We start from the raw sequence: 141,575 nt of genomic DNA on the forward strand, positions 1-141,575 counted from the left end.
GTAAAAACCATCATTTAGTCATAAATACCCATGCAAAAATCCACAATCCACTGTGAAATTGGTGAGATAACTCCTTGGTTGCCCCCAATGTTCTCCTATTGTTCTCCTGTTTCAATGAAACTTTAATCCCATGAGTAAACCCAGTGAGACTGGGCCTTGATTTAATCAGTGTGATTAGGTTTTTCCTTGCTTCTGTTTCAGAGTCCTGCAAACTGAGAGGTGAAAGCCTCTAGATTAGCAAAGCTGTATTTTCTCAACAGTTTTGCAGAGATGTGGGAGGGACCAGAAAGGGAAGAGCTGGAGAACAGGTCTTCAGAACTTTAATAGTAATGGCATGAGGAAGACTCTCTTCCCGTGCCTGTTCTTGTTATTGCCTGCCTGGAAATAGCTGGTTTGAAAGGGCAGGAATGTCTGTTTGCATTGGGACTGCTTAATCGTTGTAGAATAGAAGATTAGGACTCAGGGCTGAAATTCCTAGCTGAAAAGAGCACCTTTCCAGCTCTCTGCTCTTATACACTGGGTCTTGTTGAGGCAGAAGAAAGGCAGGAGTTCCCTGGATGCTGTGAGACCTGTGGCTTCCTTTTATTCCTGAACAAAGGTGAGGTTTCCTGAGAATTCTGCTTTGTGAAGCTGATGTTGAAATCTTCTTCATACAAACTACCCCAGTATAAACACTGAAGCAGCAAAGACTTGTCCCATACAGTGGTGGAGAAAAAGCCTTGGTAAGATCCATTACAAAACTCTAACAGAGGCCCCAGAGCACACTCAGGGGAAATTTTCAAGCACTGGTAATAATTTCCCTCCAGGTTCCACCCTCCTGTCTCACTGCAATGTAACATCACTGCAGCCAGAGATTTAGTGGTGTTGGATTAAAGCCAGGTTTCAGACCTGGTCCTGAATTCTGCCTTTCATCTCCCCTTGACAGAGGCCTGTTGAAAAAAGCACAGCCTCTGTATTGGTACAGAGGGGAGGGATTGCACAGTGGGAGCTTGGATTTGTTGCATTTCACTTTCCTTGAACTTGAAAACACCTATTGGGATTCTATACCAACAAAAAAACCTTTCTTAAGAGGGACCAAGCATGGGGAACATGAGGTCAAATACTCAATGGAAGCAAACTTAGGATGACAGCAAATGTTACAGTGTGACCTGACCTTGGTGGTGTCTGGTATCTGCTGTATAAGTACACTGAAACAGGGTCATCTCAAGAGAAAATACTCAAAATTTTGGCTCAAAGAGCCTTTTCTATGGATCTATGTGACAAAGCTTTTGAAATATACTTTAAACAGGTGATTATAGCTGCATATTTTCTAAAATAGTTTAACAGGAGTTGCTGTGGTTGTTAGAGTACACTCTATCTCCTCAAAGGCAGTTTGTTTAGCTCAGAAGATCCCATCTTATGCTGTCAGTGCCCAGGAGAGGCTGGAGTCAGAGGTGTGTGCTGCTTGGTCTGGATATTCAGCAGCTGCTGAAAACCTGAGTGTGCTAAAAAGGGTCTTTTTCTGCTCCAAAGGTTGGTGGGCAGGTGAAAGTCCCAAGCCCCATGTGCTGGCTGAGGGCCCCAGGTACCATCAGTGTGCATTGCACTGGCTGTGAAGTCACCCACAATTTTATCCTGCAGTTCAACCATGTCACAGAGCTGCTCCTCATCATTAATGGACATTAGAGCTCCTCCCTGTGCCCACATCAGCCCGTGGTTGCTGGTTCTTTGTGACTGGCCATTTATGGGAAAATATGTGCTTTTGAGAGTGTGAGTTTTTGCCATGGAAGCACTCTGCCTATGCAGACAGGGTTGTTTGTCTTGCCAGCTTCCAGCCTTAGTCCTGTGTACATGATTTAGCCTTTGGAAAAGGAGGTAATCAGTGCATCCCACGTGTGTTTGGAGAGGAATACACAGCAGCTTGTGAAAATGATCTAGTGGATGTGTAGAGCACCAAGAATGTCAGCAGGCAGAGCGCTGAGGGCGCTGCAGAGGCAACCCACAGCTCTTTGCAGTCATTGCTGAGAGCAGTTCTGAGTGACAATCATCAAACAGCCACGGCTGTGAGAAGCACAGTGTTCATCCTGGAAAACTGGACCCCCAGGAGCACTTTCCTTCCTGTTTCAAATGGGTTAGTTGTGAGGAGCACAGCAAAGTTCACGTGGCTTACCCAAAAATTCTTTTAACCTGAAATAAGAGAAATAATAATAATAATAATAATAATAATAATAATAAATAAGATTAGGTCCCCAATCTGGGATCCAGCATCAGGAACTCCACAGGAGACATCTGTACTGCATGCCACAGGTTACAGCTCTTGGGCTGAGTTCACTTGCCTGTGAGCTGTGGGCTGGGGCATCTGAACTCTGAGATAAACTGAGCTGTGAGACAAACAGCACCAACAGGTTGACCTTGGCTGCAGACCCCAAATCTCCCCAGAGGAGCACACATGAGCTAACGTGAGACACGTGTGTGTTTGTAAGTGCATGGCCACAGCATGTGTTTTTGGATGGGTGTGTTTACAGATGTTTTTGGCCCACTTAAAATATCCTTGGCAAGAAGCAGTTCGGTGAATCTGAACCAAGCCAAACACACCTCTGAGGCTGTTACTGCCATGAGATCACCACCTATGCACAGTGCTCAGGACCTCTGAAGGCTCCTTTTGTCTTTTTTTTAAACATTTTTTTCTCCTATTTGAAGCTGATCCAGGGCAATTGCAGTCCACCAGAGGAACACACTGAAACCCCTTACAAACCAGAGCCTGAGCTGCAGGGTGTGGAGATGGCATGCAGGGGCTAAGACAAAGTGTGTGTTGCTGTGGTCTGATTCTTCAGAAAGACTCCAAACTCATGAAGTCAGTGTACATATCAGATTACCATGATCCTCTGGAATTTTGAGCAGAGCCTCCCACTAGGTCACTATTTCTATGTTTTGACTTTCTGAAGGATATTTGTGAAGAAGCTTGATTTTTTTTTTCCCTCTACTTTGTCTTCAAGCCTGTTAATTTTATTTATCAACCTCTTTGGCCCATGCCAACTGCTTTTCAGGAACCTGGCTTAGAGAGGGGTCTGATTTCAAATGTCACTTGCTAGCACCCCAGGGTATTTAGGGGTGAGCTGCATATTGGTCTAAGCCATGTGGGTCAGGCAGTCTCCAAATAAAGCCAATTTTTAAAAATTAATTAATTAATTAATTTAGCAGAAGCAGCAAAATCTTGAACTGCCAAATGTTGAAGATGTAGGGAGGAGTGTGGTTGGAAGGCTACTACAATGAAAGATGAAGTTTTGTTTTCCTTGTTTTCCCTGTGGTAACACTGATTTGTGTGAACACTTTTTGTAAGAAGAAGATGGCTCAGCAACTCGCAAAGCAGGAGAAACATTTCTGGAGAGGTTGTTCTCTAATGACCCTCAGACTCAACACTACAACAAATCTGAAGCCTCTCTGTGTGCTCAAGGGAGCTTTGAGAAGATGATGTTTGCTCACTTGAAGGTATGGACAGCTCTTGCTGAACCTTGGAACCCTATCCAGACTCTTACACCACAATTTTTCTTCTTCAAACAAGGACATTGGATATAGAGGGTTAACAGGGTAAAATAAGGGTGTAGTTGATGGGGTTGAAAAGGTGGTCAGAGCATCTGGGATGGAGTATTCTGCTTGGCAGCACAGAGCAGGCGCTGCATCCTTCTCCATGCCACCCACAGACATTCTGCCTCTCATCTGGTCTTTGCAATCCTCTCACACACAGCCATACACAGCCTCTTTTGTCTCATTTCCACTCCCTTGACACCACCCACCCACCCACACATCCACTCTCTCTCGAATACTTTCTTCTGCTCTGGTTTTCGTGCAGATGCCTCCCCTCTGGACCCTGTCTTGCACAACATCCCCTCCTGCCTGGCACTAGCACCCTCCCTCTCCAGACCATATGCAGAGCAGAGGCATTTCCTTTTATTGTCCATGCGGCCCCTGCAGCCCCACCCAGCTCCCGTCTATTCCCTGCAATAACACATTTAGGGTGGAAGTAGTCCTGCTCAGAGCAGCCACACAGACAACACAGGAGAGCTGTCTTCAGCCCAAATTGCTTCTACTTGTAGACTACTACTTCCTGCCTGTGGTCCCAGAGGAAGAGGCTAACTCATGCTTGGAATACGTGGTGCTGAGATGCCCTGTGCTGCTCAAAGGCTGTGAGAGTGTTTGCAAAGCACCTCTGTGCTCTGCTCTGCAAGGACAAACCTGGCACAGGCAGCTTCAACAAGGAGTTCTCCAGCAGACACTTTCCTGGGACATCCTCCTGGTCTGCAAAAATGCGTGACCATGATGGGGATCAGAACAACGTGGCAGTGTCTTCACAAGTGGTAAAGCAATTGATCTCCTTGTTGAGGGTGATGGCAAAAGGGCTGGAGAGGACCAGTGGTGACCATCTGAGACCATCAGTTTGTATTACACAAGCCACAGGTGAAGCAGCTTCAGTGCAGTCAGAGAAATAACACCAGCTGGTGCATGCCAAGGAACTCACGCTAAAAGGTAAATCTTAGTAGAAGTAGGTGCAGAGGGAAAAATGGGCCACTGAATACACGAATCAATATGATTCCAAAAGAAGCTGTTTATTGTTTACATCACATGTCAGATATAGATTCCAGGTCTGCAGTCCACGTAGGCACAGATCTCTGGGCTGGCCGAGCTGCTTCTTCATGAGGCAGGCACACGTCCTTCAGGACATCCAAGTGGTCAACCATCCATCATCACATTGTGCTTCTCCTATCTGGGGTTTACATTTTTTGCAGACAGTTTCTCAGGCTCTCTTCTTATTTTTCATCCTGTTGTTTTCCCAGTAACCTTGATAAATCCCTGAAAGCTCTAATAACAAAACTGCAGGTGGCTTCTTATCTGTAAACAGTTTGGCTGGTGCATCAGAATGGCCTGTTATACAGATACATTGCTACAAGTAGGTGACAAAAAAAAATCCACCAGAAATAAGATCATAAGCAGGACCTTGCCCATATAATCCATTTCTCCCTTCAAAAAGCAAATTTGGACGCACAGAGCATTTCTGTATTGCAATAAGCTGCAGCCTACAGCACCAGAATGGACTAGGGGAGATTTCCAGCAGTGCCTCTGAGCTCTTTCCTCAGGACTTCCCCATAGGGAGTTCCTGTGCCAGTCATAAGCTGGGAACACTTTTGGCTCTCCACCACTCTCCACTACTCATGAGAGGCCAAACACAGTCTGGAGTCCACTTTTAATACAGAGCTTGTCAGCCCTTTCACAGCAAATCCAAGTTTTCCCCTACTCCTCCTGGTCCTCAGAACTCCCAGACCCTGCCACTGCACTGCCAGCACCATACAGAGCCCTGAGGGATGTTTTAGAAGACACCTGCTCCTTGCTTTATCTTTGGTTTGGTGTTAGTGTATTTTGGTAGCAGCGTGCACCTTGCTTGTGAAGGATCAGTGATGCTGCACAGGGCCAAGGACCCAGTGAAATCAGTGCTGCAGTATGCCAGGAGCTGTTAGTGAAGCACAGCCTGATCCCAAAGTCATCAGACCCTGGCATGGAAAAGGACAAATGATGCCCTGGTAATCACTGGGAGCTGGCTGGGTGAAATATATATGCTGGGTTGAAGTTGGGATAAGATCTGCAAGCACCATGCAAATCCTGCGTCAGCACTGCTGCTGCTGCTGCTGCTGCTGCTGAAACCAACTTATGCCAGTTTAAAGAGAATCTGAGAGTAAAATACAGGCAAAAGGACAGACAGAAGCCAAACCCCTGTGGTGGTCAGTACCAGGGCTGGGAATGTAACCAGGCAGGACAAAAATAACTCAAAGTTTTGGGAATACCAAGGGCAACCTGGAGAGTTTGGTTCTCATTTTTTAAATGTCAGTCCATCTATTGCATGGCTTTTGGTGGGTTTTCTCCCAGACCACCAATCCCACTGTTTGATCCTTCTGCCACAATACTCATCTGGCAGTCCCCTTATAACCACGATGCTGTACAGACCTTTTTGGGACTGAATTGTTTTTTGTGCAGCCCATTAATTCCAGTCAGGTGTGTTGTCTCCAGGTTACAGATATAAAAAGGGGCTACCCTGGTTGAGTAGTCAGCAGCTTGCTAGTAGTCAGCAGACATGCAGAAGCAAATAAACACAGCAGGGAAGTCACAGAACCTGAAGACTCCATGTCTGTATCTCTAACCTCTTCCTCTCCTCATTTGGCTGGAGACATTTGGCAAGGGATGTTGTTACAGCCCTTCCTGAACTGGGGGACAGCAGCAGGAGGGAAGGGCCCTGAATCCACCAGCCCTAACCCTTGATACACCACAGCTGTCCAAGAGTGATGAGGACCATGGGCATGTGGCAAACCTGATTTGATCCTGGTTGGCTGCTGGAGATGGGTTTAATAGAGAAACCTGGCATTGGGATCACTTTTGGGGCATTAACATCTCTGTCAGCTGCCTAGAGCAGGAGGGGTAGTCGTAGGCCTTGAGAGGTGCTCAGTGCTGCTTTCTGGAAATGTCTGACAGCCCCAGTCCAGTAAGAACTACTGATTCTCCTTGCCAGGGAAGTCATGGCCAGAACTTTGTTCAAAGTTTAATTAATTAGGCTCTTAATTACTTTGTGTTATATGTAAAAGGAAACCCCGTTAGCAAGAACTTTTGCCACACAGGCAGATGAGAGGCCAACATTTTTCCAACCAAAACCAATGAGTCTGATGGAAATTTGGTGAAACTTTGCAAGTACTCAGATGTAAAACCTCCCAGTGCCTAGACCACATTTCATTTTATGGCTTGCCAGACTTGGTTCACAATACTTTCCTTCCCACTCCATGTTTTGAGGGGTTAATAATGCTTATTGAAGGAGGAGTCTTGTCTTCCACTGTTTTATATAATTTCTACTACTGAAGATGTAACTATAAAAGGTCACAAGAACACTTTCTAAGCATGAAGACATGCAAGTCGTCTGGCTTCGTGGTCTGACTGGGCATAATTCCATTAAAATTCATTGAAAACACCATGTCCAGGTGAGTTAGAGCCCTCTGGTTTGTGTTGTAACAGAATTATGTGTTTTTCATGCCCAAAATAAGCAAAGCTATCTTTTTACGGCCCCTTCAATCTCATATAAAGATATATTTAGGTTTAATTGTAAAGTGCTTCATAATTCTTGGGTGAAAAGTTCGAAGTGTCAAGTCTCACACTGCTGCAATTATCAGTTTGGCCCCCTATTAAAGATGCAGTGATGGGCATCCTTATTAGAGAGGGGAACCTTCTCATGAGGATGGACTCGTGTCAATCTTTTCTTTTGGTGTGTTGGATTCCAGACTTCCCTTCTGCATCTGACATATGGGTTTTATTGTTCAACTGGCTTTTTTCTTGGACAAACATCCTGGCTGAAGCACATGGAAAGGGAGGAGGGCAGACATTCCTCTCGGTATATGTTTGAGCTTTTCTGTCTTCTTGCTATGTGGTCCCAGGAACACAGGGAGGTCCCTGCATATTTATAAGCTCTTTGTTTCCCCGTTTCCAAGGTCAGATGACACATTCTGGTGTCTTGTGGCTCTTTTACCTCTAGGCTCTGAATTTGTTATAAACAGAGCCGAGATGCCCTCACCAAGGCACTGTGCAGCTAAGGAACTTCTTATTGGTAACCAGTGTGGTAATAGAGCAAGTTGCACCAGAAAAAAAAGGCAGAGGGGACTCTGGAAAGGCACTTTCCTTGTGCTGATCTTGACAGAGGGCGCTGTTCTCATCACCTGTGCACGGGATCTGGTACCGTGACCCTTGGCCACTGTCACAGCACAGGTAATGGATCTGCTAGGGACACCAACCTCACTGGGCTGCATTAGTGCACAGGTGCCTTCCACTGGGATTTGGACTTGGTCCTTTCTGCCTTTGTTAGCAAAACAAATTGTCAGATGATTCCACCTGCTTTTGGCATCACCTTTATTATTAATCAAGAATAAATTTAATAACAATAACAATAATATTTTATCTCTGGATTGTTTTAATACCTCAGTGTTATATTTTACATAAGCACAAGTCATGAGGTGGTCGCTCATAATCTCAGGCAAAGAGAGGAGAAGAAGAGTCAACAGAAGAGTCAATAGAAGAGTCAAGGTTCATTCAGTTCATGGGCATGCCTCTTCTCTTTCCATTTGGGAAAAATGCTGCAAACTATGTATGATTGAGAAGGTGAGCTTGCAGTGTATATGTGGATTAGGTTTCTGCTAATGTGCAGGAAGTAGAAGAAGGTATCCATTTGTCAGCACAAGGTCTCACTATCTGAGATAGTGATACAATTTTTTTTTTGGAGGACAGTAAGATCCATGATCTACAGGGCACGAAAATTCTCATTTATCTTTCAGTCAAAACCTGCAATGTGTTTTATGTCAGAGAAGAGGTGAACTAGGTTATATGCTTTTCTGAAATGAAAACAGCAGGATGGCCAAGGCCCAGAGAGCTGAAATGCTGAGGAGTGGGAGCAAAAGGAGCCAGGATGAAGCAAAAGGAGCACTCCTGAGGTAGCAGTGTTGCCCCTGGGCTGTGGGGAGGGCACCCTGGGCTTGGCAGTGGGTGCAGCACACGTGTGCATGGGCACACGCTGCCCTGCCTGCCCACAGTGACTCTAGTGGCCAGTCCTCCCTGAAAGAGCTTATTTAACATCTAGGTGGGAGAGCACAAAGGAGGCATGGAAGTGAATGCAGTGAAGCCAGCCTTTCAGCTTTCCACCCTTTAAAGGATGAAAACATAAGGGAAGGTGTCACAAGTCAATTTGCTTTGGCAGGGAAAGGGGGGAAAGAAACCCTGTGGGCTGGCTGGGGGCCAGAGGGTTTGTGCTGGCCACAGGCAGGGTGATGCTGTGCTGAGGAACAGAGCAAGCTCTGTGTGTGGGGCTGGTGATCCAGCTCTGAGCACTGGGCAGGGCTGGAGGTTCTGTGGGGTGAGGGCAAGGATGCACCAGCTGCTGGCATCATCTGAGGTCCTGGCCTGTGTCCTGCCATCCTGCAGGGAAGTCCTTTCCTTGCTCCAGGATGTGTGTATGTGCCAGACCCTGTGTGTGTGTTTGTGTGTGTGTGTGTGTGTGTGTGTGTGTGTTGGAATGGGGGGTGGAGGAGAAAAAAAAAGCCACCATTCAAGCTAAATAACCTCCTTGGCATTACCCTTCACCTTCCTGGCTTTTTCTGCCCAGCTGGACAAAGGATCTCTCTGAGAGATGACCAAAGGAAGATCCCATTTCTCCATGCAGGGAAGCACACAGGCTTCTTTGCATGGAAGGTTTTAGGGAGACCTTGGTTTATGTTTGTCTCTTGTGTCTCTCTGTGTTTATGAATTTCCACATTCTGGACAGTACTGAGAGAGCCTGAACACCAAACTTGCTGACCTGGAGGAGAGAGTCAAGGTTTTAATCGAAACTGGAACTGAAAGGTGCATCTGTTGAGGCTCTTTAATCAGTAAAGTATGATCATGGTGTTGAGAGTTCAGCCCATGTCAAACCCTCCCCACCTCACACCTCTAAGCAATAATTCCACCTCTGCTCACTGACACATCTGTTTGCAGCTGATTTTATTTTACTGTGGTGATGGAGACCAAAACAGAAAGCAGGACAGATCTTATTTTAAAGGACATGGAAATCCTGCTCTCATCTAACAAGCTGTATCTATCTCCTAACCTGTAGTTCTTGTTTTTGAGTCTTACATATGGAAATTGTTACTCTGAGTTATTACAAATAATTACTTTGTGACACTGGAATTCCGAGGCAGAGTATCACACCCATGTTAAAACTCCCTCAGACATGCTGGACTGTGCTGGCTGTTCTGAGGACATCACTGGGGCTGCTGTCTGTAGCCTGTGATTGGTGCTCTGAGGAAATGGGCTGCATGCAGGAGAGTTAGTCACAGTGCTCTGAATTGGGTGGAGGATCTTTGCAAAACTGTCTCGCCCTTAGAAGCATCACCAGGACCAGAGCAGCCAAAGTGTCATCAAAGTGTTTCCCTCAACTGCCTCCTGCCTTGGACAGCTGCTTATTGAGGTGGTAAAAATCCCTTGTGGGAAAATGACAAACGTTTAGAAACTGTCCCAGTCACCTTCCAACAACTCAGTAATTTGACTTTACTCCTTCTGTAAAAGTGTGTGTAAAAGTTCCAAGATTTTAATCTTACTCTCTAACACCATTGTCCTATGCTTCCAAGGGTGGAGCAGCTTAGAGAGCTCTCCAGGAAGTCAGAACATTCTCAAAATATTTCTACTAAGATGCAGCAATGCCCATATACAAAATTTTGCCATCACCCCTCCTTGAACAGTGAGGCCCATCAGCCTCACTGATGGGAAATAAAAGCCCATTTTGTGTGAGTCCTGGGACACCGTGGGGCACAAGTTGTGTGCATGAGATGGGTTAGAGAATGAGGCTCATGAGCCATGTCACAGAGCTGGTGATGTGACAGTCATGTGGCACCCTCCCTCATCACACTGGCCTTGGGACAGAATGAGCAGCTCTTCTGCTGTCCGTGTTCCCAAGGATTTTATGAGATCATTGTGAGACACTGTACAGTTAATAGACATAAGTTAGGAATAAAACAATCTCAGAAATGGATTTTTGTGACTCTCATGACAAATGAACAACAAAACCCCATATTTCTTTCTATTTTCTTGCTTTTCTGCACAAAGGTAACTTCAAAACAATTCAGAAATGAAACAAAATGAAACCAAACAGTTAAAAACAAACAAATGAAACCTATTGTATGTTTCTGTTTTTATTATTTTTTTTTTCTCAAATAAACCTTGGATAGGTTGAAATTAAACTATTAAAACATATAATGCTATTGTATTTTGACTTCTCACATTTTTTCAGGTTTTGTGGACAAATAAACTGGGTTTAGGGGACTTTTGTTGTTGTAAATGTTGGGGACATTTGGCCTGAACAAGTGGTCCTAGTTTGCTCAATATTGCTGATTCTTTCTGCCTATCTTCACCAGGAAACTGCTGCTTGCTAATAGAGGAGGAAAACAGAGGAGAAAAGAGAAATAAACTCCAGGGACTTTGGTTTCCACTTGGCCCTTAAGACTCAGGCTGGAGATGCCCATCACCTTGAAAAAATTTACCTGTGTGAATTCTCATGCAGAATTCTTGGGAAGAAATAACAAGGAGGGGACAGCAGAGCCCAGGAGCTCTGTCAGGAGCAAGGCTAGTCCAAGGGACAAGGTGATGTGAGGGTCTCTCTGAAACTCTCAGTCCGTGAGTTGATGGGTGTCAGAAGAAAGACATCTGATGACAGCAAGTGTGGGGGTGTGGGAGCACTGGGGAAAGGGGAAACTGCTGAGGAGAAGCAACTTTTATTCTGCTTTATATTATATTTGCTTTTATTCTATTTTGCTGTTTAAAGCTCATCCACTGGTTGACCCTGGAAGCCAAGACTGCCTACAAGACTGGGAACGGCCAGTGTTGCCTGAGGAGTTGCTGGGGGACTCTGGAAGGAAACACTGATGGGAGAACCACAGGAGCAGGGGGTGTTGGTGAGCAGGTGTGAGCAGGATGGTGTTGGGGGAGTGGATGTGAGGAACTGCAGACTGCTGCTGGACCCAGCTCTCTGCCTTCTGGCCTTGCTCTCAACAAGGACTGTGACAGCCATATCCAGGCCCTCTTCCAGTAGGAAGGAGCTGTCAGGGCTTTGTGAGGGTGTTTGAAGGTGGTTTCAAAAGACAAAATACACTGAGCTTTGTGTCTCCTTTCTATGGGCCAATTTAATCCATCAGGGGCTCATTGAAGGGGGCAAAAATGAGAACTGATCTGCTCAAGGAATGAAGAAAGAGGAATTCCTCCTGAGCTTTACCCAGTATTTACCAACCTCCTGCTTTACCACAGCCCTCATTAAGATTCTGGTCTTTAAGGACTGGACACAGGCAACATCTCTGCATGGAGAGAGGTGTCCCTCATCCTTGTACAACCAGGGCTCAACTCTGCACATTTTTGTCAGACAGCATGTCTCTGAACTGCTGGCACTTCCTGACCTGTGAAATGAGAGCTGAGAGATGTTGTGTAACTTGTGTCTTTGACTTACATGAAATACCCACTGCAGTCAGGTTCCCATCCACATCTGGATGTGCAGATGCTCCCTCCCAACATTACCAGCCAAGAGGTCAGAAATTAACACCCCAAGGCTTTTAAAATGTTTTAATTTTTGTGGGTTTCCCCCCTTCCTTCTTTGCACTAGTGGCACACACTTCCTAGGATAGGAATTAGTTGGAGAAAAAACGATGATGGAGACAGGCAAGCAGAAACATCTGTCAGCCAAATGGTTACCCAGAACCAAAGCTCCAATTTTCAGTCCATGAATGGCACTTTTTGTCTCTGCCGGAGGGTGAGTCTGGGTGAGTGCCCAGGAGCCAAACAAGAACTGAACAGAGAAGGCATCAGCACAGTCAGTAATACAGGAAAAGGTGGAATTTTTGTGGAATCTTCACTCTTTCCTGCTGGTTTCCTGCTTGCTACATGTGAGCCACAGAGACATCTTTTGTACTGCGAAGTAAAGCACAGCAGTGATTCTGGGATGACCAGACTGAGAAAAATAGCCCATGGATAACCAGCCCACTGCCATTAACCTGACTTCAACTTTTGTTGTGATGTGCAAGTCAACTAACAACTGCTCTGATTGCCAGGAGTTTGGTCAAAGTCCTCATTCTCTTTATTTTCTCATTCCTTTGGTAACAGCCTGGCAGCCACCAGTATCAGGGAGGAACTGGTCACACTGGGAGCCAGTGCTGCGACCAGACCCATCCATGTCACACACCCAAAGCACCCAAGCAGCTCCACACCTGCATGGGTTTTCCCTCTCACGGTCATAAGAGTTTCTATTTATTTGTGTATGCTAACTTATGTGTGTATTAATTCAGGAAAACCTTTATCTGGAGATCTCTCAAACCTTTTTTTTCAGTGCAAGGACTAGTAAGAACCTTTCACATGAGTTTCCTGCTGTTGAGGACAGAAATAAAGCTGGACATTCACTAAGAAGTTTCTTTCGTTTTGTTTTAAACTTGGTTTGGCAGTAAGGTGGTGTGATTTATGGTGAACACCACATCCAGCACAGGGCTGCTGTAAGCTATGTGAGTATGTGTTTTTATAAAGAGATTACATTTATCTCAAAACCAGAAGGCTGGTGGGGAAAACTTTCCCAGCGTCCTTACAGTATCTTGCATGGAAAGGAAGGAAAAAACTCAACATGAAACCTTGGGAAAAAAATGTCATACTGCAGTTTTGGAATTGCTTCCACTACCAAATCTTGACCTACCTAAGAATAAAACTCAGACCAAATGAGTCTGCCTTTGAAAGAAATGCCTGCATTCCTCTGAAAGAAAACAGTCCATGCCCCATCTCAAGGCAACTGGCTTAAGAACAAGTGCCAGAGAGATGGGAACCTCAGAGATAATTCACTAATCAACCCTCTGTTATCATGGCTCAAACATGATTAATTCATGTGGAACTTGCTGTAATAATATTAGTCTGGTGACCTCATTTGTTATACATGTTGCTGCCATCAGAACTCCAATACATCACCTAAAAGATACAGAGCTCCCAGCCATCTGTGCTGTACCTGCTTGTGAGGTTCTCTGGATCTCCTCCTCTGCAATTGCTGCCCAGTTCTTTTTCCCCTGGTAGCTGAAGCTGTCAAAAGAAAACTTCAGGCAGTGATTTGGACGATTTAGGTTTAAGGACCAGCCCAATGCTCCAGCACGTTCAAACTTCGTTTTGGTGTTGCTCCACTCACTGAGAAATCTTCACTTCATACAATTTGTCATTATTGAGTTTCAGGAATAACTTTTTTTTTTTTTTCTCCTTTTCCTTCACCCTCATCAAATCTCTCTTCTTTATCCATCTTCTTAATTCTCTCACCTGACAGATACTGGGGGTCTGCTGACCTTCCTTCTGTCCACAGCATAGCTTGATTGTAGAAAAAAATGGAAGGCTTAAATCAGTCTAAAACTCTCTTTTGTTTGCCAAATGTATGTGGATCAATCACAGCTACTGTCAGAGATTGCTGGGCTTGAATCTCCTGCTCAGGGTTTGGGCTAGCAATGCATTTTCAGTGCAGGCATCACTAAAATTCCCTTCATGCTGTTTAGCTCTCATAGAATCAAAGTTTGTCAGGTACTTAGAGTCAGATTAATGCACTTTTCTTGAGTTTGAGCCTTGCTCCTAGAAGCTACCCACTTGCCTGTGCATTCCCAAAGCCAGCAGGTCGAGAAGTTTCCTGTGGGGATACCCAGCACTGGAGATGACCCAGCTGTGTGGGGGCAGGCACAGGGCTGCTTGATAACTCATGAGACACAATCAATCCCCCAATCCCCCACCCTGAGCTACCCTGATCACTTTGCAGGTCTGCACTGAGGTTAACACAGCAGTTATAAAACTTCTTTGGTATCTGCATCATGAAATGTGTTATTAACAATAAATTTCTTTGTTCTCCCAAGGACATTTTGTCCCCTTCTATCAATGTACTCTGCAAACATCACTTAACGCATTTCTCTTGGCTTAATTTCATGTCATTCTTCTTCATTTTAACTTGTATCTGAAACTAGTGGGATGCAACTGTGCAAAAGGATACTTAAGATTGAAATGTAGTAAGAAAAATGCCCTAACAGCAAGAATTGTAAAACCCTGGCAGCATTTCCTAGTGTGAGGGGCTGGAAGCCCTGCCACTTAAATCATGTTAGTCTGGGCTCAGTCTGCAGCTCAGGAATGTGCTGCAGGGAACCAGCTTCTACTAGGCCACAGTACCTTTCCATGCATACAAATATTCCCACTCCAGATATGAGGCTTGGAAGAGGTGCCATGGAAAACAGGCAGCTCTTTGTAGTCTTCCAGTTTGATTTTCTTCTGCCCTCATTCTTCACCACAAGTCCCTGGAACAACTGATAGGCAGAAACATCTAAGAAATCATAACATAATGTAAAGCTTGCTGAGAACAAGCAATAATTTAGGGAAGGGCAGCAGAAAAGGCAGTCCCTTGGCAGTGGCCATCTCATTGGAACAGTCTCACCCCAGCTGAGCCAGGTGTATTCACTAAGGAAGGGCAGGTGCCTGGTTAGTGCATCTGAGCTGGGAGCTGCCTGTGTCCTCAGACTGGACACAAAAATAGTTTTAAACAGTGAGTAAATAAAGAAAAATGGTGGGGAGGATTGTCAGAACAGAAAACTTGCAGAGGGGGAAGTGTATTGGATCAATTACTGACTATGAGCAATTTCTGCTGTGCTCAAGAGAAGAAAATGAGCTGTTTGAGAGACTCTAATGTTCTTCAAAACACATTAAAAGTCTTTATTCTTAAATGCTTTTCTTTCAACTTAAGGACCTTGAGATGTTTTTGACTAATCTTCCACGGAAATGTGGACCACCCTGATTTTAGGAATAATCCACACTGATTCCTTCCTGATCCCAATACTGCTCCCATTCTGTACAAATAGCAGGAGTAAAGAAGCTTGCTTGGTATTGTTATGATTCAGGATGGCTCAAATAATAATACGTAAAACTCCAGTTTCTTCAGAGGGCTTTATAGTGAAGATTTATTGAAAGACAGACTCTTTTATACAATGTCTTGGTACAATCAATATGATTGGTCATTTAGAGCCTACACCTTCTTGTAAACATCTTTACCAGTAAACAAGTTGGAAAAACACCAGGTGTCAGGAGGACGGTATCTACAAGGATTGTTTTGGGTTCCTCCTCATGATTTCCCAGGCCAGAGTGGGAGAATTATGTACTTGGCTTTTCCCACAGGCTTCAGGCTTCTGGCTGGAGGCTAGAAATCTATTTACTGACCACTGTCAGTTCCCACAGCTGGGCATTTGAAGAACAACCAAAGCAGCCCTTCAAAACCATATTATCACTGCATGCAGCCCTGATCCCAGCTGCTTTAGTATCCACAATCTCTAAGAATGGTACCACAATGTGGTACCTGTGATGGTGTCACTCTCCTTGGAGAAAAGCCTCCTCCTGCTCTCCAGGTGGCAATCATCTGCTTGCTACAGACCCAGCACATCCATTGCATCCCATTCCTGCCTGAACTCCTACACAGTGGGCAATACTTAATTTATGTTCCTCTTTTGAACCAAACAACCTTCATAGTAGAATTGTTTTTGTGATTATTTATATAAGAATATAAATGTTACAGTGCTTGAATTATGGTATGGCAGCTGATGGTCAATAAAAAAGAAGAAACAGGGCAGTGTTGGAAGGACCAAGATTTCCTGATGCTATGGGATATCGCAGTTGGCAGAGCAGTGTATAAACTACATACTTTCCAAATCACATCCCTCCAGCTTCCATTGATTCCCAGGCTGTGGCTATGCTCTGAGCAAAACAATCTCAGCTTAAGAGCTTCAGCACTGGTCCAGTGATTGTCTATCCTATTTAATTATTAGCTCACACTCTGGCACACTCACACTATTTTAGCCTTTGCTAATAATACTCCCCTAAATGATGCCTGAACACTGTTTGGACAATATGATAAATCAGGAACAGTTGCCAATAGGCAGCATAGGCAAGTGTACAGTTTAGTTTCATGCTATGCAAACACTGCTCAGATGAACTGCAGCACAAGGATGTGTTTTCTTTCATGAGCTTTGAGCTGAAAAAAAAAAACCCCACATGAAAAATTAAGGCTTATGCTTTAGGAACACAAAGGCTCCACATGTGGATTTGAAGGCTTTGTAATGTGGACACGACCACACTGGTGCTGTTTGATCCTGGGGCTCAGGAATGGCCTGTTCTGTTCAGAGGTGTGGGGAGAGCTGGGTGCTCCCCACAAGACCTGGGTTTCATCCCGATGAGAGCTGCTGGATGGGGAAGGGCAGCAACTGTGTAAGCAGTGCAGTGCTGTAGACAGGCTGGAGGCTGGATAAAAGTTGCTGCCCTCCCCTCCTCTTCTCCAGCCACCAGGCAGGATGAGGACACCTCTCCACATCACCTGCCACCTGTTTGTGCTGGGTGGCACTGGCTGGACCATGGCCAATGGAGGGCACCAGGCGGTCTAGCTGACTCTGAGATCCATTCTCCTCACAGCATGGCTGTGCCGTGCTGTGGGATGCAGGTTAGGGGGGAAGAAGCTTTTGTGTTGGAAGAAAAACCCATTTTTAAAGACAGGAATGAAAGAAGATGGGAAGCAGCCCCACTGTGCCAGTTCAGCCTTTACTGGACCCTGCCAAACTTTGCTGTGAATGCATTTAAATTGGGTGTACAGCTGAAATGCAGAAGGTTTTAGGGGTTTGTGTCTTTTAAGTTCTTCCTGAGAGAAAGAGTTTTCACTGCAGTGGACTCACCAGGACCATTTTTCTCAGCAGACAGGCAGCTTGCCTGGTGCCACTGCTGGCAAGGTCTGGGACAGGCATGGTCTATCTGGCTAAATGCTGTCAGCGTGTGGAAGCTCAAGAGAGGCTAAAACCAGGACTTTGTGAGAAGTGAAATGCTCCCCATCTTTTTTATGTGAGCTAAAATATTGGGGAAAACAAGCTTGCTTTCAAGCTATTATCATTGTACATGCGGGGAAGTGTCTGTGTGTCTGTGTAAACTGAGAAAAGGTTGAAGAGACAAAGAATCTCGAATTCTCAAGCCACATAAAGTAAGAAATACTTTTTATCTTTCCACTGGGCACATGGTGCAAAAGGCTAAGAACTAAGGGCTGAAAGAAAAAAAGTATCTGAAATATGCATTTATTTCATTCTTCCCATGTTTTTGCAAGTGAAAAATGTAACCCATGTAAAGAAACTAGAGAGCCCTCTCACTTCATCAAATAAATGAAAGGAAATGTGAGAAGGACCGTGCCACACTTAATATGCATATATACTTTCATTTATCTCCCAAAGATTGATTAAAGTGAAAAAAAGTGTCCCTGAGTAGAGAAACAAAATGCTTCATTCCCTAAGAAAATGACATTGCAAACCACATTTTCATCGACAAATTGCACCACTAACAGTGTGACTTGGGAGCTGCTCAAAGGGGATGAACAACCTCTGTGTAGCTGTGAGCAGGAAAGCTTGTGGGACCCCAGGGGTGGGAGCCAGAGCCCTGCAGAGACTCACAGAGAGTTCTGGATCTGCTGCAGGAGTGAGGCACAGTGGCATGGGCACACAGCTAGACAGCAGGCACTGTCATCTGCCTTGGCTGCATCAGCCTTGGCTCTCCCCACCACATGCTCACAGAAACTCCAGCTCCCACTGTGAAGCGCAGGTACTCCTGATGATTCAACTCAGGTGTCCTTGAAGAGCAATAATGTCTCCTTTTTTTGCCCCTGCTCCACTGTGGTTTGCAGCTGCCATCACTCATCTCAGCCCAGCCAAACCCGCTGTCCCTGCTCTTCCTGAGGCTGGTTCCCCTTCCTCAGGATGTGAGCTGCCTGTGGGTCAGCTCAGTTCCTCCTCTCATTTCACATCCTCTCGGGTCTGGCACAGGCCCCTTTCCTGCAGGACATTCCAGTGGTGAGTACTCACTTGCCCCCTGACCAATGCCACATCCACACACCCAGTGCTGGCTGTGTGACTGGTCTGTCACTCATCCATCCCTTTTGTTCCTCAGGTTTCCCCGTCTCAAGGCACTAGTAGCATGAAACTCATTACAGTGCTCATCCCAACTGGAAACACCTGCAAAACCTGAGGGACTGTATCTGCCAGATAGCAAGGAGCAACTTTGCCTGGGTCAGGCTGAAGGATGCAAAGTCAGACCAGTGGGGGAAAGATGGTCATTGTGACCCTGTGCAGATGCACGAGGTGCCCTGTGCCCAGGAATCAGCTCCACAGCAGGTGTTTGCCATCAGCTGTGTGCACACAATACCCAGAAATGGTTAGGGGCAGGCCCTGAGCACACACTGTGCTGGGATGGGATGGAGATGGCCAGCAGAGCAGAGTGAGCCTGATTAATCATGGCTTGGGGCTGACAAAAACCAGGTTCTTGCCATTACTGACAATGGCAGGCCCTGCAGTTTTCTGTTTCAGCCGAGTCCCAGCAGAAAGCTGCGGCTGACACAGCGATATCAAGGGCCACAGCGGGGCTGTCAGGAAGGCAATTGTCAGGACAGGGAATTCTTCGGTGCTGCAGCTTTCCGCAGTTACTGACCGGTGCTGACAGCGAATGAGCCTCCGGGCCCCTCAGCCGGCTCGGGCTTTATCGGCAGTATTTTTACACGGAATAAAATAAAATAAAATAAAATAAAATAAAATAAAATAAAATAAAATAAAATAAAATAAAATAAAATAAAATAAAATAAAATTATATATATATGTATATGTATATATATATATATATATATATATATATATATATATATATAAAAATCCAAAAACCGAAAAAACAAGCCCGTCCCCCCGCCTGAAAGTCGTCCTTGTCCCTCTGTGACCAGCAGTCCTCTCCCTGGAGAGGCCAAGAATGTTCCCAGGCAGCTTCCACGGCACCGCCCGCCGCGGGACGCGGGGCTCTGCGGGCCCGCTGGGGACGGGGTTCCTCGGGACACTCCTGGGCTCGGCTGGGCCGAGGATGGAGCCGGGCCGGGGCCGAGCATGGAGCGGGGATGGAGCGGGGCCCGGGGATGGAGCGGGACCAGGGATGGAGCGGGACCAGGGATGGAGCGGGGCCGGGGATGGAGCGGGGCCGGGGATGGAGCGGGGCCGGGGATGGAGCGAGGATGGAGCGGGGCCGGGAATGGAGCGGGGCCCGGGGATGGAGCGGGACCGGGGATGGAGCGGGGCCGGGGATGGAGCGGGAGCGAGGATGGAGCGGGGCCGGGGATGGAGCGGGGCCGGGGATGGAGCGAGGATGGAGCGGGGCCGGGAATGGAGCGGGGCCCGGGGATGGAGCGGGACCGGGGATGGAGCGGGGCCGGGGATGGAGCGGGGCCGGGGATGGAGCGGGGCCGGGGATGGAGCGAGGATGGAGCGGGGCCGGGGATGGAGCGGGGCCGGGGATGGAGCGAGGATGGAGCGAGGATGGAGCGGGGCCGGGGATGGAGCGGGGCCCGGGGATGGAGCGGGGCCGGGGATGGAGCGGGGCCGGGGATGGAGCGGCACAGCAGCGACACCTGGCGGCCTCGGGTGGCAGCTGCGCCCGCTCCGCCCCAGCTCCGAGCCCTGCGCTGGGCAAGGGCCGGTCTGTGCTGGGGTTAGTCCGGCCCGGTTCGGTTCGGTCCGGTCCCGAGAGGCGGCTATGCGAGGCTGGATAGTTCATTCTCCTCTGCAACCTCCGGAGATTGCGCCACTCTCCGCCCTGTGTCGGTGATTCGGGAGCACAGCGTCTCCCTCTCTGTGTCTCTCCCCCCTTCCTTGCATCAGTCACACTAAATTTGACTTTTCTTATCTACTAAGTTTCAAATCTTTAATATAACACATAGTGCAAAATGCACAGCAGGAGAGTTTTTAAACGACGCTTGGCTTTGTGGTCTGTCGGATTCCAGGCTGAAGCTATCCCAGCAGGACGGTGCTGGTACAGCCTGCCCATCAGACCGGGATTTGCCTTCTCAGAGAGGTGACCCTGCCTCGAGCTACCCTGTCTGCTCCAGGTTTAAGAGTCAACACTCACATTTGCTCAGCCTTTGACAGAAAGCCACGAGAACTGCCAGCCCTCCCGACCAGTCCTGCAGGCAGAAGGATGGCCTGACTCCTTGCCCGTGGGCATTTCAGCGGATAATCGGTGCTCTGACACCAACACCTCACTCTGGCCATGTGCTCTGATGGGCAATTACTTGTCTTGGTGCCAAGTGTAAGTTCACTTGGTCTGGATAAGGCTGGGGTGCTGCTTAAAATAGACTTTATGTGCCTTGTTGGATTTGTGCAATGTTCCATAAGCTGCTTTTGGAAAGAGACATTTGTGTCTATATTTGAACTTCTCAGTCTGACAATTTTTAAAGCTCATTCACATCCTGGGATAAGATTAGGCCATCAAGGTCAATAAAACCTCTTTCCTTCCATGTATTTCTATACTCTTGCCTGAAGGGATCTCTGATTCATGCCTGACTGAGCAAAGGATGTGAAGCAACTCAGCTGCTTTGGGAAGGGGGAGAAATCCCCAATTGCTACAGGCTGGCCTTTCAGCCTGCATCAGTGCTCTAGGCTGTCACATGAGGCACTGCAGAGGGAAGAGGTGTGCTAATAGAATTTCACTGGACTGGAAAACACCCTGGAATGTCTCAAAAGCTCCAGTACAAGAGGGAAGATGTGTTGGAAATAGATAACGGGTGTTGGAGAGATTCTGGTCTGTTTGGTGTGTCTGTCCCAGCTTAGCTATAGTGTGAAGGATATGACTTAATGAATAATCTCTTAAGAGCCCAAAAGAAAAGAAAAGGCTGCCCAAGTTATGAGGGCTGTGGTCTTCTCTCAAAGTACAGTTTTCCTCTTGGGAAGGGTGAGAAGCCTTGCAGCAGCCAAGGCAATGCTTATGAAAACTAGGGCTCCCACTTATGCAAACTCGTTTGCAGTTGTACCAACCCACACAATTCTGTTTTGGCTTTTCTTGTGCCACTTTGAAGAGGTCTGATGAAGCAGGTGATCCTGCTGAGACAGATGTTTTTTCACAATGTTTGTGAACATCTTCTGTGTTCCAAACGGGGAGGTTTGATGTAATGATTACGAGGTAGCCTAGCAGCACGATACATCATGTCCTAAGAAGCAGAGGTGTGTCGTTGTACAGAAACCCCGTTTTGTTCTGTTATGATGGTCTTGGGGAAGCGCTTCATTGCCACAGAGAAGGGTGGCTGATGTAAACCCAACTGTCACTGTTGAGCAACACGGCAGGCGAGCTGCGAGCCCGAGCCCCGCGGTCACGTACTTCCCTTTGACAGGGACTCTGCAAGCAGAGGCAGCGGTGTCGAAATGCCCTCTGTGTTCTAAAAGGGGCTGAGTGATAACTGCACATCTGCCTCCTCCCGGAAGCCCAGAGTGAAGGGTCAGACAGTGGTCAATGCTCGAGGGACATCGTTGTGACACTGCAGCAGCTGCCTGTGGAGTGCAGGACTGATTAACACATCATCTTGGTGTTTAGGTGTTCCTGGTATGTTGGTCCCACGCTGTTCCTGAAGCAATTGCTGAGGGTTAACTGAAGAGCAGAACATCTGCCTAGGATCAGACTCGGGGCTGGCTGACCCAGCACCCTACCACTTGGGGTTCACCAGCAGCAGATACTAAGTGAAGAATGAAGAACTAGGCAACTAGTATCTCTCTAGCTGCAGTCCTGGTTTCCAGTTATCTGTAACTTAGGAGCCCTTAGAAGTGCTATCTCCAAACACGGAAGGCCTGATGTGGTTTTCTTTCCTGACTGCCAATTTCTTTTGCCAGCACTGGCCCCTTGAGCAATGGGAGGGCAGTCTGAGACCATCACTGGAAATCTGCTTTTCCTGCTGTATTCCCATATGGGAGAGAGCCTGGCACAGCACAGACAATGTAGTCACAGAGCAGGAGTGTGCAGGTGCAACACAGGCCTTTGCCTGCTGTGCCTTGTAGCCATCACCAGTGCTTTGTACCCAGGATATTAATTTGGTAGGATATCCAGAAAGTGGCAGCAGAGAAACTTGGCTAATGTGTGGTTTCTGAAAGTAATATGCAGAAAAAAAAAAAAAGTTACTGCATGTTCAGTAAAAGACAGTGATGAGTGTCAGAATCACAGTTGCTCTCTGCCTTCATTGTCTGTGTAAAGAAATTGGCACAATCCTGTCTTTGACAACTTAAATGCTTGTTAATTTTTTAAATTAAAATAATAATAATAATAACAACAATATATAAAAAAAATATAGCCACGGTCGTCTTTTTAGAATTCCAGGGTTAGTTTCTCTTGTCAGAGTTAACTATATTGATACCAGCAGTGAATAAAGCAGCTCTGTAGCTCACGATTTCTTTAAGAGATAAAGTCTATCAATCTTTCACACCTAGAGTAAGATTTTACTCTTTGTCTAGCCATGTAATAAGATTACTGCAAGAAAAAAGATAGTCCTTTGAGGGAGCAAATATGGGAAAATATAGCTTTGTTTTTCAATGATGAACTGGAATTAAGGATATAGATGGTTTCAATACAATGTTATTTCAAAGCAAAATTTCTAGACAAGGTTACTTAGCACCTATGAACAGAGAACTGGTCTCAACTGAACAGGTATGTCATACTTGGGGAAAAAAAAGGAAGTTTGTTCTTCCTCCACTCATAAAAATCCAAGTGTACTCATTAAAATTACATAAAAAAGACTAAATCAAAGCTTCCAGAATTTGCTTGACCTCTGGCTGATGCTATTTTGTTATTTCTTTAAGATTAAATATCAACACTACTAGTGCTAGCTGAATGCTATTCTTAACAGTGTATGAGGTACAGGATGTCTTCTGGGTCATTCAGTAGCTGTGACAGTTAGTGGGGTTTTCTTATCTCTCACTGTCCATCTGAAAAACAGCTTTGAGCCTTCTGGTTGGTGTCTGCCTTTTTTTCCTCCCCCTCTCTTTCTCATTTTTCTCCCACTTAACCAGAGGTCTAAAATAAATGTGCCAAACACATAATCAGCCACAAACAGAAATATCCTCTGACAGCAAAACTTGGAGGTCCACGTGGTGTGTGGATTTGTTTTTCTTTTTCTGGACAAGGTGAAGAATGCAAATGGGAACAAGATGTTCACACAACTCAATGCTCAGGCTGGCCAGTGAGGCAGGGTTCAGCTAAGTGAGTTTTGCTGATAAGACATGGCAGTCAAGAAGTCTTGTTCCTAGAGGCAAGCTGGTGGTGAGGATTAAATGTCTCTAACCTTGCTGGCTGAAGAGATCCCTGCCCAGATGCAGGGATTAAAGACCTCCCACATGAGTTACTTCATCATGCCCAGCTTGGCCTTCAAGGAATAGTTGTGATATTTTCCTGTAGTGTTGCAGGTTCTTTTAGTGACTGGAGTTAAACTGTCATAATCAGCCATCTTCTGGAGGGAAGGAACTGTGAAAACACTCACCCCATGTTGCTCCCTGGAGAATCCAGCACCATGAGTGTGCTTCCAGAGGCACAGGAAAGTGCTGCAGTGGCAGCTCAGGGCTGCTCCTAGTCTTCCCTTTCCTCCTCTCCTTGCTCACATGGTTGCTGTGGTCACTCTCATAAAAACCCTTCTTTTCACTCTTTCCTCCATGTGCATTCATGCTGGGCTCTCACTGGCCCTTACAGCTTCTCCCAAGCAGCACCTGTAAGGCTGAGAAGTGTCAAAACTCACCCACATCTGGACAAGCTGAAAAGACTGGTGGAAGGGTCACCGTTGGCTTTGTTAGAGCCTGGGTCATTAACACCTCGCTGCAGGGCAAGGCAGTGCCTGCTGTTCCCACAGATAGCTCAGGAGAAAATCTGGTAGCAACTGGCTCTCTGAGATTTAGTCTGAAAGCTCTCCTAGAACTAAGGATGAAAGAAAACAGTTTGAACAGTTAGCCAAAGCAGGAGTAAATAATCATATTCTTCACTTCGGAGGAGAAACTTTCTAAGAGTGGTTGGGTATTTTTGAATTTGATGTATGAATAATTTGTCTTTCCATCCCTTCATATGGTGGCTTCAAAACTGATGGACTTAATTCTGGATGCTGCTGGATGGCAGAACTGGACTGACTGAGCAAACTGAAACGGAAGACAGTCATTGATGACTGGAGTTGGGCCTGACTTGGTAACACATAGCTTTAATTCTTTCATCAAAAGGTATATTGGCTTTGAAGATACTTGTGCGAGGAGCCATCCCAATGTAAAATCTCCTGGCATTCTGTGAAGACATGCTGTCCAAGGGCCAGATTCTGCAATCACCTGGCCTTGGTTAAGTCAGTTTGGATCACAGAAACATAGAAAGTTAAGGGTTGGAAAGAAGCTTAAAGATCATCTAGTCCCACTTCCCCCTGCCATGGGCAGGGACACCTTCCACTAGACCAGCTCACTCAAGGCATTATCCAACCTGCCTTGAACTCTGACAGGGTTAGGGCTTTCACAACTTCCCTGGGCAATTTGTTCCAGTATTTCACCACCTTTACAGTAAATAATTTCTTCCTAATATCCAGCCTAAATTTCCTCTCTTTCAATTTGCACCCATTACTACTTGTCCTTGTCACTACAGTTCTTGATGAAGAGTCCCTCTCTAGCTTCCAGTATCTGTAGGCCCTTCAAATACTGAAGTTGCTACAAGGTCTCCACACACCCTTCTCTTCTCCAGGCTGAACAGCCTCAGCTCTTTTCCCTGTCTTTGTTGGGGAGGTGCTCCAATCCTCTTACCAACTTTGTGGATCTGCTCTGGACTTGCTCCAAGAGTTCCATGTCCTTTTTTATTTCATGTCTGTGTTGATTGATCTGCACAGAGCAGCATCAGTATTAAATGAGTCCCAGTTTTTCCGTGTCCAGTATAAACCTGCTAATCCTTCATGCCCTACTTTATGGTAGGTAAAAAGTACAAGACTGCAGTGTGAGAGAATTTGCTGCATGCTAATCAAATGGATCACCTTTTTTCAAGTGATTTTCCAAAAAAAATTGAGGAGCAGTATGCAGAAACCTCTGAAACATTATTTGATGGCAGTCTGTGACGCCCACAGCTTCTCTACCTCCTTTCTTCCTCTTCCCAGAGCAAGCTACAGGGCTGTGTGCACTGCAAGTGCACTGAAAACACTCTTTTCATTGGGAAATGCTGAGTGTGATTTCAAGGCTGTTGCACAGAGTACAGCAATGTGGTGACATCTGCAAAGTGTAGAGGTGTTATTTCACGCTTTTAGAGGGGCAACACGTTGAGAGGTGGGAGCGGACTTTCACAGAGGACAGCAGGCAGCAGCTTGGTGAAACATGGAATGCTTTTTATTATTTGACTCCAATAGGTTTATATACATTTTGTACAGAGGGCCAAGATTGGCCCAAAGAGGCTACAACCTCTTGACTCCATTGGTCAATATGACCATCAGTCAAGTTCTCTCTCAGAGAACAAGAATGCAAAACATAGAGATAAATTCTAAGAATACAATATTGTTTACATGAAGCAGCGTGAGAAGCTGCTGCAAAGACTCAAACACTTGAAAGCAAGAAATGCAGGGACGACATTGAGGAAACCAGCTTCTCTGAGAGCCTTTCACCTTGGACATTACTGTGGGCCCACAGGACTGGGCTGGGGTCAGGTGCAGGCAAAGCAGAGTGTCCTGGCTAGGGGAGGATGTTTGATCTCCCACTGCCCCAGCTGATGAGCTGCAGGTTTCTGGTATCATGTTGGCTAGAAAGCCTTCATGGGCTGAAGCTCATGCTGGCTTGCATAAAAAAACCCTATACAGACTACATGAACAGACATACTTCTTTCCCCCAGTTAAAACCAAAGTAAACACAGAACAAAACCACCCAGACCTGTCCATTTCTCCTTTACTGTATATTTTAAAACACAGGCAAATGAAAGAGGAACTGGACAGTAACTGTATTCCTCATTTTCTAACTCTTTCCTGAGCACAGGGAATGGGTTTGACTGTTAGCAGGATGGCTGGTGTTACTATGTCTGCACACAGCCTCAGTTGTACCTTGTGGGTGCTCCCAGGGGGCTCAGTCCCTTGGAAGGATAAGTAAATGCTCTCCAGATTAGGGGTTTGGTCAGAGCTGCAGAAATATAACGTCTGTGGTTGCAGTCCTGGCATGCTGATAATGTAACTGAAAGCTGCTGGACTAGGGCAGGCCTCTGCCACCAGCACTGGAGGGTGTCTCTGGAGTTTGGCTGAAGAGCCAGACAGCAGTGGGGAGGTAAAACTGGAAAGGAAGGGCTGCAGCTGAATGCTGGGAATGAGAAAACCCATCCTACAAGAGGGATGTCCCTCAAGTGTCCATCACACTGTCAGGGCTAGCTGATGGCAAACATGCTTGGGGATAGTGCAGACAACACAGCAATATATTTTGAATAAATCCTGGCCTTACAAAATATACAGTGTACTATACTGGCCTAGAAAGATGAGGAATCTCTAAAATTCCTGGGTTTGCTTGAATTCATTTTGCTCTTCCATGGCTAGCTGTGCTGCTGGGCCTGGGCAAATGCAGCTTGCTGGTCTCTGTCCTCAGAGCTGTGCTTGGCCAGGGAGTGTTCTGCAACTTGTAATGAAAACAAATGAAAAGTAAGATTATTGGATAGATTCAACTCTAAACCTAATAACAGAACCTTGGGGTTCTGGCCAGGCTGTTTTCATCCAGCACTGATGCTGGGTGCCACCTGAGACTGCCTCATACTGAGGGCAGTACAGGGAGGGGACAGGAGAGGAGAAACGGTGGAACTTGCTCTAGTTGCAGCTCAAAACTAAACACCGGTGTTTATGTTTCTGTGCAGGCATTGTGGATGCTCTAGAGACAGGTGTTATAAGAGATATACTGCATTTAATAATTCGTGCTAAAATAAAATATAAATAAAAATAATGAACAAGCACCAGTCTTGGGAAAACTAGGCTTGCATTCTAGGATGGGTGTCTCCAGCAAAAAAATAATGGAAATCAACATTTGAAAAGAAGTTCCCGGCCATTGACCATGATTAATCAAAGATGAGCAAAATCAAATAAAACTCAACTACTCGACCCACCCGATGCAGCCTTCCCAAAAAAATAATCAACTCACCAGACTCTGCCCAGAAACCTATTCAGAAGGGGGACTGCCTCAAACGAAAAACTCAGGAATACATCATCCCAAAATAGTGAACAAAAGATCTAGCCTTGGGGAAAATAAACTGTATAAAAACTAGACTCTTGGTGCTAAGATTCATGAATGAGGGAGGACAAGTGAGATAGAGACTTGTCCATACGTTCACCCAGCTGCCGACCCAGGATCAGAGCTGCCTTTTTATTGTAATTTTCCATGTTCTCTGTTATGCGAAAAATAATTTCTGGGGTTTTTTTAATTTTATTTTTTCAAATCTAGCTATCTCATTTATAACACAGGGATGGGAACACCAGAAGGTGTGCTGAGGGACTGGCAGGGGCACAGAAGCAGGGCCAGCTCCTTGGCTGGGCGCTGCAACTGGGAAAGCAAAACCTATCTGCTCATGTGAGTGTGAGGGAACAGAAAAACTGAGGCACGGCTGTGAATTCAAAAGCAAGGTGAGCCTCAAGTGTTGGGAAAGATGGAACAGGAATGACTTATGGATATGATTGTATGGTAAGAAATACTGCAGATGTAAAACGTGTCAGTGAAATAGAAATGAAAGCCAGCTTTGAGATGTAAGCGTGGCAGGCAAGAAAACAGTGATGAGCTGGAGATGGGCTGAAGGACAGGAAAACAAAAGGAGTCGGGAATGTCGCCTTTCCTTGCCAAGGCATCAGGGAGAAAACAGATAAGAAAGTAGTCTTTAGAGTTTAGAATATAAAATGACATGGTAATATAGTAGTTCTCATAGGCTGCATGCAAAGTTTGTAGGTTTTGTATCTTGAGCCGGTTGGTCGCTGTAAATTAGAATATTCAACACAAAAAGAGATATAATGGATTGTAACAAGGTGATCGCTCTCTTGCTCTTGCTGTTGCCCTCTCTTGCTTCTCTCATCTCTTCCCCTTCTCTCTTGCTCCTGCTTTTTCCCCATGCTTTTTCTGCCCTCTTTTCCCCTACTCTCTTGTTTGCTCTCTTCCCCCTACTCTTACTCTGTTTCTACCCCTTAGCTCTACCCTCTCTCTCTCTCTTTGGGGTTCCCTCCAGCCCAGGCTGGTGGCTGAAGGCAAAGCCCTCTTTACCCACGACCCTTGTAACAAAGCCACGTGTTTCTAGAATATCTCAGGTCTGCAAAGTTCCTTGTCCTCGAATGTTAGTACAGGACATCTTTTGGAACAAAACCTCCTGCAATGGCTGGAGTGTCAGGCCCACCCCTGAGAACTCTGAACCTCCCTCAGAGCCTGTTCAGGGTCAGACATCCACTCCTCTGTGCATAGCTTGTCCCCTGTTTGTGCCTTCACAAGGCTCTGCAGGCTCCTCAGCAGTCAGGGCAGGCTGACCACCGTGAGATGCCTGGCCTGAGGTGTCCAGGACAGTGGGAATGGCTGCTCGGAGCTCCCCCGTGCCTTCCCTGAGCCGCAGCCCGCCGTGCCCGGCCCATGAGGCGTCGTGGCCACACCGGGCCCAGGCCAGGCCGCCCTCACCCTCAGCCCGCCCGTGAGCCCCGCGGCAGGATGGGGAGAGCCGCTTTCACAACCTGGATGTGTTGTCACTCGCATCCAGACATTTCCTGTTATCTAACCTCAGCCTTATCTTCCCCATTCGCAGCTTCCTCTTGAAGGAGGAGCAGCCCCTTCAAAACGGAGCTGTGTGTGTGTGCCCGGGCTGTGCCCCCGCCGCGCTCCCTCCCGCACGACCCCCGGGCCAGGATGGCCCAGCCATGGTAGGTGCCACATCCCTGTCCTGCCCGTGGAAGGGGTGCCTGGGGACAGGGGAGGATGTGTCCTTTGGGCTTCATCTCCTGTTCTTCCCCTCAGGAGGTCCCAAAGGCCCACTGTGGGTGTTGGGACAGCGAAAGGCCCGGGGTTGTCCGTGTTCCCGGCAATGAAGAAAAGCTGTCCTCCTGCTCCGTGTTACACCTCGAGATTTGGGGGGTTTTCATCCTGCTTGGGTTTGGGCTGCCTCCCTTGGGTGCTGGGGCTGTGTCTGCCTAAGCCAGAGGGGCTTTTTGGTGGCTCCTTTGAGGGCTGAGCTAGCATTTGGTTGGGCAGGCTCAGGGATGGAATGCCGCTGGTCCCAGTGCTCCGGACCACGGCTCCTGGCTGAGGATGAATTATGGTTAGCAGTGATATGTAGCCCTACTCAGCAGCAAGGTATGTGTGTGCGTGCTCCCTCAGCTCACAGACACACACACATGCTGCCTGTGAGCTGCTGGCAGTGGGAGATTTTGATCTAAATTAGTCATAGATGAGGCAGCTCCCAGTGAACAGGGGAGGGTGTGGGATGGAGGAGGGTGTAACCAGGGAGAGACCCTGTCCCAGATGTCCAAATGTGCTCTTCAGCTCTATTTCTCATTGTCCCCATGGTTTCAGTAGAGTAGATGAAAGTTTACCATAATTATCCTCTTCCCCTGTTTGGATGTTTGAGGCATGAGCAACTGTGGGGACAGAGTCCAGTGTGCAGGGACAGGGGCTGCAGGCTCAGGGGAGTGAAGGGACTGTGAGAACATGTGAGGCTGGTGACCTGAAGGGCATGGAGGAATTACCACTTTGAAGTGAGCCAGTGTATGTCTGGCAAAGCTCCTTGCAGTGTCCACTGCAGGGCTGGGGGCATGGGAAGGTCATTTATGGAGCAGGACAGCGTCCAGGAGAAGCCTGCCATGAGCAAAGCCTTGTTTGTTTCTGTTATGACAAAGGCTTCCAGCTCCTAGGAGAAGCACAACCCAGGACTGGCTTCAGCTGGCCAGGGGTTCAGCAGACCCTGTTGCCACAGATCTTGGGGTCTCTTGCTTTCAATTCAGGCTGTGATTTTTGTTTCACCAAGTGGGCAACAGAGATGACCTTGATTCCAGTTCAAATTCTGCATAATAAATGCATGCCTTGAAATGGCTGCAGCCTGCATCCTATGGCTCTATTACTCAGCATGTGAAAACCACACAGCCACACTTCCATGCATGCTGTTATTAGGTTTGGAGTTGAATCTATCCAATAATCTCACTTTTCATTTATTTTCATTACAAGTTGCAGAACAGTCTGGCAGCCCCGTAAAAATACCTGAGCGATGATGTGCAGCCTGGAGGGGACTTTTTGTGAATTTGGTAAGGGACTGACTAAAGAATGCAGGAAGGAAAATTCTTTCTGCTTTGCCTTCAGAGTATGCAGTAGATTGCTCAGTTTTATAACACTGAGCTTTTACTTGGAAATACCCACTTTAGCTTGAAACCAGAAGCTCTGACAATGACAAATCCATCCACATCAGATATGATCTCTACGGGTAGAGTTGCAAGTTCCATTCCCATCTGCTGATAGAATTATCTCCATTGTGTCCCCACCCCTTATCTGTCCCTCACAGCAACATTTTAAGTGGCTGTTTTTCCCCTCAGAAAGCCACAACAGGGGATTATTTTAAGCTCCAATTGCAGAAGCAGTGCTGCCTTGTTTTCTTCTTCCCCCTCCAAGGCCAGATCTGCCCCTGTTAGACACTGGAGCACTGAAGCTGAAGGCAATCTGGTCACTGATACCTGTGGAAGAGCCTGCTTAAGTCTCTCTCTAGTGGCTTCCCCACATTTTGGTATGGCTTAGAGTCCTTTGGGAGATTACAGGTTCACACATACTCCACTAGGCTGATCTTAGATCAGCTTATTAACACTGTTTTCTTATCTTCATGAAATGCACATGGTGCTTTTATCCATTGCCACATAGTTTTATCTGCCATGGCTGAACTGCATTTGGAATGAGGAGCCAGAACACAGAACTGGTCGCTATCTACATTGCACCCAAGGCCAGGGTGGCGACAGGGAATGTCAGAATTGCAAAGCCTGGGCAGTGACTCAGTCTAGAAACAGATTTTACCTTTAAAGCTGTAGCTGTTATCTTACTCTGAAGTCTTAGTCCACTCTCTTCTGGCTTCAGAGAACATGTATTTGCTATGCTTTCACCTTAAAAAACCTTCTCCTTTCCAGGTATGTCTCTGTATGTGATATTAGATGGAATCTATTATCATCTGTGTAAAATAGAGTCACAGTTAGAGGTAGAAATGGTTAATGAATTGTCCACTGTGTGATACTGTTAATATACTTAATCTAATTCTACTTTAGCATCTTTAAAAAAAAAGAATTAAAAACATTTCAGTTTTTATTTTGATACTAAAAATAGCATGACTACTTTCTCACAAACTGGTGATGCTGGTCATGTGAAATTAAAATCCATGGACTGGTAAGGAAGCTAAAACACCACGCTAAAAACTCAGCTGTATCTGGACATGGCCACAAAGTGTCTGAATGACATAAACAGTGTTGTGCAGAATGGGTGTGTGACTTGGGAGAGTTGTACAGTATAAGATTTTCAAATCTGCTTTTAGACTGAATTTCTAAACAGTCAGCATCTCAGAAGGACACAAAACACAGTAATACTCTGCTCTGTGCAGAGCACAGCAATAGTAGATGTGCAACATCTTCTCTTGTATATTTTTTTTTAAATTCAGTTTTCTTTAGGTGCATTTCTTCATTTCCTGCAGATTCCTGTTAAAAGAACAAGGAAATAAATAATAGTACCTTTTGTATTTGTGCAAGAAGTGTGTGTGTGTGTATGTGAATATGATGGTCACCCTTAAAGGCTGGGTTATGCCAGTGTTTGGAGGTGGAAAGCTCCATTTATTGCAGAAAAGCTTTTTCTGTTTGTTAGAAATGAAGCAGAAGGGGGTTAGTTTGTCAACGGAAGAGAAAGTTTCACTTCACTTCTGAAGAAGTTCATTGTTTCCCTATGTGGAGCTTGGTTTTCTTTCAGCATCATAATCTTTACATTATTCTGCAAATGGAAGAGCCTCCAACAGAGTAAGTGATGAGCCCCTATGTGCATGCCCGGGGCAGAGCTGTACTTCTTTTTCTGACTTTGGAATTAATACAGTTGATATTTTCCTCAGCAGGAGGCAGTGTCTGCTGGCGCGGTTCTCTCTCACCCAAAAAAAGCGCAGGAGTGGGAGATATGGCAGGATTAATGAGGCTTTTTGCTAAGTGGAAAAAGCCTCTGAAGTTAACAACAGCTGCTGTGCTTCTTTTCCCTCTGTGTGCCCAGGCTGGCATCCATGGAGGAGGACACTGCGACCCCGGGAGCTGCAGTGCGGCACTGCGTGTATTTGACAAGCTGAGTCCGACACTCAGTGTGCAGAGTGTCAGTTTGTCAAATACCCCAAGTGAGGCACTGCTGAGCAACGCCACGCCGAGGGTCCAGCCCCTTTCCTCCTGCTCTCCAGGCTCGGCATCGCTCCAGAAACCCACCGAGGTACTCAACAGCCCATCCCATTGTTCCACAACACCTGACTGATCCTGCCCTGCCAGGTTTCCCTCCCGGTTTTGGAAGTGTCTGTCGAGGTGTCTCTCCCAACAGTAAATCAGAGCAGAAGGGGTGCTGCTGCAACTTCACTGCACTGAGGTGAAGACAGGGAATTGTGCCCTGGGTCCTTGCTCTTTGCATCCAAATACAATGCTGTTCTCTTACACAGCATTAACTAGCCAGCTGTAAATTAAGATCAGTTAACAAAGATCCCAACAACTATAATCACAACATCATGGGTAAAGGCAGCACTCTCCATAATAAATAATTTTTCCTTTGCACATGTAATAATCTTTTTTTATATGGAGTACAAACTAGTGAGGCTGCTCATTAACTTCCCTCTGGCCCATTAGCCTGTGAAAAATGCATGTTTGCTCAATCTGTTTTAAATTGGGCCATGGATTCCATTGCTCCTCCTGGGAGCTTTGCTGTTTGGAGAAGACTTTTTGTCGTTGGATGGTTATTCCTAGTCAGCACTTGCACCAAGGTTGTCTGTTCTGCTATTTAATTAGAGTAATTTCCTCTAAATCATCCTGCTTGAAGATTTAATGATTGATAAGTGTTTTCAGTAACTGACTTGTAACATTTCAGATATGTCAGGGTAGGGGAATGACAGGGGCAGCATCCAGCCCAGTTTGACAAATAAAACTCTCTGAAAGCCTTTGACATGGACAACTCAAAAGTAAAAACATCCCAAGACCCTACTGATTAGTTTTAGGACACTACCACCAGCAAATTTTGCAATATTTGAGAGTATTAATAAACTTGAATACTAAGATTTTGGGGTTTTTTTTGCAACTATTCCTTCATAAGTATTTTGAAGAAGTTGGAGTTTGTACAAAGCTGGGACCCACAGATGTATATCATTGCCTAAGCAAATTGTGTTCTGCTTTTTTTTTTTTTTTTTTTTTTTTTTTTTTTTTTTTTTTTTTTTTTTTTTTCCTTGTGCACTTCTGGACAAACACAGTCCACAAGTGGTCCAAAAATGGCCCTACTCCTTATGACTCACACTCCCATGGTCTCTCAAGCACCTCCTCATGACTCACAGACATCACCCTGATCTTTATCACTGAGGTTAGCTTCAAAAAACAGCAACATCTATGATTTCAGGCTTTGCTTTGTCCTCAGTGGATCCTCCATGAAGCACACAGCCATATTAGCCCCATGCCCAAGTCACTCAGACCTCGAGGTCTTAACAGACCCAACTTCCTTTGCACCACAGCTGGCCAAGTGTTTGTTTATGCCCTTCACTCTTGTTTTCTCATGCATTTCCAATTTTTGCTTTCAGTAGTTTGCCCTCTGTTTTTTAGATATCTCTTCCCCTTCAGCTGCTGGATCCTTCCAGATGACTGGGGTGAAGGAGAGAAAAGTAAACCCCTTCCTCTCTTACAAGAACAAGCATCAAATTACAGTGGATCAAGTTTCTCTGGGGCTTCATCTCCCACCTCCCTGCTCTTTGGTACGGTACAAACCCAGCAGGTGTAAAAGCCAACAGGTCCTCTCCATGGGACAGACACTGCAAGAGGAACTGTGAATTTCATGACACTGTGCTGGCCACTCGAGATAGTGTGTTTTTGGGAGGCAGTGTCCTTTCAGGGCAGAAGCTGAGCTTTTCCTTCCGTTCTGGAGCAGAGCTCAGCATATGAGCACTGGGTGAGTGACCAGTGCAAGGAAAGGAGTTTTCTGGTTTGATGGTGATGAAACACAGCAGAACCCTCTGTGGCTTTCAGAAGGAAAATGTTCCGTTGCCAACAAGTTTCACTAGAAACACAGAAAACATGCTAAAAATAAAATAAAGAAATAATCACACACTTGTTGCCCAGGGAAAAACACCTCAGCACTGGAGACAGGCTTCTTATGTTTTCACTGTTCTGCTACTTGTGACCAAAGTCCTTTTGTTGCCCTAACTAGAGGCAGTGACAACATGGAGTACATGGGGGCTGGTCCATCTGGAGCATCTGCTCCCCCTCTCTGAACTCCTATTGCCTTCTTCCTCTGTAGCTTCTCCCAGGCTTCATGTCTTCTAAGGAAAGTGTCCAGAACCTTGTCAGAGCAGATCAGTGCTTGGAGAAATCATGAGATGGAAAAACCGTGGTGTTACATAGTCAATGAGTGAATCTGGAGCTCAGAGCTACTAACAGCCAGGAAAACTTGCACAGAACACCAAGATAATGGAACAAGATAATTGAAAATTAATGAGGTTAATATTTGGTGCGGGGTGGGGTGGGGGGGGTGGTGTGTGAAAAGAGAGTGCCATGTCATGTGTTTTGGGCCTAGATCTGCTGAGGTAAGGATAGGGAAGCTGAGAAATTTTCAGTTCCCTTCCCATCCAGTACTGACCTTGCACCACATGCTACTGCCCTGTGTGGGCGTGGCTGCAGCTCCCCATTCCCTTCAACGCCTTTGCTCTGCACCACCCCTGGAACTGCTGATGCCAGCAGCTTCTGCAGCATGGGATCTTCAGGGCTGGCTGCCATGGGTCCCACAGGGACAGACTGGGTCCTATCTGCCTCCCTGGAGTGCAGCCTGACACCCAGCACAGCCCTCCCTGAATGACTGTCACTGTGTTTGTGAAGCCCTCACAATACACGCAGGAGATTTTTTTCTCTGATCTTGCCCACCTCATGTCCTGCAGAAAAAGCATCATTGCAATTCAGAGCTGTAAAGACAGAAGTGTGACTCTACACAGCACTCAGGCCACAAACAGCAATGTGACCCTGCTGTTAGGCTGCTGACCCAAGAAGGAACAATCCATGGCAGCAGAGATGAGCCTTGCGGGTGAAGTCAGGGCCAGGCAGGAGAGCGTGTGTGATGTGAGCTGCTTCCCCATGCTTTCCTTGCTGCACCTACTGATTTTAAAAAAGCCAGTAACCCTTAAAAATTTGAGTTGCTAAAGCCAGGAGGCATTCCTCCTCCCTGCCAAGGCTGGAGGACAAAGGGATGCTGGCTGGATGCATAGATAAGAGAGGACAGAGCTGCACTGCAGTACAGGCAAGATGCAAACAATTAACAATGACAAGGCAAATCAGGCTGCTGTGTGACTGTAGGGAATGCACTGCATCTCAGGGCAGGAACTGCATCCGCGTTGCACAATGGGTCAGCATTAGTAATCGCACAGATTGACTTACGTTCCACAGAATAAATTGGTGTCAGTCTTTTGTATTCAGAGAAGTTCCTTACTCAATCATTATCCAAATGCCTCAAGTTTCTCCCTATTTTTATCATGCCTCTGGCCCCCAAAATGTAAAAATTAAATGCCAGCATTTCCTTCAACATAATTTCTGGTTTTCCAGGAGAAAACCAGTGGGTGACAGGTCAGAGACTCATTCCCTCTCTCTCCGAGCACTGAGCTCCAGTCTGATAGCAAAAATTACATTCCTGGGACATCAACCTCCCCTTCTGGTCGCTTTACCATGCTGTAACAAAAAAAGAAAAGACTCAAGGACAGGCAGGATGTACAACCAGTATTTGCTGAGCTGCAAAAGCCAGAGGATCCCCATTTCCAGCACAATCCTGGTTCCTTGCAGCCTGGGATGTCTTAACAGGAACACACATTGGAGAGTACCCCTTGCTGGTGTTACTGACTGGCAGCATTGCACCAACTATTTCTGAATTTACAGGCTAAAGAATTTCATGTTCTCATGCCTTCAGATCCCCTTTTCCTCCCTCTGTCCTTCAGGTTGCTCAGTAGCAACTTGTTCTATAGAAGTGGGTAGACAAACAATTGGCTGGGGGTTTTTGCTCCTGCAGGCAGAGCCTGGTCTGCCAAGGACCAAAAGGTTATGCCGCTCCTCTGGGTTAAAGCAAGCAGTGAGAGCAAAACAGAGGGACAACAGGAGGAACAGTTTCCTTCTGTTAAGTTCACTATTCAGTATCTGCAACCCTGCATGGCTGCTTATGTGGAAAAGCTGGTGCAGGTTACTAAATTCCTTCTGTTTCACATTGTGATTCCATTGCAGTCACAAGGTTCTCATACTCAGGATTTTTCCTGTCTTTCACGGAGGTCTTTTCAGTGTTAGAGCACATTTCCTCTTCTTGGCACTTATCAGGGACTTCCACCTCAGTGTGCAGCAGGGCGACACCTGCAGTGCTGCGGCTGGGACAAGAGAGACATGAGTGAGAGGGATGACTGAAGCAGATGGCACTTCACTTACATCTCAGTCAGAGACAAGATCTACCACATAATCTATGGAAAACAGCAAAATTTGTATTATTCTAGTGAGGGCCTGGGGGGTCTCTGAAACACACTAGAAAGTGACGTTAAAAGAATCACACAAAGAGAAGGACTGGTTAATACTGGTACTATAAACTCTCACGACATTATTATGTTATACTTTAAAGTTACCAGCAGATAGTCTAGTCTTTGGAAAGTAAATATCAGGAATAATTGGGGAAAATTGCTACAGATGGCTATGGTGTGTCTCTGACTAGGAAAGCAGTATGAAGGTGTTGAAGACTGAGATGAGGACAGGGCAGAAGATGTGTTTGTATAATCATATGCTAATTGGAACTCTGCAAAGTAATACTTGGCCAAGCACTAAGACATGTTTCTTACAGAGAAAGGCAAGTGTAGAGGAAACTTAAAGGAAGAGCTGAGAATTTCTGTCCTTTGCTTTGCTAAATAATGGTTCTCTCCCACAGAGAACAGGTTTCCCATGGCATGTGACAGGCAGAGCAAAGCACCCAGAGTGTCCTTCTGATTTTCTACCATATTAAAGAACAGTCTGGCTATCTCGTGTGTCCACATGTTAAGTCCTCGTGTTGCTAACTAAATTGCCAAGGTGTTCAGATCCTCCTCCTGTAAGGCAGAAAAATCTTTGCTTTTCACTGAGCAAGAAGGCTTTTTAAGAGCAGATACCAGTACTGTGCCCTGAGTCTTAATGTTCCAAGTAGAAAATTGCACTCACAAAGCAACTTCATAGAGAGATGCTGGAAAAAAAAAAAAAAAAAGAATCTAAGATACGCATCGACTTCTTTGATGTGTCACAGAACAAAACCCAGCTTCCAGGTGTTTCCACATTTAGGGAAAAAGTCCTCTCCCTGGAAGGGGTCAGCCGGGGATGGGAGTGACGGGGATGGGAGTGGCAGGGATGGGAGTGGTGGGGATGGGAGCGATGGGGATGGGAGCGATGGGGATGGGACTGTCCCCCCCGCCCGCCCGCCCATCACCTCGGACCGAGCCCTCCACCGCCCGCACACCCGCCCCGTCCCCTCCTCCCTGGGCTGTCCCCACCGCCCGCCACCGGCTGGGTTTGTCGGTGCTCACCCTCCTTCCTCCTCCGGCGGCACCACCAGCCCAGCCCCAGCGCCAGCAGCGCTCCCAGCGCGGCGCCGCCCAGCGCGGCCGCCGGCCCGTACAGCAGCGGGGACAGAGCCACCCGCGGGGAACCTGCGGGGGGACAGCGCTGTCACTGCGGCCGGGGGACACGGGCGCCGGCCCCGCCGCACAGCCGGGAGCCGGCAGTCCCCCGCTGCTTTGGACGGCCTTTAAATCCCAAACGAGAAGGCGCCGAGCCCACGTGGGGTTCAGCCGCTTCCCGGCAGTCACAGAATGTTTGTGTTTAGTTTGGTTTAGTTAGGAAGGGATCTTAAAGCCCGTCTCGTTCCACGCCCTGCCATGGGCAGGGACGCCTTCCACCAACCAGGTTGCTCCAAGCCCCATCTAACCTGGCCTTGGACATTTCCAGGGATGGGGCGTCCCTGCGTGGAAACAAACCGAAAACTTCAGGCTGCAAACGCCCTCGACCAACAGGCGTGTGGGCGGGAGTCAGGAGCGCAGCTCCTGCCTGGATAATGCCTGGTGTTTGGCATGCCGGGGTTTGTTCCCTGCAGCCGTGTCTGCCATAAAGCACGGCAGCCGGATGTGGAGCTGGTCTGGGATGATGTTTGCTACTCTGCCCTTGCCAGTGCAAATCTGGTGTTGTCCAGCATGAGACTCCACTCACCTGTGTCTGTGAAAGGCCCCACTGGAGCAGTATCCATCCTGGAGACACGTGTTGTTGCGACTGGATCTGTCAGTGGAAAATGGTGGATGCATTGCAGCTCCACTGGGAGCTGCCCTGACCATCGGGAAAATGGGGTTTCTCTGCTAGCCTAGACTCACCTGTTATCCTGTGTGTGTCTGGCCAGCAGGTCTGGGGCAGTATTTGGCACTCATGTCCCCTCCCTGACCATCACCCCACAGGCACCTGGCAGACCTGGCTGATATGATGCATCATGCCTGGCTACAGCATGCCACCCTGCCCTTGCCAGTACAAATCTGGTGTTGTCCAGCATGAGACTCCACTCACCTGTGTCTGTGAAAGGCCCCACTGGAGCAGTATCCATCCTGGAGACACGTGTTGTTGCGACTGGATCTGTCAGTGGAAAATGGTGGATGCATTGCAGCTCCACTGGGAGCTGCCCTGACCATCGGGAAAATGGGGTTTCTCTGCTAGCCTAGACTCACCTGTTATCCTGTGTGTGTCTGGCCAGCAGGTCTGGGGCAGTATTTGGCACTCATGTCCCCTCCCTGACCATCACCCCACAGGCACCTGGCAGACCTGGCTGATATGATGCATCATGCCTGGCTACAGCATGCCACCCTGCCCTTGCCAGTACAAATCTGGTGTTGTCCAGCATGAGACTCCACTCACCTGTGTCTGTGAAAGGCCCCACTGGAGCAGTATCCATCCTGGAGACACGTGTTGTTGCGACTGGATCTGTCAGTGGAAAATGGTGGATGCATTGCAGCTCCACTGGGAGCTGCCCTGACCATCGGGAAAATGGGGTTTCTCTGCTAGCCTAGACTCACCTGTTATCTTGTGTGTGTCTTGCCAGCAGGTCTGGGGCAGCATTTGGCACTCATGTCCCCTCCCTGACCATCGCCCCACAGGTTCCTGGCAGACTTGGCTGATATGATGCCTGATATCATGCCTGGCTACAGCATGGCTTGGGAACGCTTTAGCTTTGTCCTGCTGGCACTTCCCTAGATTTCCAGAGGACACCTGCACTCCCTCTCTCCTGTGGTGACTCCCTGGTTGACCAGGGGGGGTTGCCATCAGCTGCACCACAAACTCCCTGAGGTGGGGAGGCATGTGCCAGGTCTCTTGCCCCAGGTGACCTCCCTCTGAAGCTTTGCAGCCTCAACAGTTTTGGACCCAGAGGGACACAGACAACATTTTCTTGTCCCCTCCCATCATCAAGCACATTCTCAAGTGGGGAGGGTGCCAGCCTCTGACTTTCCTCTCTGGGTAGCAATCAAGACAATTCATATTCAGCATAAGTGACTGATCTGGCTATGGAATAGCAAACTCCCTGCCTCGGTCTCCTTCTGCCAACAGAGATGAATAACCCTGGCCTGGGCACTCACCTGTCACTGTGTGCTCCATGTCACCGCTGTCACCCTGACCTGTGGTTGAGTGGTGTCCCCCCATGGTTCCCACAGTGCTCTGCAATGCCACTGTTGTTGTGGGCAGATCTGCAGGGTCTGCAGAGGGGGAGGGAGAGGCTTACACAGGGCTTGGAGCACCATGGTGATGCTGCTGTGATAGAGAATTTCCCCCAGGTGGGATAGGAGCAGGAGGAAGCAGCCCAGCTGACAGAGGGGGATGCTGTGCCAGCAGCCTTAGCCAACACCTGCAGCACTGAGCCCTGTTCCCCTGCTGTTCCCTCCAATGTGGGACTGCTGGGAAAAGCACCCCAGGGCTTCAGGCAAGGCTTCATGCCTGGGAGCTCAGCAGGCTCTGCCTCTTTCACAGGCCAGTTCCTGTGTGGTGCCTGTGCTTGGCTCTGCCATCAGGGGCTTCACAGCTCTGCTGGTGGAGTAACCAGGCAAGGAGAGCTGCAAGTTCTCCTCCAATAAGGCACCCACCATGGAATGGTTTAGACTGGAAAAGGCCTCTGAGGCCATTGAGTCTGAGCTGTCACACACTGTCCTGCAGAGCCTGGAGGTGTCAGAGGCTGGTGTGTGTGAAGTGCAATGTGTCTCCCTGAGACACGCAGCTGGTGGTGGGGAGCAAAGGTCAGTTTGGTTTGTTCTGCCACTGAATTACCACTGACTTGTTCCTTGTTCTGAAAATGAAGCCCTGACTCCTTGTCTAAACTTGCTGAATTGAAGTGGGCAGCATTACAGGGGCAGGGAGAACTTGAGCAAACCCACAGAGGAATAAAGACATAAATGTTTGAAGTAGAAATGCTCTTTTGCATGAGGAAAGAGCAGTTCCTCAAAGAGGAGGAAATTGAATACAGGAAATAAAGAAGGACAGAGGCTGGAGCCATCAGGGAGGGATGTGTCAGAGTGCTGAAGGCATTTGTCATTTCCCTCTTTCTGGGAATTAGGGTGCTGTTGGTTTTCCCTGCAGAGGGATGTTGTCCCGGCAGCCGTGGCTGCGGCACTCACCTGTCACCGTGAGCTGCACGACATCGCTGCGCTGCACGGCCCCGGCCCCTGCCCTGTTCTCTGCCTCGCAGAAATACGTCCCGCTGTCCGAGGGCCGCAGGCTGGACCACACCAGCTCAGCCCCGTTCCTCACGAACATGGCTCTGCCCTCCGGGGAGCTCCGGAACCAGCGGTAGATGATGGGAGGGGACCCATTGGCCTCGCAGGTGAGGCTGGTTCTGGCCCCAGCCGGGACCACCAGCCCCAGCTCACCGGCTCTGATGATGGGCTTGGTGGCTGCCACTGCAAGAAAAAGCAGAGGGGCTCAGGTCATGGAGCCCTGGCTGTGGACAGACCCCCTGCCACTGCGGTTCTCTGTTGCTCTTGGTGCCTTCCCAGGAGGAAGCAGCTCTGCTCTCACATCACCTCCCTGCACAGGATGAGTTCAGGTGACCTGTATGTTAATGCAGTTTACAACAGCTGTTGTCACCATTGCTGCCGCCCTTTCACAAAGTCCTGCTCTCTCGGTTGGGTGGCCACCTTGCAGACAGATTTTTTTTTTTTTTTTTGTAGCACATACTGAGGATGCTCAGGAAGGTCAGAAAGCAGACTTGCCTCACACAACACCCAGCTTCTACAAGAACCACAGAGATATTGGCTGCGTGCACAGAACCAGACCTGGATATTATCTCAAACATCATGAGTTTAACTGGCCCATCAATAGGTCCAGCTTGGGCTGCACACTAACTGGCCCCCTTTCCCAGCTCATTCCTACACCTCCATGTGTTGAGAAGGTTACTCAACACAGCAAGGGGAGCAGATGTTTCAACCTCCAGTCTAGATGGGCCAGACAGTGTGGTGTGAAAACAAAGCTGATCCTCCTACCTTCTTTTGGTTTAATGTGGCTGCACAAGAGTAGGGCTTTATTGCTGGATTTACCTTTGACAACTTTGAGTGTAGTGGTCACCTCTCTCGTTATAAGGCTGTTATCTGTAGATCTCCAGACAACTTGACAGGTGTAGTGTCCACTGTCAGGCATTTCAAGGTTCTCAATGAGGAGTGAGGCATCCCCTAGGCTGTTCTTTGGGACGCTGACACGGCCTCGGTATTTAGACAGCAAGACATGGTCACCGGTATCATCCCTCCGGAAGATGGTAGAGGTGCTGGAGTCCCGCTCCAGACTCCAGCTGAGCCTTTGCTGGGTGAAACCTTCTGACGGTGTATACCTACAAGGCACAGTGGTGGATCCCCTCCACATGCTCGTGACCTCGTGGACACCATACAGATCCAGGAGGGCTGCAGGGAACAGCAGTGGAAAGGAAGAAATCAGAATGCAGCAGAAGAGGGAAATGTCCTCCAGACAGATGGGACTCACTGGGCACTAGATGCCAGCATGAAGCCAGGTCTCAGATGTGCTGTAGAGCACAGCACTAAGCCAGCCCACATCATAAAGCATGGGGAAGTGAACAGCTGCCTTGACCTCATGTCTATTTTTATTGTGTCTCTCTCTGGGCACTTGCCAATTCTTAATTCTTTCTCGGTACAGAGAGGTTCCTTGTGGACAGGAGCATTTAGGGAAATTCCCTGCAGTACTAGACCTGGAATAGGAATGGTGGACCAAAATCTGTTCTTTAGCTTTAGCCTTGGAAAACTTCAGACCTGACCCAGATCAGCACCCTGCCAAGCGTTCAGGTGGGCACAGGAGAAGACTGGACAGATTTTCTCTGTACATTCTCTCAATTTCTTCAGCTGTCTGTTCATGGATCCCACATCTCCTCTGGGAAGTGCCTCTTGTAAGTAGCAAATCACCTGAATTTCATTTGACTTGGCTTATCTCTCCCCACACTCCTTATTTTTCTCCCCATTTCCCTCCCTGGAAAGACACTGGTTATATTCAGCAGCTTTAACCCACAAGAAGTTGATTGAGAGACAGATCCCAGTAATTTGCAAATCTGGGATTTTAAGAAGAAATGGGGAATGTATTTCAACCCAATTTTCTAAATGTCAGGGGCAATCCTGTGCTTTTGTGCACAACTTGTAAGAACACTTTTCTCCTATTTTCCAAAGCTATCCTCTGCTGTTGCTAGTGTCATACATGCCCTGAGAAAGGGCGTATTCAGTCAGGAGCATAGGAACTGAAGCCAAGGTTCCAGTCCCAGCTTTCCTGATACAACCAGGGAGTCACTGGGTAGGAGAGACCAAGAGGAATCAAATGTGCCGGCACTTGGTCTCCCAGCTCTTCTACCCAGGGACATGCTAACAGAACAATGAGGATGAGTTATTAAATTTAGAATGCATATTCCAGCTTCACCAAGACTGTTTTGAGAGCTGGACACCACAGCAGGTCCTTGCCAAGGGTCCCAAAATCTGTATTCTGCTCTTGTTTTGGGGCAGGGAAACTGACTTGCCCCATACTGCCCCATTTGCTGCACTCTTGAAAGCACCTCGTTGCATCTGATGCCAAAGGAGACTCTCATGAATTCTCAGGCTCTGAGGTTAATGCAATAAGACTTTCTAATTTACTTGTCAATTAAAAAAAACCCCAAACCAAAAAGCTATAATTTAAAAGATTTTCCCTACAGTCTTAGTACTCTGATTTTTTTCATATACATTGAAGCATTTACTCACCATTGCAGCTGATGAAATTCATCACAAACACCACTATCCGCCCAACTTCTCCCATTCTCCCAGAAGTGTAGGTCTGTCCTCCTTTCCCCAAGAGACTTCCACCCTCCTGGGACCAGATTGCAAGTGAAGAACACTTCCCTTTATTCTGTTCTTTGTCATCTAGGATCCTCTTTCTGAAACATCACGAGTCCATTTCACTGCTGAGTTAGGTGAAGGGTTAAGGAGGGAGAAGGGCTGTATAGATCTTTCCAGGCCCATTCCCTTGTCCCCATCCATTTCTCTTGATGCAGCCCAGGACCCAGCTGCCTTTCTGAGCTGCAAGTGCCCATAGCCAGGTGATGTTGAGCATCCCAGACTCTCTCAGCTCACATTTCTGCTGCAATAGTCCAGTTCATGGGCAAAAGTCATGCTCTGAAAGCACACACTGTGTTTGCCAAAGAAGTGACTTCTGACTGGCAGCCAAGGGACATTCTGAGTGTGCTCTGTAGGGCATTTTTAAAAGTAGTTCCAAGAATGATCTAGATGTGATATACAGAATTGATCTGTGCTTACTAATTATTATGAGGAGAAAGACTTATGGAAAGATAAGAAACGTGTAAAAACAAATCTGCTGACCTAGTGAGTTCTGTTATTGGCATTTAATAGTCAACAGTGCAGGTTTTTGGGATTTATTCAATATCCATGCCTTAGCACGTGGTTCTAACAGCTACACCAGGAAAACAGTATCTTTGAGCAGGAGGCAGATGTGTGTGAGGGATGGAGAGCTGTTTTCTACTGGAGCTGAGAGAGAAAGGTAAATGGGATGGTTTTGCCACAGCCTTGTCCCATCACAACAAACAGCTGTCTTCTTGGGCTGCAACACTCACCTTGCAGCTGAAACCATCTCTGGAAGTGCTGCTCCATGTCAGTGACAGCTTATTCCCTCTCTGCTGGGGTAATAATCTCCAGAGAGCTGGAGATTATTTTCATTTTCCAAGAGTCAATAAGCTAATGAGAACTGTGTGGATCTCATTCTAGTCCCAGGTAGAGGCATGCCCACTCGTGGGGTCCCTGTGGACTGTGGCTGCTAGTTCCACCCTGCTGATTACTGTGGGGGATCTTGTCTGGAGCAAAAAGCTAAATGTTGTGCTGCAAGACCTGATGTAACAAATTCATCCAGGGCTCCAGGCTGAGAGCCACCACCAGCTGCCATCCTTCTGAGGAAGAGGGTGGGGGCAGCTGCACCCATTCTTGCAAAGCATGTCTATGTGAGACATCAAAGCTTGATTTTTGCTGACTTTTCTTCTTCTTGACGTCTTTGCTGCAGCTGCCAGTGGGGTAGCAGTGCACATGGCCTGTATCCATCTGCCCATGCTGCCCCTGAGAAGATTTTAAAAATGTTTGAGTCTTGCCTGCAATCAAGCAAACAAACAAAAAAGCACTTGTTAAAGTTGCTAGTTGTGTCACTCAAAGAGGGAAATGTGTCCACTTTCATAGAGATGATTAAGACCCAGCCATTTCCACACCTTGTTCTATGACTGGCAGTAGAGCCTTGTCCCAGACAAATAGTCTCCTGCACAAGACAGTTTAAGAGAAGTTGGGTTTTGGGGAACATGCCCTGGAAGAAGCTGAAAACCCAAGCTAAAACTGCTGATACAATTATTTTTTGAACCGGACATGCAAGACTTCCTGAAGCTTTAATTATACAGGAATAAAAAAAAAGGACTATTTTACTTAAGCAGACATGGATAACTGTAGCTCCCCAAATAGGATATACATCTTTCTCTCCCTGGATACAGACATAGCTCCCTGAGTCACAGAGCCAGCCCATTTCTTCCTTACTTAAAGGACTCCTTGTAGTTTTGAATCTGAACACAAGAAGAAAAAGCCTTCAACATCTCAGACATCTTAGCTAGTACCTGGTTTATTAAAAAGCAGTATTTTATTCCAGTGTCTCTGCTCTGGGTTGAACTTGCTGCTCTCTCCCACACAATGCTGCAAGGGGAGGCACTCTACAGCTTGTCCCCCCAGGTACTCACCTTCCTCCCACAGAGAGGACAGGACACTCTTTCAAGTCTCATTTCTTCAAGTACCACAGCTCAGAAACTCTTTGTTCTGCCATTTCTGCTACTCATCTCGGGCTAACTACAGGTGACACAGTAAAAAGTCCCCATGTCCCCAAACCTGAGCACAGATGGTCACTCAGACCCTGTTCATAGGCACCAGCTCTGCTGAGTCTGCATCTTACATTCATTTTTTGACAAAGTTTGCCAGTGGCCAGAGCAGTTTGCTACCATTTTCCTGGTGATAAGTAAGATCCTTTAGGGATTGAGGAGATGAAATTCAGTACCCAACTATGAGCAAATCACCAAAAAGTAGACAACTGAAGAAGAAAGGTCTCAAAGTACTTTTTTTCAACCATATGCACTCAAAAAAGAAGCAATTTTTATTTGAGACTTTCTTGTTGGGTCCAGCCATACCTAACTCACAGATTTGACTCAACAGAGTGTATTTTACTAAGTACTTTTTCGATTTCCTTCAGAAGCTGATTGTGTGATCTCCCCAAACCATTCATACCACAGTTCAGATAATCATATAGTCAATCATCAAAACATAACCTTGTTCCACTTAAAGAAACAGAAAATAGTGTAAATTTGCATTTCCCCTTAAAGCTTGTGTGACATGATGTACAAGTGCTCTCTCAGAAAAAATTCACTTCCCTTCCCAGGAATTCCCAGGTCAACGACATTAGTTCTGGGTTGCTATTAGCTTGGCCAAATCCTTGTAAATAGCTCCTGATTCCAAGAAAGTGACCCATATGTATGATATCTTCTGAGTTTTTGTTTTTTTCCTGGTGCTGCAGGTGGGCTGCAGACCCCCAGCCGTCAACCCCCCAACAGTACAGATGTCCCTTTATACCTGCAGTTACCACAGGCACCAGCTGCTGGTGTTCTCTGGAGCCTCAGCACTATCTGATGCTGGCTTTTTTCAGGCCACCCAGCTTTTCCTCCCAGTGTTCTGCAGAGGCTGGCTTGAGCTCTGGGTTTGGTAAACAAAATTGCAGGTCTGGGATGATCTGCTATGACTTTGGCTCATCCTCTGGCCTGCCACGCACAGGGTGCACAGCAGCTGCCCCTCTGCCCAGGTACAGCCCAGAGCAAGACAGGACCTGGACCTTGTCCAGCTGTCCCACAGTGAATGCAGACACAAAACACATGGAGACCGTAATTCATTTATTTATTTCAGTTCCATGAGCTTGCCTTACAACAGCCCTAGTGCTGGCTGTCCAGCTAGGATAACACTACTGTTTAACCACATTGGTAGGGCTGCACTGCCTGTGGCTTTGCAGTGCAGCTGGAATTGGGTGATTTTGGGGCAAGCTGTGGGATTCCTGGCAGGCATTACCTATGGAGTTTCAGCAGTGGGAGCTCAGACCGCTCTGCCCCTCAGTGGGACGCTCTTTGTCTCCTCATCTCTGCCTTCCCTCAGTGCTCCACTCTCCCCTGGCTGGAGCTCTGGCCACATCATGACCCCTCAGATGAAGAGCAGTGCAGGTCCTTTCAGGTAGCCAAAGCTATATTCCCCCTTCAGTGGCCACAGCAGCCAGGCTGAGCTCAAATGGATGGCCTGTGCTCCGGCAGTTGCCACATTTCCTTCCCACTTCCTCTGACCTCACCCATGCAGAAACATACACACACACCTATTTTCTCCACATCTGCAATAAGCTGCATGGACATGTTGGCAGATTTCTCCATGACAGGACCAGCAGCTGCCATGTATTCCTTTTTAATTCAGAAAGCAAGATGTCTTAGCCCTTGATTTTAAGTATGTTCTTAACAAAGAGATATAACTTGTAGCATTACAGAAAAAGTGTAGAGTCACTGACAAGTGCCTGAAAAGTGTGCCCCATAGTTTGTGCATTCTGATGAACTTTTAAATCATTAATTCCTCTAATTTCCCATTAGACCTCTTGCTCTCAGCCCCAGGTGAGCAGCACTGTGTTCCACATTTATTTCTGCGTTGCATAGAAAGAAGTACTTTTCCTTGCTCTTTGAAAGTGCTACCAGACAATTATCACTAATTTCTGCATCCTTTTCAGAGAAACTGTAAACAAATAGCCCCTTCATCTTTTCACCTCTGACCCCCATGGGCACACTTTGCTCATTTGTTTCTTCTATTCTTTCTTCTAAGAGACTGTTTGTACAGATGTGGTTTTGTACAAATAATAATTATCTTTACAATCTTTCTCAGTAACTTTCCTTGCTCTGCTAAACCCAAGATGGGGCAAACATAAGGTAGAAACAGTCCATGGGCTTTACAGTACCACAATCCTGTTTTTTGACTGGAATAACTTTCCATTAGCACCTCACACTCCCTTTGAATTCTGGTGAGTTTTGAACTGATGCTCAGAGACCTGCAGATGCAGAGCTGTCCTGAGTGTGAGCAGCACAGCTGGGGGCCCATTAGTCCTGTGCCTGTTACTAATGTCTTGGTCATCCCTTGGGTCACTTTGTTTTACACCTGTCTGCATGGCTTTTAATGGGACACAGGATTGCCCTGCTCATTATAAAAAGGTTCTTCCATAACTCTGCATGATAGATTTACTCAGGGCACTAGAAATTATTCATAACTTAACCTTCAGGCCTTTTAAGCTGAGAGGAAAGCACTTCTTGAGTATCTAGTGAGGGGCTGTGAGTGGCATGCTGGCATTCTGAAATGAGCCAGTCGTGCAGAAATGCACACACCAAAATATATGAGGCATATGTAAGCAATCCTACCCCAAACTTCTGGAAAAGTATATAATTTATTTCAAATATCCATCATGAATTTAAAGAGAGAACAGAGAATGTGCGCTCAGAAAGGATGTGACTGGTTGCAGTATCAGAAGCACCCAGAGCTGTGGCCAGTGTGTGTGAACCTCACTGCAGTGCTGTGACAGGTGATCAAGGGCAGCACAAGGGCTGCATGGGACATTCCTGCTTCTTTTGCACTGCTTCTCCTAGAGTAGCAGGTTCCTGAGTTTCTCTTGGCTTTAATCTGCCTTTCAGGGTTTCTATAAGAGCTCTCTTATATTAAATCTGTGCAGAATCAGGTGGGCAGGAGAAGAACCATCGATCCCCAAGCCAGCTGCATCCTTGCCCTGCTCACCCACAGGGATGGAGATGCTGAGTAGCCCTCAGTGCTGGCTCTCCTCCCACCACACAAAGGCTGGAAATACTGGTCCTTTTGGCCATATAAAGCAGTAAGTTCAGTACAGTGCTCCTTGCCTGGGACCTGCATGCTGCAGCATTCAAAGGGCTTTCTTGGGTAGAGATGGTGAGAGAGAATCAAGGAAAACAGAGTCAGAAGTTCTACACAGCAGTCTGTAACTGAAGGTCCTGGTGAGGCATTTTCACTGCAGGGATTGTGAAGGGACAGCAACCACTGCTTGTCCAACCTAATTGTCAGGGGCAAAAGGGAAAGAAGTATTTATTTTGTCTCGGTGAAGGCACTCCTCAGGACTGGCATCTGCAGAGCATTGTTGGTTCTCAGGAAGTGTCCCCCACTTCATACTCAGATTCCTGGGGGTTTGCAGCACAGTTGGACACATTCTTATTTACTTCTTCAGAGGTTTTGTTTTCCCCGAGCTCCATCACATATTGGTTTTCAGTGGAAGAGATGGGTTCCTCATAGTGACCTGTGCTTGAAGAAGCTGCTGCTCTTAAGTTATGGCTGAAATCAAAAAGCAAGAAGAGTAGCAACCAGAATAAACAAAGCATCTCCCAACCATCAGGAGTTTGACCAGTATTGTGGTCTGATTAAAACCCATGTAAACTAGACTAATCCGTGAGCCACTGGACTATGGCAATATTCTGAAGGAGAGAATTTTGTCCTTTGCTTCCTGGTGGCAGAAAAACCTTGGGCTCAATTCCAAGCATTGCTTCCAACCCTGAGAAAGTTTCCAGGGAGAGACAGCAGAGGGTGTGCTAGCAATGAAAGGATTACCACCATTTCTTGCTCTGGTACAGTCAGATAATTGCTGAAGAGAAATACATACTTAGAAAAATGAATATTTATAAAAAATATTGAAGGAAGGGTAAATTGAGAACTGGAAACATCCCACATCCACCATCTGGCTTATGGTATCTAATATTTTTTAAAGGAGGATAGATCCTCTAAGGAGAAATATTATCACAGCATTTGTTCCATTGCTCAGGGTTCAACAGTTACTTAAACTGCTGCCTTACACACTGCTGGGGAAACCTAGCACTGGGATGCTGGCACATCCCACTGTAATACTCAAGTCAGGAACACTTTATACCTAGAGAAGTGGTTCTCCTCGTATGTTTTGACCAGATTATCAGGCTTTTCATTAAAACTTCCACAGGTTACAAGTAGATCAGGATGTGAAACCTGAGTTTAGAAACAGCTATAACTTCCTGACACAGCTATGGTTAGAAGAAGCTAATTCAGTCAGGGATGTTTTGAGGAAAAATCAAGAGTATAGTCAGTGGTCTCTAGAAGGGAAGTTTCCTTTCCTTTGCATTTGGAAAAACACCGGGAATTTAGCCTTGGAAAAACACAGAGAATTTAGCCTTGGCAATCATCTTCAGTAGCCCTCCCTGGGTTTAGGAGTCAAGAGGCGGCTCTTGCTCACTTCTATGATTCTGATATTGCCATGAAAAAGATGTTTCTTCCCACATTCTGTGGAAATTCTGCTGTGGAAAGCCCATAAGTCCTCCTAGAATGTGCTCTTGAGCCTCTGTAACTGTGAACCTCTTCACTCAGGCTGCTTAAGGAGGTTTTCATCATGAGAGCTAATAGCAGTGCTTTTCCTTTCTGCTCTGATACAGCCCCCCAGGACTCATCAATGTGCCAGATAAAGGGTTATACTCACAATTTTACGTCATAGACTTGAGCTGGAAAAGAAAAAATTAGAATTTGTGTCAATAATATTCATTTACATTCTTAAAAAAAAGAACTTCTTTGTTTATCCTCTTGGTTTAAGAAGATGACCTCTGAAGACAGAACTAAAAAAAATCCTTGGATATCATGTCAGGTAGGTGATATCTCAGTTTCCCAAGATTCAGTCCAAGAAAACAAAGACAACCCAGCTATTACACAACTTGGTCAAAATAAACAGCCCAAAGTCAAAGATAAAGTTGAGGTTAGAAACCAGAAGTCCACAGCTTCCCTATTCACAAGAAGTTCAAAAGAAGTACAGTTTTGAAAGTGGTTATTCTGGATTCCTTAAAAAAACAAAAACAACCCAGATTAAAATAAGAAAAATGGCAAAAGAAATATCTAGAAATATCTAATTATTATTAATTGGTAGCATAGAGTCATAGGAAGATCATGAGAGAAACCAAGTCTGTGGGATCTCAAAGCCCAAGGCACACCCACGTGCTCTCTGTGCACAGCCGAGCACAGCTGGTGAGGAGGGGGCTCCAAGGACCATTTGGCCAAGGGGATTTCTGGTGGCAGTGCAGGAGAGACAGAGGCATTCAGTGAATTGATCCTGTGGCTAAAGACCAGAGAGGAAACAAGTTCATGTGGAATAGGGAGAATTGACAATGACCTCTTCCCTCTGGTTGCCAACTATGGGAACTACTGAGCAGCAACTGTTCCCAAGGCACTTCCCAGCAGCAGGACGGGATGAACCCTCTGCCAGAGACTTTAAGGACTTTAAGGAATGATAAGTGTGGCCAAGCAGGTGAGTCTGAACCCTGAGATGCCCGTGAGGAGCAGTGAGAAACAACCATGCCAAGTCTCTGTGGCAGAGCAAGCCACACACCTTGGGATGGGCTGCAGGGCAGGGACTGAGCTGCCCCGTGCAGGGATGGGAGGGTGCAGCTCAGGAGCACCAGGACCGCTGATGCCCCAACCCACAGCTGGTGCCTGGATGACCCTCCTGACTTCAAGGACTTCTCTCCTCTTTGGATCTCCCTCCATCTGTGTCAATGCAGACATGCCATCTACTGCCTGCATGATGCCAGAGCTGCAGCTGGTGGCTGCAAACACTGCTCCAGGCCCCAAAACTCAAAGGTAAAACCATGCTGGGCACGCAAAAAACATTCAGGTTTTCCAGAACATTCTACTCACTGTCTTTGGGCTTTCTAATGCACATGATGAGAGAGATGACAAGGAAAACCACAGCACCACACACCACAGCAATCAGGATGACCAGGTACAGGGACAAGCCAGTCCTCTGGAAACCTAAAGCAATAGAACAGCGGACTTTCAGACAGGGAGCCCTCCTGGGTGACAACAGCAGCAGGTACATGACATTTACCATGTCCCCAAGGACAGCAACAGCCAGCCCTGCCTGAGCACATGGGGCTGTGTCCCTGCAAAGCTATGTCCACATGGACACTGGTCCTGTGGCTCTGAGTGGGTGTTGTGTGACCCAGCACTGTGTACACCTCACCAAGGGACCACAGCTGTACAGACAATGTCCATCTCATGCTGAAGTGACTAGAGATGTGAGCTCAGCAGGATAATTGCACTGCATATCATGAAAAGAAGCTTTCTATTCAAGGGTGCTGCTCAGTTGTGTCTGGAAAGTGTCTAAACCTGTCATAATGCTACAAAGCTGAAGGATGTGTAGATCTGCTCGAGACACACATTGAGGCTTTTCTCCTGTTTCAGCTTTGACAGTTCAAAATAAAGATAAAAATGGATTGACTGCTCAGGGACACAGCAACAACTCTGTGTGCTCCCTATGTAATTTTTTTTTCTTCCCTAAAAACTTCCAGAGCCTTTTAAAGAGTCACCAGGAATTATCTGGGTCCTTTGAGAACTGCTGTTAACACAATTTGCAACTAGAAAGGCAGAATACTAATTTTGAGGCTGAAGTTCCTGACTACAGAGCATTTGGTTTGGGTCCTTAATCTTCTTCTCAGCTTGGTTTTGCTCTTACTTACCATGTATTGTTTCATTCTTCCCTGGATATCCCACACCACTCTCAGGAGTTGTTGCTGTTATGGGCAGATCTGCAAAACAAACACGAGTAAAGTCTGAGAGTGGATTTCCAGCCCTCATTTTATCCCCAGGATATCTGGGATTAGACCTGTAGGGTCAGAAGATAATGCCTCCATTCCTTTTACAAGGCAGTGAAAATAGGCAAACTGCAGAAATGGGCACCATGAATACACTGTACTATAGAGGGTGTGAATGTAGTACCATGTAGTCACTGGATGAACACTATATATAGTATATATACACACACTAGATACCTGTGTGTATTTGTATGTCTGTACACACACACCTGCAGGAGTGGTGGGGCCCCGTGGAGTCCAGGAGATTCCTGAGGTACCTCCAGACACCAGCTCTGTTTGAGATTTTTCTGCAAGAACAATCAGCACCTGTCAACATCTTCCCTCATCTTGCAGTGACTGACACCAGCTTCTACAATCCCTGTGTGATTGCTGGGGCACCATAAATCAAATTAAACATAAGCCAACCATAGAAAGCTTACACAAGCAGACCTGCTCTAGTCTAGGCCTAAATTCCCACATCCCACAAAAACAAACAGGAAATCACAAGCCCTCCCTCAAAACTGCTGTCCATGGTCAAGTACATGTTTCCAGTTGGGTCAGGGGAAGCTTTTGCATCCCTTGTGTCTGCCACTGGAGACACCAGTCTGCCTCCCCTCAGCAGCTTCCATTCAGGACAAGCAAAAAATCCATTTTGAAAAGAAACAAACCCAGAACATCCCATTCCCATATGCTCTGCAACTTAGGAAATGGCATTTTCAGCAGTCCTAAGGTATGTACAGTCTCTCCTACAAAGACAACCTATTAGCCCCCTGTGAATTGGAGACCGAGGGAAGGAAGGTCTATTTCCAGAAACATCTGAGTTGAAAACAAAGGCAAATGGGCTGAAGGTGAATACTATCAAGACTCTGTTCCCCAGAAATAAACCACTGCCAAGAGCTGGTCTCACCCTGTTCCAACACCCCATCCTTGCCATCAGCTGTCACCCTGACCTGTGGTTGAGTGGTGTCCCCCCATGGTTCCCACAGTCCTCCGCAAGGCCACTGTTGTTGTGGGCAGATCTGCAAGGTGAGGGGGAGGGAGAGAGAGGCTTACACAGGGCTTGAAGCACCATGGTGATGCTGCTGTGATAGAGAATTCCCCCCAGGTGGGATAGGAGCAGGAGGAAGCAGCCCAGCTGACAGGAGGGGGATGCTGTGCCAGCAGCCTTAGCCAACACCTGCAGCACTGAGCCCTGTTCCCCTGCTGTTCCCTCCAATGTGGGACTGCTGGGAAAAGCACCCCAGGGCTTCAGGCAAGGCTTCATGCCTGGGAGCTCAGCAGGCTCTGCCTCTTTCACAGGCCAGTTCCTGTGTGGTGCCTGTGCTTGGCTCTGCCATCAGGGGCTTCACAGCTCTGCTGGTGGAGTAACCAGGCAAGGAGAGCTGCAAGTTCTCCTCCAATAAGGCACCCACCATGGAATGGTTTAGACTGGAAAAGGCCTCTGAGGCCATTGAGTCTGAGCTGTCACACACTGTCCTGCAGAGCCTGGAGGTGTCAGAGGCTGGTGTGTGTGAAGTACAATGTGTCTCCCTGAGACACGCAGCTGGTGGTGGGGAGCAAAGGTCAGTTTGGTTTGTTCTGCCACTGAATTACCACTGACTTGTTCCTTGTTCTGAAAATGAAGCCCTGACTCCTTGTCTAAACTTGCTGAATTGAAGTGGGCAGCATTACAGGGGCAGGGAGAACTTGAGCAAACCCACAGAGGAATAAAGACATAAATGTTTGAAGTAGAAATGCTCTTTTGCATGAGGAAAGAGCAGTTCCTCAAAGAGGAGGAAATTGAATACAGGAAATAAAGAAGGACAGAGGCTGGAGCCATCAGGGAGGGATGTGTCAGAGTGCTGAAGGCATTTGTCATTTCCCTCTTTCTGGGAATTAGGGTGCTGTTGGTTTTCCCTGCAGAGGGATGTTGTCCCGGCAGCCGTGGCTGCGGCACTCACCTGTCACCGTGAGCTGCACGGCATCGCTGCGCTGCACGGCCCCGGCCCCTGCCCTGTTCTCTGCCTCGCAGAAATACGTCCCGCTGTCCGAGGGCCGCAGGCTGGACCACACCAGCTCAGCCCCGCTGGTCAGGAACCCGGTTCTGCCCTCCGGGGAGCTCCGGAACCAGCGGTAGTTGATGGGAGGGGACCCGTTGGCCTCGCAGGTGAGGCTGGTTCTGGCCCCAGCCGGGACCACCAGCCCCAGCTCTCCGGCTCTGATGATGGGCTTGGTGGCTGCCACTGCAAGACAAAGGAGAGGGGCCCAGGTCAAGGAGTCCTGGCTGTGGTGGGGACAGTCCCTGTGCAATTCTCACTCTTGTTGTCAGTGCCTCCCCAAGAGGAAGCAGCTCAGCTTTTGCATCACTTTCCTGCACCAGGATGAGCTCAGCTGTGCCACACATGGTGTCCTGCAGTGTCTGTGCCTCTATAAACCCCCCACACTGGGCAGAGCGAGGGCAAGCACATGCTGGTGAAATTTAGTGAAAGAACAGCCATGCACTATCCCTGAGATGATGCATTCCCCATTTCTGCATGCCCTGGGGAAACACTGAGTCGTTGGCTACAGAAAGAGCCAGAGATGAACGGGGACTTGAGGAGCCACAGGTCCTCCTCGAGCCACAGGTCCTCCTCGAGCCGCAAGTGCTGTGTCCTGGGCAGAATTTCTCTCTGATTTATTTGCTGCTTCTTGCTGGAGGCTGACACTGATCAGCAAAATGCTTCTCCATAGAAACATGCAGTCACTCCCTACCTGCTCTATCTAATTCCTAAAAGCCTTCCTGAGCCAAGCCTTTCCCTCCTGACCCAAGCCTTTCCCGCTTGGATTTACCTTTAACAACCTCCAGTTTGGTGGTGATCTCCTTTGCTATCAGGCTGTTGTTGCTGTCTCTCCAGGTGACCTGACAGGTGTAGGTTCCTCTGTCAGAGATCTCCAGGTCCAGGATGAGGAGGGACACATTTCCTGGGGCATCCTTTGGGACGCTGACTCTGTCCCTGTACTCAGACAGGAGAACGTGGTCACCGGAGCCGTCCCTCCGAAAGATGGTGCCTGAGCCCTTGTCACGTACCACAGCCCAGGAGAGGGTTTGCTGCTCAAGGTCCTCCACAGGCACATAGGCACAAGGCAGAGTGATGGAGTCCTTCCAGACACCTTTGACCTCACTGGGGCCACTCAGGTCCAGGAAAGCTGCAGGAAAAAGGGATGATGACAATGAAGCCACAGAGCAGCCAGGGTGAAGGCACTGCCCAGGGGGTGAAGCCATGGCTAAGAGAAGCCACCAGATGAGAAACACAAGCAGTCAGGGGGGAGTGTGAGGATTGGACTGCTCAAGGGTGGGTTAACCAAAAATCAGTGCGGCATGAGGCAGACAGGTGGGAGGTGGCTGATGGCCAGGGGCACCAGCTCCTGCCATGTGTGCAGCCTGGCTCTCCTGCTCTGCCTGCTGCTTTCCTGCCACCTCCAGCACTGAAGAGCACAGGGTCAGAGCTACTGGGTAGCTTAGGCCTGAGGGAAGGAGTTGGTTCTAAAATCCAACTTGCAGCACCCTGGTCTCAATCAGTGTCTGTTCTGACATCACCCTTGAGGCTTCTGAGGAACAGCAAAGACTTCCCTCCTCACTGCCCGTTTGTTTTTTTCTGAAACACACCAATCTCTCATCCTAAGCCAAACGGGAGAAACTTAAACCACTGGGTAAAGAAACCAAAAACTCTTTTTCCTGTAAAGAGGACCGCTTCCTTTGTCCCAATATGTTTTTCTCACTCTGAGGGCTGACTGTAAACTCTCCCCAAAACAGAGCTCCCCCTGCCAAGCACACGCAGACACCAGAGGGCAGGGACCCGTGCCCAGCCCAGACTCACCGCTGCAGTGGAGAAGGGAACTCACGAGCACGGCTGCTCGCAGCACCATTCCCATCCTTCCTGGGGGAACAGCTGCTCCCTCTCCAGCCAGACTGACCCGCGTTCCCCAAGCTGGGTTAAATCAGGAACACTTCTCTGTCTGGGCTCACTCTGTCACTGAGTGCCAAGGTCAACGGCTGGTGTATTTTCCTTCCTCTTTATCAGAAAACAAGTGTCTCAGTGATCACTGTCAGAGGCGTGGGCAGAGCGGAAACCCCGAGGAAGGGTGCAAAGAGGAAAGTAAAAAAACCCCAAAAAACTTCCACACTATTTTGTATTTTCTGCTGAGTATGTTTTCCTCCCCTTCTCTTTTTAAATTTTTTACCTTTATTTCTTTTGATTCCTAGGCAACCATTTCTTCCTCTTTCCCCATTTGTGTTGCTTGCTAACAAATAAGCTTTAACACACAGATACACACACACACGGGTCTGAGAAAGAACTCATAAGGAGCTGAACCATCTAGGTCCTCAAAATTCACTTTCTCACCATCTTCTGTGACATCCACCACTATGCTTTAGGTTCATGAAACCCCTTCAATCTTTACATTACTAGTGCAAGACAGACAATTGTTGCAGGCCTCTTCCAACTCAAATTCTATATCACTCTGCCACATTTAAGAGGGGAAAAATTCAGGTATACAAATCTAAAGCCAAAAATTTCCCAAGAGCTGCAGACATCCAAGCCACCAATCCCACTGCATCTCATAGCAGGATTCTCCCTTCTCACAGAGCAATTTAGCTACTTGGTTTAATTGGTAAATTGCTTTCAATTACAAGCCCTAATTGGACCCATACATCCCTCCAGTGCCTTCAGACTACTTGGGAAACAGGTGAACATGGAGATTCCCAGAGAGAAAAAGAGGAACTTGTCAAAATAGAAATCTTTGAGACCATGACATCATGGTTTCTTAACTGTAATTATATATTACTATTAATTAAATGTCATAGTTAATCTCTATAATTCAGTATTTGAGCACTATCCTTGTCTAAGGGAAGTATCTTTTTTCTACTGAAATATTCCTTTCAGGGGAATTTACTGCCTTTTGATGTTTTCTACAGCTCTCAATTTTTCTTCTGCTCCAGTCAAGGAATCTCTTCTTCTTCATTGCACTCAGCTGAACTGAAATGGACCTTTGCTCTTGTTACACCCAAATTCAACATCCTGTCCTCAAATACAAGTAATCAGACTAATTCAATGCAGCCAGCCAAATCCCAGTCCCTGTTCTGGACACAGCCCTGCTGTAGTGATAGTGAGACATGGTTTGGGTCTGCAGTGGCACAGTGGGATCCTTCCTTGTGGCCCTGTATTCCTTCATCAGAAATTTCCCATGAGATGCTGCTCCAGCCTGCAGCCACTGGGATAGGGAGATGCAGGAAAAGTTGCTGTGGGCTGCAGTGTTCATGGACTTCTTGGTTCAAGGAAGGAAAAGACCACGTTAAAGTCAAATAATTGGAACTCCTCTGCAGGGAACAGAGCTTGCTGGAGGAGGATAGAAGCCTACATTGTCTTGAACTAAGTCAAAGACAGTGGTTTGGCTGGGGTAGAACTAATTGTCTTCACAATAGCTAATATGGGGTTATGTTTTGTGTTTGTGCTGAGCACAAGGTTGGCAATATAGAAATGTTTTGGTCTTTGCTGATCAGTGTTTACTGAGAGCCAAGGCCTTTTCTGCTTTTTGTATGGCCACGGTGCAGAGGGGGCTGGGGGACCCCTGGGAGATGGGGAGGGGACACAGCCAGGACAGGTGACCCCAACTGACCACACCACATGACATCATGCTCAGTATGTAAAACTGGGGGGAAGAAGGAGGGGGGACATAGGGAGTGATGGTGTTTGTCTTCCCAAGTCACCATTACACATGATGGGGCTCTGCTCTCCTGGAGGTGGCTGAACACCTCTCTGTCCCTGGGAAGCAGTGAATGAAATCTGTTTTTCCTTGTTTGTGTGCTAGCTTTTGCTTCCACTATTAATCTGTCTGTCTCAACCCAAGAGTTTTTCCAGCTTTTACCTTTCCAATTCTCTCCACAATCCCACTTTATGGGAGGGAGTGAGTGGCTGTGTGGGTCTTGATTGCTGGCTGGGGTGAAAACACAACAGGAATTTATCACTAGCAGGATCTGGGCCAACCAGGAAGCTGAAACTCAAACTGTGTGACTGAAAAAGATGTGTAGATATTTATTCACACGTTTACATTTACCCTGTTGGTTGGGGGAGCAGTGACAGGAAAAGTCTTGTCCTTTATACAGTGCAGCACCAGGCACCTGTACCTAAGGTGACTGTGGCAGCAACCCCTTGTTTCTGCTTTGGGCATCTGTGATACCACAATGCTGCTTTTCAAAAAAAGAATCTTGTTTTAGGAGACAGCAAAACACTCTGAGCATGGATGGATGAGGTGCCATCACACAACCCAGGAGAGAAAGAGCAAAATCAGTTTTTCTTGTGTTTTTGGAAAAGCTCTGTTAGCAAGCACACAGGAGATAGGAACTGCTGGCAAGGCTCCCACGGTCCTTGTGGGAGGAGGTGGGGAGGGCTGTGTTGGAACAGTGGAAAAGCAGATCTGAAAGGAGCATGCAAGGGGCACTTGGCACTTCCTCAGTCTGCACTCGCCACGCCTGGGAGTGTTGTGTAGATTCCCAGCACGTGAATGATTAGGGAGAGCAATCTTCCCTCCCCAGGCAGTGATAAAGCCAAGGAGCCAGGCAGCAGCCATGTGCACTGATGCTGGAAGAGGAAGGAAGCTGCTGCAACAGCGAGACCCCTGCAATAATGGGTGACAAACTGGTGACGCCTCAGGCTGCAGTGGGACAGTGTCCCCACCCAGGCTGGCTCACGGGGGCTGGTGACAAACTGGTGACACCCCAGGCTGCAGTGGGACAGTGTCCCCACCCAGGCTGGCTCACGGGGGCTGGTGACTCACTGCCTGACCCCTGGCCTCAGGCACAGGCTGGGCAGCAGCTGCACTGGAGGTGCCCTGGGCTGCAGATTCAGCCAGCTTGTCATGGCGGAGTCTGTCCATAGCTCCACATGCCCTGTCCTTATCGTGAAGAGCAGCATGTTCTGTGTAAAGATCCTTTTTCTTGGCAGTGGAAGTGAACATTTCCTTACTTCTAGGAAAATCCCACAGAAACTGTAACGCCCATGGTGCCAGTTACTCTGGGCAGAGTCTGCACAGGGGTGCCAGGTCTGGGGTCTACCTGGTGCTACAGATGATCTGGGCTGTTCCATTTCTTTCTGTTATCTCCAGGAATATTTTTATCCATACCTCATGGAGCTGAGGGCCTTTCCTTCTGGAGTCTATGGAGAGCATGTGCACATGTGCACTACATCTGGTGTATTTTTCAGCACACACGGTATTCTGAGCTTTCACATCAACCCTTTTGAAAAAGCAGTCCCAGGTGCTGTTCTCCCAGGCTCTGGAAACTGACACTAGGCTTTCCTCATCAGCCTAGTTATTCATGAACCAGCAGCAGCTGCATGATGAAACCACACCCCAGGAGCATGGAAGTTCTTAATTCTGAAAAAATCAGTAAACAGGTTTGGGAAACATTGGCAGAGACAGGAACACACACAAAGAATGTACAAGAAACACAGTGATCTTTTTGCAATTCTTGAGTTTAATTACTTCAGCATGTGGTGTTTTTTTTTTTTTTTTTTTTTTTTTTTTTTTTTTATTTTTTTTATTTTTTTTTTTTATTTATTTAGTCTTCCCCTTTCCATTGCAATCTTTCTTATGAAAGTTGCACAAATACTTTTCCCGGACCTGTACATAAACCAGATACACAGATGCACAAACTTTTTTTTTCTTTTGCAATTTTCTAAAGCCTTGGTTTCTTAACTTCTTAAGAGAGAAAGTGTATTAAAAACCCATGATGCACTCAGACCCACTATCTGACCGTGAGCTGCGCTGAGGGGAGAGGACTCTGAGACAGAGGAACATGACAATAATCCATGACAGAAATTACAGTCCAACCAGTGCAGGGAGTCAGAGGTGCAGATCAGCCTCCCAAAGAACTCTATTCTCTGTCTGCATGGTGCTGTCAAACAGCACACCAGAAAATCCTGGTTTTCACTGATTCACTCCTGGCAAAACTGTGGCCTTTGGGAAGGAATTAACAAACAAAACCTGACCTGGGACAGACACAACTTACTCACCTCCCCTTCTCCCTTGAGCTCATGAAAATTTGAGACTATTCAGCCCTTGGCCTCAACAAGTCAGCGAAAGAAAGACTGTGAAGGCTTGAATAAGACAAACTCGACAAAAGGCAATTCAAAAGATGGACATGAGAACAGTCACGAGGTAAGAACAGGTACAGAAGCACAGAAATAAAATTACACTGAAGGTGTTACACACTTAGAAGCAGGACCTTCCTCTGCAACTCAGAGATTTGACAGAGAAGCACAAATCCAATCAAGTCGGGCCAGCACAGGTAACATGCATTATCTAGCAGGCTTCAGAATATCTACCTTGGATTCTCAAATATAAAAGAGCTCAGCATTTATTAGTTCAGGAACATTAGGGAGAACAGTCTGCAGGTAGCCTGAATTCCTACAACTGGAAAAAAAAATTAAAGTAACTGTGCTGGTAGGAAATATCAGGTGATATTATCCAAGGGGGTTTCTACCTGCATCCAGGCCTCCTGCAGCCCCAGCAGTTTGCTGTCACTTCAGCACAGAGCAGGTTTGTGTGGGCTGGTGAAGCTGTGACATGCTTGGTACTAGCACACAACTTGCTGCTCCACTGACACTGGGGCTCAGCTCCACAGTGCAGCTGCTCAGAGAGCTTGGGAAACAGTGCCAAAAGAAGCTTTGGGGAAAGACTTTTTGGTGAAGTAGACAGTAGTTTATGTAATTCATTGTGGTGAAGTAGACACTAGTTTATGTAATTCATTGTCAAAAGACTCAGATGCATCAGGATTAATTTGGCTTTAAGATTCCACGGGCAGAAACTGCAGCGTGGAACCTGCTGTCCACACAGGGGCATGGAACAATAGCTGCTACCAGCACAGAGATACCTTGATGTGATACTGTGTCAGTGCAAGGCACTCCAGGGCTCCCCTTCTCGCTTTAGGGACAGCTGCTGGCCTTTGCTAAACATGAATCAGTCCTACTGCCCATCTCCAAGGACACACGACCTGTGAACTGAACCGCCATGCAATGTGCATGAGAAATCAGCGCTACACAGGGGGGCAAGCACTTCCTACCACAACTCCTACAATCCAGGGCAATGGATGTGTGCTAGCATGTTAAAAAATAATACTCCACAGTTAAATGTAATTTTCCATAGGAAAAATGTTCCCTATACCTAGGAGCAAATCTAGGAGTATGAAAGTAATCTAAGCAGATGCAAACGATTGTAGCTGGTAACTATCCAAAAAGAAATCTCAAATTAAAAACAAAATTTAAAAACAACTTAATTCCAAACAGTAGGCAAGCCACCTATTGAAGCAGGCTCTCCAAAGAGTAAAACCTAGGTTTGAAATATTACACACCACATTACTCTCCGGCTAATAAAAACAAACACCACCCCCAACAAAAACAACAACAACAAAAAAACCAAACCCAAAACAAAAAAACAAAAAACCAGCCAAACTTTACAAACAGCATACAAAGAGATTTCCTCTTGCAATAAGAATATTGGATAAAAAGTTATGGAATACACTGTGGTATGTTTACAGGGTTGCTGTTCTTCCCTTCTGTCTGGTGCCTTCACTCCACCAGCTCTTGATGTTGTTTGAGCTTATGTTCAGTTCTCCCAGATGTTCTCCCTGCTTGCAGCAAGAGAACTTCCATTAGTCTGCACAGAGCAGGGTCCCCAGGAAGCAGGAGAGGACCGAGCTCACACTTTTTGCTGCTCCACTCCTTTGGTGGTTATTCCATAGCACTAAGCCACTTGCAGATGTTCTATGAGTTCAAGAAATTTCTATCTCAGAGGCCTCATCTATGAAGTTAGCAACAGGACTGAGAAGCAGGAGTGGAAACAGTTTATACTCTCCATTCCCGTCTTCTGGGAGGAGAGGTGGATCACCCATTCCCAGAGTGTCCAGAGGCTCGGCCTGGCTTGCTGGAGCTGCAAGTGGCACGACGGTTCCACTGGCTGATGGAGGCTGGAGAGCAGGTTTCTCCTCCAGGGAAGGCAGCAGAAAGTCTTTCGGGTCATCCACCTTCCCTGCAGCTTCACCTGAAGGCAGCTCTTCGAATAAGGAAAGCAGAGGGTTGGCCCGGTACTGGATCAGCTGCATATCTGAGGGAAAACACAGTTCTGTTGCTAAATTTCTTAGGGAAAGAAAACATGATTTATATATAGATATTGAACTACCTTGACTGAGGCCTAACCTGAGGAGAAAATTCTCAGTGAGCTGTGGCGCAGCTAGAATTAGATATTAAGGTGTTTGGGAAAGATAATAGGGTGTTGAAGATCATCGAATAGAATTGTTAGTATGCAGGTGTTAGCCACCTTAAGAGTAAACCAAACAATGTGTGTTTACATTCTTTCCTCTGCTGTGTGCCAATGGGAATGTGTCTGCATTTGTAAACTATCTAGAAGAGTATATAACCTGCCATTTTAGATTAAATAGGGGGACTTCATAGAATTAACCATAGTGGTTGGACCTACGCCTGTCTGAGTCCAACCCTCTCTTATTATCGGTATCCTTGGCTTCACAGTTCTAACTGTTTCACCAACTGAAGGCTCTTATTCAAGGCAAGGAAACCTGGAGAGGTTGCTTCAAACCTGGTGCACTACAGGAAAGCCCAAGCTGGGCTGGGACAAACCCTACAGCCATGGCTGTCAGAGTGAAGCCAGTGCCCCTGTGCCTGGAAACAAATGCCTGAAGCCCCTGACCCTCACAGCCTGCAGTGGCAGCACTGCAGTGGTAACCTGAGCAGCTCTGCCTTTGCAGGGATCACAGCCTCTGTAGGAGATACAAGGGCATTTGTAGTTCTGCTCCCCACTGTGGCACTCATGTCACGTTTCCATGTGAAAAGGGACACAGGATGGGACTATGTTTTCTATGTGAAAAACCACAGGGCATAGAATGGGCCTTTTAAGACTAAGGCACAGCTTTGAGATCAGTGAAACACCACAGTCTCCACAAAAAGCTTAAGACCACACCAAAGATGGAGATATTATAGGCTACGACAATTCCATTTCAATATACAGTTTTCAGAGAGTGTGGAGCTGCCACAGCACTGTGTTCCCTCCTGCTCACCTTTGCTTCCTGCTGTTTCCCTCTCACTTGCTCCCAGACCTTCAGTGCTCTCTGCCAAGTTTGTCATCTGAAACAAAGCAGACAGAGAGTTAAGACACAATGTTTAACAACAACAAAATGGAAGACTTTACTGACTGGTTAACAGAATTAGATGTGAAAGGAGGAGGGAAGAGAGATGGAGCAACTGAGCAATAAGCGTGTTGGTGCATATGTGCTCCTGCACACAGGAGCTCTCAGAAGGAGGCACAGTGAAATACAGACAAACTTAACTTACTAAACAAAACAAGCTTCTGACTAGCAAATACTTGTTTTACCTTCCATACCAGAAGCTTTACTACCAGCAGTCTTGTTGGGGTAACAGTTAAACATGATTTCATCATGTAATTGAATTTTGCAGGCACTGCTTAAACACAGCTGCATTTTACATTAGTTGTAGTCAAAGCTCTTCCTACCAGGAAATCCTAGTTTAAATATTATTTCAGGACTACAACAAAAGTAAGACTTGCAAGGGTTTGTTTTTTTAATAGTATGAATCAATTTTAGGAACTGCACCAAGAGAAGTAAGTTTGTGCTGAACTTCTGTGTATCTTCTGAGGAAATCCCATAGAGCCATACTCAAAACAACTACAGTATATTGCATTATAATTTTTAGTACTTTTCCTTCAGTCTTCAGACGGGCATTTCAAGTGTATGACTGCACTAGGAATGTAGGACTGGAAATTATCTTGAGATCCCTCTTAAATTCCAACACGCCAACACTGGTAATTGAAACCCTGGAGTCAGCTGGATGAGATGAACGAGCAGTGTCACCTTGTGCCATCAACCCTGCTCCCACCCTTGAGCTGCATCAAGCAAGATTCAATCCCAGCACCACATTCACCCTCCCCACCACAGAATAAATCTTACTCTTACATTTTCAATACCAGGAGGAGTTTCCATCAAGCTCATATCCAGGGCTGGCAGCTCCGGATTAAATGTCTGAAAATAAAACCAGACTGTATGTCAACTAATGAAATTCTTGAAATAAAACTGCACAGAGCTCCTAAAAGGACTGCAGGACCCAGTGTGGAAGCATGGGGACAGTGGCACTTCCAAGGGCCTTTAGCTGGGAGCTTCAAGCTGTGGCAGTAAACTGAGGTCACGGGAGGAGAAAAGGTTACCCTGTTTCCTAGTGATTCCAGGAATACAGCTAAATCTCACTCCATATTATCCGTATCATCCAGTTGAATCACATTCACAATGTGATGGTATGTGATTAGGCTTGAGAAAGAGAAGTGAGGCAAATTGTTTCCTATTTTTTCCCTCCCTTCAGTTCTGTAGAACTGAAACCCTCTATGACCTGGGAAAGGCTCTAGTATTACCCTGTACACTATGAATACCTACAAATCACTCTTTTTTTAACTATTTGGTTTTCAAGATGTTCCCAACTCTTACCAATTACAACATGGAATCAACTAGCAGCATATCATGACACAACCTAAGCAGGAATGCTGAGTATTTCTCAGGAATCAAAAGCAGTGAGAAGACACTCACGTCGCTGAAGGCTTCAGCACCAAAGTTGTACTGCTTCCCTGACAGCATTGCTTGGAGCTCTTCAAGGCTGGCATCGATGCAGTTCAGAAAATCCTGAATTTCCTCTCTAAAAAGACAAAATTACACAGCACTGTAAGGCACAAGCAGCAGGAAGGGCTTCTCTTGCCCCACAGACCAGGCTGCCTGCAATCCAGAATAGCCAAATTGATGAAACCACATTCCTGTATCACCTTTCACTCCAGCTCTTTGAGGTACAGGTACAAACAGGAACTTTGAAGACTACCTGAACAACAAGCACAACTACAGCTACCAGGTCAAAAAGCAGTTCCTCCTTCCATACCTACTTCCTCCCCCATTTCAGTATCTGGTGAATGTTCTCAGATCCCAGCCTGAACACCAGTATTTGTTTAAACAAAGGTCCGATGGCTTTGCCCTGGGACAATAAATGATAAACTAAGGGCTGGAATTAATCTGGGCCTGAAGGAACTCTACCTGCTTTGAAACGTTGGCTTGTTGCCAAACTGGACATGTTTGCAGGACAGTGGGCAGGACATGAGGGGCAGTGAAGAACCTGAGAAGGCAGTTGCAGGCGCAGTCCCCACACTGCATGTCTTGCTATGCCTTGAGGTGCTCCTGTACTGAATTCCCAGCACTGAGGAACAGGCAGTTCCAAGGCACTGCCCCACACCCTGCAGTGCCCAGGAGAGAAGATACAACAGGGCCTTCAGACCATATGAGTGCTGGGACACCCCTCAAGACCCTCCTGCCTGCTGCTGACCACAGCAGAAGAGCTGTAGGAGCCAGGGTTAAAGCTCTGTCCTTGGTACAGTGGGGCGGGAACCCACAGCCTGCACCCCTGATCCAGGGCTGTGTGAGCTGACATGGCACAGCTTTGGAAAAACGAGGGGCAGAGAAGGAAAGAACAGTGAGGTGACCACCAGGACAATCTACATCCAGGTCCCAGGAACAAACTGCCCACAATGCCAGCCCAAGAGCAGTGCCCTGCTGCACCTGCTGCTTGGCAGCACCTGGCAGTGACAGCAGTGAGCTGATGGGACACCCTGAGGGATGCACCAGCACTCAGCCACACCTGTTACCATAAAGGTGGGAGGGAACTTGCCCTTTTTCAATGTGCGATGCCAACACTTGGCTTTTTCAGGCCCTGGTAACAAAGGTGCAGAGAACTCACTTTGTCAAAGACAATTCAAAAGCTAATTCCCTATGTTCCCTATGCAAACAATGCACCCTCCAAAACTCTGACAGGATCCCACAAGGTGAAAACAGCATAAAGCTTTTCAGAATCAAGTTAATACCTGTCCAGCAAAGGATCATTTTGGTTTCCAGAGTTGTTCTCATTCAAGATGGAGTCAATTACTGACACGGGGTCCTCTGGAGCATTTGGCTGTGCAGTGTGGAGCTCCACAGCAGCTGTGTCTACTTCGCTGGATTTGCTGACATCGTTTATGGGAACTGATGGGACAGGCTCTGCACAGTTTAACTCACTTGGCTGTGATACTTGACAAAGAGGTAAGCCAGGATCCACGCCTGCCTCTGGCTCTCTAAAATGTGACCCAAACAGAAACAACACACAGGAGAAATTATCAACGTCATCACTATTCATTTCAGGTTTAGTATTCCAGATCTTAGTAAGATTAGGCCAGTCAAGGATTCAAGTAACAAACTGGTCTTCAGAAAAAGCAGCAAAGTGGCTGATGAAGAATCTCTTACTACAGCTTATAGAGAGACCATGTATTAGAGCAAAGTATCTCTTTTTCTCAGGCACAAAGTAGCAATATAGTATATAGGAATTAGGCAGGAGGGAAGCTCCTAATAGACAGACTCCGGAAAGGAAAGATTCCAAATCAGTCCGTATTTCACTCTGGGTATTAACAACTAAATTGGGTTTCAGTAAAATCTGTTGCCACACAGAGAATGCCTTCCCTAGGATATGCTTAGTGAGAGCAGTATTGCAACTGGAGAAAAAACTATACATCTTGATTTTTTACCAATCTATATACATTTTTGATTATTATAAAACCAATATATATTTTTAAAATATATATATGCATTCAGGTCTTTGTTCAGTTGAAAAGTCAAGTATGTGTTCATTTGTTGAACAGACAGAAAGAAAAGCCTCAGCAAATTAAACCTGCAATCCCCATCAGCCTGACAGGCCTCCAGGGACTCTTGAAGAGATATGAACTCTGACAATGACCAATGCTACATTCTGTAGAAGGAAAGCCTAAAACAAGCCTGTCACAAAAGGATATTCAGAGAGACACTGTTTCCCAAAATCCAGATGGATTGCCAATATTAACATAACTACCCAGTTAACAACCCAGGCATAAAAACTTCATATACTTTGGGCATACCTGGCTCTGCCACTTGTGTGTGCCACAGCAAGGAGGCCATTGGTGGCATTTTCCAGGGTGTCAGTGATATCTCGGATTATCAGACCTGAACCATTTCCATCCTCTTCATCTGCATTATGTTCAGAAAAAGCCATCTGCAGATACAGCACAGAATGAGTAAATCACAGGCTCTGACCTTTTTTTTTTTCACACTGAAGCCCCATTCTGCTTGCAGCTTCTCTTTCCTGTTCACATTTCATCTGTGACGAGTCGCACTGATCTGTACGATTTTACAGCCAGAGTGTTGCTCTAAAGCTGCCCATTACAAAAGGGAAAGCATTTGATTACCAGGTTAGGGTATTTTCAGCTGTAAGGAAGACTGATATCCCTGTGTATCATCCTGTCCAACCCACTGCCTCTGTCCCTGGGGAGACTTACAGCTTGGCCACTCTCCACAGGGATGCGGACATACTGACGACTGTACTTGGAGGGTGAGGCACCCGCAGCATCCGTCAGAGACCTGAGACAGAGCACAGCTTTAGTACATCCTGACTGCCAGAGGGAAGAGCTGCAGCAGTGCCCAACACAGGCAGGAAAGCACAGCTTTAGTACATCCTGACTGCCAGAGGGAAGAGCTGCAGCAGTGCCAAAGACAGGCAGTAGTGGGAATCATTCTTGCTCTCCTAAGAAGCCTGGCTTTTGGAAACGTGTGTCAGTGTGTAACTGTATTACACACACTGTGGATTGGAAGAACTCAGTGATGTGTACACGTTTTGAGATTTACCACTTCTGATAACTGTGCCCTCTGGAACTGAAAACGTATAGAATATTCTCTTCCCATCCATTTTAGTGATAAGGAGGAAATACTTATTTTGTGCTTCACTGAACTTTCACCAGCTTTCTCAATTTTGAATATAGAAGTGATAAAAATACCTGTCACATAATAGAAACTGACTTATCCCTACAATTCACATCTGCCACTGATCTGGGACCTATCAAGTAATTACCTTTTTCTTTTGACCCCAACAATATAATTTCCTCGCATCAGACTTAGTATAAATTGAAGAATCTAAAAAGGAAAAACAAAAGAAAACCAAAACCAAGTGGTCAGCACAGCAATCCTAACATTAAATTCTTAATTCAGATTTTACTATAAAATGATAGTCACATGAGAGAAATTAACAGGTATTTGAAAAATCCATTTGCAATTGTATCTTAAAGAACAAAGCAAGAGTTACAAAATGCACAAAAAAATAGCTCACTTGCACAGTTGTCTTTTTTTTTGAAATGCAATATAACAGCACAAGTCACTAGAGGATTCCAGACCAGAAACAGCTGAGGAATAAAACAGAGAAATTCTTTTCCAGCGTGCAAGCTCCTACAGTTTCTGTGTTCCAAGTTTACTTCTCAAGTGGTCTAAGTGTATCCTGGTCCAAGATCTTTCACAGACTCCATTCCATGTGCCTGCAATCTCTCAAGTTCTGGGCTCCTGTTACCATGCACTGTCTCCACACACTGACATCCTACTATGACTTTTCCTTAGTGCTTTGCTCGTGGTTCTTTACTGTGCTACTTCTGGGACACTCAGGAACTGTGAACATTTTTTCTTTATGCTGTATTAATACAGCCTGTTCAGCTCTGTGTCATTTGTCATTCTACATAAGCAAAGAATGCCATGAAGTATCACAGAGGCAGGAATAAGGATGGTAGCACTGAAGATGCTGCAATGGTACCTTAGACAGCAGCTTCTGTTGTTGACTGTGCTTCTGCCTTAGAACTGCCACTTCTTTCCACAGGGCCTTATTTTCTCTGCAATGCAGAATAAATCAGAAGACAGAGGATGAACAGAGTTTACTTTATATGCTCTAGTTTTACAGCTTTCAAACTTTTAGAGTACCTTGCAGAACCAATGGCAACATTCCCTCTGTGGATAACTAACCCTCGGTTAATTCAATCCACTAGCATAAACTCTAGGTTAACTTAACTCTATTTTCCATCAACAGCAACAAACACTCACTTAATAAGGACACCCTCATCCTCTGCTGCTCCACCAATAATCTTGATCTGAGTTATTCCTTCAAAGCTCAAAGCTGTTGAACAAGGACTTTGTGTTACACTCAGCCTGTTTCCAAACACTGACAGCCTTGGGACAGATCTAAAGGTGGTGTTCAAGGGACTTGGTTTTTTTTTAAGGAACAGCGAGAGAAAGGTATCTCCTGAACTCTGGTTCATATCTATCAATGACCTGAATGGATTACCAGTGCCTATATGAAGGGAATCTGAAAGAACAGAGATGAGGATGTGCAAAGTCTACTTCCAATTTGAAAGAAAACAGAATACCAATTGTCCCTCACTGCATCCAACCCTGTTTATATTCAAAAATTAAATGCTCTTATTGACCTAAAAAATTACTACAGGTGCTGGCAACCAGAGTGAAATCTCAAGGCAGCCAACAAACTCCCAGTCTAAATCTCCAGTCTGTAACTGAATTACAAAACCAAACAAGATTCAGAATGTTGTGCGGGGTGGAATAGGCATTCTTAGGAAAAAAATATAGCTTCACCTGTTTCCAGTTCAAATGAAACCCATATTTAGCCAATCTCCATCAGACACAAGCAACATTCAACATGTAAGCACCCCGAAACAGCCAAGTCTACCTCTTCATGTTAGCCAGCCTGACATCCATGTTGTTCTGCTGCTCTCTCATCTCCTGCACCTCAGACAGGACTTTGTGCAAATCCTCTGTGCAGACCTTGAGATCCTCAGTCCTCACTGCAGACACCTGGAACAGGTACACAGGCTTTACTACAAACAGTGCATACTCCTTGCTGCAGGGAGAGTGCAGTCAGCCTGCAGGGCAGGAGCAAGTCCCATCAAAAGACCAGGTAAGACTGCAATTCTTACATGGCACAAAACACCACAACTGCTACAGGTGACAATCCTTAGGACAGGGCTGCGCTGTAGGAAAAAACCAAGATGCCAGTGAAAACATGAGATTAGCACTTTGTACCTGGAGACAGTAGATTCATGACTGCAATTCATAATAAAACCACACATTGCAAAGGGCTTTCCCTGGGGGTTATCTGCCAGGCCTGGTCACAGTTTGCCCTCTAGCGTCACTGAGTGAACATTGGCCAAAAAAGCCCCATAGCTGATAGCAGAAGAACAAGATGATCATATTCCTTCTAGGTGTGGGTAAATCTGCCAGCAAAGGAGTAACAAATTTCCATTAAGTTACTGGGAGATGAAGGTGCCTACTTAGATGCATCCTACTCAATCTGAAAATTTATCCCACACCAGTTGAATTGCACATTCCCCTATTGGTGTGTCCCCTACGACCTCTCTGCTCAATGACATTCCAAAGTTACGGAGACTTGTCTGCAGAAAGAAGAGCCCAAACTGCTCTTCTGCTCACAGCACAATCTGTGAATGCTGCTATTTCAAACGATGGTGAAAGAGCCAGCAGAGAGCAAAAAGTTCACTAACTCCTTCCTGTGCTTCTATATTAAACATTTTCCAGTTCCTTCAGCAACTCTTTCTGCAGCAGAAGCATTGTTGGTTGCAACACAATTCAGGATTTTGAAAAAGCCATCACATGCCCACGTCTGAATGACACATCCAGGTTTTGTGGGCAAAATTTTGAACATAATTTTGCCAAATACTGACTGTAATTGAGCCACATACCAGTGTCTCTCCGAACCTACAGCCTGCTGGGAGTTTTCTTGTTACTCTGCTAAATTCCAAGGAGGGTGTAAAAGCATTTCATGTGGATTCTAAGGGGGAGGTGAAAGCACCAATGTGGGATTGGCCTGCTGAGGTGTGAGGTAACTTCTGTGCAGGTTGGCTCACACATCTCGTCTTCCAAAGGGCAGTGGAATAGTCAGAAATGAACCTATGGTGCCATAAACCAGCATCCCATCCCTTTGTGCTGGAACAGACCACAGCTGTTGTGCTGTCATTTCTGACACATGACTAACTACTTTCTACTCTCTTGACACAATCCCATGGTGCAAAGGATGGACTGAAGGGTCTGACAGTTCTCCCTGTCTGCAGTCTACATGCTTTGCTGTTTGCTGCAGTTAATAACTTATGCTAATGCACACAGGGTGCATCCCAAATGGAATTCAAGGCTGTTTGATTTCTCTTCAGCACACCACCTCTCTGAGGGAACACAACCAAAAGTTGCAGGAAGTGAGTGGAAATTCCAAACGCAGCCAGTTTGTCTCAAATAAAAAAAACCAAAACAAGAGTCAATATAAATTCTTCCCGAGTACAAGTAAGTGCTTTTCAGAGTTCCCAGCTGGCTAATCAGGGTGTCCAGTCCTTGGGTGCTGAGGCACTGGCACAGGCTGCCCAGGGAAACTTGGCTGTCCCATCCCTGGCTGGATGGGGCTTGGAGCAACCTGATCTAGTGGGAGGTGTCCCTGCCCATGGCAGTGGGTGGAATGAGATGAGCTCCAAGGTGCCTTGCAACTCAAACCATTCTGGTACTTGGTGAAGATACACAGGATATCTGCACACCAGCAGAGCTAAAAGTGAAAGGGAGTACATAAAGCAAGTCCTGCATTCAAACCTGCAGTCCTGACAGAGGCTTGAAATAGAGTTTACAGCCAAAACTGGAATATAGCCTCATTACGGGCAGTAAAAGAGCAAAAAAATTAATGACTGTTTAGCAAAAAAATCACTAACATTTCCTGTGCAACAAAGAGTATCTTTCACCAACCTTCCTAAGAATGTCCTTGGCACTGAGCAAAGCTTTTGTCTTTCCATCTAGAACACTCCACCCGGTGCCCCAGCCCTGGGACACGTGGTGGCACACCTGACATCACCGTGGCCCTGCCCTGCCCAGCGCGCACGCTGGGACACGCCGGTCACAGCGGCGTGGGGAGCTCAGCCCTGAGCCACAGACACTCAATCATCCTGCCTCCAAGCAGGGGCAGCTCAGTCAAGAATCAATCCAAACATAATTGTGCCTCTCCAGCCTACCCTGGGCTTTTATTACCCCGGGCAACACAGCCACACCTGACGACAGACTGAAGAAAAGATTCTGCTGTTCAAATGTCAAGGTGATGTATCATGATACTCTCTTCCTCAGGATATTGTGGGCTGTAATGTGCCAATTGAGGATAAATATCTGTGCAGAAACAGGTCAGACAAGGCCTGAATGTACAAAAGAAAAGCAGAAAGTGCTCGTAAGGATGTAGCTTAGAGGCAATGCAGTTTTGGAGGAGCAATATAATTTACACAAACTCATCCAAATGAACTGGTTACTAATGACCTTGCAATGAGTGCCAAATGGGAACATATTTTCTTTTGCTTCTTTCACTTGTGCCTTTCTCAGAGCTGGAGATGCTGACAGAACTGCAGACCATGCTGAGCTGCAACCAGGGATGTGAACTCTGTGGAGAAGGGCTGTGGTTTGATGATGATGCAGAACATGGTCCTACCCCAGTTTACAACCAAGAGCAGAGCAGGTTTTGTCTAAGCTCTGGCACAGGGAGGCCCAGCCAAGCACTGGCCTGGCAGCATGAGGGAGTTACCTTGGTTCCCATGGTATTTGCTGGCTGTTTTTGAAACGCCCATATGTGCTCCTGATAAGCCACTTTTCATAACCAAGTGAAGCAAATATGTGCTTGGACTATACCTTGCGCTTGATGTTTTCCAGTAAATGTGCCTTCCCTTGCTTGAAGAAAGGGTGCTGGAACTCAATGACTGAACTTTTCTCTGCTGTAATGATACCATTCTCCAGAGCAATCACCTTCCTGAAACCATCTGTGGAGAGGAAATCAACAAAGGCATTTCTTCCAGTTGAAAGCTAACTCGGAATACATACAGCTTAAGGAAAGTCCAATGTTACCAAAACATCCACTGCACTACAATTACTGGGAGCAGAAATTATGAAAAACAGCCTTTCTTGGTGCTCCATGATTTCACTGCTCTGATCTCTACAGCTAGAAAATATGTCCACAGTACCACTGCCTGCCCTGGGCAGGCTGCACACGCAGCTGCACAGCAGAGGCCAGTGTGTGTCTGTGGGCAGGACAGCCAAGGCCAAACCATCCCAGCCACATAACAAACCTTCACAACAGTTAATCAGAAATGAGATTTATTATGACATCTTGAATAGAATCACGTCCCAGTGGAGGCAGAGTAATGGTGCCTTCTCTTTTATCCCTGACAACAACACATCAAAACAAATGCTGTCATACACCACCATTGTCTACAGAATAAAGCAAGGCAGAGAAGTTAGTTCCTTGCCTGCCTCTGCAAACACCTGCAGCAGAGCATCTTCTTCATAGCAGACTGCCAGTACAAAGTAAGATATCCCCAGTTCTATTTCCATCACTGCTCAAACACTACAGGGTAGGTGCATGATTCAGCTGACAGGCCAATCCACATCTCTACTCAGTCAAGGTTTTAACAGAATTATTGCACTCCAACTATTATTAGAAAGCCAGGACAGATCCAGCAGGAAAAGGAGGCTGCCACTACATTGCATATCTACATAGGAATATTTGCTTTTTTTTTTTCATTTATCCTGGCTACAAGGGAAGAGATGATTGTTTCTTTCGATTATCCTCTGTCATTCCAGTGATGGGTCTCACAAGTACAAGCACACGACACGAACAGAAGCATCTACCCTCTGTCCAGAGACTGAACAGGTGCTATCTGTGCTACAGGTTACAAAACCTACACAGGCACCAGCTACAGAGATCAGACAAACCTGCTGGGCAAGGACAGAGAGCTCCTCCCCATCAGTCTGAAATTCCAGCCAAGGCAGCACCTCCCGTGCTGTTTGTCCCTCCACTGTCCCAGAAGCTCCTGCAGTTATTGCTGTTGGTTGCTGTAGCCCTGCATGCTGCCCTGTGCCCCTGAGCCACCCTCACTGCACCCTCTGCCTGGCCATGTGCTATACAATGCTGCAAATGATGCTCACCAGCTGAGCAGAGAAAACATAATTATAAATATAGTCCAGCTTGGCCCATCAGTGGGGCTGATCTGGTTCCAACACAGGAAAGGAGGCAAGAGCAGTGGCAGCCCCAAAATCCAGGCAACTTTTTTTTATGTTCTAGGTGTATGGGTGTACACACAGCCTCTGTTCCCCTAGGTACACAAATTTGCTGCAAGAGCAATGCTGGAACTCAGGGAACCTCACACTACCTTTAGACACCAGCACATACATTCTTACAGCTATTACTCAAAAGGACTTGGAGCTGAAACACAAAAACCAAACACTAAACCAAGCTCTACCATCAGTCTTTTCTTTCGCAAAGCAAACTTAAGGCCAGGGCTTGGGTGTTCAGGGATGAAAGAGCTGCCAAGTCCGTTTGCTTGTTTAAAGAAATCCAAACCAAAGTCAAGTAGCCATGAACTTGGCAGACAGGGTGCGTAGGAACAGCTGATGCTTACACATGTTGAGCTGCCGTATGAAGCTGGAGATGTTGTTGTGTTTGAAGTACTTGGGGAGCAGCTCCTTGGCAAACCTCTGCTCATCCAGAATGCAGAAATTCTCGCCATTCTAGAAAACAAGCAGAAGTAACAGTTTAGTGAATAAGCACAGCTTTTCTAAGGTGTTGCTCTTAAGGGAAGATCATAAATCAGCAGAGACTGTTCTGACAGCAGAGAAGGGCAAAAGACTTCACCAATTGAACTGTCTGTGGGAAGACCTCTGAGTACTTGGGAGTGGACTAAAAAGTTTGAATCCAAAGACACAATTACACGGAACACTTCTATAGAACAGGGAATTTTCTTAAAGCCCTGACACACCGATCTTAATCCAAAGCAAAGCTGTTCTAAAAACCTGCTCCCTTTGTCCCCAGAAAACATAAGCATTGCACAAGCCAAATGGAATTCACGCCACTGAAGAGATTTCATCTCCTTTCATCAGTCTGCCCAGCTCCTGACAAGATTCTTCCATGGTACGTGCTATGTCATCACTAAAAATAACCACGTAACGTTGCTGAGTTACCGAAAGTTCAGACAACACAACCCAGCGGTGACCAGGGGTAAGTGTGACACCAGCAGCGCCAGATTTATCACACGCTCAAGATCAGACTTCCTGGAGACAGGAAGAGCTTTTTTGCATCACTTTTATGTTCTCTTTATGAATGACTTTTATGTCGTCCGTGAAGAGAACAACAATAACGTGTTTCTTTTCATCTTTGCCCTTGTAAAAGGGCAAACGGCTGGAAAAAAAAAAAAAAAAAGGGTAGAAAAACCCTACGGATTTAAAAATGACAAAAATAAACAGAGCGCGTGTCTGGGGTGTCTGGTCGGTGTGTCCGTGCCCTGTGCCCGCGGGGCTCATCTGTCTCCGGAAGGAAAATGGATAGTTAATGGCTCCTGACAGCGTCCCTGCCCCACGGGGAGCTGCTGCCCGGGCACTCGGCGCTGTCCCCGGGGATGTCCCGCCGCGCCACCGGGGGCGGCCCGCGGGGGGAGCCCCGGCACCGGGGGAGGGCCCGGGCCCGGCCCCGCGCACGCCGCTCCGCCAGCACCGCCGCCAGCGGGGCGGGGGAGCGGGCTCGGCATCCTCCGGGCGGCCCGGGACCCTCCGCCCCCGCCCGGCCCCGGCCCGGCCTCCCCGCCACCCGCGAGTCCTTCACGCGGCCTCCCCAGGCCGGGCCGGGCCCGAGCGGGCCACCTCACCCTGCTCCAGCAGATGACGTCGTCGCTGTCGGGATCCTCCAGCAGGGCCCAGAGCTTGGCGAGGAAGCCGGGCACGGGCAGGGGCCCCGCGGCGGGCGCGGCGGGGGCGGCGGGGCCGCGGGGCAGCGCGGGCGCCTCCCGCATCCTCGGACGGCGACGGGCCGCGCCGGCGGGGACGGGCCGCGCCACCGGGGCCGCGCGACGCACCCGGGGGCGGGGCCGCCGCGGGCCAGGCCCCCGCCGATTGGCCGGAGCCGCCCAGACCCCGCCCCCTCGCCCCGGCGGCGGCCGCGAGCGTGACTCTTGTTGTGCTCCCGGGGGAGCGCGCGGCCGCGTGACGTCACCGCAGGCATTTAAAGGCGCCGCGGCCGCGGCCCCGGTAAATCCCCGGGGAGGGCTCGGCCGGGGCGGCCGCCGGTCCCGCCCAGCAGGTGGGTCCCGCTGCCCGCCGCTCCGCCACCGCCCCTGCCCGCCTTCCAGAGGCTCCCCATAGCGGGGGCCGAGCCCTGGGCGGGGCGGACAGGTGCACGCCGCGGGGCGGGGCGGGCCGGGCCGAGGCGCGGCCGCAGGTGCGGGGCGGGGCAGGCCGGCCCCTCCTGTGGGCGGGAGCGGCGGGGCCGGGCCGGGCCGGGCCGGGCTCGGTCAGCCCGCGGAGGGAGGCGGCGCCCCTTTGTCCTGCAGGGCTGGTCCCCGCCGGCCGTCCCGCGTCCCGCTCCGCCGCCTCCCGCTCCGCACGTAAGGGATGAGCCCCCCGTCCTCCCGCCTTCCTCCTCTGTGCTTTCCCCCCGCTCCCAGGCTGGGGTTTCCCTGCAGGCGGGTGTGGGGGGTATCCCTGTGTGCCTCGGTCAGGTGGGGGTCGGGTCCCAGCAGCCCGCCTGAAATCTGGTTTCCTTTCATTCCTTTCATCCGCGGTTCCTGTGCCGTCGGGGACCTGGTAAAGGGCACTCCTGGGGGAGGATTGTGCTGTAAAGTACAAGGTTCAGGGATAGATGTAATGTAAAACTTGGGTTGGTTTTGGCTTTCTTTCTTCTTCTTCTTCAGGGATGGATGTAATGTAAAACTTGGGTTGGTTTTGGCATTCTTTCTTTCTTCTTCTTCTTCTTTTTTTTTTTTTTTTTTTTTTTTTTTTTGTTTCCTTTCTTTAATCAAGGCAATCATTAATATCAATGAAAAATTGAAAACAAAAACTTTTCAAACTAATTTATCTACTTTCACCTTGTGCTAGTCGAGTAACTAAACGGGGATTAGCTGCCGTGAAGGGTATTTATTTGGGCACAGACTTTGTGTCAGCTGCTACATCTCCATTCAGGTATATATTTTGCTATTCCCTACAGTTACCCCAGAGGTATGTGAGATGTGGTCAAACTCCAAGGTGGGGATCTAGTAAAGCCTTGGGAACGCTGTCCCAGAGACTTGTCCTTGGCTCTTCAATGGTAAAACACGGCTCAGAACGCCAGGACCCGTGTCTGTGTGTGACTCTGGCTCTGGCACGGCGGGTTTGTCTCCATAGGCATTTTTCACAGGCAGCTTTGGGAGCCCGCTGTTCTCCGCTGTGGTGTGGAGCTCACAAAGAGCAGCCTGCCCCGCATGCCTGGGCTCGGCGGCTCCCGGGCCTTGAGGAGGCCACCCAGTGTGTGCAGGAAGCTCCCCGAACTTTGCCCCGAGCTGACACGAAGGTCATAACTCGGGCTGACTCAGGAGCATCCCGCTGCCCTTCCCTCGGGGTGTGTGCTGGCAGGTTTCAGGCTGAGGGCTGGTGCTGCTGTTCCTCTTCCTCATTGCTGTCACCGCTGCCTTTTGCTGGTCTGCTGTGTGAAACGGCACAGGTACGGCTTTCCAAGCTCCTGTCTTTGAGTCCATGCTGGCACAGAGTGAGTTAAAAAAGGTATTTTACCTCCCTGTGAAGAGCAGCAGGGAATAAGTCAGTGGCTGAGTGGTGGGTAGCCAGAGTGCTGCTGTTGTTCCCGCACTGCTGAAGCCACTCTGAAGGGGCCGTTCTGTATCTGAGTTTTGTCAGGTGTATGACCAGGAGCTTCTGAAGGGGACTGGCTGGTGGAGCCACTGGGGCAGAGCTGTCCTGTGTTGATGGATCCAAAACACAGATTTAGAAATCCCTACAGCTCTCTTCTGAGAAAGGAGGGAAAGAAGGTGTCTCCAAACTTTGTCCGGTTTGATGACTACTTGGAAACAGCAATACTTGATTATCATTAGCTTCTGAGAATAGCACAGCGTGTTTGGAAATCAAGAAGTGAAGCTTTGGCAGGTGTTTAGTCCATTGCAGTGTGCTGGGTTTGACTCATGGCTGTTGGGTATCAGGTGTTAAAAGAAGTTTCAAAGCAGCTCTGTTGTGCTGAGTGAAAGCTTAGAGAATATCCAGCTTTGTAACAGACAGACCTTATACATTCATGTTTCTGTTACAAAGACAGTAATGCTAAATAATGACAGTCTCTTTATAAAAAGGCTTTGCCACGGTGCTGTGTCACCAAGCCTTTCTGTATGGGAACTGATTCTTCTGAGTTTTCTTGCTAGGTCATGTTTCTCATTGTCTTGCATTCTGTTTCTCTCTGCTATTCTGAGTTGCTGTTACATGTCTCAAGAGCTGTAGCTCCGCTCTCATTTAGGTGTGGTTTGTTTGTTAGCTACATCCAGCTTTGTTAAGGGCATCATTGTGTGAGAACTTTTGTAGTCATTTTCATGTGATTCTTAAATGCAGTTTAATCCTTCCTTATCTTTTGGTGTAGTTCTACTGCCCCATATTGCATCAGCCTTTCATTCTTACAGGCGGTTCTTTGAGCCTGTGTTCACACACCTTGTATTTTGATGATTTCAGACAGTTTCCCTAACTTTTTCCCAACTCTCTTTCGAGTATTTCTGTTGCTTATTGCCAACAAGCTTGGTGTCAATTGGAAGTTTTATGAGTAAGCTATTTACTGATCAAAAATGTGGGGAAAATAATGGAACAGAAAGGAAAAACCTTTTGCAGCCTGTTTCAAATGTACTCCTGGATAACAGATAGCTGCTCCCTAAGAGCCATCTTTAAAGAAGTTAAAATTACTTCATAGTGACTAAACTACTTCCTCAGGTGACTTAGAATAGCAAGATCTTGGTGACAGTTTAAAATATATAGATAACCTGCTCAGGACTATTTCCTTGAACTGTATGTGTGGACTTCTGGGATGATTTGGAATGTGAACAGTAGTGGAAAAAGGGTTAATCAAACTATGTGAGAGCAGCACATTTGGTATTGGGGGATCATTACCATGATCTCCACCTACCTTGTGTGTCAATTTTGTTAAAGATTGAGTTCCTCCTTCAGTGTTTCAATAATGATCCCAGAAGTACTTACACCTGATTTCTTGTGCCCTCTCAGAATGTCCAGCACCTTCAAACCAAATGCTCATATTCTGCTCCATTCTTTTCGTGTTTCCCAAACAGGTGTGACTTCCAAAGACTTGACTTCTCTCCAGGCTGCGATGGGATCAGTCTGGTGGTTGCTGCTGTGCATCCCCATGCTGTCACCCACGTTTGCTGCGGGTGTCACCCGAGTCTATTACCTGGGCATCCGTGAGGTGGACTGGAATTATGCTCCCATGGGCAGGAATGTGTTCACTAACCAGAGCATTGCAAGTAACAGGTAGATTCTCTTCTAACAGGGTTTAATCTGGGGCTGGCTTCGAGCTGTCATTTGATGTGTAATTTAATGCAAGTATTTTGGGGCATCTCAGCAAGCAAGAGACACACTCCCGCAGATTCTGATCTTTATGAGCTTAATGTTTAACTTGTTTTATGCCCCTGTGGTAAAACATGTGTCAGTGGGAAAAGGGATGGTTAGTCTGGAGAGTCCAGAGCCCACACACCAGAGAGAAGTGTATGGAAAACAAACACGGAACAGAAAATAGAGATACAGAACAGATTGTTCTAAAATCCCCCAGATTTTGCAATGCTCTACCCTGGAGTTTCGTTTTGCTTAGTTCCAGCTGGTCATCAGCCTGTTTATCCTGAAGCATGATGACTTTTCATCTTTATATAAATGACTTCCCAGAGCCAGCTTGTTTTCCTTTCAGTGGAATTTCAAGCCTTAGACTTAACGGGACTTCCTGCGTGGGATTTTAGGGGCTGTTTTTGAAAAACGTTTTTGTTTTTCTCACAAAAGTAAATTTGGAAACTGCAATAATTGGTTCGAGTTACTATACAAACAGCGTTTAGGGTTTAGCTTTCAAAACATCAGGCCTTTTTCTTTGGTTGGTGTTTTTTTGTGTGTGGTTTGTTTTGTTTTTTAAAAGGTTTCCATAGCATTTTAAAGGCATTTGTGCTTCTTTTCCTTGCCCTCATTTTCTATGACAAATAGCTGGTATTTTTGACCTGCTCTCACCTTCCATAATAACTAACACTCAGGTTCAGACACCTCCTTCAGAAACAGCACAACGGGAACAGGAAAGGTGCACAGAAACATCAAGGTCTGTCAGTTTAGAAAACTCTCTGTTGTCTGGAGATGCTGTGTAGATGTAAATAAGTTCACAGGAAACACTCCAAAATTCAGGATTGATAAAGATGTTACCACTGACTCCTAAAGTGATCATGAATGCAGTGGATTTTGTTTAGTTTCTCTCATAATGCATGAAGAGAAGGAAATTAAATTCAGGGCCACTGGACTTAAAAGCAATTTAAAAACTTGTCACTGCAAACAATTAGTTAATGGAACCAATTTGTACAACAATTGCAGAAATGAAGCTGCTGGCAATTAGAAAGGGATGAGATGTTGATGTGATTGATAGAGGTAGCAAATTATTTCAAGGAGTTTTTTTTTTTTTCGGGGAGAAATGGACAGTGTGGGGAGAAAGAGGCACATCTGTAAAACAAATAATCTTAAAATCTTCACTGATATTGGCTGCAGAGATGACTTGGCAAAGGGCTGAACTCTGGATTGTATAGCCAGGGCCAAGCCCTGCCTTTTCTTGAATGATGAGGCCAAAGCTGAATATTTGGGTCTCCACTGTTCATTCTCTGAGAGGCACATTATAGTTTACCTCCCTTCCAGGGCTGCTCTACTGCTATGGGAGATCAATCCGAAGGGGAAGTGAGGGAAGTGACCTTGGCTCTCGTTTAGGCTGGTTCCACTAATACCTGAACTGTGATTCATCTCTTATCTATTAAGAATTACCCATAAAGAGCAAATACGCTTGTGAGTTAAACTTTAGTACCTGTATGAGGTTTTAACTCTGGAAGCTGGTTATGTGCTGGGCATGTACCTGCCTGACTTGTCCACCACTCTGGAAGGAATTTGGAAACTGTTAAGTAGAAAATCATCATTCAGACTTCAAATTTTGGCCAGAGAGCTCAGGACTCCACTGTACCTGCATTGTGATTTAGCTGGAAATGCCACAAAGGAATTGAAGTGAGGTTTGAAGAGCCCAGTGAAGGCTGAAGGAGGCATTAGAAAGGTTTTCCCTGTGACACCCATGTGGGATTGTCTGGGAAGCACTGTCCTTCCCATTTCTTGTTTGCAGGGCACAGTTCAGGCTGCACTTTGTCTGTTGGTGAAGAGAGCTGGGACTGAGGTTGTGGCCATGCATGGCTGGCCTAGGGCATCCCAGGGTCCTCTAACGCCAAAGCTTTCAGCTGTACCCTGGAAAGTGGAGTGTCACCATTGTTCTGCTGCAGTATTGACCAGCTGTTGTGTTATAATGATGACTCATAGTGCCTTTCCCTTTGAATTCAACAGCCAGGCCTCAGCATTCCTGCAGTCCGGGAAAGACAGGGTGGGAAGCACGTACAAGAAATCTGTCTATAAGCAATACACGGACTCCACGTACACCACTGAGATCCCCAAACCTGCCTGGCTGGGGTTCCTTGGGCCCATCATCCGAGCAGAAGTGGGGGATACCATTCAAGTACACCTAAAAAACTTTGCTACTCGACCATACACAATCCATCCTCATGGTGTTTTCTACGAAAAGGACTCTGAAGGTAAATGAGCTACTGCCATCATGGAGACAGACTTTTCTCACTGGGGATTTAGGAGTATGCATGGAAGAGGACTGTCCCTAAAGCCCCAGCTGGAAAGCAACTGCCTTTGGGTGCTTGGTAAAGACACCAGGTGTAGGGTTAGCAGGGTCATGGGGCTGGAGTCCTGACCTGGGCCCAGGTTTATTGGTTTTTAGAACCTCCAAAACACTGATCAGCTCTAGAGATTGTAGAGAGAGACTGGTTGTGGGGGCATGGTGCAGAATTGAAGGCAAAGCAGCACCAGGCAGAATGGAAATAATCCTGCTGACTCTGTGCTGGCCAGTTTACTGGGCAAGTTGCCTTAGAGTGGCTCTGTGCCTCAGTGCCTCTTTGAGGAAGTGATGATTAAACAGTATTTCAGCCTTGGGATGGTGAGCTGCAGTTCAGTATAAGGTTACATGTGTAGGCATCTTGGCTCTTTATGAATGGATGTTGTGATTGCTCAATTGTTCTAGGATCCCTGTATCCTGATATGTCCCCCCAGGATCAGAAGAAGGATGATGCTGTTTTCCCAGGAAGGAATTACACCTATACTTGGACTGTTCCTGAAGATCACAGTCCAACTGATGATGACCCAAACTGCCTGACCTGGATCTACCACTCTCATATTGATGCACCAAGGGACATTGCATCTGGATTAATTGGGCCTTTACTTACATGTAAAACAGGTGAAAACACCAAGAGAAAGCAGCTGAGGCCTGCAGTTCCTTAATGTAAAGTTCTTGTGGTATGAATAAGGATAGGATGTGAAGATACTCTGGTGTGCAGCTCCCAGTTTCAGGGGGAAATGCAACTTGGTTAGAGAGAACAGTACCTGAGTTCTAGCTGGATTCTGGTCACTGCATTGTCATTATCCCTTAGTGGTTGGGCAGGTGAGCTTGCAGGCCTCTTGATGTGAGAGAGCTGCTTGAATCCATGTTAAAAGCAGGACTGTTGTCCAAGATCTAGTTTGTGTATTGAAAATATGGTGAGTGGTTGGTTTCAGCAGGAGTGAGAAGACTGAAGGTGTTGTAGTTGGGGCCTGCAGTGGCAGAGCTGCCTGGGAGAGAGAGCTGTAAGGGCAGGGGTGTATTTGGAAAAGGGTGAGCTTGCTGCTCTGTGGTGAGCTGTGAGGATGGTGGGAAAGCATCTGTCTCCAGCTCACGTGGCAAGACTTACTCTGCTACTGCTGTTTTAATCTCTTGCCTGATGTATGATTTTCTGCATGAGTGATTTTCTCCATTCATTCCTCTCTCCTTTCACCTCAGGAGTGCTGACTGGCAGCTCTCAAAGGCGCTCAGACGTGGATGTTGATTTCTTTCTGATGTTCAGTGTGGTGGATGAGAACCTAAGCTGGTACCTGGATGAGAACATTGCATCATTCTGCGCAGAGCCTGGCTCTGTAGACAAAGAAGATGAGGAATTTCAGGAGAGCAACAAAATGCATGGTCAGTGCCACCTCTGTGAGGCCAGTGTGTCTGCTGAGACACTGAGGAGTGTCAGTGCTCCAGGATCCGCTCTGAGATCATGTACTTAGGAAATAATATCTCAGGGACAGGGCAACAACTCCATAAAATAGAAGTATTGTTTTGGGTTTGTCTTTGGCTTGAGTGAGCTTTTATACCCTTTGTTTTAAGAACGAGCTGTGGAGCTGGGCTCTCCAAAGCAGAAGAGGAAGGGGAGTTCTGGTTAGGTCCATCCTCCTGTTGTGTCTGTGCTTTTAATTGCTGGCAGGGGCTCTGAAAATCTATTTTCTGCTCTCTAATTTTGGCTTGCTTGGTTTTGCAGCTATTAATGGTTATGTGTTTGGCAACCTCCCTGAGCTGAAGATGTGTGCTGGGGATTCTGTTTCATGGTACCTCTTTGGGATGGGCAATGAAATTGATGTTCACACAGCCTACTTCCATGGAGAGACACTCAAAATCCGGGGCCACAGGACAGACGTGGCCAGCCTCTTCCCAGCCACTTTTGTTACAGCAGAAATGATCCCCAGGAACCCTGGGAGATGGCTGCTGAGCTGCCAGGTCAATGATCACATACAAGGTAAGGTAGAGGGTGGAATATGTCCCGGACTCTGTGTCCTCTGTTTTTTTCTATACATGATGTACAGTGTGGTAGGGAACAGTGCCTTGGGCATGAAAAATGTCCCCAGATGAGTGGGTGATGCCTTGTCTTGTAAAACTGGGAGTGGGCTGTTACTAATGTGCAGGGCAGCTTTGATGGGGTTGACTTGGCCCATGGTGTGATGCTTGGTACTGCTGAAAGCTGAGAGGAGGCAGTGCCTTGGGAGCTCTGATCCCTGTAAGAGGCACTTGCATGGTAGATCTGAGGACAGCAGAAGACTCTAGTCACTCTCTGTCCATCCTTCCATAACATCCAATATCTAAGGATGGAAGTTCTGCTCACTGACACAAAACTCCTTGCTGTGGAGTGGCCTTCTCCCATCCACATGCCATTTGGAACAGCAGAGGGAAGGTGGGACTGCCCCTTAGGCTGGCTGGAGGGGCTAAGTGAGTGTCCACCCTTGTGTCTTGGGCAGCTGGGATGGCAGCACTCTATGAGGTCCGGCCCTGCTCTCGGCAAGCTGAGGCACCTGGCCTGGATGGGAGAGTTCGGAAATACTTCATAGCTGCCAAGGAGGTGCAGTGGGACTATGGACCCTCGGGGCTCGACCGCCTCAGTGGGAAGCAGCTCAGTGACACAGGCAGGTAAGTGAGAGGCTGCTGGGCTTGGGCAGTGTTTGGAGAGTCTGGCTTCTATCAGGAAGGCTGCTCAGGAAAATGTGGAATTTATTTTTGAAATACCTGCGTGCTGTTCACATGGGGTACATTTCCTGGAAAGGCTGATCACCCCATCTAGAAAGGGAGGCTGCTGTAGCTGGACTGCACTGAGAGCAGTACAGATACCGTGGGGCCTTCCCATGGGAGTGCTGTGGGACACAGCTGTACCCACAAGCAGCAGAAGTCCCAGCAGATGTACAGTGTGAGCCACCACATTTGTCTCTGGGCTTCATTTCTGTTTGTTAACCTAGCATGCCTGACCTAGGAACGGATTAATCTATTTTGGAACTTTTTACTTAGGAACAGATTGTTCTATTTGTGAAATCACTCAAAAAGCCCCTGTTGCAGCAGACACAGGGTGGCAGAGCTGGCCTGCAGATGAGCCTCAGGATGATGTTGCTGCAGGAAGCAATTTCTTTAGGAAATCAGATGCAAGGACTTGGATAGCAGCCCTCCATCCCATGGTCAGGTTACTGGAGTAGCAGTTGAGAGACTCTCCATTCAGTCTTTGACTAACTGAAGGAGAGATTCTTCTCCCTCCACAGAGATTACTTCCCTTCCCTAGTAATCTGTTGGAGAGGATGTACCTTAATCAGATGGAGAAGAGGAAATGTAGAATGGTTAATTATTTACCCAATTCCATGCAGTGAGCCTTGCAGACCTTAGACCTGTGAGCTGGCCTTGTAACTGCATTGCCTCTCCTGCAAGGCTTGGTACTTGTATTTGGTGAGGGTGGTAGTAAAGGAAATAAATACCTTTACAGCTGTTTATTTTAGTTGTGACTTGGGCTCTCCCCAGCTTCTGAAGAGGTTGGAGTTCTAGCACTGCCTTTCCACTGACTGCACTGCAGATTTGTTCATTCCTTCATGCATCTTATGTAGGGATCACACCTGGCTGTAGCCCTGGTTTGTGCCTGAGATGTTTGGTTTTCTGAAATTCCTTTCCCAGGGAATTTTCTGTAAACAAGAGACATGTTTTGGTAATGGCAAAATTGTTTACGTATTTTCACTAGGAGGGAACTTTCTTCTTGATGTTCCTCTGGTCTACCCAATGTGATTGAAGAAGTTTGTCTTCTTGTCACCAATCAAATTGGCCTGTGTTGAATAGTATAAAAGGGAAGACACTTCCTGAGAATAGAGGAGTCATTCTCAGCCTTCTGTAGTCAGAGTCTTTGTGTGGTTGTGGTGTACTACAGCATCACCTGGCAGGCTCACCTGGGAGAGGGCTGTGTGCTACAGGTGCTCCCTGAACACACAGGTGGATGAGTCTGTAAGGGCAAAAAAGCTTTGCAGAGTCAAAGCTGTGCTTGTTCCAAACTAGAGTTGCTGTCCTTGTCTGAAATACTGCTTGATTTGGAGATACTGATGGCCTTGAGCAGGGGAACGGGGCTGATTTTTCTATGATGTGACCTGACATTTGCTTTTTACATTTAGTCCTGCTGAACAGTACTTCAAGCGTAGCCTCTACCGAATTGGGGGTGTCTATTGGAAGGCAAAGTATGTGGAATATACTGATGAGAGCTTCCGTGAGGAAAAGCAGCAATCAGAAGAAGAGAAGCACCTTGGAATACTTGGTGAGAATCATCCCCTGTTAGTGTCTGTGAGAAGGATGCTGATGCTGGGAGTGGCAGGTGGCTGTACCTGCCTGCTCATTTAGAATGGCAGGAAGGGGCATGAGAGATGCTTCACAACAGTCACATCTGAGAGCAAAGGGAACAGGCCAAGGTGCAGGGTGGTAGAATGGACAGAATCACTTCAGGGGTCATTCCAGAGGTGTTCCAGAGGTAAGGGCTGTGGGACACAGTATAGTATGTGTGACTAGAGCTAAACAGATCACAGCAACAGCTCCTGGTTATGTGTTTTGTCTGAGCCCCTTCAAGGCATGCAGCAAACCCCATGTTCACACAGAGAGCTTTCTCTCCTGGGTGGGTGCTTGGGGACAGGCATGGTAAAGATTCATAGCTCCTCTCTGGCTAGCTGGGTCACGGGCTTACAAGTCTAGTGGGCTTGGAGCACCTCACACCTCTGAGACACGTTTTGGGTGGCTGATGGGGCCTTACATAGCTGGGAGAGAGATGTGGGCCTATCCTGAGAGCATTCCAGCACATCTGGCAGTTCTGTTATTTCCCTGTGTGAAGGAGTGATGCCTCTCTGAGTTCTCCTGTGGACTCACACTACTTTCAGACAATCCTTGCCAGCCCCTGCTCCCACTGAGCTGCCTTCAGCAGCAACAAGGCCCGGCCATCTGCTGGCTCTCATCTTTGGCCCTGCAGCTCGGAGGAAGGTGCCCTGTGTGCTTTGGCTTGCCTGATGGCCCGGGGAAATGCTCTCTGATGTGCTGATGTGCTCTCTGCTGTATTCTAGGTCCGGTGATCAAAGCTGAAGTTGGAGACACCATCCTAGTGACATTTTTTAACAAAGCCTCCTGGCCCTTCAGCATCCAGCCACATGGAGTGTCCTATGGGAAGGCATCGGAAGGGATGTGGTACCACGATGGTTGGTGGATCCCTTTTCTTGAGTACACCCCCATCAGAGGTGCTGGGTATTTGGTTGACACAAATGAAGTAAAGCCTACTCTGAAAGTAGCTGGTGAGAAGGTGTAACCCAGTTTGTGCAGGGACTCTGGAATAACCCTGTAAATCCCTGTTTTAAAGGGCTGTCCCAGAATGGGGTTTCTGTGGCGCCACTGCAGAACTTCACGTACCGCTGGACTGTGCCAAGGCATGTGGGGCCCACGCCCAGCGACCCTCCCTGCCTCACCTGGATGTACAGCTCTGCTGCCAACCCTATCAAAGACTCCAGCTCAGGCTTAGTGGGGCCTCTGCTCATCTGCAAGTCGGGCACTTTGGATGACAACAACAAGCAGGTAAAGGGGTTTTCCTGTCCTGTTCCTACCTAAGGGGGTTTTCCTGCCCTGTTCCTACCAGGTTTTTGCTTTTGTGTAGGGAAAGGAGGCATCAGCAAAATGTTAGGGAGCATATTAAGAGCAAATGTGCAGTAGTGTAAGTGCAGGGGAGTCAAATCAAAGCCTTGTGCTTGGCCAAGTTAATGCTGGTACAGCTTGTGCCCAGATCTTGCCCGGGAAAGGTTAGTACTGTTCTGGGCTCTCAAGAGCTGCCCTCAAAAGAATTCCTGAACTCTGCTTTTAACTCACAGACAAACTTTGCTGAACTACTGTACCTTGGAAAAGTTACCTTACAGGTAACTCTTGTTCTCAGGCTTCTGTAGCAGGCTGCTTTCAGACAGGCCCATGGAAAAGTCCTTGCAGTCCCAGAAACACTGAAAAGACATTTTTGCTTACAGGTGTTCTGCTTGGGTGAAATCTCAATGCTTTGAGGTTGGGGGTCAGGCTCATTTATTCTGCCAGAGAAGTTAATTTTCAAGCAGGGCTGGCTACAAAAAAGCATGTGAAAATCCATGACAGTCTTAGGCTTTTGACAGAGAGGTGAGACATGAAGGGCAGCCAGAACTTCCTCTTGGAATTTCACTCAGGAGTAGTCTATTCCTGGCAGTAAATCTAGGGAAGAGAGTAAATTGATATCCCTGGGGAGGTACCAGACAGAGGATCAGAGCCTTGTTAAAGACAGCAGAGGGTAAATGAAATGTCACTACTCAGGGAGCAGTGACAGGTCTGGGGATTGCTGCCCTCAGAGCCTTCCTGGGGGAGATCACATTCAGTGGGGACACCGTGTGACTTAGGAATGCAGAAGAAATCAACATGCTGCCCAGAGTGGAGTGGATCCACTGAGCAAAGAGGATTGGGAATACATACAGCCCTTGAGGAGCTGTGATAATGATAAACATGGGCAGATATTGGAACAGTGTAAGCCAAAGAGACAGACCTTTGTAAATGTAAGACAGGGAAAAATCACCTGGGGTGGCAATTCTGGCTCCACAGTCTCAAGCAAACCTTTAAAGCATGCTCAGTTGTGGAAGGTGTGGCCACTCTGCTATACCTGTGTCCTGCAGCTTGGGAATTGCTCACCTTCTCAGCTGCCTGTGTGCTGCTGGGGACAGTGACACCAGTGAGGAGAGTCTGGACACCATCACAATGTTCTTTCAGTGGGGAAACACCATGCATTTCTTAGGAGAATTAACACTCTCAAGAATTTAGGGTAATTAAAACATCCCCAATCCAGGCCTGTGATAGGAGGCAGAAGGGATGTGGTGTGGTCATCAGCTTGTCTTGTGTCTGGGCTCTGGTCTTGGGTCTGGTTTGGAGATACACTTCAGGCGTGGGGGAGGAAGGGGGCACTGACTTCATGGCCGTGGCAGAGTTTTGTTTGTTTTATTTGTGGGAAATACCATGAAAAATAGTGGTGCTTTTTGTGAAATAGAGGAATGTTCAACATGAGTAAAGAGTCAGAGTCTTGTCCCTCAGTGAGCCATGTTTTAAAATAAAGGGGAATATAAGAGCAAAGCAAAAAAGCTTTAACACTAAGGATAGTTAATTGTTGCATTTTAAAAGTTAACAACCATCATTGTAATTATAGAAAGGGATCGACAAAGAATTTTTTCTTCTCTTCAACGTGTTTGACGAGAACCTCAGCTGGTATTTAAATGCCAACATAAAGTACTACTTGAGGATGGAAGAGACATCTGTGAAAAAGGATGATGCCTTTGAGGAATCCAACAGGATGCATGGTATGGTTGGATGCTGCTCTTATGACAGCAGGGATGAACCTGCAAAGCACGGGCTGATGTTCACCTAAAGGCTGAGCTGGGGGCTGGAAGGGCTGTGTGGTGTTGGCCTGGAATCAAGCCAGGCTGGAGGCACCAGGTGAGACATAGACAAGCAGCACAGCTGTCTGGAGAAGTGTGCTCTCAGTGTATTCAGGGGTGAATTACAAACAGCCCTTCTTCTGACTGGCAGGCCTGTCCCACAAGTACAGTATGCTCAAAATCTCCTGGCTAACACCTGCCTACAAGAGAGTTAACTGCTTTCTCCTTTCCAGCCATCAATGGACTTATGTTTGGTAACTTGCCTGGGCTGGACGTGTGTGAAGGAGACAAAGTGTCCTGGCACCTGCTGGGCTTGGGCAGCGAAGCAGATGTGCATGGAGCTGTGTTCCAGGGAAACACCTTGCAGATAAACGGGATGAGGAGAGATTCAGCCAGTCTGTTCCCCCACACGTTTGCCACTGCTGTCATGCAGCCTGATAACAGCGGTGAGTGCCTGCACAGCTGACTGGGCAGATGGAAGAGTCTCCCACTGTGGTATTTGCTCCTGTGGCAGATTCTCTGGCATGGTATGAACTCTTACAGGGTGAGCTGTGCTACTGGTGCTTGTTGTATAAGAAAGCTTCCTTAGAGCTGATTTGTGTAGGACTTTGTTGTGCCATTCCTGCTTGATTTCTCCAATGACTCCTTTTAACCTTGGTGTGTGACAACCAAGCTCCCTAAGCACCACAGAGATATACCAAGCACACACTGACACCGGTCAGGGAGGCAACTGATGTCCTTGTTCATCCTGCCTCCCTCAGGGACTTTTGAGATCTACTGCCAGACGAGCAATCACTACCAGTCTGGGATGAGGCAACAGTACAACGTTTCCAAGTGTGGGAAGACGGGCACTGGCTCTGCCCGTCGCTACAGGGGAGTGAGGACATTCTACATCGCGGCGGAGGAGCTGGTGTGGGACTACGCGCCCGACCGCAGCTGGGAGAGGGAACGCCACAACCACTCTGCAGAGAGGTAGAGACCACCTTCTGGGGAAGCCTGTGCCTTCCCAGGTGTCCCAGCAGACCCTGGTGGAGCCTGTTGGGTGTCTTGGCTGCCCTGTGACCTGGTGCGTATGGTGGTGGTGCTGCTAATGGGAGCGCAGCCCTCCATGTCGTTGTGCCCTCCTTTGCAGCCCAAGCTGGCTCTGGGAAAGCCCTTTCAGCTTATGAACCCCCTGACATAAGTTAGTTGTTTGCTCCCCGTGAGGTTTTGGTTATCTCAGCACTCCTTCTGCATCTCTCAGCTACGCTGACGTGTTTCTGAACAACGAGAACGGACTGCTCGGCTCCAAGTACAAGAAAGCAGTTTACAGGGAGTACACGGATGGCACTTTCCAAACCCCCAAGGCCAGGATAAGTGGTGATGAGCACCTAGGGATACTGGGTAAGGATGTGTGCAGGGGGTTCACCTTCCTCACACACAGCAATGGGACTGGGGCTCTAAAGCTGAAGTGGTTCACAACTGTAATCTGAAGGCTCACTGGATATTTAGGCATCTGCTGTGTATATAAGTGCAGAAAAATTGGGACTGTCTGCTACTCACATCTGCCACCTTGGAGACAGGAGTTAGAAGAGTCCTGTGCACAGCTTGTAGGAAAGCCTGGGCATTTCCACTGGCTTTTGCACCAGTGTTCTGTTGTGGCTTGGGTAAAGCGTGTTTCAGAGCTGCATTTCTCTGAGTATGGGACAGAAACAACCACTGACTTCAGAGGGGTCTGAGAAATAGAGGGGAGAATCTGTAGCTGCCAGAAATGCTTCTGGGGCAAAAGCAGGCAACTTTGGGAAGTGGAGGAGCATTTTGCACTGATGAGTGGAGGTCTGTGGAGACAGAACTCTGTGTTATGAACCCAAGGCTATAAGTGATGTCAGGGCAGCCAGGCTGAGGAGCATCTGCCACTCAAAATAGGCTGCAGCTCTGATTGGTAACACTGTCATGCTCAGCTGAATATTACCATGTTTTTTGAAACCAATAGCAAGGAGTGATCAAATGTGACATTTAGCATAACAGTATTCAGAAATCAAGCCTTAGCTGTGCTGGGCCCAGTTAAGATGTGTAACCACCTTCATTGTCCTCATTGTGAGTATCAGTCCAGTTTCCTAAGACTTGGATTGGGACTGACATCCAATTCTCTTTTTGGGAGGTAGAGAAGAGGAAGGGGAACATCATAAATATTGTAAGGTAATATTTCTGGAGAGAAGATATTGAAAGAGGGGGAGGGAATATCCCAGGAGATGTGCTGATGGATTTTGCTGGTCTCAGAGTACACTCTTCCTGTCTCAAGGCCCTTTTCTGTGGGCGGAAGTGGGCGACATTCTCAACATCGTGTTCAAGAACAACGCCTCGAGACCCTACTCTATCCATGCACACGGGGTGCTGGAGCAGCAGGCTGGGCATCCCCAAGTGGCAAACCCTGGTAGGTCCCTGTCTCTAGCTGCATTCCTGTGTGGGCTCAGGCAGCTGATTTTATCCCAGAGCCAGACTGGTTTCCTTAAAGCAGCCTCAGATGTCTTGGTTTTGTTACATTAAAGTGCTGGAGCTGGACAGTAACTGGTCTTTCAGGTCCAGGACAGTTTTGGTGATACCATCTGGGTGGGGATGGCAGCCATCTGGGACATGTGTGCAGCCTTATCCCCCCCACACTGAGTGCGGCCTCTCTTTGGGAAGGGGAAGGTGATGGCATGTGACAGCTCAGCTGGTCCTGGGATGAGGGAGCCTCTTCTTTGGGATGCATGAGTGCAATACTATGAAAACAGCATGAAATGGGAGAAATGCACAATTGCTTGCTGGGACCTGACTGAAATGGCCACTTTGTCTCATGATCCAGATGCCAGTGTATTTAATTTTTGGTCCCCTCCTGTTGCAGCAGCCCTCTCATTAGAGGGTAAAAATGAGCCAAGGCACAGACTTCTTGTTAAACACAGCGTAAGAGGGGTCCTGGTTTATTCCTCTTCATGGCTTAGTCATCTTAACTCCAACTATTCGCCGACTCTGGCTGTGGCCAGCTCCTTCTGTAGGTTTCCCTTGCAGCCTCTGGCTTCTACTTATTTCCTGCTAAACTTTGACTACATATATTAGTTTGCAGGCTTTTACCCAGCTGGACTATGACTGCAGGTTCCAGCAACAGGCTTTAACTGCAGACCCAGACTGACCCCACAGCAGTGATTCTCTTTCCCCAGGATTCTGCTTCATGATTTTCTCCTTCATGCTTCTCAAGGTTTCTCCTCCATGATAATCCTGCCCTTACCAGCTAACTCCCTCTTTTATCTCACTCATCCTTACTGGATATAGCTGTTACTCATCAGGGGTGAGGCTGTACTGGTTAATTAACACAGCTGTTACTTATCAGGGGTGAGGTCACCTGTATTCCCTTCTCCTACACCCTCCAGCTGGCTCAGACTGTTCAAGCCACAGTCAGGCTACCAGCCAGATCCTGTCTTTATGAAATGGCTGCTAATATGAAAAAAAGGGTAATTTTAAACCTCAATTTGAATCAGCATCATAAGTTCACTTCAAAGAGAAAAAATATTATCTTAAGCTCCGTCTGAATAATCATTGCGTGATCATTTCCATGGTCAGGTCCAGTCTCAAAAGCAGCAGATAAACCTGCATTGTGCTGGTACCAAGACAGTGTTTACATCCTGTGACCCCTCTGTCTTGCTCTGAGAGGAGGACTTCCATCCTGTTTTGTGTTTGGGGAAGGCAGATGCAATCTCTGGCAAATACAGAATTGAATTTGGTCTTTGTAGACAGGATTTTCTTTTTTCATTTGGTTTTGCTGCTGCTTAGTGAGTGGGTGTGTCAGCTGGTGCACGGTGCTGTTCTATCCCTCAGGTGACATTGTGACGTACCGCTGGGAAGTTCCTGAGAGATCTGGTCCAGGGCCAAATGATTCAGCCTGTGTTCCTTGGATCTACTACTCTGCAGTGGACCCAGTAAAGGTAAAATAAAAGTTATAACCAGAAAAGCCTAATTAGACTAGTTTTTTACCTTGTTTAGAAAACAATATGTGTTGGGTACAACTTAGAGATTGGCCCAGCCCAGAGGTGGAAGAATCACCTGGTAACATCTCCAGTCTTCTCCTTGGAGAGGAAATCATCTGAATTTGTTCTGATGCCTGTCCTTATTTTTTCCTAACAAATCTTCATAAAACAATTCCACTGTCTCTCCTTGGTACTAACCTTCCTCCAGTTATTTGTAGGCTATTAGAACATCTCCCAGTTGGTCATGGTTTCTACTGGTGGGAGCCATAAGGCTAATCTACAGAAAGGCAGAAATTGTCCAAAATAAACTTCATTAATAAAGCAGGCAGATTTTATCATTGCTAGAAGTGTCATAGCACTAATTTCACAGGGCAACAACCTGAAGGATCCTACAATAAACCATTGCATTCAACCCAGAAATAAAGGCCTTCTTATCTCAAGTTGCAGATGTTTTTGCAGTCACTGAGTGGAAAATACTTTGATACCATCCATATTTATGACTTTTGGATTTGCATTTAGAAGAGCACATACAGTTCCTGTTCTTGTGCTTCAGGGGCTGATGCTCTCCAAGAATACTTTACAGCAGCACTGGTTGTTTTAGGTGGGATGATGCAGGAATAGAAAATGATTCCTGAAAGGCAAAGAACTGTGCATAGAAGTGGGTGAGAAGGTCTTTGCCTCAGAGCTCTCCTTCCTTCTGATTAGGATATGTACAGTGGGCTGATCGGGCCCCTGAAGGTCTGCCGGAGAGGGGCCCTGCGGTCCAGTGGGGCCAGGAAGGATGTGAAGAGGGAGTTTGCTCTGCTTTTCCTGATTTTTGATGAAAATCAGTCCTGGTACTTGGAGGAGAACGTGGAACGTTTCAGTAAGGGGAATGACAAGATCGACCTGCTGGATGAGAAATTTGTGGAAAGCAACAAAATGCACGGTAATGTTGGTGTTGATTCTGCAACCTCTCTAAGTAGGGAGCCTGACTTGTAGTGAATGTCCTCATCCACTTCCATTATCCGTGGTACAAACAGAATTAAACTGTCTGTTCTCCATGTTACAGCACACCTACAGCCAAAATCTTTGATCTGCAGAGAAGGCTGATCTGGCTGTCCCTGTAAAGAGGAATAGCAACATCCTGGCCAGAGGTTAATCTCTGATATGTCTGAGTGACTCAGAAAAGGAAATAAAATCAAGCATGAAATTAACTTGTCAGATAAATTTAATTCTGTTTGTCTTGGGGACCATCAGAGTAGGTTAGACATCAAATTAGTTTTCTGAGCTATGTGGCTGCAAGATGTGGCTCAATTGTTTTAGCTGTTTTAGGTTACTTCTACCATAGAAGGATGAATACATTTGTTTAAATTAGCGTGTTATTTATGTTAGTTTCTCTGTATATTATATCTACAATACCCTCAGCAAAACAGATTCCTTGACACTTGTGGAGATAAGAATCTGAGCATTTTGTGTACTGTCATTACTACTGGTTTTGTATGGGTGAGATAAAGAATCTCCAAATATATGTCCATGAAGGTGTAATTGTTAACCCAGTATTACAGCTAGCAAAACCAGCATGCTGAAGTTAGATACTTGTTTTAGGCTACACAGAATGTCCAGGGCAGACCTGGGAGTAAAAACCTGGTGCTCTCCCTTCAGATTCTGCCTCTTTCCATCTTATTCCCTTTGTTGTCATCTGAGCACAAGAGTCTGTGTATGTGTGCCATAGCAGTCAGTTCACACACTTGATCCTTCTCCTGCATGTGCAGTCACAGCAGGATTCCTTCCAGCTGTGCTAGTTGAGAGGTAAAGTCCTGCCGTGCAGGGATCATACAGGTGGTTGGAATGTGATGTGTGTGGCAGCCTGAGGCACAGCACCACAAGGCTGCCCACTGGCAGGATTTACCCCTTTGCAGTGTTCATCAAGGAAATTATTCAGACATTTATGTGTATGTAGGTAGATACCTGTTTCTCCATTGGGCTGAAAATGCCATTTTTATGCATTTTGACTTCTAGAAGCAGCTACTTGTGCTGGCTGACTGCAGATTTTCAGCAAAGGTAGTTTTTGAGATTTATTTGAGGCTTTGAGTGCAAGTCACTTGTCCTGGCTGTGAGCAAGTGGATAAGTGGCTGAGCTGGGGGGACTGTCCTGTGGGGGACACTAGCTGCTGATACACTGGGTGCTGTATGAGCTTTGTAGCCTGTAATTTGCCACCTTCCTCTGAGGAGGTGCAGCACCCATTCAATGTCTCTAACAGCCTTTCCTCCTCTGTGTTACTCCCTGCACAGCAATCAATGGCAGGCTCTATGCCACCTTGCCTGGGCTGACCATGCACCAGGGAGAGAGGGTGAACTGGTACCTGCTGGGAATGGGTCATGAGGTTGATGTCCACACAGTCCATTTTCATGCTGAGACCTTCATATACAAGGTAAGAATATCTGCTGATGGTAAAGCAGATACTGACCACCGATATCACCACTTTTACTTGACTCTGTATTAGAATGTTTTTTTTAATGACTCTGCAGAAACTTCACCCAGCGAGGAAAACGATGTAGTTTTACATATCCCTGTCTGATTCCCTGAGCCTCTGTGTTGTGCTGAGATGTCCAGCTTAATCCTTGTTAGGGTTAGGCATTATAAGATTGTTTGCTTTCCAAGCTGCAGCCCTAGAGCTGCTTTTTGAAAGCTTTGGGATTTTTTGAACATTAAAAAGCTGAAGTGGTCCCCAGCAACACTGGCAGAATTTGGTTTCTGAGAAGATGCATTGAGCACTGCAGCTAATGGCCTCTCTTTTCTGACAGAATGGCAAAAGCTACAGAGCAGATGTTGTGGATCTGTTCCCTGGGACCTTTGAAATGGTGGAGATGGTGGTTGGGAACCCTGGGACATGGCTGCTTCACTGTCACGTGTCTGATCATATCCATGCTGGGATGGAGATCCTCTTCACTGTCCTGCCTAGAGGAGGTAGGGAGCTGTCACAGTAAAACATCCAGCAGCACTTCCTGCTACTGCTGTGAAATTCTGAGTGTTTGTATTTCAACTCTCTTACATACTACAAAAAGACAGTTAATGAAGCAGATAATTACTTAAGTGTTATTAAATCATGATGTTCCCTTTAAATATGGTAATACCTGGAGCTGTAGTTAAAAAACAAATTGTTTTCTCGAGTTTACATTACCTATGTTGTTATTCTGAATTTGATTTTTAGCTTGTGTCTGAATTGCCATGTTCAGCTCTCAGTTTTTACTGTGTTGTTTTTGTTTTTTTTTCCTTGCTCTTACTGAGAACTGGAAGGTGCTCAGAGGTGAGTGACTCTCAGTACTGGGTTAGGCTGTAGTGGAGTCCACATAATGATGTGGTTTTAGATGTATTACCAAAACAGTGAATGCCCCAGTGTTTCTGCTGTGGGTGACCAGTGTCTGCCCAGTGTCAGGGCCATCTCTGTTTCTCCCTCAGCCCTTTCTTTTGAAGGCCGGAAAGGGTTGTGCACTGGGACTGGGGCTGCCTCTGAAGCAGGTGATAGAAAAATTCTATTTTCTCCTGTAGAGAGGGAAAACATGGACAGGACAAAGGACAGCCTGCTAGTCCTGGAAAACCATGCTGCCTCTGGATCTGATCCTTGCCAGATGTGTTGTGTTCTGGGCTTTGCCTTCTCAGCCAGCACCTTCTGACCCTCCTTTTGTTTCCTTTCAGAGTCAGAGCTGGAAGACTTGACTGCCACCCCAGGTACGGTGTGTACAGCACTGCCAAACCCTGTCTGTGGGAAGGGGAGAGGGCAGATCCCTGAGCAGTACAGAGGTTTGGATCTGTGTAAGGGGAGGGAGGAACACACACAGCACAGCTCTACTGTGCCAGCCTGGCAGTGCCTTGGTGTGAGACCTTGCTTTAGTAGATAACAGGGAGGGCACCAGTCTGGTGATAGAAATAAGGAACTTGGGCTGGTTAGGCTTGTTTGCCTGTGCTAGGTGGAAAAGATTAGTGAACTCACACCCTGTTGTGCCTGCTGTGTATAGATTCAGATTCAGAGTGTGAGCTTAGGTAGTGGCAAGATTTAGAGGAGGGTGCCTGGGATGGATTGTCCTCCCTCTTTGGACTGTAAATGACCCTGTGGTTTAGGGAAGTTTCACAATCACCTCTACAAGCTGAAGGGATGGAGTCAGCTTGCAAACAAGCACATCTGCCTTCTGCTCTGACATTCCCCCAAGAAAAGAGCCCAAGCACGTGCCTGGAGGTTTTTTTTTTTTTTTGGGTGTTGTAAAGAACAGATGTGAGAAGACATTTGCTTGAGCAGTGCAGGGAGAAGGGAGTAGTAGATACAATCCCTTTGAAATTGTCTGTGGTAGAAGTCTGCGTAATGTACACTGGTGGTTTATTTTTCTGATTCTTCATCTTTCTTCACAAGTCCATTTTTCAGCTGCTGTAGGAAATTCAGCTGAGCTGATTTGAGAGCTTGTTCAGGCCAGCTACAAATGCAGCTACCTACCTATAACTCAGCAGGCTTTCTCAACTGTTATTTCAGTAATTTTCTCCCCAACATTTTCCTCACTCAAAATGGACAAACCAGAAGAGGAGTAGGAAATATGTGAGAGCAGTAGTGATAATATTAAATAATTTGGGTTTATACCACGTGCAGATACCAGCTTGTGTGTTCTCACCAGGCAGAAACCTTGGCCAACAATTGTTGCCTGAGCAGACAGCCCCTTCTCACAGGAGGTGGCTGCTGCCTCTGTGTGGAGGCACAAGCAAGCACAGGATCTTGGTGACTCTCCATGGGCATGGCTGAGTGAGTGCACTCAGTGGTGTGTAGGACAGCAGCCATGGGCACAGGGAGCACGGACTGGGGCAACTTGCAGCAGCCCCACCCTGGACACATATTCTCATCTCTGGGCTGGGGACAGCAGGAGCTGACTGGGCTGGACACCTGTGAGACACTGTCAGGTTCTGAGGTGGGAACCATCCATCTCAAATCTCTATGTGGGCTCAGGGATGAGGGTCTGACATATGAGTAGCACCAGGCCCTCCTTTGAATCATTGAATCATTAAGGTTGGAAAAGACCTTTAAGATCATCAAGTCCAACCATTAACTCAGTGCTGTCGTGTCTACCACTGAAACATGTCTCTAAGCTCCATATCTACACATCTTTTGAATGTTTCCAGAGGTATAGATTCCACTACTTTACAGCATGTTTTTCCTAATGCTCCTCTGTTGCATTTCTTGCGGCCTTTCAGTTCTCGTATTGCTGGCTCTCGTTGAAAATACCTTTCTGTTTGTCTCTCAGGGTTGCCGTCTGAGGATGAGGATGAGTCCCACAAGCTGATGCTTTTTGGATCTAAGGTGACCCAAGGGCAGATAGAGGCCACAGTCATCTCTCTGGCTGTGGTAGGAGTCCTGCTGCTCCTGGCTGCTGGCGTCCTCCTGGGAGCCGTCATCCGTCTCGAGAGGCAGAGGAAGTTACGACGCAATCGGAGATCTATCCTGGATGATGGATTCAAACTCATGTCTCAAAAGAATTCTGGTCTCTGAAAGACATGTACAAACATTCTGAGTTGTGTGCTTGGAGCAGGGGCTGGATTCTTGTCCACAGCAAGGATTTTGGGGCAACATTTCAATTGTGCACTGTACTTCTAGAAGCTGAGGAGGGAAAGATGGAGCCCTGACCTCTTCATGTATTCTCCTCAGCCCTCTGTAAAGAAAATCCAGGAGAGATCCAAGGATCCTTTGGACTGACTGAAGACAAGTAATGATTAAAAAAGGTCCTTCTGGAGTACTCTCCTTCCCCAAGGAAGAGAGGGGACATTTTTCTTCTCTCCAGAACAGCTCCTTGGTCTTTTCTAGCAGAATAGCTTAGGCCAGATTCCAGTCTTGCTCCATTGCCAAATTGGGGATTGTCTCACAAGAAACTGTGAACCATTTGTGTAATTAATTTAAAGGAAATAATATTTTCAGTTTTGTGAATCAATGAAGAATACAGAAAAAAAAAAGATTGTTATATTAGAGTTGGATTGCTGTTTTTGATGAGTAAGTGTGCAGACAGTAATTCAGGGCACTGCATACCACTGTGACAACCCCATCAAGGACCATGGCAAGCTGTGCCTCACTGTCAGCCTTGTTGTGACACATCCTTTTCCTCTTTGCTGGGGGCAGACTGGGAGTGGGTGGTGGATTCTGTAGCTCACCTGTGAGCTGTGGTGGGCATCTTCCAGCATCAGTTATGTCCACACATGTCACCATAACATCCTGTGTGTGCCCACACAGTCCATTGCCCCGTAGGTCAAGTACCAAGCCTTTCCCTCTGAAATATGTGTCCAGCTCCCTCCTCTGAATGTCCATTTCCCAAATGGATGCAGATTAGTGCTTCCATATTTCTGTTCCTGGTTTTCAAATGGAAAGAGCATAAAGGCAATCTGTTCTGGGTGGCTTTCAGAGGCAATTCAAACAGCTAAGTGGCTCTAATTACAAGGGACTGCTGCTGGGCTCCTTAGGTATAACAGCACCATTTTCTTTAGAACAGTGGTTATCACATACTTAATCATGTTCAATTCATATCAAGCCCCTGCATATTTCCAGCTGCCTTTTCCTTTGGCAGTGAGGACAAAGCTCATTATTTTTCTTTCATTACACTTCATTAAGCCTGGTGAGGGGCAGGAGGGCTGTTGAACACTCCTGAATATGGATGATCTTTGCCTAGATTCAAGCCTGGTTCAGTTGCTAATGCAAACCAGAGGTTTCCAAACCCATCAGTTGCAGGGAATTCTAGAAGCTATAGCATGATAAATACAAATGAAGAAAGAAGTCTTTATTTTATTTTTTCTCCCTTGACTTGTTAAATAGATTAAAAAATGCTTTGGGCCTGCATGGAGACAAAGGGCTGAGTTTAAATGTATTCCCTTGCTTCAGGACAGCAGAACAGGGAAATTGTCCTTCCTGCAGCTCTGCAACCTGGTCCCATACTGGGCTTTGGGTGCTGGCCCCAAGCAGGGAAGCAGGGGGCTCTAAGGGCTGGATTTCACACATTCCATAAACAGCAGGCTACCAAAATTCCACCAATGTAATGTTTTTTGGGCCAAGTGGAGCATTAGTGGTATGGTCTCTGCAGCAGCCGTTGAGGAACACCAAGGGCAGGCTTTGGAGAAGCCTGTGGTGCCAGGGCTGTGTCCTCAAACTGAGAAAACTCAAGGGAAAGTTTTGGACAAAGCAGAAACAGATAATTTTTCTAAAATCTTCTGTTGCAGCAAACTGACAAAGCACAGTTTATCAGTAAGTTCACAACCGCTTCTAAGTGGGAGTCAGCTCTCCCAGCCAGTGTGCATGTGAGGAGGAGAGGTCACAGAATCACAAAATACTCTTAAGTTGGAAGGGGCCTACAAGGATCATTGAGTCTGGTTATTAGGTGAATGGTCGGTATGAGGATTGAACCCTTAGCCCTGGCATTTTCAGCACCCTGCTCTAACCAGCTGTGCTAGTCCAATAAACCTACCCCACTTTAACCCACACTGCCAGTACAAGTTCAGGACAGCTTTCCTGCCATGGAAGAACAGATGGTGTGGGTTTTGTACGGGATAAATGTAAGAGGCAGTTAAGTGTGCCTGTTGTAGTCACTACCTGTAGGTAGTGCTTGCTGTCTGCAGTTTTAACAGTTTTCACTGTTCTTCCTGAACCCCCATTAGCTGCAATGACACTTTCAAAAGTTGACCCAGATGATCACGCACCTCTTTGAAGCCTTCCAGGCTGTCTCAGGTGTCTGCAAAGCAGAGTTGCTTGTTACATTGCAGCAGCTGGCTGCTTGCAGCAGGGCTGGGATGGGACACCTGCGCTCTTAACCCTGCTCAGTGATGGGCAGGCAGCCTTGGCCATGTGGCTCATCCTCCTGCTGACTCCCACTCTGAGTGCACGTGGGAGACATGTGACTCAAAAGCCTTTTGGTTGTGTACATGGAAATATAAAGTGCTGTCCTTTCTTCTTATAAAGTCCTTTCTTATGAAGTACAGCACTTAAAAACTGCTGTACTTCTTTTTCAAAACACAGAAGTTAGTGTGGAGTTAACCCGTGGCACTCCATAAAACAACTGACACTGGTAATTGTCAGCCAAAGGGTTTGCTGGGCTCTCAGCCGCCGAGCAGCCTCTAATTCTGGACTAAATTGCTTGGTGATCCAGACTGGCTGTGCAGCCTGTTTGCAATTTTGTTGGCACAGCAAATTATAGGAGTGATAGCAAGTCTGGAGCGATGTGCTCGTGGACTGCCTGAGGAGAGGAATTCAGGCATAGCAGCTGCCAAAACAAGGGCATCTGCAAGGTAAAATCAGAGGATGGATCTGAGCAGAAGAGAAAGCTGCATCTGGCTTATTCATATATGGAGTCTGGGATATGGGATGTCTAAATAAAGCAATGTGCATACACAAGGTACCAGACCTGCTGCAGCACTTGCCTTGGAAACAATTAATAAATTCAGTCACAGACTGTTCTGGGATGTGAGAAGAGCAGGACTGGGCATGTGATTGATGAAACAGCTGTTGCTGAAATTAGCATTTATTGTTAAAAATCAAAGACAGCCTGTCTTGGAAATCGATTTGTTTGTTAATTTGCTCTTATTTTGGGGAGACTAAATCTGTTGCTCACCAGGTGCTTTATAAATTTAATGTCCTTTGGTGTTCTTGAGAGACAGGCTTAATTCTGCATTCTTTAACTGTGGGAAGGATGGGTGAGATGAAACAGTCACCTATCCTTGAAGTGACACAAGGAAACAGGAGGAGTTCAGGCTGTTGGGAGACGGTGTGGGCAAAGAACTTGCTACGTAAGAGACAGTTCAATTCATGCTGTGCATGTCTGGTGGGCACAGGAGAGAGAAATACTCTCTTATTTAGTGTCATCAAGCAAAACAAAGAAATTATGTCTTACTTTGTGCATGTTGACGCAGGAAGCTTTGCAGTCTGTCACTGTAAGGAGCTGACAGAAAATCCTGCCTGTAGGACCTTCCTACTGGATCCTTATTTTTTGTATTTAGTGTTTTTTTCTTCCAAGGAAAGCTTTCCTTTTCAGAGGCAAGTGAAGAGCAGCCACCTTTGGGTCAGGCTGACCTGCTTTGTGGGAAGCAAACAAGCAAAAAGCAAAGGTGAGGATGGTAGCAAGCACAGCGTGTCTCTGCCTGCCCGTGGGCTGCTGCTGCTGGGACAGCTGTGGCTGTGTGAGGGAATGGGGTGGCAGTGAGGTGGTTCTATTCCCCAGGTCATAAAATGCAGGAAGGTCTTAAACAAAACATAACACGTGGGAGAGGCCACTGGTGTGGGTGCTTTTGTTGTGTTAGTCCCTCCATGTTTGGGGTTTCCTCCCAGTCCTTTTGAAAACTTCCAGGTTGTTGCACTTTGGAGTCAGTGGGGTGAGGGATAATTTGGATGGGGTTATCAAAACTGAGCCTCTTGTACAAGGTTGAGCATGAGGATTGTGACTGGCCCAATTTACAGATTCCCAGTTTGTTAAACATCAAAAAACCCCAAGGAGTGGGAGCAGCATGGGTGTGAGGAGGCAGCTGGTCAGTTGGTGAGCACTGCAGTGCTCCAGCAGGGCTGGAAGAGCTTGTTAGTGCTGCACTGAGCTGAAACAATCTTCAACCTCCCTCCATCAATACTCTGTGAATATACAACTCAGTAGGTTACAGCTGGCATGTGACCCCAGAAAACTTCCTTTCTGCTTCATTTTCTCAAAGCAAAAGAAAAAAAATTTTCTTGGGAGGAGCTGCTGTTTGATTTATGTGCTCCGTGGCCCAGATGTTGGAGATTGTGCTGTTATAAAGCTGTGTACAGATGTTCATGGATACATGCACGTTTTGCACCAGCCCAGTGTACAATGCCTTATTCTAAGGGCTCTACAACTACAAGGGAGGGGCCTCATAGGTTGTAAAGCTGTGCAGGAAGGACCCTGTTGCCCACTGCCAGTCCCGGAGCCAGTGGGTGGGTTCTGTTCTTCACCAGGGTTTGGCCACATTCTTAAACATGTAGCTCTGTGCAAAACAGAGCAGTTAAAACCATTTCCACTGCTGAAGGCATGTCATACCTTTAAGTTGTAATCTCTTTTTTCACAAGGAAGATCAATGCACATTTCCTGACTGAAAGATTTTGCTTCAGTAAAGCTGAAAGAGGCATTCCAGCTCTACTTTCTGAATATCCGAGGGAGATTTATATCAAAAATACCCTCTTTCTTTTGAAAAGTCTTCACAATGGAAAATGGAAATTATCCTTTCAGTTCACAAAGCTGTTTTGAAGTAATCAGAATGAATAACTGAATTTTCACAAGATATGACTGAAACTATTAAAAAAAATATATTGACCTTTTAGGCTGGGGCTAGAGTCTACAGTAATTGAAGTTTGAATTTGTCCCTTTCTCCAGCTATTGGCACAGACCCAAGGCAGCTGCCTGGGAAGGGCCAAAGATTGTCCTTAAGTGAAGCTGCCACTCAAGTCCAAGCTGTCCTTTCCTTATGAGCTCCTCCCTCCATCCCCCCTGCTCATCCTTGCTCCCTCTGAAGGTCTGTCTGCAAGTCTTGTGTTGGAATGGATTGTGACTCATGGCTTTCTCTTTACAGCCTTAGAAATTATTAGCTTGGGGGTGTTTTGTGAATTAGCCTGGAAGAACTGGCCAGGATCCCTTGGCATTGCTAATTGTCAGTCTGAGAAGCCCAGTGGATGAGGAACCACCCTCGGGTGCTGTCATGGCTTTTATGCCTTTGTTAATATTCCAGATGCACAGCTGGGAAATGGATCCTCATGGGTCCTGTTCTGATCCTCAGTGAATGGAACCCACAGACTTACAGCAGAACTGCAAATTTTAGGTGTACAAATGCCAGGTTTCACAGTTGCTTTATGAAGACCTTTCTAGGAAATCGATTGCTGGTGCTGTGGCTGAGTTGTGTGATTTCCCTTGGGTGAAGCTCTACAAAGATTTGATAAAACTGATAGCAGTGTTTCATTAGCTAGCAAATGCCCAAAAGACCCATCATCCAGCAGAGCATCAAATTACTGTCTGCCCTGATACAGGATGGGAGGCTAGGCCACAGCTTTTAATGCTTTGAGAAACTCAGTTAAATCACTGTCAGGGTAAGTCATCATCTTCAGTCACGTTGAGAGCCTGAAGATTGGTTACAAGTGGAGAGGGTGTGGGAAAGGGTCTGGAATGATCAAGCTGAGCCACAGGAACACAGTGCTTTAAATGCCCAGGGGCATCACTTGGCATAATGGTTGATACCTACATGCTGTGACCTCAGGGTCTGTAAGGAAGCAGCTGTCAATTCAGAAGGTTATACAAGGCCTTGGGAACAAATTGCCACTGCTCTTTAATTTTCTAAGAATTTAAATAGCAATAGGCGATGTTGGTATTTCACCCCATGTTTCAGACAGCAATTTCGTTCTTACCCAGGGGGATATCAGTATTGCTGAAACACAAACTATGTCCTGATTTTGGGGATTTTGAATAGTCAAGTGAAATGGAACCAAGATTTAAAATTCCTCTCATTCCAGTTTGCCCAAATATTGCACAATTAAACCAAACGCCTCCTCAGACTTTGCCCATATTCAATCAACATCATCAAATTCTTGTCCTGAGCCATGTAGCTCCTGCACTTGATCTGTGACCTCTGAGATCTCTTTAGCTATGCAGTCATGCTCTGTTAGGGCATTCCTGTGAATCTTTTTCCTTAGGCTGCTTTGTGCTGCTTTATTTATCTGCCCTTCTAGAACCTCACTGCCTCAGTAGTGCTTTATGACAGCAGCTGCTTTATGGGTTCCATCTCTGCCTACCCACCAGGATTTGTCCCACTGACCACCTCTCCCAGGGTCTCCTGGTGCTGCTCTACCACTGAACAGTTCTTCAAGTCATCTGCAGCCTCCAGCTTTACTGCTGCTTCTCTCTAAATGGTGAATCTCAGAAAAAACAGCAAATTCGCTTTCCAAGCGTGTTGCCATGGCAATGCCACATCTGGATCTTGTGCCTGTTTGTACCTAGACCTGTACAGGTACATCCTGTAACCAAGAGTCTGGAATCAGAGAGCAGATGGTGATTTTGATGGAACAGGGCAATAAGTCATAAAGTACATTTTGAACATGTTCTACACTCTCCTGGGTCTGCCCTTGGCCTGCCAGCTGACAGTCATGACCCAACTTTCTGTAGGCTAAAGATACATAAATTACTAAACCAAACTGGGGGGAATCAATGAAAACCTGGATATCTTGTCTCAAGGTGATGGCAAATAAACGTCACAGTGTGGACTGAAAGGGCAAGAAACCTTAACTGGATTCACACCTAGCACAACAAATTCCTGACTGCAGGGTACAATCCCACATATGACAGAGCTCAGCTGGACTTCTCTGAGACTCTGGTTTGTTTTGTGTGATAAAAAAGAATCTTTTCAGCACGTTGTCTACCTGTTCCATTTGATATTTCGATGCCAAACCTCTGTGAAGACAGGAGTAATTTGTTCTGTTCCTGCTGAGTGAGCCCCTGGCTGGCTCCTGGGTGTGTGTCACAGTGATAGTGGCTGGGGCAAACGTGATCAGCTGAGCCTGTGGAGCACAGCGCAGGGAGGGAATGTGAGAATTGATTGAGGGAAAGTCTGCAGGGCTTTGCAAAGGAAGAAGGGTCCCCAAGGAGCAGTCAGAAATGTGAATTGCAGTTTGTGTGTGCCTGCTGCCCTGGCAGTATCAATCTCCACTGTTTGTCTGGATTTTGCTGCTAGGTTGCCCCAGCCCAGTGCTGTGGATTCCATGCCTGGGTCACCACCCCCAGCTCTTGCCAATGCACCCTCAAAACATCTATGTTTGTGCTGATGCTCCTCACCAATGCCTGAGATGTTTTCATTGCTGTCAGAGCTTTTAAGCACAGACACTGGCACACCTTCCATGTCCTATGTGTAAGCTCTGGGAATTTCGCTGCACAGAAAACAGGGAAAAAAGTCCTATTGTCCAAGATGCTGATTAGTAACAGATGGAGCAAGGTGGTGGCCAGAGATTCAAGGTTGCTTTTACCTGCTTTTCTGTGGCAAAAAGACACTACAACAAACAAAAAAATCCTAAACCGAACGCTTATGCAGAAATAGTTTATTTGATTTTTGTTTCACACACTTGGGGGGACGTTTTCATTGTTCTTGCAAATTTGGTTGGCTGCTTATGCTTACAACTGCTTCACCCTCCAGCTGCTCAGCACTGGCTCCAGAAGTCCCTGCCCAGCATGGGTGAAAGCAGAACTATGGATCAGGGGACAGAAAAGCCTCCTTTGTGTGCAGGGCTGGCTGTTTTGCTTCAGGTTGACTCATGCAAATGTTCCAATGATTCAGACGATATTTGGGTATGGAGACATGCCGTGCTGGGTCTGAGGTTCTGCAATTCAGGTGCTGTTGTTGATAATTGAACCTTTGCAACTATTAGCCACTTCTACTCAAGACTCTCAAGGTTTTTGAGCATTATTCTGTTAAGTTGGCAGCAGAAGAGGTTTGTAGAACTGCCAGGCACAAAATCCTCTGCTCAACATGGGAGAATTTTGGATATTATCCAGGGCCACTTTGCTTCAGATGGACTATAATTAAAATTTCATAATACCTTCTGGAGGTGAGATTTATGTCCAAATCAGGTACACAGGCACATAAAACCTTTTTGGCCAGTGTTAGAGGTTAGAAAGGAGACAGCCTGTTCCCAAACAGCTTATTATTTTTGAACTTTCATGGGGCTAAGTTCCGTAAATTTTTAAGAAAACACAAACAATAAGAATACCATTCATTTTGAAGGGATCAGGATTAGAGCTAAAGACAGGAATAGCCCTGTAAACTTGTAAGCTACTTTCATAAAATTAGGCACATTTCTCTGGGTTTTGGGTCAGTCCTCAGTTAGCACCTTTGGAGCTGCTGGGATGTCAGGGAGTTTTTTTTCTCCCTTGTTTCTTTTTTTCCCCTCCTGTATTTCTCCCTTGTTACACAGTGTACCCATTCCAGAGACATGTGTAATCACCCAAACCAAATCACTAAGAAGTGATTGGAGAGAAACATTTCTAAATTAGATTATTTGGCTCCCAAATTGCATCTTCCCCCTCTTCTCCCACAACTGATTTCAGGACAGATGCAATTGCAGCCATGATCTATTGATGACCAGAGGAGAAGAAAGCCCTCAGAGAAGCTGCCTGTGCTTGATTAATGCCTGAATCTGTCCAGCCTAAGGAGAAGGTCCTTAATTTAAATAAACAGCAGCAGAAAATAAAAAAATGTAGAAATTTGTAGTCTGTGTTGAAAACCTCCCACACAGGAAATCTCTCATCTACTTTCGTATTTCTTTTCAAATTCGGACTGTTAGAAAAGAGGTAATACAGTCTCAAACTTTATTTCTTTCTCTTTTTCAGTTACCTCCTTTCAGGCATTCTTCCAACCTGAGAGCCCAGATACAATGGGCTTTGAAGGAAAATAGTTATGATGATGACTGAAGCCCTGGTACAATTGTTCTTCCTTGAGATTCACCAGTATTGAAGAAATTAATGACATTGCCTTAAAAAATGTGTTCTGGAAGCAGGTAAGATCTGTCAGGTTGCTTCATCAAGCAAAGCCTTTAGGGTAGTTTGACTCAGGCACTTTTTTCTTTCCCTAGCAAAAGGAACTATTTTCTCTCCCTGCACCAAGGAACTCCCATTATTCTCAGTGATTCAATTCTTTGGAATGGTTTTATCTGTCTGTTAGAACATTTTTTTCCTTTACTGTTACTTCCTGGACAGTGAATTGTTCAGCCCTTTCCAATGGGTCTGGCTGAGCTGTGTTCCTTTGGCTTAACAAGGGAACACATGAAGATATTCTTGAGGTGTTCTTGTCTCTTGCTTATTTTAGCTGGGTGAAGTTGACTTCTTTTTTCTTTTCTTTTTTTTTTTTTTTCCCCACTCACTCTTGTTGCTCATGTTGGAGAGAAATAAAGAAGAACAAAGGCTGTTTCATTACACTTTCACTGCCAAGTAACTCTTTTGGAATGTGTTTGTGTTTCTGGAATGTGGAATATTGTGTGTGCCAGGGAGAAAACAAGACCAAATAATTTCTACTCTGCTGATCACTGGTAATTTACAGTATGGACAAGAATTTTAAAATACCAGTAACTTGGAGTTTAAAAAGTTTCAGGAAGGGATTTAAAGGAGAAGGAGATTTACATGGGAAAGGTTTGAGACTGATGGTGTTAGGACTACAGAGGTGCCTGGTGCTGTCACTGACCTGAGAGTCAGCAGAGCAGTGCTGGGGGCAGCAGCAGGGAGGACCATTGCTGGCCATGTGCTCAGGCTGAGCAGCAAAAGGGGTCAGTGGAATGGGGCACCCCATTCCTTGGAAGTATCCCTGCTAGCTACAGCTCCCAGCTGCCCAGGTCGGGAGTTTGGGCTGTGGTGTCCCAAGCTCCTCTGGCTGCCCTGGGCAGGTGGTGGGCAGAGAGCAGGGTTTTGACCTGGCTGTTCACTCTTTTGTCTTAAAAATACTGTTAACACAGTAATCTTTATAAACACCCTCTGTAATCTCCCATACCTTTGAAGAGTCACCTCATCAAATTATTGGTGGTACTTTGGAAAAAGTGCAGTGCCCCCTATGCAGGGGGCTGTGCCAGGGCAGGGGATAGTGCCACAGCCTTCTATCCTGGTGCCAGCAGGAGACACACTGAGACCAGAAGCTTGAGACTGAAAAGGAAAAAGGATACTTCCAAAGGATTTTGTGGTTTTCTTAATATCTCTTTATCTTTAGGACCAGCTCAAACAAGCATCTCCTCCTGGACACAAATTTAGCTTATTTTCTTCCCAGCTTTCCTTCAAATCCAAGTGCCACACAGAATCCCTCAAGACCAAGCTGCTGCCACCTGCACTGTGCTGGAGCAGCAGCTGCAGGGGCAGCCCACTCACTTTGGGATGGAGCTGCCTGGTGGGATCTGTGGGACTGCCTGGTGCCACAGAGGGAGCATGGGGAGGTGCATTCTGGCACCTGTCCCTAGCTTGTGCTCTCAGCTGGGAAGAACTGCTCTGAGACCACCTCCTGCTACATTACCCAAAGCCAAACCCAAGGAACAGCAGTTTCGGCTCTGATTTTTGCTCCTCCCAAGGCTCTCTGTTTCCCTGAGCTGACTGCGGGTACCACCCACCTGGCTTCCCCCAGCGCCAGGAAACAGGCAAAGAGAAGAAAGGCTGGGATGTTATGGAGAGAGGGTACCAGCTGGGTAATTTTACATAACAGCACAGATTTGGGAGGTTTCAGCTGATTGTACCATAATAGTGGCTGGTTTTGTGCGCCTGATGGAGCTGCAGTTGGTCTTCGCTCAGAAATGGGTCAGTGAGAGCTACGAGCGGCTAGGGCCATTAACCCTCCCTCAAGGCAGCAGTGAAGCTGTGCATTTTACTTTGAGTTCTGCAGTTGGTTTCCATCTCTGTAAAGAGGTGCTGAGGCACGGGGTGGTAGGGTTTAGCTGAGAAATGTTCAAAACCCCTTTAAAACCAGCTGTGCCCCTGCTTCAGACATCCTGCCAAAGCCTTCCTCCAGCTACAGCCCTTGTTTGGAACTCACTGCTGAGCACTGACATCACTCTTGCAGCTTGCCAAGGAGCCTTTTGGAGCCCACAGAGTCAGGAGGGCTCTCAGGAGGGGCGCCGATATGTCGGTGTGCCAGGGAGAGGTTTGCCCTCGGGGTGTGTGGTGCCTCTTTTCCGAAGTTTTGAGTGTTGAAAAGAGATGTGGGCATTCACAGATCATCTGGGAACGTGGCATCTGGCATCTAAAGGAAAAAAATACATGTAAATTTTTTTTCTCTTGCAAGCTAGGAATTGTAGTGAGTGCAAGATGGGGTTGTAAGGAGAGAAAACGAAGTAGTGGCTAATTCTGCTCTTCCTGGAGCAGTCAGATAAAGTGGAGTTGAAAAGACAGAAGGGCATGAATGCAAGAAATGTTTTTCATACTAGGAATGCAAACTCACCCCAGCTGGAATAGTCATCAGTGTTTCCAAAACTTAGCCCACGAAATATCTGAAGAAATGAAAAAAAAAAAAAAAAAAAAAAAAAAAAAAAAAAAAAAAAAAAAAAAAATCCAAGAACGACTAAGAGGCACTGAAAAAGGCTGTGAATGCTTTAAGGGTAAAAGAATCCCAGTGGGAGATGCCCAGACGGCAAATATGTGAAGGGCCACTGTGGAGTAGATGAATGCTGGCAGGTGGGGGTGAGGAGTGATCTCTTGGCTGAGCTGGTTCCAGAGCCGACCTCCCACACCTGAGACAAGACCATTTTTTGCTTCTCACTGTCACTCTACCACCACTGTCCTCCATGAGGGATCCCTGTGCAGGGCCATGTCCCCTGGAGATATTTGCCTCCTCCAGCTCTGTACCAAGACCCCAAACTCAGCAACCAAATTCTGGGTTGAGAGACTGAAGCTGAAAATTTTGTTATTTTAGAGAAGTATTTGCTTCTGAAGTATAGCAAGTTTGTTTTTTTTTTTTTTTTTTTTTTTTTTTTTTTTTTTTTTTTTTTTTTTGTTTTTGTTTTTGTTTTTGTTTTTAAACTGAATGGGGTAAAATGGATTGTCCATAGCTAAAAATTCAGATTGTTGGTGATGACATTTATGTCCCGGCTTTCATTCAGATTTTCAGTGAAAAACCAGCATTTTTAGAACATAACCTGCAGAAGACCACCTATTCTCCAGTCACTCTCTGAAAAAGAAAGCTGCTGTTCATGGGTGGGTTTTGGGACTGTGTGTTTAGGGCTCATGGCATCCCTGTCTTTAGAAGTGTTTCCTTTCAAATCATATTTTATCTTCTGCATCATTTATTCAAGGACCCAGTCTTGATTCCTGTTTGAACATTTGTAGCCGCTAGTAAAGTCAGACTGGGGGTGGGGGGGTTGTTGTTTTTCAGAAACTTCAAAGTAGTTTTCAGTCTGATTCATCCTTCCAGAGGAGTTCCCTTCAAACTAAGGAAAAAAGCCTTGACAGAGGCTTCCAGAACAACTCCTCTCCCTTTGCCAGCGTGAGCTGGCTCTGGAACAACCCATCTGGCTTTTTCTCCTGGTATTGAATCCTCTAGAAAGTGAAAACCCTCCAACACTGCCTGAACCTGGCAGTGCTCAGTTCTATCTCCTGAGGGACCATGAGTGACAGTTGCTGTTCAACTCCCCTGTATGTCCTGTCTCCTCTGCATCTGCAGAGCCTTCTTTGCCAAGAGCCAATCTTCTGGATTAGGGCACGTCAAATTCCATGTCCTGAGCCAATAGAGACTCCTTCGGTTTTACTTTATAGCCAGTTGATAGTCATAGGGAATAACTTGAAATATTAGGGCATAACTTTGTCCTTTCAGCTGAGAACAACATGCCTCTACCCTCCTCAGGCGCTTTGCTGTGTGTGCTACACCTGGTCCTCGCTGTGTCTCTGGCACATGGAATTAGAAATAATTGCAGGTACAGTAGAGAAGTCATAGCAAACCCATCAGGTACATTGTATTTAGCTTCATGAAGGCAATGGCCTGGAGCTGACTCTTCCTCTGGCTCTGGGGAGTTCTTCCTCGCCAGGCCAGGGACAGTCAGCTAACAGGCTGCTCTCTAGGAAGGGACATGGTGCACTGAAGTACAGAAGTTGGATCCAAAACCATGCAGCTCCTCCTCAATGTTCCATTTCACTGTGAATAATTTAGATCTCAGGCTTTGCTGCAGAAAGGCTGGTGTAGTTTATTCGAAGAAGTGATTTCCAGCTCCTAAGTCAAGCATCAGCAGCCTGGTATCCCAGACATGCCCTCCATTGTTTGTTCCTTCCTGTCTGTCTGCAGCATGAGAATGCAATTTCACTGCCTCCCAAGAAAGCTCTGAGAATAAAAGCTCAAATACTCTTTCAAGGGGATGTAATTGAGTATCCGGCAGAGACAGTCTGTGCCCAGCACCTTCCTTCCACATTTTTTCCCCAAAAAGAGGAATTTTTCTCAGGGTAAAAACAAAAGCCATTTAGACTGGTAAATCTACCACATTGAGAGTGGTAAAGGCTATGATCTTGCCAAAAAGTCTGCCCTCAGTATGTGAAAATACTTTGTGAAAACTGGATTATAGCTGCAATGGCTCTCATATAAAGAGGGAGCATGCAGTGAATGATGTGAGTGGGCTGGAGGAACATGTAGGTGACTCTTGTGTTGCTGTGGGCTGAGAGGAACTTTCCCTCCCCAGGAACTAAACCTTGGCTCACTTGAACAGAAAGGCATTGTGTATAGAGTGGTTTTGGAATTGTTAGCACCTGTCTGAATCACAGAACAGCTTTATTTAATGTATTACTGGGGTGTTCACTCTGTTATCACCAAATGTGGTTTGTTTATTAAGTCTTAAGATCAAGTCCATGAAATGTCCTGGAAAATGCCTCTGCCTGTTCATCCTATGTCTTCTGAGTCACAAAAGCAGAACTAGCAATTGCAAATGAAGAGGAGTACAGTGTCCTAAGTGCACTAAAGCAAATACGAAAAACTTAAGAGTTGCAGATTCATGGTTTATGAGAATTGTCCAGACTAATTTCTAACATATATTTTGAGTGAAATAAAGCCTTGGGGGCTGGTCTATAGGTCTTGTTGTTTCTGTTATTTATCAAACTTGTATTTAACATAGAAAAGGATAAACAATGAAATCCTCTAGAGCAGGCAAACCTTACAAAAAGCTGCGTGGTGCAACAGACATATTGAATTAATTTTTCCTTGTTTAGACTTGACAATTTCAGTTGTTGAATTTTCTTCCTTTGGACGAGGCTCAGGCTCTGAAACATCCTGTCTGCTTCCAACTGCTTTCAGCTCTGAATGGCAGAGCAGAGACACTTTCTTTTTCAAGCCAGAAATCTCATTATTGCACCAGCAGACCCTGGTTTAGGCTTTGCCAGGATCTGAGTGCTCTCTGCTCCCTGTGGCACAGCTCCCAGCTGGTAGGAGAGGGGATTCTCTTGGAGGCTGGACGCTTCCTTGGTGGGTGCTCTGGGCATCAACTTCATGTGTCCTGAGTGCAGACCTAAAGTGAAATAAGCAGCTCTTTATCTCCAGCAGCTCTCACCTCCTTTCCTGATGACATGGGAAGCCCACACTCAGCATCAGGAGTGGAGCTCGGGGAAGGATGGATGGAGACGACCAAGACAAGAAGCCAAAAAATGCTCAATTTGAGCGTGATGGGAATATCTGCATTAGGAAAAGTTTTAATGCCAGTAGTCTTGGGTTCACAGGATTCCTTGTCTGCCCTCTCATGAAGTCTTTATGTACCTCATAAATATGAAATACAACAGTCTGCAGTGACCTGTGGGGACAATTTTATTCAGTTTTTGAGCTCAGTACTCCAGTCATGAAAGCATTTTCCATATATCTTCGTGGGAGCAGACACAGACAAGCATTTGAATGTGTGTACCCACTAAGCCTAAAGTAACAGCCTGGGAAGAAAATCTCCATTGCTATTACGATTTGCCTCATCATAAATTCCGTCCAGAAATGGAGATGAATCATGTCTTTAGAACTCATTTCCTTAAAATTAGCCTAAATTCAGGTGCAAGTGCAAGCAACCTGGATCCTGGATGCTTTTACATGCTGTAAATGAGTGTGACTGCTGAATTATCTCCCTTCTCTCTGTCAGCAGGAAAAAGTCCCTGGAGGGAAGTACAGGAAAGATTCCATGAACCCACTGAGCCCAGGGACTTGTTCCAAACAGCCCCCTTAGCCCCCATGAGCAAAGGCAATTAACCATGGAAATGACCTGTGAGAATGCTTGAAATCTGGTGTTTTAATGTTCCCAAGGATCTGAATTTTTACAGTATAGCTCTGATTTTTCTGGCCCTCATCAACATTGACCTGTTGATGAGATTATGTTAGATCACATTAGATTCGTTCAGAAGATGGATATGCATCTCAACTGACATTTCAGCAATCTGACATTTCAAAAAAAGCACTAACAAGGAAAATGCTAACTAATCTCACAAAACTGAAAATTTACAAAAATTTGTCTCTCAAGTACTGTCAACATATGAAAGCCAAAAATCTTCTACAGAAACAAAAGGTGGCACAATTCACCTGGATGAGTTGGCAAAAGTACATTTCTGCCTTGCTTTGTCTGTTTGTCTGTCTGAGAGGAGCTAGCACCAGGGCATGATGAATCCCAAAGCCTGCTTTGAGCAGCTCAGAATATTAGCAAGTGAATAATAACTACAGCAAACCAGCATGTGATTGCTGAAGTGTTTGTACCTGCAACAGAATAAATCTGTTCCGCAGCAATACGGGATGGGATGAGAGTCACCCATCTCTGGCACTCAGGACATCTCAGTGCTGTTGGGTTTGTGCATGTACAGCCAGTGCTGCCCTCACCCTCCTGATGCACAGCAGGGAACGTGGCAAAGGGGCCACACAGCAAAGGAGCCCAGGGGTGAGCCCCGTGTGTTCCTGCAGCCTTTGCCAGGCTGCTGCAGAGATGCCGGTGGCAGCCTGAATGCCCCGAGGCTCAGCTCAGACCGCAGCCCAGCCGGGATGCAGAGAGTGCAGCCGGCCATCCCGGGTGCCCCCCGGGCATGCTGGGCTGCTGCTCCTATTGTCACATTATGTTTCACTTTTCACTCTATCCTCTGCACCACACGAGAGCAGGAAGAGACTGGGGATAAGCACAAGGCCCTCAGATGTTCTCTGCTAAAACTCTGGGATGAAGAGAAAGAGAGCTGCCACAAAGTAGTGGAGATGCTTCACTCCCATGTAGCTTTTGTGTTGAATGTCCAGAAAAGAGTAGAGAGCAGACAGGGGAGATCATGGCACATCCACCCTCCATCTGTTATGTTATGCTGCTCTCTGGACCTGCACTGTCAGGCTGTGCCGTTGCCGATGTGTGGGTTGTGATACACCTCAGGAAAAAGTGGGAAGAGACCTGCCATTGGCTCCTTCCTGTGCAGTGTGTCATCTGGCAGCTGTGTATATCACAGGGAACACAGGGACCACTCTGCCGCTGAGCAAAGCTGCTTCACTGAGTAGTCAGAGACACTTGCAGAGGGAAAAAGCAAAGCAAAAGGCAGCTCTTGCTTTTTTGTTTCTGCAAGCTCTGAAAAACTCTTGAGAAACAGAAATCTGATGGATTAAGGACTGTATGGAGAACCAATAAAGCAGATTTCCAAGGATAAATTGCAGATTGAAGAAGAACAGTGCCCAAAAGGAAATATTCACTAAGATTTCTTCCTTGGTGCAGAGAGAAAATGTGTGGGGATCTCTGATATTTCAGCCTCTGCATCAGCTTTTCTGTGGGGCACATATGGGACTTAAGGACAGCCAACAGGGAACCTCTGAGGTGAAGCTGATGTGTCCCCAGCACCAACAGAAGAACCTATTTATCAACTCTTTTCTCTAGTTTGCAACCATGGGACAGATTTTTAAAACACAAGTGTGTGTGTTCCCTCCTGCAACCACTGGCTTTAGCAGCTGAGCTGGTAGAAGGCACTGAGGAGTGTGTGGCTGGACCAGGGCTCTGCTGCCCCAGCCATGAGACAGCACAACTGGTTCCCCTCGCAGTACATGCCCAAGCCCTTCTGGAGAGCAGAGAACCACAACACCACCAATTTCTTCTCTGCACTGTATGGCTCCCCTAACCAGTCCTTCTTCCACAGTGACTTGAACCTGGAGGACCTGGGGGACTTCAACAGTGGAGCCAAGTATGAGGGTGAGTCCCAGAGCCGGACGGTGAAGGCGCTGCTGATTGTTGCCTACTCTGTGATCATCTGCATCTCTCTCTTCGGCAACATCCTGGTGTGCCACGTGGTCATCAAGAACAAGAGGATGCACTCTGCCACCAACCTCTTCATCGTAAACTTGGCCGTTGCTGACGTGATGATCACCACCCTGAACACCCCCTTCACACTGGTGAGCCCCGTCCAGCCGTGCCTGCTGGTGTCTGTGTGTGCTGTCAGCTGTGTGCTCTAGGGTTGAACGGGCTGGGAGCAGGCTGGTATCCAGACTTACTTTTGCCTCCCTTCCCCTTTTGCCTTCTGGAGAGGCTGTAGTCATGGCCCCCATCCCAAACACCCCCTGAGCAAGTGGAGCTGGGGGCTCATGCCCCCACCTCGCAGTCCTTTGCAGGGGTCACTCTGCTGCAGCTTTCCATCTCTCAGGGCAAGGCACAGATCTGGGAGCCCTTTTTGTCTCTAGATGGGGAAGGGAAGTGGGGACAAGTTTGACACGAGAAAATCAAACTAATGGTTGGTTTCCTATGGAAACAACATGAACAAGGTCAGTCCCTGTGCAACATCTGAGGGAAGTGCTTAGGCTACACTGAACAGTGTCAGTGGTATGTCCCTCCCTTGGCCACTACAGAGGGTGCTTCCTGGGGCTAATCATCCTTTTCTTATTTTCAGTAACTAAAAAATATATGATATAAAAGAACGTTAAATGAATGAGGAAAAATTAAAGATTAATTTCTTGCCCCACTGTCACAGACTGTAAATGCCATGTAAACAGGACTCTGCTCCTGGATCTGACCCTACACTCCTGTTCAAAATCCTCCTGCTTCATCCCTGCCCCGAGTGCTCTTCTACCTTCCAAAAGCAGGTTTTGAATTATTGCTATTGAATCTTGCTATTTGAATTCACCCTTTCTTAAACTGATGCTGTTTCTTTGGTGGGATTTCCCTGCCTTGCTCTGATGGGATTTGCATCCCGTAATTTGTTCAGGGAGATCCTGATGCCCTCTTGTGTGTTCTCACACCAACAGCCACACACTGGGCACCTGTAATTAAATTTCTATCAGCTCTCTCAGGAACGAGCTTTACATCAGCTCCAGACATCCAGCACACTGCTCCAGTTCAGTGACAGTCAGTGCTGCAAGAGTCGCCCCTGTAGGGAAATTAATTAAACTAATTGAAAACAGATTAGCTAGTCTTGACTGATTTTCTGTGGACAGATGCTCCGTAGTAAATATACTTTACTTCAAATTAGCTTAATCTGCAGGAAAATGAATGACATTAATTTGTAATTAATATTACACAGTCAGGAATAACAAGGGAATGAGGCAATTTGGCACATTCTCCTCTGCAGAGAAGCCATCATCAGTAACACCTCTCTGGGAACAGGTGAGATAGACTCTGTGGATTTCTCTCACTAAGTATGGAGACCATGCAGCTTTCAGCATCCACATGTCCAAAAGTATAATGTTTTCTGGGAGGCACCTAGTGTGCCCTGCAGAGCCTTGTTGAGGAGCAGAACTAAGATTTCTTTATGTGTTCCAGAAGGGTCATGGAAAATGTACAAACAACATACACTGAGCACTGCTCAAGCCATTGGTTTACCCAGTGCAGTAAATTTACCCTCAGTTTGAGACCCTCTTGCAAGATCACTGTTTCCCAAGGAAAAACTGAGGATAAAGCACCTCCAAAGCCTCAGGAAGCTGTATCAAAGCATTTCTTCCGTACTGTGCACCTGGGAAGCCAATTTGCTTCTCTTCAGGTACTGCTCCTCTTAATCTGATGTTGTCTGTTCTTCAGGTGAGGTTTGTGAGCAGCACCTGGGTTTTTGGAAAGCTAATGTGTCACATCAGCCGGTTTGTTCAGTACTGCTCTGTCCACGTGTCTGTGCTGACCCTTGCTGCCATTGCACTGGACCGGCACCAGGTATGTTGAAGGCATCACCCCTGTGTTTGCTAGAAAATAATGTGCTAAATACATAGTTATTTCCTCCTCAAATCCTAGTATCTGGAAACCTGCTCTGTCTTGAGACTCGGGGAACAGAGGGGAGAACTCTAGCTTTCATGGCAGTGGACAAAACACCCATGACTTTTACAGTGAGGGTGATGAAATACTGCAACAGCTTGTCCAGAGAGGTTGTGGTTAGTGGGAATGTCTGTCCTTGGGGACACGGAAAACCTCAGGTCAGTGCCAGACAGCCTGCTCTGCCTGGGCCATTGGCCCTCGTGGGCTCCCTGCTCTCCTCAGCCCTGCCTCAGAGCACAGCCCCACCAGCAGGTTGGGGATAAGTGCTGAATTCAAATATCAGTCAGCCCACACGTCCTCTCCACACAGATTCATGAGTCTGTCAGTTCTGACATTTGCCGCATTCCTTGCCTAAGACTGGAAACTAGTAAGAACTATGTTAACCCATCCAGTTCAAGGTAAGGAATTCTCTCCTCCTCCTCCAGCCCTGATACTTACCAGCCAGGAAAACCTTTCAGGTCAAGCAATGAGTACAGACTGAAGGGTTTCCTCAAGAAAGTTTGTAATTTGTTCTTTAGCTGATGAGTGCTGGGAGGCCAGATCCAGCAAAGTGAGCCCTCAGGCAGACTGGATTTCTTGCAGTGTTGGTGTCACTGAAACAGTTGATACAGAAAAGCAGCTTCACGTGATAAATGCTGTGGCTGGATGAAATTCAAAGCAAGAACTGGCTCCATCTGGTGTCAGAGAATCACAGGGACTGCCGGAGCACAGTTGAGCCACTTCTGTCTTTTTTACCACAAAGAGTTTGACAGTCTGCCCATTTAATGTGCAATATTACAACCCCTGAAATCAAAGCACTTCAACAGTGATTCATTTTAATCAGTAGATTCTGAGTTGATTGCAAGGCATGGCTAGGTATTAAGGAGTTTAATTAATTAATCAAGAAGTTTGTTTAATTAAAAAATACATGCCCTTAAATTCAGTGGAGTGTGCTCCTCAGGGCTGGAATGAACTAGTATGGCCCAAGGAGATAACGACAGAAGTGAGGAGTTGTCCTGGACAAAAGAGAAACCAACACTTGCTTCCAAAAATATAGCTATCCTGAGAAGTACCACAGCAGTCAGATACTCCAGGGGAGTTGTATAACTTGATTAAGTAGGTATTTATAAAGGGACTAGAAACGACATGCATAAAATACCAAAGACCTCATTAGCAAAGTGATCATCTGGATGACATGATAGGTCTATTTTTAATTATTGTCTCATTGCCTAAGATAATCCTCCAGAGTGCATGTAGCTCAACAGAGATCTCACCACTGTGGTCTCTGGAGTCCTGCTGATGGCTCACATGGAATGTGTTTCTCTGCTCAGGCTCTGGGCCAGCAGTAACACCCAATATGTGCACAACTCCAAGCACTTACCAGCCCTAGTGCTCCCTGAAGTCCTGTAAAGAGAGTCTCTCTGCCTTTTAACACTGAAGAGATGTGGAGCTGCTGATGCATATCACATGAAATATGGGGCTCAAAGAGTCACCAAGATGCTGTAAATCCTCAGGAGCTGTTGTTCTCTGCAGGTGATCATGCACCCTCTCAAGCCACGCATGTCCATGGTAAAAGGAGGGATTTGCATCATCATCATCTGGGTTATGGCCAGCTGCTTCTCACTGCCTCACGCCATTTATCAGACTCTGACTAGGTTTTATATTGGGTAAGACATTTACGTATTTTTTCTTGTATGATATTTGCAAAACCCCAGAGAAGCCAGAGCCACACCCTTCCATCCATGTTATTAGAGCAGAAAGGGTGGTGAACCAGAGATGTTTTTGTTCCCTTTGCATGAGTGCTGTGTCTGCCACAAAGAGACAATGACAATCAACGGAACTGCTTCCAGGCTGGTTCATTAGTTGTTTTGGGCTCAGAGATTCAACCATGTCATTTGGGGCAGGCACAAGGGAGAGGGCTTCCACGTCAGCAGAGGACACAGATGTCAAGATGGATGATTTCTTTCTTTTCCTGGGGATGTGTTTAAGATAACCTTCATTGGAGCCAAAGGTCTAACCTAGAGTAAAATTTCCCGTTGAAAGTGGCACCTGCCCATGACACCAAATGAGTTTTGCTACCTGTACCTGTACTGAAAACTTGTCTGAATGTCTGAGATGTTTGTCCTCAGATGTGTGCAGCTGGTAGTGGAACTGAGAGCTCTTTCTCTTTGATCTTCAGAAACAGAACCATCCGAATGGTCTGCCTACCCAGCTTCCCTCCTCCTGCTGATCTGTTCTGGAAGTATCTGGACCTGACTACATTTGTTCTCTTGTATGTCCTGCCTTTGCTTGTGATCTCCATCACATACACCATAGTGGCCAAAAAGCTCTGGCTGAGGAACGCCATTGGAGACCTCACCATGGAGCAATACTACGCCCACCAGCGGAAGAAGAAAATGACGCTGAAGATGCTGATGGTGGTGGTGGTCGTGTTCGCCGTGTGCTGGTTCCCCCTGAACTGCTACGTAGTGCTCATCTCCTGCAGGGCCATCCACAGCAGCAACGCTCTGTACTTTGCTTTTCACTGGTTCGCCATGAGCAGCACCTGCTACAACCCCTTCATCTACTGCTGGCTGAACGAGAGCTTCCGCACGGAGCTGCGGTCCCTGCTGTGCGTGTGCCGGCGCAGGAGCGCGGCTCAGGGACACGCTCTGCAGCCCCTCTCCCCGCTGTTCCGCCACACCAAGGCTGAGAACTGCCCCTACAAAAGGAGCAGCACGTGCCAGAGGGCACAGACACCCTCCAAGAGGCACTCTGCAAAGACAGACATAACCAGCGTGCAGCCGATTGTGGCGGAAAGCTGAGCCCTTCGACTGACAGCTGGGCAGCACCACGTAGGGATTGCAAAATCGTGGGGAAAATGGGTTTGGAAAAGCCTCTGGAGACCATCAAGTCAACCTTTTGCCCACAGCATGCAAACTTCAACCTTTGACTGGGGATCATTAAGGACCTTGTTCTCTCAGGTACCAAAATTCTTTAGGGATGAGTTGCCCACTTGTGGGCTTCAGAATGAGGGGTGTTGAGTGAATATTTCATTGGAACAGTCAGCAAAAATTAAAAGTATTATTTAACAGCACACAAAGCCTTTCATGATCTAAGCAAACATGGGGAATGCTAAACTGGTTATACACACACTAGTTGCTCACTGTGGCTTGATGTAAAGCTGTTAGGGCTTTGACTTTGTGAATTGACATCTCTTTGGCATAAAATCTAGATTATTTTCACTTTTAATAATATTTTATTTTTCATCAGTCCTCAAGAACCTTGTTCTTTGTGGCTTCCCTGCCAGCCTGGCAACCCTTCCCCATTGGGTCAGCAGCCTGTCTCCATGTCCTGTAGTTATCCTGTGGGAAGCACTTGTGGAATGGGGGATTCCACCTTTGTCTGAGACGCTACCAGTATTGTGTTGGGTCCATCACAATGGAACAAACCAGACCTGCAGGTTTTCAACTCAAAAGACATGGGATGGAAGAAGTTTAACCTGTAACACATAAATGGTCATATGTTCCCTGCTCAGTTAAACTGAGCATTTGATGAACGTGCCACGTGAGCATTAACTTCAAGCACAGATCCTTGTGTTCCAGCTACACCGCTGGTGGCAGGGCACACCAGCAGTGCCGGTCCTGGTCCAAACGGTGCCTCTGGAATACAAGAAATAGCTGGAATTCCTGGGGATGAGTGTGCCTGACAGCTGGCACCAGCAGCTCCTGCTCTGGAGGCTCACAGTGGAGCCAGCCACTGCGTTACAGAGATGGGTTTGAGTCACTAGTGAGAGATACCCAGGGGGAGCACATGGCTAACTTCAGCCTAAGGCTATGGAAAGCCACCAAAGTTGTGTGTTCCTCTTTCTCAGAAAGAATAACCAGTTTCTTTGTGTCCATTCTGCACTGGCGCAGCCTTTGTGACAGTAAAGGGTTGAGCTTCAAAAGACAGTGGAAAGGAAATGAGCTTCAGCCTTCCCCTGAAAAATACTCTAAATTACAGCTCTGTAGCTGAGCATTTCCACCCAGACTGACAGTATGTCACAGCTGCAAACCTGCTTGAAAGGCTGCTTAAATTTGGCAATCAAGATGTTTTGATGGGTACAAAAATATGTGACCTGAAAATGTATTTGTATTTCAAAAAGAAACTGTGAAGGAGAACGAAAGAGTAAGAGCAACACTAATCTTGCTTTTTCCTTAGTTATTGTGGGAAGGAGGAGGTCAACAGCATCTGGGACAGAGACAGGGACCTGGCACGGCTTGGGACACTGAAATCCCAGTGGCAATGACAGTACTAAAGCTTCAGGTCTGTGCTCCCATCTGAGGCACAGTGATCTCTTTTCCTTCACATCTGCAGGAATTACTCTGCAGAGGATGTGCTATGGGGAGGAAATGGAATTAGAAACATCTCTTCAGGGAGCAAATACCCAAGGCTCAGGTATCAGCTCTGAGCAGGTGAGCTTTTGATTTGGTTCAACTGGAATGGAGTCCTGCCTGGAGCTGGAACCACAGAGGCAGTACTAAAACCTTTAATTCTGTGTTACAATTACAGCACAAACCAGACATTACTCATAAGCTGGGTGTTTTACTGTGTGAAAAACTGGGGATGCATGACACTGCAAATGGCATTTCTCTGCTATTGCTGTCAGGAGGTTTCTATAGACAAGATGTCGCTTCTTAAAAAAATAAACTGATCAAAAATGCAAATAAACATTGTTACTGTAACTTAATAAAGCTTATTCTCATGGAAATGCGCTTCTCTTTACATTGGAAAAAAAATCAATGAGATTAAATAATACAGTTTGCATGTATATCCCAATCCACTCCCAGAGAACTGTCAGACTCCTTACTCTGGGCTAAATAAATCAGATTCTGTTCTTGCCCCTCATCCTTCAGCATCCCTCTGCCTTGTGTGAATGGGTGGATGGTGCAGGCCAAGGTCAAACCCACAGGCTGCCCATCTGACCGTGGCAGTAGGCAGACATCTCTCACCTGGCAACAGTTCTCCAAGGGGAGGTTTGTTCCCAGATGAAAATTGACATTGTTTCCTCATAGCACATCCCATGCTGATCCTTGTGCAGCAGTGCTTTCCTCAGTAGGAGTCTGCAGTCTGTCAATGTTGAGCTGCCTTAAAAACATTGTTTCTTTGAGGTGATTGTTTTTGTAAAAGTCTGGCAAACTTCCCCCTGATTACACACAACCTCTCACTGGATGCTCATGCTTTAGTACATGCTCTGTTAAAATGTCTGTGTGGTTGTAATACAATAAGATTTGATCCACCAATGTTCTTTGGGGGCTAAGCGGTCAAATAACAGTCAAATAAAATACTACTTCAGCACCCTCTCTCTCCTCTGGGTTTTGTGCAACTTTTGAGTTTTGAAAAGGAGAAGATATTTCTTCTTACAAGAGGATTCGCAAGAAAGCATAGACTGCTGCTCATGGCAGGCATAAACTCATGACCAAAACTTTTGTCTCCATGTGTTTTGACTTTTTTCAGCATGAAAAGCCCTTTGCACAAAGAGGTGCTGTGGTTCCCCAGGTGGGGAGTCAGCCATGGATGTGCCCTGACTGCAAATGCTGTTTCATTGCCATGTGCTTCCCTGCAGCTTATGCAGTCAATGCCTGGTCCCAGCAGCACTTTTTGCACCTCGGTCCAGGCAGGAGCATGGAATACTTTGAGGTCCCCTTGAATTTAGTTGTTTTTCTCCAATAAACACTTCCATGAGGAGAGGCACAGCCTGATCTGTCGTTGCGATTCAGGACGGCTCATGTAACGACATGTAGAACTCTGATTTTATCAGGGGGCACTATAGCACCAGATTCTTGAGAGACAGACTCTTTTATACAGTGTCTTGGTACAATCAATATGACTGGTCATTTAGAGCAACACCTCTTGACCATCTTCTTACAAGTAAACAATAAGCTAGAAAAAACACCAGGTGTCAGGAGGATGGAATCTACAAGGACTGTTTTGGGTTCCTCCTTATGATTTCTCAGGCCAGACTGAGAGAGTTCTGTACTTGGCTTTCCCACAGGCTTCAAGCCATTGCCTAGAGCCTAAGAATCCATGTTCTGACCACTGTCAGTTCCCACACCAATCGATTCCTTCTGCATTTCTCCCTGGTGCTCCTGCTGAGGTGCTCAACCACCCCCTGGCTCCCTTCCCCTTGCTGGGGAACTCGTGCTCTCCCTCACCTGACAGCAAACAGGGCAAGAAGTGTGAACAGCAAGTCAGCTACAGCTCTGCCACACATGAAAACTGGTCATGGAAGCCAGATTTGTTGGAAGGGGCTGCTTAGTAACAACATGTGCACTATGACTGTGCCAGACCCAGGCTCGTTAGGCAAAGCTGCAAGTAGGGCAGCAAGAGCTCTGGCAGGTAACTGGTCACCAAAGATGCTACATCAATTTCCAGCTACACATCCACTGAAAACCAGCAATATGCTAAATACAGAGCCCTGCAGCTACACTAAAATAACCCTTTAGCATTCAAAGTGTTAAAATCAGGTGACCACACCAAAAGAAGAGAATGTTTTACTGCCCTCTCTGAAGAGCTGTTTCTTATAACTCCTTTTGAAGAAACTTTCCAAGCAGAATAATGAACCTGCAGCTGTGGATCATTTAAATAGCCCTGATGAGCTTTGTGCAGCTCCACAGAGGGCTCACAGGCTTTTTGAGTCACTTCTGAATGATTAAAATGGAAGCTGTTAACCTGGCTTCACTTCAACATGGCCCAAAGCACTGTGGCACCCTCAGAAACCAGACTGGCTTTAGTTTGAAAAATGGGGAGATGTAGGAATAAGAATGTGTAAGTCAAAGGAATGGGAAAGACATCCCTCCATTGAGGGTTCCTCTCACTTTGGCTTTAAGAGCCAAAGTAAGAGGATGTCTTTGAGTTCACTCACAGGGTGCTCTGCTCCCCAAAACACAGTGTTGAACACTCCAGAGGGGTCACCTGGACTGATACTGAATCAGTTTGGGATTGTTGCTATTGTCAAAGAGTCCAGTGCTCATCGTGCAGGAGGCAAGCTTGCCACTGAAGTAATTATTAGCTAACTGAATAACTATTAAGCTGGTAAAACCAAGTTACCTGGTCTGACACTATACTGCTGCTGTGGACTTTGGCCATTTTTAAAAAATTTGATCCCTGACTCAGGTACAGGAATTGCTTCTTCTTAATGATTTTTCCTTACAAGAGAAGTGTTAATTCACACAGTGCTATTGTTTGCACAGAGCCTGGTACCTCAGGTGAAGGAGAATGGGCTTGGTCTCCTACACACCAAAAGCCACTCTTTTTTCCATAGAAAGACAGAATTCAGCTTTCTCAGGTGAAAAATCCTCTTCTGTGCCATCTGCACTGACCCTTATGTGATCCTGAATTAATTTTCATTTTTAATGTTCCTCTGCCATTATGTGGACAAGAGTAAGTGGAGTTTGTATTGACATCCACCTCACAAAGACCTGGTGTGAAGTGTTCCCCCAGGATGTGTGTGGGCAATAGAGGCTGGGCATGAGTGGCTGCCACAAAAAGATGGGAGAGAGGCTTCAAGCACAGGGACACTTCAGGAGGAGAATGGAGCCTGGAGGGGACTGAGCTGCTGGTGGCTTTTGGGAAGGATGAGGATTTGGAGGGTGGCACCTGACACAGGTCGCATCCCATGAGGTCTCTCACCCACTCTAAATCCAAAGGGTGGGAAGAGCAGAGCCTATTTTTCAGCTGGAATGTGTCACACTGAGGTCCTGTCGTTGCTGAAGGTCTTGTGATTCTTTATAAGATCTTCATTGCAAACAGGGCTTTATACAGGTACTTTATACATCTGTGCTGGCTCAGCTGTTTCACCTCTGCCTGCCTGTGAAATGCAGGGATTGATGTCTCCAGTGGTTTATTTATTCCTGGAGGTTTGCTTTGCAATTTTTCCACACCGTGAGGTGTTGAACCGACTTTTCACAGGAGAAAGTGCCCCTGTGTCTACCCACTCAAACACGCCATAACCGGGATGTGTCCTGTGGGCCTTGCCCTGCAGATTGCAGCTCACTCGGCTGCTCCTGTGCCAGAGCAAGCTTTGAGTTCAAAAAGCAGGAAAATAGACACGGGTTTCATGGCTACAAGCCGTTCCGGGGAGTCCGGAGATGAGGTGACCGGTGCCGACCGAGAATCCACCGGGAAAAGCTAGAACAGCGCCGTTAAATGGAGAAAGTGACCCGGGAGAGGGCACGGGGGGAGAGAGGGAACGGCGGGGAGAGCCGAGAGAGGGCACCAGGAGATCGGGAACGGCGGCAGGAGCCGGGAGAGGGCACCAGGAGATCAGGAACGACGGCAAGAGCGAGGAGAGGGCACGGGGAGAGAGGGAACGGCGGCGGAAGCCGGGAGAGGACACGGAGGTGTGAGGGAACGGCGGCAGCCGCCAGGGGGCGCTGTCGCCCCGCCCCGCCTCAGGGCGCCCTCACGGCTGCGCAGCGCCCCCTGGCGGCCCGCGCTTCCCGCCCTGCCCTCCCCTGAGGGCCCTGAGGGGAAAAATCCTCGGGATTGCCGGGACCGGGCGGGAAGGGCCCGCCAGAGCCCCAGGATGGGCCGCCGGGTTCGTCCCCAGCCGCTCACCCTGCCGGTGGCACCCAGCCCTCACTGACTGCCGAGCTCGGCCGCGCTCCGAGTGAACGGGGGTTTCTCAAAGAGTTTGGAAAGTCGTGCCAAGATGTAATTCAGGGTTTGAGAAACACCGTGCAAGCTTGGGCACCGATCGGAGCTTCTCGGTCACCTGCTACAGGAGAGAAGAATGTGATGTGTGATAAAAATCGTGTGCGTGTGCCTGCCTGTGCCTGGGGGTTCACCTGTTGTTCCAGAGGCTGCAGGCACCTGCTCCCTCAGGATGTGCCACAGTGACACTGCGCCCTTCTCTCTTGGGATATGCCACAGTGACACTGCAGGATGTGCCACAATGAACTGCAGGATGTGCCACAGTGACACTGCACCCTGCTCGTCTGGGATGTGCCACAGTGACACTGCTCATACCGATGCCGGTGCTGGTGGTCTGGAGCTGTGCTGGTGCCTTGACAGGGACCTCTTGAGCCTCAGGCACAGCAATGGCAGAGGAGTTTGGGGTCTCAGTTGAGAGAACACTGTCAAACAAACGAGATAAGGCAGCCTGAGGTCAAGCTCCAGTCACTGCCCCAAGGGTGGCAGCACAGACCAGCCAAGGAAGGGCAGAAGTTTTGTCCCCAACACCTCCCTGACAGAACTGAGCTGCCAGCCTGGCAGGGGGCTGGTGGGGCTGTAGGGAGACTGTGCCAGGGCTTGTGGCCCTCATAGACACACAGACATCAGTGGAAGGTGGGACAAAAACATCAATAGAAGGTGGAACTGCCCAGACTTTGGCTGAACCCCAAGTACACACAGACTGCTCCCCCCTCCTGGTTGGAACCACTTCCATAAGGAGGCTGTGGGCAGAGGATATGTGACTCACAGCACTGGGATGGAGAGCTCTGAGCAAATGAACAAATAAAACACTTGCAAACAAGCCCCTTTGAGTGCCACTGCCACATTCCTGTTGAGGCTCAGGACATTTCAGGATCCACTCCAAAATCCTTCGTTATTCATGTGTCTAAAAATAGGTCCTGACGGCTTGCAGTGGTCAGCCAGAGCAGAGTAGCCAAATACCTCTGATGCACTGAACTTAATTCTTCAGACTCTTCCAAAAAAGACCAGGGAGGTGACTGATTTCCGGTGAAGCTGAACCAAATGTTGGGGGTGTCAGTTTTCATCCTCTGACATAATGCCTCTCCTTTCCAGATGATGATTTGTGAGTTAACAATATTGCGCCTAATATACATGAAAGCCCACAGCTGAAAAACACTTGCCCTAGGAAACTTAAAACAAACAGATGAATTCCACAGATACTTCTCCCAGTCATTAACGTCTCCCAGAATATCATCACTGCTCTGAAGGCTGGTTTGAACAATGTTCACCTTTTTTCTCCACTTCTGCTCATGAGTCAGCATCCTGTCTTTTGTCCACTCTTCTCCTGAGTCTCTCTGTGGTAGCAGAATCAGACCATCAATAAATCATTACTTGTTTCCATGGCTTTCAGAGAAGCAATAAAACCTTTCCTTGGCTGTGTAACGGAGTTCATTGAGCCAGTGGTACTGCAGCCAGGCTCAGGCTTTCTGGAGATTCTGTGAGGCCCCAGAGCCTCACACAGCTAGTCAGCCTGGTGGGGGGATCATGCACCTGAGGACCCAGAGAGACCAGCAGATGTCACTCAGTCTGGGGCAGTTTTAACCTAACCCTGTAGAGTGTCATGCACTGATTACCCGTGGCTGTGAACTCAAGGATATTTACTGGCTGTGTTAGTGCCTACAACATGTTACCCAGACACTGCCAAGTGTGAGTCCAGGTACAACTGGCTAAGGGAAATTGAAAGACCATTTGCCTTTACCCACGTCCTCAAGAATCAGGCTTGGCTGTGTTCTGGGAGCCTCTTCCTGGGAGTAGGATGTGCTTTGGTGTTTTGCTCCCAGCTAAGGAGCTGTGGGCCATCCCAGGGCTCACTGCTGGGGCTGGAAGGTAACCTGATAATTTTGCTTCTATTGTCAAATTCTGCTTCTTTTGAGCAGAATCCCCCCTTCAGTCTTGCCCCAGGATGTTTATTATTTCCTGGGAGTTATTTTCAGCCTGTTTTAGCCTTTGCTGTTTGAGCCCTGGCTGTGCCCTCAGTCACCCTCATGCTGAAACACTTTTCTTTAGCAGTGCCCCAAGCCAGGTACCTACGACATGTAGTTTGTGTTGTCTTCAGCCTCAGGAACTCCTCTGATGTGCTCATGTCCCTGGTAATTACTGTGTATGTATAAATGTCAGCTCAATTTTCTTGATGATCTAGGTGTTTTAGGTGAACTAAATTACCTCATTCTTTCCTGTGATAACAAATGTCTATCTGTCTGTTAAAACATTTTTTGCCCTCTTTTCCTTGCCAATTTTCACCCTGAACTGCTGGAGATTTCAAAATTCTGGCATTCAAAATGCAGAGAGCTCTGGTTTTTTTTTCCTGTATGACAGGTTTTTTTATGAAGTTGAAGAGAAAGGAAAGTTAGAACTCGACAGGTGTGTTTAAAGAAAGCAAAAATCACTTCAAACCTGAAATGAAGAGTTCCTCTATTTTTCTGAAGACAGGCAGTTTTCTTCAGCAGCTGTTCCTGCCATATCTAGAAATATTAAATGGAAAACATAAGCTTCTGCCTCTGGATAAAGAAAGATTCCAAATACGATTTTTTTTTTTTGTGAATTCTTTACCTTCCTGAAACCCAAGCAGACACACAGCAGAAAAGAGCCCCCAGAGGGACTGGTTGAAGAATACCTGTTCCCTTCAGCAGACTGTTATTTCAGCATTGTCTGCTGGAGATGATCATGATCTAAAACTACTGTGTGGGGTGAAGAAAGGGATCCCAGGGGTTCTGCTGCTCCTGTGCTGGGAGCTTTTAACCAGTTTCCCAAAATCCCTGAGATAATTCAGACACAAGGAAGGAGATGACAGGGATAAAGGAAGAGAGTCTGTGATGCTGGTGTGACAGTTGTCAATCACACAAGACTTCCAAAATGTTTTATGGAAAAGGCCAATTTCACAGGAGATCCAGCCAGCAAAAGGATTTGCCAATTGCCATGGGAAAATTGAAATGTTCTAGCTTAAAATACAAGCTAGCACTATCAATCTGAAATTGGAAAAATCTTGCGTGAAAAATAGTTTCTGGTAGCAAATTAAGAAGTATACCTTTTGGAATATTTTCCTATTGCAGACAACTTTCTGTTTGCATGTTTTTGTATAGAAATCTCCTGCTGTTGCTGGCACAGGGCTGTCTGGTGCATTTCTGTCACTGGGACATGGACATCAAAGCAGGGGAACAAAAATGAGCCAGTATTTTCTTTCTTGTTTTCATTCCAACTGTGTGTGCTCAGGCTGCTGCCCAGGGCTCTGTGGTTTGGACCCACCTGCAGGCTCATATCACCAAACCCACTGACCTTGGTTTAAAGGCTTCCTCATTAAGCTGATGAGTTCCTGAAGAAAGACCCTTTCCCTTGCCTTGTGCTGATGAGACTGTGTTCCTGCTCAACAGAACTGTCTCCTGGGAAGCTGCTTCCCCCTGGGCTGCCTGAGCACCCTGGCTTCTCCTCCTCCCTTAGCCTGGATAATGTTAAAGGTGTTGGATGTACCACAATGGGGATTTAGTAGTTTTAAGGCATTCAAGTTTGGTTTTAATGCCTTCACTAATGAGCCTGACAACCTGTAAGGGTGTGAGTGAGTCTCCTCATAATTCCTCAGGGAGCACTTGGTAATACAGTGTAAGCCACAGAAAGGTCTGGAATGTGAAATATAGATACAGTGGGAAGAAGGAATTGTAAAACTAATGGTGGGATTTTGCTAGGTCTGTAAGTTCAATGGGAGGTCCCCACGGCCTTTTACTTCTTAATTCCGTGTTCTCTGGTTTAAAGTCTATTAGAGCAAGTTGCAATCAGCTCTGGGCTAATCAGGGCTTGTAGGTACCACCCTTTCATGGGGCCTTGCAAAGTAGAGTAAATATTCACTGAATTGATGTTTCTGGGCATTTTTCCCTGCTCAGTCATACCCACAGGATCTTCTCTGGAATCTTAACTTTATGTTAAGAATAATGTCAGATTCTTTCAGTTTATAGAAACTGAGATGTGGAGTCTAAGCCATATGAAGGAAGTTGTTCCTCAACAGCGTTATCTACAGTCATGATCTGTTTAACAATCATGTGCTCGTTCTGGGTAAGTCACAGCTGGTGGAGAACAGCAGAGGCACTGAACTGAAGCACTTGCTGCAGCACTGCAGGGGCCAGACACTGGTGAGATGGCAGTGGTCATAGCAATAAGCACAGCTCATTGGAAATTGGGAGGGTGTGTGGCAGCCAGGGAGATCTGGAAGATGAGAAGATGAGACAACGGGAGCCTGCTCGGCCCAGGCTCTCAGGCTCTGAACTGCTCATGTCTTGGCACAGGACCTTTCCCACTTTTTTTTTTTTTTTTTTTTTTTTTTTTTTTTTTTTTTTTTTTTTTTTTTTCCTGAGGCAGACAAAGGTTTAATTGTTTTCTAATACTTTTAGGAAATCTGGAAGTCTTGTGAGCACTTGCATGCTGCTTCCCATCTATCCCATTCCTTGAAGTGACTTTTCCCGTAGTGGCACCTACTTCCCCACATCTTTGGTGGGACCAAATCTTCTCCAGCTCCTCTCCCTCTGTCTTCTTTTCTGATGATGCTGAACTAGTCATCCTGGGCATAAAGCCATTGGGGGAGGAGGTCACAATGTTCCTGTGCAGTGATTAATGGGAAGTGTTCTTGGAGCAAAGAAGTGAGCTGACTCTTTAAAATAACATTCATCAAAGGAAAGAGCTTGCTGGTTGCTAGTTTTTGTGGGATAGGCAGTATCCTCCCTCTGTGGGCTGATAATCCGGAATTGACTCACTGACTAAAGTTGTCTAAACCATCATATTTCTAAAGTGTTGCATTTCAGACTAGGGCTTAAAGGGCCAGGAGTGGGGCTGGCTAACACCCTTAAGTATGTGTCACCATCCAGCTTGAGAGAATATTACCACAGGAGCAGTCTCTAAGAGCTCCAGCTATCAAAAGCTGCCTCTCCAATTGCTCCCAATAACCCCCTCTGTTTTCTCATAAAAGCCATGTACTTTGGAAAGAGGCAGTGTGCTTGAGAAGCCAGTAACTGGATAGGACACAGAAAAGAGGTTCTCCCACCGGCGTGTTTGAGGGTCTTGGTCAGGCATACTCTCAGAGGGGATGCCAGACTCTAATGATCCTCACAGCTATGCATGTCTTGAAACTATGGAATTAAATCCTTGCCCAGCAAGTGGAAAGCTTCCTCCTTGGTGGGAAAAGTGCCTCCTGAGCTGGGGGCTTTGGTCAGTGTACCTCTCTCCTCCAAAAATACTCTTGCCTCCACCCGTCACCCACATGGAAAGACTGTTTGAAGCATGGGCCTTCCTGTGGAAGCCATTCTACTTCAATGGTGTAAGTTAAAAATCATCTAAAACAATAATTAGTTGCTCTGCAGTAAAGTAGGGAACTGCTCAGGTCTCTTCACCAGCATCACCTAAGTAGGGGGAGATGCATCAGCTGCAAGTGGGGCTGAGCAGGCACCCAAAACCCCATGAACATCCCCACAGGAGGCACCGAGGGACACAGGAAGCACTGAGAAATGCAGTCTTTCATGGGGAGGTACATGGTTCCTCCTGTCTGAGACCTTGGCAAGGATCAACATTTGCTTTTCTAAGCCCAGCTCCTGAATTCCTCTCCTGCTTGTCCCAGCTTCATGGGCACTTATCCAAGGAGAGTGACATCTGGCACGTTTGGCATTGATAAGCATTTGTGTTTGGTGAAATGGGACCTGGACTCTGCCCTGCATCCAGTTCAGCCTTTACTATCTCCAGGCAGAGCCACACTCAGGGAAAACAGGTGGAAGAGCAGGGTTCCCATGCAGGGCAATGCTCTTCAGCCTGTGCTGGCACCCTGTCCTGGGTCCCCTCACTGTGCTCCAGCCAGGTGTCCCTGGGACCACCAACAGCCTGAGTGCTGCTGTGTGCTGCTGTTGAAGCATGGAAAAATCATAAAGCAATCAAAGAGCAATCAGGAAAAGTCTGTCTTTCTTGGAGTCTTACCCAGTTTTCTGCAAATTGCTCAGCACAAATTTAAGTGTTTTAAAATGATCTCAAAACTGGTATGAATTATGTGTTTAGGTTTCTTGGTAGCCTGGGAATGGAAGGCTGCTGCAGACCCATTCTGCTATTATTAATGCTCTTTTAACTTTCACCTCTTGGGTGGAAAAAGCATTTTATGTCTTGAATACTTCCTCTTGCCCTGGTCAGGCAGGAATTCTGAATATTGGCGGTCTCATTAATTGTGTTTAGCCTTCGGCAATCAGTCAGGCAGCTGACAAGGGCTTTTGGCAGAGGAATTTTTGGTGATAAAGTCATACTTCGGGCTACAGACAAAATAATTCTCTTAATGGACGCATTTATTGGAAAATTCAACACGTATCCAGAAGGCCAGGAAAATTGCAGTAGAGAAATAGTTTTCTCCAAAATAAAAATCTTCAACCATCAAAGGTGCCTCAATGGTCACGTCTAATAATGCCAGTTTCCTGTTCTTCCATAAAACCCACATGCATATTGCATGGGAGAGAAAGAGAAAAGGAAAATGCACTGTCAGTCAGATAACTGCCCCTTCTCCCAAGCCTCAATAAATATCTGAGGCATTAGTATCAGGAAAGCTTGTCCCATGAATGTCTGCTCTGCTTTATATCTTGGTTCTGTTTGGGGATCCTGTATGCACAGCAAAATTTATCTTCTACATGAAGAGCTTTTCGTAGTAATTGCACTTCACTGACTGAGCTTGTCTAGAACTTCAAAAATATCTTTCCTGACACCTCCCCATGCTGAGATGGAGTGTTGGGCAGTCTGGGCTTTTGCTAGTCAAGATAGGAGTTTCCAGTATGTACCATTAAAAGGGGAAAGACTGTTTTGTGCCAGCTCAAGTGCTGTTGACATGTTCAATGTGGCTCAGCCATGCAACAGCTGGGGCTAGGTCACCCCTCTGTGGGTCAGACGTGTCACTTGGTAAAAATAAAACCAGCTGAGAAAGGCCACAGCGAGGTCTCTTCCCCTGTCACAGGCAGAATGCTGTCAGGGGCAGTGTTAGTGTTTCACCCTGGTGTGATGTGCAGGGTTTGTGCCAGTGTGTTCCCACAGAGGTGGCAGAGCCCCTGTGCTGCCCATGGAGTGTGCAGCAGTGCCCATGGCACACAGCAGTGCTGCCCACGGTGTGTGTGGCAGTGCCCATGGTGCCTCAGTAAACGTGTTGGTGCCCAGGCTGTCAAATCTACCCCAGCTGCCCCTGCAGTGGCAGCCAGTGTGAGAAGAAAGCCCAGTGACTGGCCTCAGGTGAGGGCCAGGGGGTGTTCTCCCTTTGCAGGGTCTCAGTGTCATCTTCAGGCTGAGGAAAAGGGGCACTGAGTGCAGGGACTCTGAAGGGATGCTGCTGCAGGGTGGGCAAGGGGGGGAAGGCAAGGTGGCTTCCCTTGTTCTAGTGCCTGGCCAAGCCCTGAACAGGCTGCATGGAATGAAACAGAAGAGCAGATGTGAGCCAAGTGCCATGTACCTCTCTGCTGGCCACCCAAAAAAAGATGCCTGGCACTGCTCTGTTGGGGAGTGGGATGGCCCAAAGACAGAGCCACGTTAATACTAATTTTCCCTCTTTGCCCTCAGCAAATAATTTCTCTTCTCTTTCCTTTCCATAAAGTGAGGTCAACGATAGCAATCCCTCTGCTTCACAGGAGGGCTGAGTCTGAACAAATATTTGTCAAATATGAGACATTAAAAATAATATTTATGTGAAATAAAACTTCTGCAGATATTTTATTCCACATAAATGCAGTTTTGAAATTTTTGGGATCTCAGGAATGAAATAGTTGGACATGATGAGTCTAGACTGAGGAACACAAATTAATGTCAGAAAGATTTGGGAGTTCATGTGATCTGGAATGCCTGTGGCTGGCGTGGTGAGAGCACAAGGTTTGAGGAGCATGATGCTGGTTTTCTGCAGAGTACAGAGAAGAGTTCTGTCACTGGGAGTTGAGAGGAGACCCCAAGGGAGCAACAGGGATCCTAGTGACGGGCTTTGTCTCTCTTTTTGCACCAGCATGTTATCATTACACGTCAGGATTCTAACATAAACATTCCCAGCAGCCGACAAACGTCTCTCTTGGAAAGCCTGGTCCAGCATTTATCCCTGTGCCAGCACTGAAGTGGAAAAGATAAATGAAGAATTCATATTGTTGGACTAGAGTCTGTTCGTCAATAATTCCAAGTAGTTCCTGAATTAGGCTATTACTAATTATCCATTTTCACCATAATTGGGAGGACAAGGGGTTCTGGCAGGCAGTGCATGAGACATACAGGAGAAAATGATTAAAGCAGAGCCAAAAATATCACCATACTGGAGTCATGAGTCAGATTCTGACCTTTCAAATAGCACCACGGAGAGCCTGAGCTCATTTGGATGGGATCCCAGGGATCCAGGTGAGAGTGACAGAATGGTTCAGCCTGGCCAGTTCTGGGGAGAGGGGAGAAACTGGGGATGTCCTGGACAGGGAACAGAAAACTAAAGGGCATGAGGAGCTTCAGATGAATCTGTTTCTCCTTCTCTGTCTCTGGTCTTTCTGAAGAAAAGGGTAATTCCATGCTCTTGAGCTTAACTGTTGTACCTGTCAGCACTCCTGATCACTCCCTGTAAAGAATGTGCATTCTCTGGTTAATGTGATTAATTAATTCCAGTAATTAATTCTAGCTTCCAGAAATGAATTATAGCTTTTTCTTGATCAACGTTTTAAAAGCCCTTTAATCTCGTTTAAAATCGTGTTTGCTCAGAAAGAGGAGTTATCAATCACTCCAATGGAACTCACAATTCCTTGTGGATTGCTGCAACTGCAGGAGACTCAATTTCAGAGACAAAGTGCCTGTTGTGAGACTGGCCACAGAACTCCAAACCTGGCTCTGCAGGGACAGACACAGGCGGACCCTTGTCAGGGCTGAGGAGGTTCCATGTCAGTGGCTTTGTAACACTGAGCTGCCGTGCTGAGAGGAAAAGCTTTGTGCTGAGCAGAGATCTGTGGGATCTTCCATCAGGCTCTGTCCAAAGACTCTTTTGTGGAAGCTGCTGCAGGGGGAGAACCTGTCTCTGACATCAGGAGGGCACCCAGCCCCGCAAAGGAGTGTCCCATTGCGGCTCCCTCCCAAGGCAGCTCCACCGACCTCTAGCTGGCACAGGGAGCAAGAGTGCCTGTTCCCTGTATCAGGGGTGAAGCTGTGACCCAGCTGAGGTCTGTCCATCCCCCTGCCCTCCCACTCCCTGGGATGTGGCGCTTGCCAAACCACACAGATGGCTGCCAGCAGCAGAGGAATATTTGTCTGCGTGCATTCCTCGTTAATAAAAATAAGTCTTTCTTGGGGTCGTAGGCAGAGGAGTTGTCATGTCACATCCTGTTCTGTGTCTCCACAGCAACTCCAAACTTCCCAAACACAGGGAGCAGAGCAGTGATGGTCTGTTTGCAGTGCATGAACTCCTGGGCTGTCCTGGCTGTGTCACCCTCTGGCCCCCTTCCCAGTGTGGGAGCATGCAGAACAGCGTGTGTGGCAAACTAGCACGGTGCTGCCCCAGTGATGCTCCCTGCTTCACTCCCCTGGAAACAGGGAGATCCTGCCAGTGCACTCCAGCAGAGCCCATAGGGCCCCTCAGTGGCAGATGAAAAAATAATACTGCCTTTCAATATTTGGCTTCCAAGTCCAGAGTCACTCACTTTCCCTTGGATATACAGGTGTTTGACCATGGATGTTTCACAGGGTCATGGGCACTATTTTCTCTCTTCTAAGAAAAAATTACCCAGCCAGATAAAACAAGCAAAAAATGCTGGTTGTGCTGATTCATAAGGAAACAATTTCCCTTCTATTTTAGCACTGTACAGCAGGAAATTGCAAAGTGATTTGCTGGAGGAGCAAAAAGATCAGGATAGGACAGATTTTATAGCATTTTCTGAGGGTCAGATGATTCTTCACAACTTTAGAATTTGTGAGCAGGTTTGTGCCGCATGATATGGTGTAGATTAGAGATTCATCCCCGTCTTCAGTAAGCTCCAGCTTCAGGAGGTGGATAAATTAGGAAGTCTGGAGCTCTGTGGGTCTTATTTATACCACTGGAAAAGGATATCTGAGGGGCAGCGAATCTGTGTGTGCTCCTGGCTGCACTGGCTGTGCTGGGGTTTGTGAATGAGCAGTTGGGTATTTAATAAATCTGCAGAATTGCCCTTGGAGCGATGGTTTTGGCATCCACCCAAGCTCAGGAGGTTTTTGAAGACCTAGGGGGTTTGGGAAGGCCCTGGCTCTGTGAGTGGAGGGGTTTAGGTGGGTCTGCATCCAGCACTGATTCCTCTGGGCTGTGGGGAGCTGGGGGGGGGGGCACAGTGGGGTCTGGTTGTGTCTGCTCTGTGTTTCTGTCCTCCTCCAGCTTCAAACCCACACTGGGCAGGGGCTCTGCTGCTCACATGGATGTGGCTGAAGTTCCAGTCTCCAGATCTTGAAGCACTTAGGGATTTTAGGAGAAGTTTAGGCTTCACTTCGCACCTAAAAGCCTAATTTGCTGCCATAGCAGTGTAATTGCCTATTCTTCTCTGCTTTTCAGAGTTGTGAAGTGATTTCTCCCTCCAGGGAATCCTTCTCTCTTCTGCTGCTGGTCAGGCTGCTTGACAGCTCTTGCTTCCCTGAGTGTCGCTGCAGTTCGTGAGGGTTCAATGGGATCAGATTATTCTGCCCCTTTTTGCCTCTCATAGTCCCAATTATCTGCAATGCAGGAAGGACACTATTTTGTGCTGCTTGGAAATGCTGGTTGAGAACTCCTGAAAGTTCAGAACCTTAAGGTTTGCCCCCCAGTCCTTTTGCACTTTGAACAGCGCTTTCACCTTCCAGGTGAAGGATTAGCTCAGCTGCAGTTACCTTCACTTTTTGTTTCTGAGATCATGGTCACCCCTGTCTGTGTGCAGTTTTTCATGCTAAGGGAGCATTAAGCCAAACATGTGCTCAGATATGGAAAAACAGATGGAGGCTTGGGGATGTTAAAGATCACAGAGAGATTGAGGCCGGGCTGGGTGGAGGGGATGGAAGGAGCAGCACAGCCATACAGAGAGGTGCCTCTTCCCTCCCCGTGTCCCTCTGCTCAGGAGGTCGGCACAAGGAGCTGTCCCCTTTGACCATCCTTGCAAACTTGCGCATCTTTATAAATTTCTCAAGAAAAGTTTTCTCTGTCTTTTCTGGCTGGGGAAGAAACTCATTCCAAAAGACATAGCAGTGGACATGCTGTTTTTCTGGCATCTTAATGAAGCAAATCCTACAAACTGTCTGAAGAGATTCTAGGAAATCTCTGTCCTTACCCAGGGATAAACTGTCTGAATATCCAGGAAGAGTTTTCTTGCAGCAACTCTAAAGGCACATTCCCAGCCTTGTCTTCTTGTTCCTCTTGTGTTGCTATTGCCAGAGATTAGTGCTAATTGCTGAGCCCTGTGGAAAGGGAGTGCTTGGATGGTTTGGAGTGCCTGCAGAAGGAGTGCCACATATTTCAAAGTGTTCGATAAACAGGGTAGCAAGGGCAGATAACACCATCAAAGCCTGTGTTGTGCTCTCCTGGTATAATGAACAACTTTTGAGAGAGGGAGCAGATTGTTGAAAGCCATCATATTACTGGGGAACATGAACCCACTTAACTGGTGACCCCCGGCAGCCCCAGCAGGTGATGGACAGCACAGAGAGAGGCACTAGGAGGACAATTACACTTCACATCTTTTCCTTTAATGCACTGACCCCTAGAAAGGAGGTGTGAGCAAACGCAGAGAAAAACCCATTGTTTTCTCTAGATTTGGAGTTCTGAATATTCATTGTTTATCTCCAGACCACTCCAGTGTTTCAAGTATGAGAGCTGCAGGTTGAATCAAAGCTTTTACTAGAGAATTAGATTAATTTGAATCAAAATGCCTATGTAGAAAATTTGAATATCATCCAGCAGAAAGTGTCTGTCATGTCCTGGCAGCTCATCTTCAGAATGTAGCTGCATATTGATGAAGTGCTTATTGAATAAGAATTATTCAGTCCTGGAGAAGAAACAGGAGTCCTGAAGGAGAACTGTAAAAGCAGACTGACATCAAACAGATGTGATCAGTCAGGGTTCATGTTGCTCAAGAGATCTTCACTCTGGTCATATTGGTTATTGCTGCTCTGGCTCTGCACCTTAGTGAGGGCTCTGCTGAGGCACTTGCCCTTGGCTGCAATTGCAGGGGAGTCTGGAACAATCCTGAGCTGGGAGAGGATGCTCTGAACCTGTGGCACCTGTCTGCTGTGCTGCAGGAGCCTGACCTGCCCCTGCTCCTGGCAACACCTTACAGCTGGAAGCCCCCGGAGCTAGGGCATGGTTCATGTTACAGGGTACTGTTACTTTGCTGTTCCTATTTCCCCACACATACACACAGCAGAGTCTTCTGTTTTAAGCCTTTCTGTAAGCTGTTGGTGTGTTTGAATCCAATCACATACTAAGGAGGGAAGAGAGAAGATTGCTCACTGAGCAGCCTGGCAAAGAACTTCACTGCTGAAGGTCCCTCCTTGTCACAGTGACAAAGGCATTCAGGCCTTCCAGTACTCCCTGTCAATGCTGATTCCCTGGAGTACAAAACACAGGCTTGTGGTCAAGAGATGTGTGAGTGTAGCTGCCTCCAAAGCCACACTGAGCTTTAGCACATCAATGAGCTTCTGGTCCACGGGGAATCTGTCATTTTATTATCACCTGAGCCGCAAGCAAAGCCGAATCGTATTAGCTCCTTGTTTACAGCTGCCACACAATTGCAACACTGAGTTCTGTACTTTCCCTCTTCCCAGGGAATTCAGGCTTTTCTCCTGAATCAGAATGGGAGGACATGGACTGCCAAAATGAGGAGCCAGCCCAAGATCCGTGGTGGACCTCTGCTCTCAAATGAGGTCTTCAGTGCTGACAACAGGTTGTTTACCTTCACAGGAGTATTTTAGAGTTCAGATCCACAAATTAGTTTAGGCTAGTCTAAGCCAACATCCATCCCAACAAGTCACATCATGGCCACTGACCTGCACTCAGTTGTTTCCCTTAGATTATACCCCTGTTGCTTAGCACAAATGAGCTGAATAGAAAATGGAAAATGCATCTTTGAGCCCAGCACTTGGCATTGAATTCTCTATACAAAAAGGAAATGCTTGTCTCCTCAGTTCCTTTTCATTTTTTTGTTCATGAATTCTTAAGTGAACAAAGAGAGGCTCCTGGTTCTCCTTCCTTGCAGCCATTCATGTGCCTCTGAGAAAGGTTTCACTTCTGTGCTTGCCAGGCTAATCAAGGAAACAGAAAACACAGAATATTAGTGCATTTAAATCCCAGGCACTCTAAAGTATCAAGAAAATAGAAAAAATGTTTGGCAGATACACCCACCTGATGTTCGAGGCCCTCAGCTGGGAAAAACCTAACAGGAGGAGCTTCTTTGAGGGGAAATTTGCTGAATGAATTATCCACTAGAACAGGAAAAAAACTGGAAGAAAAAAGGAGAAGACCTGAGTCCCAGATTGGATAAGCCCCAAATACAGAAATTAATCCATCACCCAGTGTAATCAAGCATTGTGGACAGAAGAAATGGGTTTCCAAGGAAGATCCGGGCAGGCTTGCCGGTGGTCCCAGTGCCAAGGGGGATGGCCTTGAACCAACCAAAGGCTTTGAAATCTTTCTCTGTGTTTCCTCCTGGGAAAAGCCTCAGCAGCAGCAGCAGCAGCAAGAGCAACAGTTCCCTTGATCTCCAGAATTTTGCCCAGGCAGGAGCCCCCTCTATATGTGGATCTCTTTGTGCTACCAAAAGCTCTGCAGCCTCACAGTCAGGGTTTCAGGGTTTCAGGATTTCAGGGTTTCAGAGTTTTGGAGATGTGCTGGGCACTGTGAAGGTGCTGGGGAAGGCAGGCAGGAAGCATGGGCAGCTCCTGCCAGCATTCTCTCCCCATCCCTGCTCCTTCCAGCTCTGGCCCAGTGGTCCCTGCCTCAGCAGCAGCCCCAAGGGTTTTGTGCCTCCTATCCTTACTGAACACCTCAAAAGCAAGAAGAGGTTTCGTAATTTTTCTTCTTACACCTGGAAAGGGAGGAACCCCACAAGACTGTGATTTAGATCAGTCCCTGGAGCAAGAAAGCTGAGGTGAAGCAAGAAATCAGCATTCCTGAAACCTCTCCTGATACCTGAGTTACCTTAGCTCTGGAGCAGAGGAATAACCCCTCCTCTGTTCTGGCAGGTACTCAACCCTGAGCAGAGCTCCCTGAATCCAGAAGAAACCAAGAACTTCAAAATATGGCCAAGATTAATTTTGGCAAGCAGAA

General features: G+C 46.9%; 5 protein-coding genes and 1 long non-coding RNA gene across 7 annotated transcripts; 2 read left to right on the top strand and 4 right to left on the bottom strand.

Annotated features, from left to right (window-relative positions):
• Positions 1 to 35,986: 35,986 nt before the first annotated feature.
• On the bottom strand, positions 35,987 to 38,190 carry LOC310922696. The gene is made up of 3 exons (XR_014592473.1): positions 38,149 to 38,190; positions 37,790 to 37,811; positions 35,987 to 36,978 (listed from the first exon to the last, which is right to left on the bottom strand). It is a non-coding gene; the product is annotated as an uncharacterized lncRNA (long non-coding RNA).
• Positions 38,191 to 38,649: 459 nt separating this feature from the next.
• Positions 38,650 to 43,984, bottom strand: LOC310922572 (V-set and immunoglobulin domain-containing protein 4-like; the record flags this gene model as incomplete). The annotated part of the gene is made up of 6 exons (XM_083883202.1): positions 43,870 to 43,984; positions 42,181 to 42,537; positions 41,263 to 41,544; positions 40,234 to 40,350; positions 39,518 to 39,583; positions 38,650 to 38,720 (listed from the first exon to the last, which is right to left on the bottom strand). Exons 1-6 carry the CDS (start codon positions 43,922 to 43,924, stop codon positions 38,650 to 38,652), a joined length of 948 nt encoding a protein of 315 aa, XP_083739328.1. The 5' UTR covers positions 43,925 to 43,984.
• Positions 43,985 to 48,695: 4,711 nt separating this feature from the next.
• LOC310922892 (V-set and immunoglobulin domain-containing protein 4-like) lies at positions 48,696 to 56,856 on the bottom strand. The gene is made up of 9 exons (XM_083883825.1): positions 56,702 to 56,856; positions 55,674 to 56,030; positions 54,806 to 55,087; positions 53,816 to 53,884; positions 53,096 to 53,173; positions 52,752 to 52,805; positions 51,931 to 52,044; positions 50,726 to 50,747; positions 48,696 to 49,560 (listed from the first exon to the last, which is right to left on the bottom strand). Exons 1-9 carry the CDS (start codon positions 56,754 to 56,756, stop codon positions 49,377 to 49,379), a joined length of 1,215 nt encoding a protein of 404 aa, XP_083739951.1. The 5' UTR covers positions 56,757 to 56,856; the 3' UTR covers positions 48,696 to 49,376.
• A 3,497-nt stretch (positions 56,857 to 60,353) lies between these two features.
• LOC310922754 (heat shock factor protein 3-like) lies at positions 60,354 to 76,625 on the bottom strand (the record flags this gene model as incomplete). The annotated part of the gene is made up of 13 exons (XM_083883538.1): positions 60,354 to 62,981; positions 63,949 to 64,015; positions 64,861 to 64,926; positions 65,482 to 65,587; positions 66,795 to 67,040; positions 67,854 to 67,987; positions 68,271 to 68,352; positions 68,840 to 68,901; positions 69,566 to 69,641; positions 70,490 to 70,614; positions 73,477 to 73,604; positions 75,243 to 75,351; positions 76,482 to 76,625. The coding sequence occupies 13 exons, from the start codon at positions 76,623 to 76,625 to the stop codon at positions 62,650 to 62,652; spliced, it is 1,677 nt and encodes a 558-aa protein (XP_083739664.1). The 3' UTR covers positions 60,354 to 62,649.
• Positions 76,626 to 76,874: 249 nt separating this feature from the next.
• On the top strand, positions 76,875 to 99,939 carry HEPH (hephaestin). Of its 2 annotated transcripts, none has more exons than XM_083883790.1 (21): positions 76,875 to 76,912; positions 79,917 to 80,115; positions 82,204 to 82,448; positions 82,943 to 83,155; positions 83,735 to 83,914; positions 84,255 to 84,509; positions 85,006 to 85,174; positions 86,680 to 86,819; positions 87,610 to 87,741; positions 87,900 to 88,111; positions 89,739 to 89,889; positions 90,201 to 90,413; positions 90,729 to 90,939; positions 91,211 to 91,350; positions 92,249 to 92,380; positions 93,799 to 93,905; positions 94,653 to 94,875; positions 96,222 to 96,361; positions 96,735 to 96,897; positions 97,627 to 97,659; positions 99,213 to 99,939. In XM_083883790.1, the coding sequence occupies exons 2-21, from the start codon at positions 79,955 to 79,957 to the stop codon at positions 99,455 to 99,457; spliced, it is 3,465 nt and encodes a 1,154-aa protein (XP_083739916.1). In that variant the 5' UTR covers positions 76,875 to 76,912; positions 79,917 to 79,954; the 3' UTR covers positions 99,458 to 99,939. The 2 variants fall into 2 exon arrangements, with proteins under 2 accessions (XP_083739916.1, XP_083739915.1); XM_083883789.1 differs by lacking the exon at positions 76,875 to 76,912 and adding an exon at positions 77,146 to 77,216.
• A 16,470-nt stretch (positions 99,940 to 116,409) lies between these two features.
• Positions 116,410 to 121,410, top strand: LOC310922893 (G-protein coupled receptor 83-like; the record flags this gene model as incomplete). The annotated part of the gene is made up of 4 exons (XM_083883826.1): positions 116,410 to 116,787; positions 118,403 to 118,528; positions 120,140 to 120,273; positions 120,786 to 121,410. The coding sequence occupies 4 exons, from the start codon at positions 116,410 to 116,412 to the stop codon at positions 121,408 to 121,410; spliced, it is 1,263 nt and encodes a 420-aa protein (XP_083739952.1).
• Positions 121,411 to 141,575: the final 20,165 nt, after the last annotated feature.

This window comes from Zosterops lateralis (genome assembly GCF_965231275.1).
Source record: "Zosterops lateralis genome assembly, chromosome: Z".
Lineage (NCBI taxonomy): Eukaryota > Metazoa > Chordata > Aves > Passeriformes > Zosteropidae > Zosterops > Zosterops lateralis.

Excerpts from the sequence above, each read along its gene's own strand:
- HEPH (XM_083883790.1), top strand. The coding sequence starts at position 79,955 with ATGGGATCAGTCTGGTGGTTGCTGCTGTGCATCCCCATGCTGTCACCC. Across the intron at positions 87,742-87,899 it reads AGGGATGTGGTACCACGATG|GGCTGTCCCAGAATGGGGTT; the intron begins GTTGGTGGATCC and ends CCTGTTTTAAAG. Across the intron at positions 89,890-90,200 it reads GGAATCCAACAGGATGCATG|CCATCAATGGACTTATGTTT; the intron begins GTATGGTTGGAT and ends TCTCCTTTCCAG.
- LOC310922892 (XM_083883825.1), bottom strand. The coding sequence starts at position 56,756 with ATGGGAATGGTGCTGCGAGCAGCCGTGCTCGTGAGTTCCCTTCTCCAC. Across the intron at positions 56,031-56,701 it reads TTCCCTTCTCCACTGCAGCG|CTTTCCTGGACCTGAGTGGC; the intron begins GTGAGTCTGGGC and ends TTTTTCCTGCAG. Across the intron at positions 53,885-54,805 it reads CGTGCAGCTCACGGTGACAG|ATCTGCCCACAACAACAGTG; the intron begins GTGAGTGCCGCA and ends CTCACCTTGCAG.